This window comes from Ursus arctos, unplaced genomic scaffold (assembly GCF_023065955.2).
Source record: "Ursus arctos isolate Adak ecotype North America unplaced genomic scaffold, UrsArc2.0 scaffold_22, whole genome shotgun sequence".
Lineage (NCBI taxonomy): Eukaryota > Metazoa > Chordata > Mammalia > Carnivora > Ursidae > Ursus > Ursus arctos.
In genome coordinates this window covers 13,711,834-13,851,462 of record NW_026622897.1, presented here as the reverse complement: position 1 = coordinate 13,851,462, position 139,629 = coordinate 13,711,834, and the positions used below count along the sequence as shown (strand labels likewise).

Genomic DNA, 139,629 nt, shown 5'->3' with positions numbered 1-139,629 from the left:
ACACCCTTGAGCCAGGCCGCCGCTGCTGCTGGTGCAGGACAGCTGGGGCCCTAGGCCAGTGGGGATGGAGAAGGGCTGTGGCCACTGGAGGACACTTTTCCCTAGGCTGCCCCTCCGCTCCTTTGCTGATCTTCCTTCCTCTGGGCTGTGCGCCGCCGGTGGAGGAACTTGCCCAACCATCCACAGCCAGACGCCAGTCCAGTGACCGAGTCTGTGAAGATCCGGGCCGGAGAGGCACCTCTCTGCCCCCTGCCTTCAGCAACCACCACGCAAACCTGGCCCACAGCACTTCTCCCAGCCCAGCCCAGCTTCAGCAGCTTGGGGGCTAGATTTCACTGCCTTCACGATGCTGTCTGCTTCCCCTCATTTCCTCTTCAAATTCACTCATTCGTTCATTCATTCCTTCTTGGGTTCGTTCATTCAGGCGTGCTCCTGTGCCGCTAGGTATCACCTGCTATTGAGTGTCTGCCCTGAGCCCAACGCTGCGCTGGGCTCCCATTCTGTTCCTCCACACCCTGCCCTTTAGCACCTCCTTTTTATATCCCACGCAAAGGTCCCTCGCTTCATCCATTCCAGTCTTCTCCTCCCTGTGTCTCTGAACAAGCTGATGGGAGGTCTGGGGTTTCCTCGCCTCAGTGATAGGCTGTGTGGAATACTGGAAGTACCCTGTGTTTCACCCAGACCTCAGTTTGAATCCTGGCTCTGACTCTGCCCTCAACTACCTACCGTACGTCCTCTTGGGTGGGTTAAGTTCTGTTAGCCTCAGTCTCCTCATCAGCAATTTAAAAAGAGAGAGAAAGAAGAAGAAATCGCCTCTCTCAGGGCTAGAGTTCAGTTGAGATATCATATGTGAAGTACTTGGCATATAGTTATTACTCAAGAGTATTAGCTGCTCCCTCTTTGGTGCCTCAGTGGCCCATCGCAAGTGTGAGGGATTGTTGCATAGGAAGCTGCGTTCTACTGAAATGTCTCCCCGGAAGAGTGGGGGCCGCCTTCTGTGCTCGGGGCCACCTTGGTACTCCACCCTAAGTCCTCCTACTTGTGATATTTGCCTATTTTTTTCTTCCTTTTTCTAAAGGAAAGTTTTCAAACATACACAACTGAAGAGAGAACTGGGTAATGAGCCCTTTGCACCTGCCACCAGTTTCAGCATCGGACAGCAATGTCCAGACTTGGGTCACCTACCTCCCCCACTTCTTTTTTTTCCCTGTGGAATATCTTAAAGCAAATTCAAGTCATCCTGTCATTTTACCTTTAACACTCCAGTGTGTATAACAGATAAAGATGTTCAAATCAAAACCACAACGAGATACCATCTCACACCAGTCAGAATGGCTAAAATTAACAACTTCAGGAAACAACAGGTGTTGGCGAGGATGCAGAGAAAGGGGAACCCTCTTGAACAGTTGGTGGGAATGCAAACTGGTGTAGTCACTCTGGAGAACAGTATGGAGGTTCCTCAAAAAGTTTAAAACAGAGCTACCCTACAACCCAGCAATTGTACTACTAGGTACTTATCCAAAGGATACAAACATAGTGATTTGAAGGGGCACGTGCACCCCAGTGTTTTATAGCAGTAATGTCCACAATAGCCAAACTATGGAAAGAGCCTAAATGTCCATCGACAGAGGAATGGATAAAGAAGATGTGGTGTATATGTATGATGGAATATTACTCAGCCATCAGAAAGAATGAAATCTTGCCATTTGCAACGATGTGGATGGAACTAGAGGCTATTATGCTAAGTGAAATAAGTCAGTCAGAGAAAGACAAACACCATATAATTTCACTCATATGTGGCATTTATAAAAAAAGCAGATGAACATAGGGGAAGGGAAGGAAAAATAAAATAAGATGAAAATAGAGAGGGAGGCAAACCATAAGAGACGCTGAACTCTAGAAAACAAACAGGGTTGCTGGAAGGGAGGTGGGTGGGCGATGGGGTAACTGGGTGATGGGCATTAAGGAGGACACATGATGTAATGAGCACTGGGTACTATATGCAACTGATGAATCACTGAACTCTACCCCTGAAACTGATAATACACTATATGTTAACTAAATTTAATTTAAATAAGGAAATACACAAAGATGTTCGAGAACATAACCACAATATTTGATCACACCCAACAAAATTAAGAATTATTCATGAAGATAATTTAATACCCAGCCCATATTTACTTTTACCCAATTGTCTTAAAAAGTGTCTTTTTACTGTTGATTTGATTCGTCTTACATTTGATTGTAAAATCTCTTAGGTGTTTTTACACCAGCGTGCTTTGACATGTTCTGTTTTCAGTGGTAATGGTAGAAAAATGAGGAAGTCCTTACTCCCGGAAAGTCTCCCCAACTCACTTCCCAGAACCCTTTCCAAATAACACAAAGCAAGCATCTCATTTTTGGGGTGTTTTTAAATGACAAAAAGAGTTCCCCCCTTTACAGCAGTTTTGAAATGAATGAGCTCCTCTAACAACTTTCAGATCCTAACAGTCATCCAAGAGAAGGAGAAGGAGAAGGAGAAGGGCAGGATTTGCTTTAGTTCTTGTTTCAGAGGGGAAAAATTCCTGGGGAACTTTGCTCTTTTCAGAAAGACTTTTTTTATGCCCTCCCACCTGCTTTTCAGAATCCACCAACCACAAAATTTACTCCATCCCCCTTTTTCTCTCTCCCTTACACACTCCCTCTCTCTTTTTAGCAGCAACATACAAGCCGGCCATATTAGAGAGATGGAAATAAAGCTTCCTTAATGTTGTATGTGTCTTTGAAGTACATCTGTGCATTTTTTTTTAGCATCTAACCATTCCTCCCTTGTAGCCCTTGGCCCCTCAAATCACCCTCTCCCATATCCCACCCGACTAACATCTCAGTCTCTGAAAATGCACAGAGATGCCTGGCTACCTCGCCCTGCCTTCAGTCTCACGGGGCTCAGTCTCTTTTTCTCTTTGGGTAAGTTAGACTGCACATCTGCATGCTCCTGAGGGTCCAGAAGTGTAGCCACAGCTGGACGAGGATGGGGGCCGGGGGCAGGAGAGAAGACATTGCTTGAGCTTCCCTTCGTGTCCTTGGGAAAGAAAGGTACCGGGGACTGGGGGGAAGACATTGCTGGGGACTGCATAACGCTGGGACTACTTGGTCACAGAAATGTTGGATCGGGGGATCTGAGTGTTCCTTGGGGGGTGACAGTTATCACGGGAGGTGATTTTTCTTTGGATTTCCCTGAAATGGACTTAGGTGGGGGTGGGGGCAGAGGATAGGTCAATCTGCAAAGTCTCTTCGTGGATTTTTTTTTCAGCTGCTACAAATATGGGGTCCTGGGTCTTCATGCTCCCTTAAGGGGTTTCTCTTGTGGACCTTGATCTTTGGAATCTGGTGGATTTAGGATATTCAGAAAGAATGTTTGGGGGAGCGGGAGGTAGAAAGTTGAGTCTGGGTCTTTTTTCCTGGAAATCTGTACCATTGATTTGTTGAAATGTGTGGGGGAGCAGGTGGGAAGCAGCTTTGAAGTATGATTTCAGCATTGGGAAGAGACTTGCTGAAGCTAGCACTGATGGAGGCCTCTGGTGTGGGCCAGATGGAGTGGAGGAGGGGGTCAAGTGAAGGGATCAGGAAAAAAAGAAAAAGGAAAAAAAAAAAAAAAAAGGAACTCACGGCTTGACTGTGGCTGTGGCCCTTTAAGGCGAGCCCAGCCTTGCAGACTGCCTCGAGAAATGATCCGCGTGTTAATTTCATGTTTGACCACTCAGGACTTCCTGGTGAGTAGGTGGTCTAGAGAGTTATTTGCAAGCCTGCTTTGTGGGTAGTTTCATTCTTGCTCCTAAACTTACTCATTGCTGGTGTAGTAGTTGGTCAAGTCCAAGGATTGTCAGTGGGGATATTCCCCATCACAGAATCCCTCTCCCTCTCTCCCTGTCCTTGTCTTTCTCTGGTATGCTGTGCTGGATATTGGGCAGGAGTGCTAGACGGAGACAACACAGAGGCCCTGGCAGCTTGCACCATAAGGCCTTTTAGGTTTGCTGAGCTACTGGACATACTAACAACAGAGCAGGAATGGTACGGAATTGTGGGCCGTACAAAGAGGGGGAGCCTTGGAATCAGCTCTGGGTTTAAAAGCCACCCTTGTCATTTACTTCATGACCATAGGCAAGTTACCTGACCCTTCTGAGCTTCGGTTCTTCCATGGGTAAACTGGGGAATGCCTGGGTTTTTTGCGAGGCGGCACACAGCAGGTACTCAATAATAGCTGAACGTTCACGCTCGCAGGGGCTGTATAACTTTTTTCGTCGTCGCGATAATCAGTAATGGAATGAGCTAGATGCTGTTATGATCCTTCTGTTATGGATGAGGAAACAGGCACAGAGAAATGAAGTAACTAAGTTACTTAAATTAAGTAACTTAAAGTCACAGGGCTAGTTTAAGGCGAGCTGAGATTTGAACCCGGTTGTCTGACTTCGAATACTTAGCTGTTGAACTCTACTGCCCCCAATGTTCAAGAAATGGTACTGCTATATTAATAATAATTGATCAAAGAATCTCAAGTGCAGGCAAAAAGATGGGGAGTTGGGTGGATGACCTGGGTGTAAGGAGCCAGGGATGGAGGGCAGCGGACTCCTTTGGGCGTTAGGGAAAGCTTCCTGTGGGAGGAGGACAGTCTTGTGAGAGCCTGATCTAAGTGAAGAAAGGAAGGGGCTCCATGACCGTGACCAGGGTGTGTCTTAGGGGAGGGTGGGGTCTGGAGTGAAGAGGTCGGGGAGTGGGGATTGTGAGGTGGTGGTGGGAGGAAGCTAGAGCCTCTGTGAACCTGGGTGGTAGATCTTGAACTTGAACTTGATGATGCTATGATGAGGTATGCCCTGGCCCTCCAAGGCTAAGGGCTCAGGTGGACAATGGAACTTTGTGGTTGTGATGGCATCAGTCTCCAAGATGGAGGGACAAATGACGAGGGAGGGACACATCAGGGGCAGGATTTTTGAGGATAACCATAGAGCCGGTAAAGGGGAAGGGAACCCGCTGGGCAATCTGCCGTATACACAGCAAAAGCATGTGAGACGAGTTTTTAGCTAGAAACAATCCAAATGACTGGACTTCCCAGAGTTTTTCTTAAGACCATCGGCTCTGCAGTCACCAGCCTTGTTATCCAAGTCTGGGTTATGAGAGGCGAGGCCTGGAGAGTGGAGTCCGGTCCTCACTCAAGCCCACTGCATGGGTCTGCTGCTGGGGGCACAGATCCAGACACGGAGGGGAAAATGCCTTTCCTCCCTTCCACAGACGTTTGTGGAGTGCCCATCTGTGCGTCACAGGTCCAGGGGATACCGAGATGAGCAGATATCAGTTCCCCAGAGCCTCCCGAGGGACACAGGCACACGAACAGATAATGACAGCACAGCATCCTAGGGGTTGTCACAAGAACAATCATGACGATGCTGATCGTGATGGCAGCCAGCCTTCGTCAAGGGCTCACTATGTACCTTGCATTGCTGGGAGCTTCATACATTAGCAAGTTATGTAATCCTCACAGCTGCCCTAGGAGCCGGGTTCTGTTATTCTCTCCCATTTTACAGATGAAGAAACTGAGGTCTGGAAGGTTAACTACTTGCCTAAGATCTGACCGCTTGGCCACAATGCGATTCTGCCTTCCGGTCACCTAGAAGCGATAGGAACAGGGCTGGGGAAAGGGCCCAGGCGCTGGGGATGCTGTCATTGGGGCATGCCTCATTAGCTGGGAACTGCAGCACAGGTAAGAGGGCCCCAAGTTGAGAAGGGTGAATGAGCTTCCTGACCTGAAGCCTAAACGTGTACAGAGGCATGGAGGGGTGAATGAAGGTGGGGTTGTCAGGAAAAGTAAGGAGTTGGGGATCACCGGAGTGGAGGAAGCACGGAGGGTTGGGAGCTGGCAGGAGAGGAGGCCAGGACCTAGGTTGGTCCCAGATGGCAAAGGGTTGGAAGCCGTGCCCAGGAGCCTGGACTTGATACTGAAAGCAACAGGGAGCCAGTGGAGGGGTGGTGAGGACATGCTGCCTGGGGGTAGACTGGGCTTGGAGGTAGAGATCCTGGTGTGGGGGAGGGTCTCCATGCAGGAGGCAGGGTCTGGGTGTCACACTCCCCTGGGATGCAGGGGCTGCCCGAGGAGACAGTGTGCTCTAGAAGGGGGGGGGGGCATTTCTCTACTTGGACACTCTCTCTTTTAAACAAGAAGAAAATAAACCTACCTCATTGGTTGCTGTAGGGTTGGAAAGAGGTGTGAAGAGGATTCATTTCTGTCTTTGCAGGAGATAGAGCTTGGCAAGAGGCGAGCAAATCTGTATGATCTCTGAAAGATGGGCCAGTTAGAACAGTGGATAACATGGGGCCTGGGCTGCCCAGATGTGGCCCCAAAGAAAGTGGGGAAGCCTGGGCGCCAGTGATGCTTTGGAACTAAGACCAGAAGCCACATGCTTACTGGCCCCTGTTGATCCCCATTTCTTTTCTATGAGTTGGAAATTGGGAGACCCAGACCTGGTTCCAAATGGGACAACCAGGAGGACTGGGCTTCCTTGTATGGAAGTTCCTTTAAACAGGACCATTCCCCTCTGGCCGGCCTGCCCAGAGCTGGGGGCTGGGAGTTTGGGGCTCGATCTGCCATGGAGACAGCCAGATGCCTAGTCCCTGGCATGCCTTGGAATATCACCAGGCCTCAACCCCTCACCCCTGTCTGGAGCCCGGCAGCCTGGGCCCAAATCGAGCTTTGTCATTTACTAACTGTGAACCTGGGCTATTCATGTAACTGCTTTGTGCTCGGTTGCATCGTGTGGAAAGTGGGGGTGGTAATAGGGCTGTTGTAAGTATCAAATGAGGTCATACCTGTGGAATGGGTAAGACAGCATCCGGCCTGCAGCAAGCACTTTGTTGTTACTGTGAAGTCCTTTCTGTGGCCTTAGCTGCGGACTCGGCTACTTTCTGGAAGCAAGGGTTTTGCTTATAGCTCTGACCTTGCTCCTGGTGGTTTCTTCGTCTTTAATGGGGGCCTGGATTGGTGAGAGGCCTAAAACCCTTGTGGGGACTCAGGCTGACGTGGGCACCTTGGAGGAGGAGTCAGGAACCACGGTCTGGCCCTGGCTTGTGCCTGTCCTCTGTGTGTGTCCCTCAGGGCCTCACTTGCCTCACTGGTGAGGCGGTGGGTCTCCATCCACAATTCTGGAGGTGTCTCTGGCTTCCTCTGATTTGGTGATCCCCTGCCTCTCTCTGCAGTTAGGACTCGCTGGACGTCTCTGACCACTAGAGGGCGCACGTGTTCCTCCTGGTGCCTCCAGCGGGGCCGGGGCGCGGGGTTGCAGAGAAAGGGGCCCGCATTGCACCGCAGCTCCCTCCGGCCAGCCAGAAAGGACCTCCCCACAGCTCTGCCCTTCCAAGTGGCAGGGTGCTGGCTCCCTGACAGTGGAGGGGACTGCCCTGTGGGGTTCAAGTTCTCATCTGAGGGATGTGGCTGGGCAGGGAAAGAGGCCAGGGGTAGGTCAGCCGGGTTCACAGCACCTGCTTTCTGGGGTCACTTGGAGGTCCCTTTGGGCAGGGGGCCCTGGGAAGGTAGCGGCACTTGGGAGGGGTTAGAGAAGCGGCGCCTTCCTCGGGTAAGAGGTAAGCTCAGGACAAGGCCGTGCCTGGTTCCTTCCCTGCAGATTTCTCTGCGTCTGCAGAGCGCGGGTGGCAGCGGCATTTTTCTGCACACCCCCTCCTTGCCTGGTGCTGTGCTAGGTGCTTTCATAATGCTCATGAAAGTGGGGATACGGGAACTGGGCTTTGTTCTTCTCGGCAGGCCCACTCAGCCTCCCCAGTTCACGCTCCCCTAGTGAGCGTTCAGCCCATGCCCCGGAAGCCTGGGCCCTGCAGGGGGGTCTGCATGCCCAATCCCTCCGCCTAAGACTCCGCTGTGACCTCTAGGGCCAGCAGTTCGAGCCTCTCCTGTCCTTAAGTCCTGTCCACTAAGCCCTGGCCTCTAGGCCTGAGGGAGGAGCTGAGCAGACATCCCTGTTTGCAGGCTGCCCTGGGCTGCTTATGGGGTGGGGCCCAGCTGCTGGGCACGACACCGTGGTCTGGCCAAGCCAAACCCTGCAGGGGACGCTTCCGGCCTGCTGCTGCGGGGCTCTGGCCAGTGCCAGAGCTGCGGGAATTCCAAGGGACTGTCCTCTGCCTAGAGGACGCTGTCGCAGAAGGCCTTCCTGTTTAGATGGCAGAACTTGAGGAGAAAGCAGGGTAGCAGGAGCTGCCGGCCTGCGCATCACGCCTTAGGTATTTTATCTCTTTAAGAAGATCATGGCAGGGGCGCCTGGGTGGCACAGCGGTTGGGCGTCTGCCTCCGGCTCAGGGCGTGATCCCGGCGTTATGGGATCGAGCCCCACGTCAGGCTCCTCCGCTGTGAGCCTGCTTCTTCCTCTCCCATTCCCCCTGCTTGTGTTCCCTCTCTCGCTGGCTGTCTCTATCTCTGTCAAATAAATAAATAAAATCTTTAAAAAAAAAAAAAAAAAAAAGAAGATCATGGCAACCCCAGGAGGTGGGTGTCCTCAGCTGTGTTTTGCAGAACAGGGGCTGGGGCTTGAAAGGTAAAGGAGCTTGCCCACATCCTCCCAGCCGATTGAAGGCAGAGCTGGAAGGGGCCCCATGTCTCATGGGGTTCCCTTGTCTATGCTCTTCCTATCGACATAGCTTCCTAGCCACGCCCTCTGCTCCCCCCTATACCCCCCGCCGCACCCCCACCCCAGTCCCCTGCTGGCTTCCTAGCTCACTCAGAGAAGAAAATCCTAATTCCAAGTTCTGGCCCCTAAGGCCCCTGTTACCTCGCCCCTTCCTAACTCTGGGACCTCGGGTCTCACCATTGGCTCTTTGATCCCTGCTCCTTGTACTTCAGACACACGAAGCTCATGCCAGCCACTGGGACTTTGCTCTTGATGTTCCCCTGCTCGGCACTTGATTCCTTCAGGATTTGAGGTGGCTCACTCCCTCACTTTGTCAGGGGCTGCCTACACATCAGCCCCTCCGAGCAGTCCTCCCTGACTACCGATAGGAAACAACACTCCTTTGTTTTGCTTTTGTTCTTACAGCGGTTGCCAGGCCTCACTATGTAAAGTTACATTATACTTCTTTTCCTTGTTAGCGTCTGTTCCCTTCCAGCTTCATGTGGCGGGGACTCTCTGCCTGTCTTGTTCATGGCAATAACCCCTGGGGCCTAGGCTAAGTGTGTGGGACGTAATAGGTGGTTTATGAATACTGGGTACATGAGTGAATGCATGGCTGATGTTGAATGTTACTGCTTATCCCCTATGCAGAAAATGAATCTTTTGGGATGAGGTTTTGACAATATTGGCAGAAAATCTTAGTGTTAAGATCAGGACTAGGGTGAGGCCAGTGAGATGCCTACACTGTGCAGTTTAAGGAGGTGTTTGCCTGACCCTGAGGCACAAGCCTTTGCACCTGCTGGGGAGTGGGGCAGAGCCATGGCCGTGGGCCAGGTCCTTTAGGTCCCCACCTGTCACCCCTTCAGCCTGTGTGACCTCCTTGCTGTGGTGTTTCCAGGCCTGAGATCTCCAGAAGGAACTCCTGTCCTTGTAGGCCCATCAGTGGTCCCTTGGAGTTGTGCCGATTCCCACTGCTTGTCTGCCTTTTTTCCTGCTTGCTAGAACCCGGGGAAGAGCACGGGGCTGGGCTGGGTGCACTGCTTTACTCTGGCCTTGGTGTGTAGAGAGCAAGGCCTTCTGAATCTCCATCTGTCCTCAGGCATTCTGCCACGTGGGAGACACTGCGGCTTCAGCTGGAGGGGCTTCGGGCCAGCAGAGATGCTTGGAAGTGGTGGGGAAGAAGGGGAAACTGAAGCCAGCATAGTGGAGTCCGTTGCCATGGTCTTCAGCTAGTAGGTGGCAATGGTAGAGCTGGGGCAGGACAGCCAGATGAGGGCTTGCAGAGCCATGGTCCTGGGAGAGTCTTGGGGCCATTTGTCTGCCCCTGGCTTGACAGGCAATTTGGTTTCTCTTCACCCAGCCTTGCTTTACCCCAAGGGCCACATCAGGTATCCGTGAGGAGCTTTGCCCGCCCCACTCCACTCCCCGACTAATTTCAGACCTAAGGGACCCAGCCCACGGTCATGGCTCTGCTCTACTCCCCAGCAGGTGCAGAAGGCTTGCTGCCTCCCTGGCCTTGTGAGCCGGAATCCTCATGAGCTTGTGACTTTATCCACAGTGCCACCAGGGCAGAGCATGGAGGTCACAGTACCTACCACCCTCAACGTCCTCAATGGCTCCGATGCCCGTCTGCCCTGTACCTTCAACTCCTGCTATACAGTGAACCACAAACAGTTCTCCCTGAACTGGACCTACCAGGAGTGTAGTAACTGCTCTGAGGAGATGGTGAGTCCTGGGATGGGGGTGGCGGTGAGCGAGGGGCAGGAGCCCCTGGGCGTGAAGTCCACACTTCCCACCACCTGCCCCTGCCCCGGACCAGGACCCTGGAGATCCTGGTGGGCTGTCTGCTCCAGAGGGCTTCCGCAGAAGGTGTGTGGTCACGCTGGGTGGCCCTGGGAGGGTGGCAGAGACCTGGAGGTAACTGCCTCTCTTCCGGGGAAACAGGTGCATGGGGGGAGGGACACCCCTTTCCTTGAGGCTCCTTGCTCATCCGGCTCCCCTCCCCAGTTCCTCCAGTTCCGCATGAAGATCATCAACCTGAAGCTGGAGCGGTTCCGAGACCGCGTGGAGTTCTCAGGGAACCCCAGCAAGTATGATGTGTCGGTGACGCTGAGAAACGTGCAGCTCGAGGATGTGGGCACCTACAACTGCTATATCATGAACCCGCCCGACCGCCACCGCGGCCACGGCAAGATCTACCTGCAGGTCCTCATGGAAGGTGAGGGGAGGGGCGGGCAGAGCAGGGGAGCCTGCCGCGGCAGGGGTGGGGGTGGGGGTGTGTCCCTGCCAGTCCCCCGCCCCCCACCAGCAGGAGGAGCTCCTGGCTCCTTGGGAGGGGCTGTGCCCTCCTGAGGGTGGGAGCTCTGGCTTGTGTTGGGGGGAAGGCACCCCTGTTACTTCCTCGTGTCCCAGATCTTATCCTTATAATGACCTTGGTCATGATCATGATGCCAAGAATCATAATGGCAGTGTTCATGGCTTGGGCACGTGCTATCTAGGGGAGAAGTCAGCCACCTATGGTCACACTACAATTGGGACTCAAATTTGGGTCTATTCTATCTCGAAGTCCATGCTCTTAAATTCTGCATTTTACTGTCCTTCCCTGGGGCTTTGAGGTGCCCCGGGATTTTGGGGTGGGGCGCAGAGAGCTCAGGGGCCTGGGTTGATTTTGGCTTTGACTACAGTGCTTTCCACGCAGAGCGTCTGGTGAGGACCACCCGGTGCACGCTGTGGGGGGGGGGGCAGGGGCAGTGGGAGAGGCTCCCTTTCCCTGCCCTGGTCCTCAGTGGGTCTGTCTTTTCCTTCTCCAGAGCCCCCTGAGCGGGACTCCACGGTGGCCGTGATCGTGGGTGCCTCTGTGGGCGGCTTCCTGGCGGTGGTCATCTTGGTGCTGATGGTAGTAAAGTGTGTGAGGAGGAAAAAAGAGCAGAAACTGAGCACGGATGACCTGAAGACGGAGGAGGAGGGCAAGACAGACGGAGAGGGCAACGCGGACGAGGGCCCCAAGTAACGCGGCCCCGCAGCCCCTCCCTCACGTCCTGTCTTCCTCCCACCCTCTGCCCTGCACAGTGTGCCCCTACCTGCCCTCTCTTGGTGTGCTTCTCTTGAACCAGGGTCCCAGGGCCCACCTGGGGCCTCCCGAACCCCTCACTTCGTACCCCCCACCCTGCACCAAGAGTGACCCACCTCTCTTTCATTTGGGAAACCTGCCATGGCGTGTGGGATGTGCGGGCCCCTGGGGGGGAGAAGTGGGCTCATAACTGCCAGTCCCTGAGAGGAGGCAGGAGGCCTGTGGGAGGGTCCCAGAAAGAGAGGGAGTGAGGGAGAGATCAGTTGCCCAGCCTGCCCTGTTTGTGGACTGGTCTGGTGGGCCTCAGGGAGGATCCGTGGGTGGCGAAGGGGCTTTCCTGGGCTGCCTCAAGAAAGCCCAGGCTGTGGCGTGGCTCTGCTCCCTGAGCTGCTCCAAGCCTTTGTCAGGCTGGGGGTGCTGATGGGCTCCTATCGCTTGAGTGGGGGCATGTTGAAGGGATGACTGCATTTCCTGGCCATTGAAGGGAAGCCTTGGTCCAGGGGCCTGTGCTCTTACCCCCTCTCCATCGATAGCTGCTACCACAGGAGCCTTAGGGGGTTTTCTGCTGGCTGCGAATCTCTTGGGATTTGGGGGACGCACGGCACTGAAGACTCACCGAGCTGGGCCTGGGCGGGTTGTATGGTTCCAGGTCGCGGTCTTTTTCACCATAGTTAACCGCTAACAGGAGACAAATTTCAAAGTCAGCTGAGGTCTGAAGGGATGGGGGCTCCATTGTCAAATGGAGTTGGTTGCAGACTGCCTTCTCCAGCAGGGTGACTGCAGGGTGATGGCGGGGTGACCAGCCTTGGCCAGGTGTGTGGCTGGGGAGGGTGGAAACCGCGGCGCAGGAGTTGATGTGCAGAGTGGGGGCTCCGTTCGGGCCTTCTGTTCAAACTTTCCCAGTGACCCTCAGCAGGGCTTTTAGCTGGCTTTTGGGTAGACACCAGGGAAGGGAATGCCCTGAGGGAAGCGTGAGGGGGGCCTCAGAGCCTCTGAGATCCTGTGGCCATGTTACACCCTCCCTGCCCCAGGGACTCCCTCTGTGGGGAGGCAAGTAGCATTTCTGGAGAGCCAACTTTCACTGCCATTTTACTCACATTAAGAGGGAATTATTTAAGCCTCAAGAGAGGGAGAGAGCCAGAGAGAAACTGCTGACGCGACCTCTACCTTGGCAGACCCTAAGAGATCAAGGAAGCAAGTCACTCGCTACCGATGGGGAACCAGGTTCAAACTGACAGACTGAGGGTCCCGCCCTCCCCTCCTCTGGCTCCCCAGTCTCCAGTTTGAATCAACAGAGCCATAGTTTTCCCTGTGGGGAAGGGCCTCTGCGGGTAGACAGGGAGGTGAGGTGAGGGAGCTGGGCTATCCAGGCCTGCTCCTCTCCCAGGGCGCTGAGGATGGAGGGATGGAGCGGGAGGGCAGAGCTGCTAATGAGGCCCCACCCCTGCCCCGGACTGACCTTCTTTAGCATTTCGCCCCGCCTTTCCAGGAGCTCAGACCCTGCCCAGGCTCTGGGAGTCAGTGCCCAGGGCAGGAATCCGTCTGAGGAAAGGGGGTGGAGACAGGACTGTGACAGTCTCAGGGACTATTCTCTGCCTCTGCCCATCAGATGGCCAATTTGGGGAGAGAAGAAGAGCACACAGGAGGTTCAATTTAATTCACTTCAATTCGACACCCATTTATTGAGCATCTGCTGTGTGCCTGGCACTGTGCCAGGTGCCGGGGCTACACGCAAGGCCCTAACAGAGTAGGGAACTGCCAGGTCAGCACTGTGGGGACTACGATTCTTTCTTTTTTTTTGGTGTGTCTAATGCCACCTCTGCAGCCACTGCTTCCTGGCTGGAGTTGGAGAAGGAGGAAGTGAGTTCCGAATCGGGGCCCTGGGAAAGGAAGAAAGGAAGGGAAGGGCGAAAAAGTACAACAGGGGACAGGGCGACAGGCCAGGCAGAGTGGGCACAGAGTGGGAGATGGACAGCCTGGGTGACAGCTCCTGGGTGGGGTGAGTCCAGCTCAGTACCTAACTGCCAATCAACACACTGCCAATGGGGGTGGGCTAAGCCACCGGGATGCCTGGGGCAGGCGGACGCAGCCCATCCTCGGAGCCAACCAGCTAAGACGGGAGCGATGGGTGGTGGGTATCTCATACCAGCTGAGACTAAGAGCACTTGTGATGCCCTTCTGCAACCTGCAGATTTCCTTTTTCGGTGACCTCTCAAGCGCTCTCCTCGCCAGGGCGAGTGAGGATCTGTGCTGATGCAGGACATTTTTCTTTTTCCAGGATGCCTAACATTTAGGGAAAATTTTCGTGCGATTCCCTAGGCTTATTCTAAGAAGTCCTAACTCTCCATCAAGAAGCCCCAGACTTCTGAGTTCCTTCCTTTCAATGCCCTGACCCAGTGGGGCCCCCGCCTGCCCACCCTCATGGGCACTTTCTCCTGCAGCCTCTTAGGATCTCTCCGGAGGTCTCCTAGAGCTGCCTCCCCCAGGGCCGTGAGGCTGGGAACAAGATGGGGCTTCTGTGAGTAGAGGTGGGAAACTGGTGACATGTTTCCACAGCAGCCATTTCTCTACCCTGCTTTCTAGTTTATACCAGCAAGCTGCTCCTCTCCCTGCACTGTGGGGTCAAGCCCCACTTCCTGCTGCATGTTTCTGTCACTGCGCTCTGCTGGGTCCAGTCTGCTGGTTTCCTCAACTGCCCCTGCCTCTCCTGTTGTCTTGGAACTCCCTGTCTGTCTCTTCCTCCTAATTAAGGGCCCCCTTAAAGAGATGGTTGGCCAACCCATGGGATTGAGCTTCTAAGAACAAAGTACAATTTTTCAGGACTGAAATGCCTTGAGGTGCCTTGAAACTGGCTTTGAAAATAGCTGTCTGCCCCTTAGCTCCGGACTAATCACAGTTATTCCCAATTTATTAAAAGGAAAAGCCGATTGGATCCATATTTTCTCCCCGGAAGTCCCCTTGGGGAAGGTGGGCAGATAAGTGTTTACGAGGTCAGGTGAAGCAGATGGACAATGGAAAATACTGGCCAGGTCCTAAAAGACAGTCCCAGGCCATAGGGATGGCGTGGTGCAGTTAGAATGAGTGATGAATCAAGAAATTTTCCTTGCACCTTGTCTTAAGGATAGACAGCCTGTGCCTCTTGCTGATGTCTTCCTTTATTGACGCTTGCTGATGCATTTACGCATAGTCTATATATAGGTATAAATATATTCTATATACAAATATAAAACATGGCGCTACATCTACCCCAAAAGTTATACCGGGTGGGGGGGGACCATCATTTCTCAATGTTTTGAGTTGATTCACCAAAGGCAAATTATGGAATGTTCTTATGGCTTTTTGTGCACTTGGAGGAGAAAACCCAACTACTTATGCACTTTCTTGGTTTTGTGTGCTCCAGGGTGGTTGGAGGGAGGTGGGGAGAAAAACTTCAATGGTCCTCTGTGACCCAGCTGCTGTGATGTGTCTGCTTTTTGGAGCAGACTTCGTTTCTTTTGCAGTTTTTCGTATTGCTTGGATCTATTGGCTACAATAAACAGATCATCTCCCCTGAACATCCCTCGAGTGTGGCTTTTTTCAGGGGTGAAGAACGGTGAAGAACGGGGTAAGTGGAGGCTTTGCTAGGATGCTGACAGGGACCCCTGCTGCTCCTTTCCTGGTAATCCTGCTGACATTACCGGGTCCCCAGCAAGGACTTGGTCCTTCTGCCCTGCTCATGTTGGCAAACGGCTCATCTCTCTCCCCCTTCGCCTTCTCTCAGAATCCTGGGGGACTCCGTCGACCTGGGAAGCACCCTGAAGACAGGGTGGCTGAACACCCACTTCTTGGGGGCCTCTTGGTTATTTCTGGGGTGATGACAACCTTGGGCACGGTGACACTGTTACACAGGTGTTGTCTACTTTTTCCATCCTTCCTGCTCCCGTTTCTAAGCTGTGTCTCACGAGCCAGACACTTCCTTTGCCTGCTCTGGACTCGGTGGGGGGAAACAGAGGACAGCTGCTCAGTCTGCCCTCATGTGGGTGTTTAGGGGGGAGAGTCAGGTTGTTTGTGTCCCATCTGAGTCCTGCTGGATCCCCCTACTTTTGGGACCAAAGACAATCCCCTGGCGGCAGGGTGGGGGGCGCCACTAGTCCAGACACACCTGGTCTTTTTCTCTCTTGCTTCCTGTTCTTAGTCTCTGCATTTTTTTGCCCACACACACACACACACACACACACACGAAAGATAGGAAAAGTTTCAACTTTCTGAATGGCAAGGAAATAAGGAAGTGGTTGGTTTCTACTTTTCTTCTGGTTTCTTTGTCATTTCTGTCTACTCCCTGGAGACCTAGAGACCTTTGCCAGTGGTTAGTGTCCAGGTGCATTTTAGAATATTCCCAGAGGACCCTGACACGGGTGGTCAGGTGGTCGGGTGGTCATAAGTCCTGCAGGGATTACAGCTGCAACCTGAGAGGGAAGCCAGAGGGAGGGGCAGCATTCAACAGAGGTGGCTGGTATTTAACCGAACTAAAGATACCTTGCTTTAAAAGGATGCCTGTCCTTCAGAGCCGCTGAGCCCTTCCAAGGATGGGATGTCAGAGAGGGTGCTTCTCTACTTAACATATAGGGAAACTGAGGCAGGGCAGGTAGACCAAACAGTAGAAGGCACTGGGGATTCTGGCTGGTTCTTTCTGGGGTGGGGCCAGCATCTTCCTCATTCTAGGGCTTTTCTCCCAGAACACTTTGGATCCGGGCCTGGCTTCTGGGAGAGTTGGATTTGGCTCAGGCAACTCTCTTAAATTGATGTTCTTCAGCCCAGCCTGCTTGGGGCTGGGGGTGGGGGGTGGGGTAGTTCTGATGGCAGAATGAGGTGCCTGGTGGGGGAAGAGCTAGCTCCCATTCTGGTGCTCAGAATTGGTCACCAGCTTTCTGTACCCTCAGCTGAGCTAGAGGTGTCTGCACAAGAGCCTCTCAGTCCCTACTGCTTCTTCACCTCCTGCTGGAACCCCCTGCTGGGCTTAGGCACCCCATCTGCCTGCTAACTGCCCGGAATCCAAGTCTGTATGGGGGCCAGGAGGGGTTGCTTTTGGAGTCCCTAGGACAGGTCCCGAAGGCCAAAAGGAGTGGAATGGGAGGGGAGATCTTTACAACATCAGAGACAGGAGGGGTCTTGGGGACCCTCTGGTCAAGCCCCCTGAGTATCCTGAAGGGGCAGTTGAGGACCATAGGCAAGTGACTGGCTTAGGGCCACACGACAAGTCAAGGACAAGACAGGATCTCCTATCAGGCTCTAGGTCGGCGGTTCTTCCCACAGCCTCCAGTCTGGGCACAGCTGGGCACAGCTGCACACCCCAGCCCAGGATCCTGCCCGCCCCACCCCAGCTGGGCCTGCGGGGAGCTGGAAGAGGCCCCCGTGCTTCCGCAAGGGCTGCATATAGAGCTGAGAGTCAGAGAGCAGAAGCGTTTCTCCCAAAGTCACACCGTTGGCTAATGAGGAGCCTGCGCTGGAAACCAAGTCTCTCTTCCCCAGGTAAGGCCTTCCCCAGGTTGACCCAATGCCCGTCATCAGACAAGAAGACGCCTGTCTCCCAGCTCCAATTCCCAGAGTCCCATTCCCACCTCCCGGTAGTGCGACTTGCCTCACGTTGGTTTGTATACGGGCCCCTCTTAGACTACTTGTCTCCTTCTCATTTTGCAGGGGTGGGGTAGTAACTACAGAGGGCTGGGCAGCTTCATGCATAGGAGCACGAGCCCGCACTAGGTCTCTGGCCCTCCTCCCTGGCATTTTGAGGACTCAGAAGGTCCACACTGACAGGGCACTGCAGGGATTCCTCTCAGATGGCCCTGGTGGCATTGTGCCCCCCCCCCCCGACCTCACACCCTGAAGCCCACCAGGTTCCAGTCATCCTGGCTGCCCGCTCCCATGCTGATGTCCAGGGCGCCAGCCACCTTTCAGGACAAGCTCCAGCCGTCCAGTAGATGAGAGCTCCAGGGGGCATCTGAGAATCCTATCCTGGCATCTTGACCTAGGTTTGATCCTAAGATACACCGGCCTAGCCTGGGAGCCCCCTCCCCTGCAGGGCTAAGGAGGCCTCTGGCTAGAAGAGTGAGAAAGACTGATGAAGTCGCTTTTCCTTTTCTCTGGCAATAATGACCTTGGGAGCTCAGGAGGCGCCAGGGAAGGGGGCAGGTGGGCGCAGGGGGGTGCTCAGCTTGGCTACTTGGGACTCCATGGAGACACTTGCCCTTGTGGCCCTGGCAAAGGCACCTTGATCCCAGCCGCAGCTGCTGCTGCTTCTCAGCAGGGACAACTGCCCCATAAGCAGGTGATGTAGGGACTTGGAACCATTGGCCTTGACAGACTGAGAGCCCCTCTTGTGGGCAAATGGGCAGATGAAGACGATTTGTTCCACCAGGAGGGTAAGTGTGCATCACAGCTGTTGGCCAATTCAGTGGCTGGGTCTGTGGCCACAGGGAGAGGGATTAGACTTGTCCCATTCTGCCCCAAGGCAGAACATTGGGGCAGGTGGGTAGAGACAGATATTGATCCCATGTTAAGTCAGAGCTGTGCAGAGGGTTGAGTTTCTCTGAGGTAATGAGATCCCCATCCTGGAAGGTATTCAAGCATGGCTTGAAGGTGTTGTTAAGAAGATTCACATATCAGGGCATACTTTTAGATGCCTTCTAAGTTCACTGATGATGGCCTTCTGCAGCGCTTGTTTTAGGATTCAAGGGATAAAAGGGGCATTAACTCTTGCTTGCCTGAAGAGAAATAAGACACAAGCACAGGCAAGCTCTTGTCCCTCTGCCTTCTTGCTCAGCCATGCTCTTCCCCAGCCTGCCTCTGTACCCTCATGCCCCTTTCCCCTGTTCATCTTGACCTGATTTGTCCAAGGTAGGGAGAGGGCAGGTGCTGAGTGCCTCTTCACAGTGAGAAATCGGCTGAGAGAGGCTGGAAATTTGGAGCCAGGCATCCTCCGGAACTTCTCTCCAGAGATCAGGCCAAGTGTAAATTGTGTCCTTGGCCCTTGGGCCAGGGCAAAGCTTTCCTGTCCTTCCAGCCAAGACTGTAGATGGAAGATGCCAGTCTTCACGGCCTTCTCTGTGGGCCCTCCCAGCTTCGCCAACATCTCCCAGCTCCCCATCCCCACCCCTTGGCCCACTCACGCCATCAGGGGCGCTCTGCTGTAGCGGGTGCTGTTGGGAAGGGCTGTGGAGTTGGGTTCGAGTCCAGCTGAGAGGGGTTGTGGAGGGGTGGGGAGGGGTGAGGGGCAGATTACTGAGAGCTGGCTGGACTAGTAAGGATAGCCACCGTTTACTGAGTACCGACCCTGTGCCTGGCCCTCAGCTAAACATTCTATGGATGTCAGCTGATGGAATTTTCAGGGCAACTCCCCAAATATGCATTCTTTTCTCACTTTTACAGATGGGGAGGCCAAGGCTCTGCTCTGTTAAGTCCCTCTACACACAAGGTGACATGGCCATGGCTAGAAAAGGGCAGAGGACTCAAACTGGGGCAGAGTGATGCCAAAAGCACCACATCACGCAGCGAGAAAGGACAGAAAGGGGCAGAGGACTAGTCTCTCGCAGCCCAAAGACCTAGGAGTGAGTGGGGGAAGCGTGGCTCGGTGCCAAGCTCAAAATGACCGTGGACCAGGTAAGGGCAAAAATGTTTGGAAGCAGAAACAAAGCCTTCTCAATGGGCCCCTAACAGCCCACCCTCTCCATGGCCTGGCCCTTGACCCTGCAGCTCTGCGCCTACAGCTCTGGTCCCTGCTGGCAGCCTTCTCTTCTCCTGGCTTCTTAAAACCTATAAAACCTCTTCTTGCCTCGGGCCATTATCTCCCTGTCCTACCCCTCCTCCCCGGCCTCTGTCACTCTCCAACTTCTCCAAGTTACCCTTCACTCCAGGGGCTCACCTCTCCATCTTCCCCACTGTCTTCCCCTGGCATGTCTCCCCTCCTACCCACATCCTCCCCTCCTGTCCCTTTGCAAGATCTCCTGCTCCCGCACTACAGTGTTCCCAGCAGACAGGATCAGAACATTCAGGGAGTCCGGCCTGGCGCCTGGCATGCCACACCGTTTCATACTTCTGTTTTGGTCAGTCTGTCTCAGCGCCCCGTTCAGGGCAGAACCAGGTCTGGGGTCCAGAGGACATCTGGCCATCCAGTCCCATGGGCATGGCAGCCAGGCTTCCCAAGGCCTCCAGCCCCCAGCCCTCCTAAGCCCCCATGCTCACTTGATGGCAACCAGGAAGCAGGAAGCAGGGAGTAAATACGGCTCTGGGGTGCTGGGTGGGGTAGCTGAGAGCCTGCCCTGGGGCTTCAACACCCCACCCCAATGTGGCCCAGAATCAAGAGGTGCCCAGGACTCACCCCATCTCTGAGCTGCGGCGGGAAGCAGACGCCTGCTCCTAGAAGTGGGCACACACCCCTCTCCAGCTTGGGACTGTCAGGGGAGCACCTCGTGGGTCAGGATGGTTCAGCTCCCTCCTCCCTCTGCCCTCCTCCTCCCAATGAGCTCATCTGTCTGGGGCTCCCCACCCCCTTTGCCCGAAGGATATTTGGATAGAACCTGAGAGAAAACAGATGAGGATGAGGGGGATGGAGGTGGTGGCTGCCTACCTACCTGTGCCCAGAGCCCTTAGACAGTGGAAGGTTCAGGAAGAGCTCATCTTTACCCCAACTCCACAATGTGCGGTGGGCTGGGGAGCCGCGGCTGGTGGCCAGTACCGGTTCCTTGGCTCGGCCTGCTAGACCACGTGCCTGCGGGCTGGTTTGGTGCATGCTGTCCTGTTGACCCCCTCGGCACCGCCGAACTTCAGTGGATGCTGAGACTGTGGCTGGGGGTGGGCCAGCGGGCACCCTGAGCCGGTGGGAAGGAACGGTGAGGAGGGACGCGCAGGGGACGGATCGAGGGGCACTAGAAAGGAGGCTCTCAAAAGTTTGTGCAGGTAGCAGCTGCCCAAACCCCCGAGGGGCAGAAGGGTTTGAGGGCATTTAACTTTAAATTAATGCAGGCATGCGGGCAGAGAATCTCGCCTGCATTTCCACGGTCCTGAGCATGGGGCTCTGTTTATTAGCAGAGGGAGGGCAGCTCAGGGAAGGTGCTGGAAGCAGATCCTGGTGTCGTTCAGGGGTGGGGTGGGGGTGCGGAGGTGGGCTCCCTGCAGAGCCCCGTGTTCCCTCCCTCTTCAAGCCGAGTCTGTGCCACCACCAGCGAGCTCCGTTACCTGCAAGGGCCGGACAGGGATGGGGACAGGGACAAGGACAGGAGGCGCGCGGGGGCTTGTGGGGGACGAGGGGGAGAGGGGCGGCGGGCAAGGGCGGGTGGGAGCCAGAGGCGGGAGGCTCCCTGCTAGGCTCCTGTTACTTAGGAGGAACTCCTCTTAAAATAGCTCCATTCCCTTACCCTTCCTCCCTGCTGGGGTCTTGGTGGCCGCCTTTCTGCGAACTGACAGGGGACCGAGCCTTTCATCTACCTGCGCTGGTAGAAGGTGGGACCTCCCCCGGCAGGCGTGAGTGCCTTCCCTGGGGAGCATTTCCCAGTCCCCGGGACCTGGAGCTCTGCCCCTAGAACTACTGGGGGCTCCCCCTCTCCCCTCCACACGCTCTCCCTCCTGGTTCCAATCCCTGGAGGGCAGGAACTGACAGGTCTCCTGTTCTCAGGACTATTGGACTGTTTCAAAGAATCTACGTGACCGCCCTTCCCCGGAGACAACCCTCTTCCCCTTAAATCTGAGCCCTATCTCCTCGTCCTCCCCACCCCACCCCCCAGATGACAGCTCCCTGACAGCTCCTTGGCCTGGGGCCCAGTCCCTCTCCGCATCCCTGAAATCTCGCTCTTCAAGGTATTTCTGAGCCAGGCTGTCCAGGACCTGAGTGTGCATTCCCCACCCCCAAGGATCAAGCCTGTCGGGGTGCCCTTGGGGGCGTTGTCCCAGCCACCCTCCCCTCCCTCAAGGGACTTCCAGCGGAAGGAGGGAAAAGAGCCAAAGAGCGAGGTGCTGCAACATGCCTTCGCACCCCCACCCAGAGCCCAGAGCGGGGGTGGGGGGGTGGGGGGTGGTTTCCGATCTAGGGAAGGAGGCTGAATCAGGGAGGGTTCCTCCAAGAGATAGCTCTCAAAGGGTAGGGGAGGAGGAGCTCTGACCCTCTGTGACCCTCTCCCTGAGCGCCCTCAGGAGGCTCCTCCAAGCTGGATCAATGGTCTAGGGTTTTGAGAATTTTTGAGGCAAGTGCTCTGTAAATGTAGAAATCTTCTAGCCACTAATGCATTTCTCAAGCACTTTTTCTGCCCGGGGTGTGGAACCCTCCCGATATTCTTTAGAGGAAAGCTGAGGGTGGAGGGAGGGAATCACGTAGTGGGGGAGGTTCTAATCCTGGCTTTAAGACACACTTTCTCTGTGACCTTGGGCTATGCATTCCACCTCTCTGGGCCCGTTTCTTCATCTGTGAAATGCTTGTGTCTCCTAAGGATCCTTCGGGCTCTCAGCAGGGTGAGCAGCAAGGCAGTGGGGAAGGTGGAGGGCACTGGGGACACGCGCCCCTTTTCCTGTGGCCAGGATCTAAAGATATCCAGAGAGCTCTGTCCCCTCCCCTCCCCCTTCTCTGGGCAGGGGTCACTTGCTTTCCCTTTGGCTCACCTCCTCTCTCACCTCAGCCTCCTGCTCTGAGAAACATGAGCCCTGCTGTAAAAATAAAGTGGGCAGGCGTGGGTGCCTGGCCCTGCCAATCTAGTGTCCGGGACCTCCTGGGGAAAGAGAGGGCGCTCCTGGAGATGGGAAGAGACTTAGGTTTTTTGGGGCCACAGACCTCTTTGAGAATAAGAAGAACTCAAATGGACCGCGAGCTTACCCTCTGTCTAGCACTCTGCTAAGCATTTTTACGGGCAATCATATCTCATTCCCTCTTCATAGCCAGGTCCACTTCTGATGCTTGTAAGGCCTGGAGCAAGTGTATAAATGGAAATTACATATGTGCCTAAATGTAAATTATAAATCAAGATAACAAAATGTTAAAGTTTATTATCCTCTGACTTGATTACTATTCCTTGACCTTAATTTGAAGACCGGGTCCAAAAAGCATGTTCTGGTCCACTCTCGTGCATGCCTGAGAACATTCCAGCTGCATGTCGAGTTCTAGCCACTCCCCAGCCCCTGCAAACAGCTGCACCTTGCCCACTGCCTGGGTGCACTGCAGGCAGGGTCCGCTTCTGGGAGGAGGAGCCTGGGGAAGAGGCTGGCTCAGGGTTGAGTCATTCCAGCAGGGAATTCCAGGGTCCTGGCTCCCCAGAGCCTGGTCTAGAAGAGGGAGGTGCATGGACCACCCTCCCTTTCTGCCCCACGGGACCCCCTTTTCCAGGGGGGAGATGATGGCCAGAGGAGGGCCAGAGCGAGGCCCAGGAAGCTCAGTCGCCCAGGGCCCTGAGGCCCCTCCCTGTTGTCTAGCCTAAGTGTGGCATTGTTCTTAACAATCTCACGAGGTAAAGATCATTCCTTTCACCAGAGTATAGATGAGGCTTGTGCAGAAGGTTGCATAACTTGCTCAAGGTCGTACAGCAATAGATGCTGGAGCTGGGATCCTAACTCCAGCGCTGCTGCAACATTGTCTCGGCTACACCGGCTATGCCGGCTATGCCGGAAAGGCAGCGGGCTTCTCTTCTGGAAAGACAGGCATTCAGCATTTCCCAGCCAATCTCAAGGGCTCCATGATCTCTTGGAAGCCCACCAGGGGTCCCAGGATAAGAAGGTGGGGGTGTTGGTGAGGCACTGGTGGGGCTAAGGCAGGGGTCAGGCCATGAAGTGGGAGCAGGTTTTCAGGTTTGAACCAGCCTCCAGACCAGGCGTACAAGGAGTGGAGGACCAGGGAGGCAGACAGGATCTGTGATGGAGGGAGGGAGTCTGGATGGTTGGCAAGGGGCTGTGAGGAGGGCAGCGAGAGAGGACAGCAGACATTCTGCTAATGAACCACGGCAAACAGCACTTCTCACTTTGCCCTCAAGGTTAGATAAGGCTTGCTGGTTAGCGGTCTCCCAGCAGCCCTCTGATCTGCTGTAACCTCGAGCAGGGAGGCCTGCCCTGGGCTCCTTCACCCCCACCCGAAAAGGGAGGCCCAGAGAATCGCTTGGTGGAGGGTGAAAGGGCAGAGTCTGGGGGGGGGACAGCATAGGTGGGAGAAATGAGAAGTAGGGGTGTGGCGGGAGGGCGTAGCCGGACGCAGATAGGGAGTGTCTGGCCTGATTCCCTAGCTGGGAGCATCACGATTTCCAAGGAGTCCACGAAGAAATGGGAGAGGTTGGTGGGCGGTGGGCGGGGGCAGTTTGCAACGGGAAGCTCTGTTCCCGGAGCCCCGAGCCGCGGGGGCGAAGGCGGCGGGCTGCAGGCGCGGGGCGGGGGCGGGGGTCCGCAGTGGGCAAGCCTGCACCTGCTCACCAGCTGCGGCGGGGCCAGCCGCGGACCTTCGAGCGGTCCCTCTGCGGCCCCGGGAGAGGGAGTCGCTACCCCACTCGTGGTCCCCAAAGCAGAACAACACAGCCTTCCAACACCCGAAGAGCTCCACATCTACTCCCCCCCCAAACTATCCTCCTAATTGGCAGCTCAGCGCCTGGGATGATGCGGGCGGCTGCGGGTGGCCCTGCAGTGCCGAGCCGCAGCCGCCCAGCCCGAGCTGGAGAGGGAGTGGGGTGCCCGGCCTGCTCCCGGGGCTCCCGGGCCGCGAAGCGGGGTGCGCGGGGCAGGGTGCGCAGCGGGCGGGGGCGCCCCGGGGCTCCGCGGCGGCCATCGCCCCTCCTGCGGCTGGAGCGCTTCCAGAGCAGAGGCGCAGCGCCGCTCTCCTCTGCGCTCGCTCAGCGGTCCTCCTGCTAGTCGTCGTCCTCCTCCTCTTGCTCCTCCTTCTCCTGCCGGTGCCCTCGGCAGCCGCTCGGGCAGCCGGCTCCTCCTCTCCCTCCCTCCCCCTGCTCTTGCACTCTCCCCGCTAACTTTCCCGAGCCCCGACCCGCGGCGCAGAGCTCCGGGCGGCTTCGCGGCCCACTGCAGACCGCGGGCTGCGCGCGGCTGCGCCCTGTACCCCGTCCCGGCGCCCCCGGCGCGCTCCGGAGACCACACAGCGATGCCCGGGGCCGGGGACCGAGGCGCAGCCCGGGCGAAGTGGCTGGGCGCTGGGCTTTTGGGTAAGACAACCCCGGCTGGATCCCTTCTCTTTCTCCACCCTCTTCCCCCCGGGGAGGGGACACTTAGAAGAGAAGTGCCTCGGACCCGGTGGGCTCCGGAGTGCGGCATGGTGCGGAAGGAGCACCCGTTTCTTGCCGGCCGCCCGGCTCAGACGGCTGCGCTCCCTGGGGACCGTGCGCCTCCCCCGCCCCAGCGGTGGCCAGCCCCGTGATTAGTTCTTCGCTGTCTCTGGCGCCTTCAGCTCCAGGCTTCTGGAGCTGCATCTCGGGGGCTGCAGCACGGGTCTCCCGGGTTCCGAGGTTTAGGCGTGCTGGGGGAGGGTGCCTGTGCCCTGGGTGTAGGGAATGCCAGGGGGTTGCACGTGTGACTGTTGGGATGGTGGTTTCTACCCCTGCCCAGAGGTGTTTGCAGCTTGGATGCTTGTTGCCCAGGCATCTGGCGGGGGGTAGAGAGGGGTGCAGGGGGGGGCGGAGGGGGGCTCCCCTTCCTCCTGGCCCTTTTTCTGTTTGTCTCCTCTGCCCCCTATCTCCTCCAGTGCCCACTGTCTTCCCTGAGGCTCCACACCAAGGACTGGAGAAGGTTGGAGGGACTTGGAGGACTGTTCAAGCCTCCTTTTAGGAAGGATCTTGTCTCTCTTCTTACTAAGAGATTCCACAGGGAGGACCTGTTTAACCTGCTCTCAGCTCTTCATTTTTGGGATGAATATGAAGACCGAGGAGATACATCCAGAGGACACAAAAGGAACAGAGTCTTAATATCTATTAATATGTACATGATGGTTTTGCATGGCGAACTCCAAGAGATTAGGGAATGATATTACTCCAGAATATAATCTCCTTGTAAAGTGTAGCTGGATTTCAGTGTAAGCCGACTCCAGCTCTGGCACCTGCACCTCTTCCTGTTTGTATTTGTCAGATTTGGCTTTTGGCAGCTCCCCTCTTGGGGCTGGGCCCATGATGGAGACATTTGTGCTGAAAACAGGGAGACCGGGCTTTTAAGGGCAGTCGCTGCTGTTTCCGCAAATGTAACTAGACCGTATGCAGACCTGCCTTGGTGGCACATGGTAGTGGAGGGGAGAGAGTATTTCTCTCACTCAGGAGCCACTGATTTATTTATACCCCCACAGCTGGAGAGAAGACACTGGTGTTTTCTCCTGTCTCTTTGGCACAGATGTGTGCTGGTTTCACCGTGACCCTAATGAACTTGGCCTCCGTGAGGTCTAAGGCACCTCTTCATGGGGTGGGCACAGTGCCGCTGCACACCAGCTCCCCCCCCCCCATCTCTGATCAGCTCAGGTTCCCACTGTGACCATGGCTGGGGTAAAAGGTCACTGGGGACTTCACAGCATGCAGTCATTAATCCAGCCCACTTATCAACACCTCTGGCTTTCCTTCCGCCTACTGCCCGGCTGGGTGGTGGGACGCCAGTGCCCGGGCCATTAAAATAGTTATAGAACCACCGTGGGAAGCCACACTACACACTGGGGGAGGACTGTGGGCAGAGTCTTGGTCCTTTTCTCCAGAGGGGAGGCGCCACCTCCTGCAAGGACTGTTCAGCTGCGCAGACTAGGTGGAGCAGGAGCCCGTCAGAGCAGGCTTGGATGAGTCCCTGAGCTACCCTCTGGGAGCGCAGGAGAAAGCAGAGTGATTTCTAGGTGGGAGACTTGCAGGCTCCAGAACTGGTCCCGCCTGCTGCTCCCGCCCCTCTGGTTTGCAGAGGGAATACCACCAGGGGCCTCCTTTGGACCTTGCCCAGGTGGCCACTGCTGAGCCCGCACGCGGGCACTGCTTTGAGCTTGGGCCGCAGACGCCATCCTTGCCCTCAGGCCGGTAGGGGAGATGCAGAGGCGACTGGACAGCCAACTGAAGAAGCTCCCTGGCAGCATCAGAGCTGGCAGGCAGTTTGGAAACTATATCACAGAGCTCCCCTAAGGATGAGGAAGCCAGGGTTCAGAGAGAGAAGGTGACTCGCACAGCATGGCCAGTCGATGGTCAAGTGGGACAGAATCCAGGTCTCTTGGGCCCCGTCAGACCAACGTGACTCCCAGTGGACTAAAGTCTGCAGAGAGGGAAGGCCGACGGGATTGGGCAGATGAACTGAGGGAGGGGTGAGGCAGGCGGTGACAGAGGCCTGGGGGCCCAGACAACTGCAGAGCCTGGGCACGGAGCGGTAGGCTCCCAGCAGTCCTCCACCCCCAGTGCCCTGGCCTCATGTCAAACTCAGCCTCACAGACAGACTACAGATTTCTCCTAACCTCACACGGTAGCCCTCTCTTCAGTGGAGAAAGAGTTTCCAGGGTTGAACTATTGCAGCTGAAGATTCTGTGGGTGCCAGTCCCTTCCTGAGCTTGTAACTGGTACTATATCTGTCCTGCCCACCCCTTCCTTGTTCCCTGATTTGCTTAATTGCTGTGATCTGTGTTTAATTATCACTTGTGAGGGCGCTATGTTGCGCAACCCTCCTTCCCTGGGTATGTGTTTATTAAGGGCTTGTTTAATGAGAACACAATTAAGGAGAGGGCGCTCAGACCCGCTCAGAGGAAAGGAAAGGAAAGGGGAGGTAAGGAGTTCACGCAGAAGAGAGCGGGAAAGGGGAGAAGTGGGTGGGGGTGGGGTTTGAATCTGGACCTGGTGATTGGTTTTTTCTGGAGATGCTGCCCTGTGGGGTGGCCCAAAGCCCTTCTGCCAGTCTGCCCCCTGCTGGGATCTGTGTGAAAGGTAGGCCTGGGGCACAGAGTGTCCTACCTCGCCCTCTTGCTGAGTATGGGGAATCCCTGCATAAGCCGAGGCACCCATTCTGTGGCCTCTGCAGGAGCAGGGCCAGGCACACCGTTTGGGCTTGTTGGCAAAGCTGGTTTTGTTGAGCACCAGTAGTCTCTCAGGGGCATCTTCTGTCTCAACAAAGCTCCTGGGGGTGGGCAGGAAGTAGGCAGGTTGCCTAGGGAGAGGGAGCTGCAATCTTTCCTTTGTCTCCGGGCTCAGGGGCCTTGGCTTGCCCAGCCCTGCCTCCCACAGCCCCCAGGGCCTGCACCCCAGGAGGGGTCCTGTCCTGCTGCCTCGGCCCACTTTCTGCCTCTCAGCTCTAACTTTGAGCCTGTCTGAGTCCCCCGGGGCCAGAGAGTATCAGCTTCCCTATTACAGTCAGCCTGTTTCCGCCTGCCATGCCAGGCAAGCCCTTGGAGCTAAACTTAGAGTCCGGGCCACCTTGCCCCTCTTTCCTCCCTCCCCTCAGGGTGTGTGTGTGTGTGTGTGTGTGAGATTGATCCTTGGATGTGGGAAAAGATGGCAGACCATTTCCTGCCTTGGCATTTGCCTTGGAATATCTGCTGGGGGCCCGAAAATTCCGGCTGGTGTGCACCTTTAATAATAAGATTTGCATATGCTGAGTACTTTTATTACTTTAGTGAAACTTGGGAGTCCCGAGTCGATCCTCAGACAAACCCCCGCAGCACTTGAGGATGGGCAGGGCCAAGGGCTTCAGGGAGTCGCCAGCTAGCTGGTTAGGGCCTTTCAGTGAGCAAAGGCAAAGCTTTGGGGCTCAGGGTGGGATTCCACAGGATCACGAGGACTTGCTCATCAATCCCATGATGCCGGAAAGAGGCCCCTAATCCCAGATACATACGTGCACACACTGGAATTCTAAACAGTTGAAATTCTTTTTTTTTTTTTAAAGATTTTTATTTATTTATTCCACAGAGATAGAGACAGCCAGCGAGAGAGGGAACACAAGCAGAGGGAGTGGGAGAGGAAGAAGCAGGCTCATAGCGGAGGAGCCTGATGTGGGGCTCGATCCCATAACGCCGGGATCACGCCCTGAGCTGAAGGCAGACGCTTAACCGCTGTGCCACCCAGGCGCCCCAACAGTTGAAATTCTAAGCAGCTTCTTTACTCGGGGGGATCGGCCGCGTGGGAAGAATGAGCTCCATGAGGTGGTACCGGGTGCGAGTACAAACTGTGTGAATGGCCCGGAGACATTCTTGGCTGACACTGGTCATTAAGTGAGGGGAGCCCTGGTTACTTCTAGACCTGTGATGAAGGCCAGACCTGTCCTCCTCCCTCCTTCCAGACACCACCCTCCTCTACCTGCAGGATGCCTAGGTCAGAGGGACGGGCTCACCGAAGCCCTTCTTGTGTTTTGTAAGACTGTGTTTTGGCTTTACACCAAGCTCAGGAGGTAGGAAAGACAGCCATCTCAGTTTGGGGGTGTGCACGCAGGATGTGGCATCCTGACTTTTTCAAGGTCAGCAGGCAGAGCGGGGCCTGCCTTGCACCTGCTGAGCAGCCCGCTGCTGGCCTGGCCATGCCACAGAAGCACTCCTCTGGGGCCTCTAGTAGATCAACGCCTGCCCGTGCTCCCTCCTCTCCCCTCAGCGCAGCCTCCCAGGTGAGAGAGCATGGGAGACAGCCCCCCCCCCCCAGGCTTTCCTATGCACAAGCCTCTCGGACAGAGCAGGCAGGGCTTCCAGATTGCTGGGAGGAGGTGCAGTGCAGAGGCCGGGCTTGCCCACTCTCTCCGATGCCTTAACCTGGGTAGGGCTCTGGACTTTTCCGTGAAAGTCTCTGTGCCTTTCCCTTGTCCCCTCCAGGCTATGGTGAGAATGGCAGGGTTTCGCTGTGGGACTCCTGAGTGTATTAGCTAAGTCATCCACATAGGCACACACTAATCAGGCAGAAATGTGCACTGTCATGAGCTAGACCTTAAAGAAGTAGTTTGTCCTCTGTTCTGGACTGTTCTTTTGCTCTTTTTTGGCTTCTACCTGTTTAAAGCGGATCGAAAGATTTTCCTTTTGATGTGTGTTTTTGGTGCTCTTGGGTATCCCATTCTGGCTGGGGTGGGGGAGGTGATCTGACCCCTGACTTGAGTTCCCCCATCTTCCTCAGGATCCAGGTTCCTGCACAAGGGGTGCCAGTGAGCGCTGGAGGCTGGAGCTATGGGATTCCTTGGCGCTTGGGCCCCGCGGGATGCCTGTGGTTATCACGAAGCTTCTCCTGGGGCCTTTCCTGTCATAGCTCTGTACTCTGTTCCTTGGTTTGGAGGAACAATGGGGGTCAGAAGCAGAGCTGGGTTCTCCTACAAAAGGGCCGTCATCCAGGCTGGAGGGGTGGACGCTCCTGTCTGGGCCCTGTCCCTAGGCCTCTGGGGGAGGTGTGCTGCAGGGCAGGAGCAGAGGCAAAAAGAAAGCCAGGAGCGAAAGCAGAGCTAAGCCTCAACAGTGTGAATTCGGCTTATTCCACCCACTGGGGGTGTGGCCTTGAGCAAGTCAATTTCTCTGAGCCTGTTTCTTCATTTTGTACATTGAGGATAAAAATAATAACCACCTCACAGGATTAGTATGAGGATTAAGTGAGACAGTGTATATAAAATACCTGTCCTTTCTTATAGGAAGTGCTCAGTCCCAGCTTCCCCATTTACTCTGTGGCCCTGGGCTAGTTACTTAACCTCTCTGAGCCTCAATTTCATCATCTGTAAGATGAGAAAAATTATGCCTACCTCTTGGTGTTCTTAAAGTTGGCGTTCATATGTATAAACCCTCTAGCACCGTGGTTCTGGAAGCGTTGTCCCTGACCCCAGCATTCCCTGGCAACATTTAGAAATGCAAGTTCTCAGGCTCTCGACCTACTGAATCAGAAACTCCAGAGGTGGGGCCAAGCCCTCTGTCGCCCTCCAGGTGATTCCGATGTTCTCTCAAGTTGCAAAGCCCCTGCTCTAGAACATTTCCTGGCACCTAAAAGCCAGTCCAAGAACGAGGGCTAACTTCTCAGCCCTGATGCAAACTTCAGTGGGGCAAGTCCTGCTACATTAGGATGTAAGAGAGGATTTTTTTTTGCTTTGGGGCTTTGGAATGCTAGAAATGATTCTTGTTGACCTTAGGCAAGTCTCTGTGCTTTGTTGTTTCATCTATAACAGGAACCTATCATAGTATGTCACTCATAGGATGGGGGTGAGGATCAAATGGGCCTATCAGCTATTATGGACGGTGGCAGGGGTCATGGTGGGTCACCGGACCACTAGCTGTTCTTCCTGACCAGAGGTAAGAGCGCTCCACTCTGCCTTCAGAAGCTGGGGTGATGTGAAGAAGCCGAGAGGAGCCCCGAGGGCAAGAAGCCAGGGAAGGCAGCTCTCCTGCGAGTCTTCTCTGTCATTTAAAAAGCACTGCTTAGGTGAGCAAAGCAAGAGGAAACTGGTTAGGGGCTGTGAAGGGATCGAGGTAGACAAAAGAGAGCGAGGATGGGAGAAAGAGCAAGGTTGTGTACCTTTAAAACGAAGATGACCCTGGCTGTCTTGGGAACACCACCAAGTCTGGGGACTGCCTACAGAGCCGAGAGCAGACCTGGGCTGAGCGGTGGGGTTTCAGGGGGCCCGGCCAGGACACCTGGTCAGCACAACCGAGTCTCTTCCCACATGGGGCCTGTAGTCCTGTCTCCATGGTGGGCAGTAAGAATAAGGGATCAGTGTGGGAACACCTCTAGCGCTGGTGCTCCGGGAACTTGCTGGAGGTGCAAACAGCCAAGAGAAGGTGCAGTCTGGGAGGAAATACCAGGGAAACTTCAGGACAGGAATTAGTGCGGCCACATGGCAGCTCTCCGGTGCCCACTAAGCTCTTGAGTCAGACCTGGGTTCGGATTTCAAGTACCCCTAGAAGTGGTACAACTTTGGGCAAGGCACTTTGCTCTTCTGAGCCTCACATTTCCGCCTGTAAAATGTAGGATCAGTAATACCTCTCCTACAGGTGTGGGGTGGAAATGAAATGGGATTATCCTCTTGCAGCCCTAGCAAGGCTCTGGGCCCAGAAAGGGGAGCACTGGGAACCTGAGTAGGACTCTTTCTGAGACCTCAGATGTCCCCTTCACCTCCAGGCAAGGACATCACCTACGCTTCTTATCCTGACGCCCCCCCCCCCCCCCCGACCTTGAGGTACACTGGGGTCTCTCCTCCAGGACTTTGTAGGACAGGAGGAGGGCCAGGTCCCTTTACAAGGATTCATGAGGGGGGGAGTCCCAATGGCCAAGAGTGGAGACTAGTGGTTTCCACTCATCCAAGCGGCAGGGGTGGTACTGACATTCTGGGGAGTGGGGTGCGAGGGCGGCGGTGGAGTGGGGGTGGGGGTAGGGATGGGGAAGAGCTGGGGAGGCGGGCAGGGGGCGTTCGAGGGACGTTCCCAGGATGTGGGCCGGAGAGGGCCTGCGGGGCTTGGGGGCGGGTCGGGAGGGGCCAGCCGTCCTGCGCCCTCTCCACGCCGCCCCTCCTCTCCAGCATCCCCGAGGTCGGGAATCAGGAATCGACCACCGGTGTCTCCCGTCCTCCCTCCCAATTTCTCTCCTGCGATCGGGCTCCGAGCGCCGCGCTCGTCCCGCCCGGTGCCGCCGCGTCCCATCCCGGCCTGGGCCGGCTCCCTCCTGTTCCCATGGTCCCCGCCGCTGGCCAGAGGGTGCGGGTCCTGGCCGGCCCCCCACGGTTGCGCGGGAGGTGGCCCTCCGCCTCTCCGCGTCTCGGGGCCGGTGGGAGCGTCCCGGACCCGGGGATGAGAGGCCGCGGCGCAGTGTCTCTTCTTCACCTTCTTCACCGCGAGGTACCAGGCTCCAGCACCCACCCTCCGCCCCAGCCCCCTCCCCCACCCCCACCCCACCCCACCTCACCCCCAATCCGGGAAATGTAACGACGGGGCCGCGCACCGTCCTAAGGGAAACTCCCACTGTAAACAGGAGGAGCCCGTTCCGCGCTTGGGGTGGTGCGGGGGTGGCACTTACGGGGACTGCATTTGCGGGGACTGCACCCGCAGGGTAGAGGCGCAGCCTCGCGGCAAGGGCCTAGTTTTCCTGGGTTGGGGTGACCTCTGGTGGTCATCCCGAGCGCCACACGGGCAGCTCCCTAGCCCAGGCCAAGGGGGAGAAACCAATTAGGGCGGGTGGCTCAGGCAGTGTTAATGGAAGTAAAGAGAACCGTCCTCCCGAAGCTGATACACAGGGTGACAGCGACCTCCCTGCCAGGCCAAGCTGCTCCTCCCGGCCGGAGTGTCCTTTTCCAGAGCTCCAGGCTGGAGGTTACGGTGGGGTTTTATTAAGGGAGGTGGTTCCTGTCACACAGGTCTCTTCCTGCTCCCGGTGTCCCTGTCGCTGGAGGTGTCTGTGGGAAAGGCCACCACCATCTACGCTGTCAACGGCACGGAGATCCTGCTGCCCTGCACCTTCTCCAGCTGCTTTGGCTTCCAAGACCTCCACTTCTGGTGGTCCTACAACAGCAGTGATACATTCAGGACTGTACGTAGTGGGGGAGGGGACAGGACAGCTAAGATCCTCCTCCTTTCCCTGTCACCTCACCCCTGCCTCCCTTTACCCTGCGCTGGTCCCTTTTGGACTGACCTCTCTGTGATGGTCCCAAGAATCTACCTTTTGTTTCCTTTCTCCTAGCATTCTTTCCAGAGCCTGTTCAGAAGGATCTAAGTGGGAGGGATGCTTAGATGGTGTTGCCAGAATTTGGGGTTTGTTGGAATTCTTGCCTAGAGTCCTTTGTCTGGTCTGAAGAAACGCCTGAAACTTGGATTGCTTGTGTAAAAATAATTTAATTTAAAAAACAGGAGAGAGAAAGACCTTTGGAAGGCTTGGAGAGAAGAAGGAAGAAGAGTCCAAATGTGAGAAGGGCTGGGGAACTGGACCTAGAAAGAAGGGAGAGGAAGCTAGGGAAGAGAAAGTTCTTCTGCAGGAGCTGTGGGCTGGAGGTGGGGTTGGACCAGTCGACAGGTGTTTAGTGAGTACTCACTGTGCAGTCTTGTAGGGGACCCAAAGTGTACATAAGGAAGCCACAAGAGACCAACTCTGGATGTAATTAAACACTGGGTTCAGAGCCGTTGATGGACAGTGCCGTAGGATTGATCCAGGTCTCGACGGAGGGCCAGAATTCAGATGGACAGGGGGCAAGCTGTCAGCAAAGGCTGTGGGTGGTGGTGGTGACAGAGGGAAATGAGAGTGGTAATTGCCGGAGCCATTACGTAAAAGGCTTTTATGAAGAAAGAGATAAAAGCTGTGCTATGTTCCAGGGAGATCTTAATGACAGAAAATGGGTTTAGCTTGAAGCAAGTGAAATTCAGGTTAGACAGGCAGCACTATTGGTATTGGAAGGAAACCAAGTGGGGGAAGCGCCTCTGGCTGCAGGCTCTCTCTGGACCCAGACAGGGAGACACCCAAGGAATGGGTTGGAGTGATGCCATGACTCTTGAGGACCCTGATTCTTTCTGGCCACCTCTTCCCCATGCCCTTCGCCCTGTAGCTCATAGACGGGACGGTGAAGAATGAGAAGTCTGACCCCAAGGTGAAGTTCAAAAATGATGATCGCATCACTCTGGAGGGTTCCACGAAGGAGAAGATGAACAATATTTCCATTCTGCTGAGGAACCTGGAATTCACCGACACAGGCAAATACACCTGTCATGTGCAGAACCCCAAGGAGAATAATTTTCAGCACCAGGCCACCATCTTCCTCCAAGTCGTTGATAAACGTAAGCAGTGGGGGCCGGGACCAGGGCAGTGGAGTGGGAAGCACGGCAGGGTGCCCCACTCAGTGGGGTCAAATGGCATGTCGGTCAAATATGCTTTCAAAAGTTACTGGAGTCACATCTGGAGGCTCAGATAACGTAGCTCCAATACCTATTGTGTGCTGAATAGCTTATGATACACGCTTAGCCCCTCCGAGCCCGGTTTTCCTCGTCTGTAAAATCTGCATCATCCTAGGGTGCTCGAGAGAAGTAGGGACGGGACACACGAGTGGCTCGTGGTGGCAGAGTTTGCTGTGTGTGCTGATGACTGCTACTCTCGTGCATTCCCCTCGCCACTGTTGAGCGAATGCCAGGCATCAAACCAAAAATAACACGAATGACCCCAGTGTTCTTCCGAGGAATTTACAGTCCAGGGTAGGAGAGAAGACAGGTAAACCAAGGACTGATAGAGGGGCAGAGCAGGCAGAACCGCAGGCAACTAAGATTGATGAGAGTGGCCACTCCCCTCTGGAGCTGAAACCCCACTGGAGTCCGCTACAGGGGACCAGTGGGCCAGTGAAGAAGCCTGTGAGGAGCAGCCATACGACCCTCGCCACTAGAGGTCGTTAGAGAAGGGGCTGGAGGTGGGGCTTATTGGACAGGGAGCCTGGAAGGCTTAAGGAGGCACAGAAATAGAGAAAAAAGGAAGGGATCTGCACTAGGGCTCTGGTTGTGCTGCATTTCTTCGGTGCCTGGGGACTCACTGCTCTCCTGGATGAAGTGGGGTGCTTGGAGAGAGAGAGAGAGATGCCCATGAGTTCACGGTTGGCTGTGCCAAGGGCAGAGCCAGAGGCCATCCAGGCAGCTTGCTCTGAGCCGGGAGGCTCCTGAGGCAAGGCTGGCACCTATTCCTCTTCGTCTGGATGCCATCCCACTTCGTTCTCAGGCTTTGCAGGAGGGAAGAGGAGGGGAAGAGAACCGACATTTATGGAGCATTTTGGGGTGCCAGGCACTGAGTTAGGTGCTGTCCCTTACCTTTGCACCTTTGTCCCTCACATGTCCCTTTGGAGGGAACTTTTCTCCATTTTTACAGATTCCTTCATTCATCTAATCAACAAATATTTATTGAGCACCTGCTTTTGTGGCCCCTGCTAGGTGCTGAGGATACAGCATGAGCAGGGTAGACAATTTCCTGCCCTTGTGGAGATTTCCTTCTAGTCAGGGGGTGCGTAGTAAACAAAATAAAGAAGAAAATGATGGTGCATAGGGGAACATGGCTGGTGTTGTGGGGACAAAGCAAAATGGGGGGGGAGGGGGTGCCAGCACTGTCACCGGGAAGGCCTCACTGAAGAGGCGACCTAGAAGAAGGACATTTGAGGGAGCGATGAGGATGTCTTTGGGAAGATAGTCCAGGCAGAGGGAACAGCAAGTGCAAAGGCCCTGAGGCAGATACTTGAACATCAAAGAGGCCAATGTGGCTGGAGCAGGGCAAATAGTAAGAAATGAGTCAGGTTAAGCCATATTGTGTGGGGCCTTGTGAGCCTAAGTGAGATGTAAGCCTAAGTAAGAGAGTCACTGAAGAGCTCTGAGCAGAAGAGTTAACCCAGAACGAGCTCTCTGGGGGGCCAAGAATAGACAGTGAAGCGAGGAGTCCAGTTAGGAGGCTCCTGCAAACATCCAGGCCAGGATGTCTTGAGCCAGTGTGGTTCTGAGAGGTCAGATTCTGGAATTTTTAGGTTAGGGCCATTAGGATTCTCAGGTGGATTGGATGTGGGGTTTGGAGAAGGGAGGGGTCAAGGATGACTTTAATATTTTGGTCAGAACAACTGGAAGGATGGCATTTTCTCAGCAGAGGTGGGGAGATGGTGAGTGGGGCAGGTTCTGGAAGTCAGGAGTTCAGTTTTCAGATGAGGAAACTGAGGGAGAAGGCTTAAGTGACCAGCTCAGGGTTACAGGCCCATTAGTGACTGCCGAGATCCTGGAGTTAGAATCCAGACGCCCTGACCCCAAAGTCTACTTGCCACATAAAAGTTGTTACAAGGAGAGTCTTGATTTTTCCTGTGTGGACAAAGAAGACCCAGAAAGAGGCAATGACATTTTTAATGTGGGTGTTTGGGGGCCAAGTCAAACCCGCTGTGGGCCCTGAGTCTGAATTATTCCAGAACTGTGTGTGTGTGTCTGTGGGAGGGTATGTGTGTGGAGGGGGTGGGGGAGGAACCTCTTTGTGTTGTGCCTTAGCCTGGTAGGCGCCATGTTCCATCTTCCGCTTCCTGCTGCAAGGCTTGGGGAGGGCTGGGGGCTGGGTGGGGGCGGGTTGGAGGGCTGTAGCCATTGGGCTGCCATCCTGCTGGGCTCCAGTGGACTCCTGCTCCCCTCGCCCACCCCCTTCTCTCCCTGCTCTGGCCATACAGTGGAAGAAGTGGACAACACCGTGACCCTCATTATCCTGGGCGTCGTGGGTGGGGTCATCGGGCTCCTCATCCTCATCCTGCTGGTCAAGAAGTTCATCGCCTTCCTCATCAAGAAGACTCAGGAGAAGAAGTGAGTTGACTCCATTGCACGCTGCTGTCCTCCCACCGGCCCACCACCCACTCCTGTCTTGTGTTGTGGGTGTTCCCAGCATCATCTCATTCCACTGTCATCTGCCCCCATCCACCTTCATCCTTCTGTCCGTCCCCCCATCCCATCCTCTCTTCCCACTCCTACCACTCTTTCCTGTCTCCCAGCCCCTCTTCCTCTCCCTCCCGCTGCGTGTTTATGGAGCACACTGAGTTCCCTGTGTACATGGACTTGCTCTGCCTCATCCTGCTGCCTTCCTGTCCATCCCATTAGCTTCTCTCTTTCCATTTGTACTTCCCCAACCTAAGTCCCACCAAAAGATTTAGATGCCTTGTTTTTTTTTTCATCAGAGAAAGGCAAGATTCCATGTACAAAAACTCTAAAATGGGAAGACCCCTCTAGAGAGATGGGAATCTTACTGTGAGACTCTGGAAGTTCACATGGGAGGACTCTGAAAAAAAACCTAAAAAGGCCAATAGGGCCTTCCAGAAGCCCCAGGCCGAGCTCAGGTTTGAGACAGACATTTCTAAGGGGGAAGGGGAGTAAAGATGGGGAGGTCGAGACGGTACGAGTCCCAGGCTCAGAATTGCCAGAACTGTGTCAGGTTCCAGAGAAGCAGGAGTGAATGTAAAAAGGCATTTGGAGGTTGTATTTTTGTTTAAAGATTTTATTTATTTATTTGAGAGAGAGAGAAAGCAAGAGAGAGCACAAGTGGGGGGAAGGGCAGAGAGAGGGAGAAGCAGACTTCCCACTGAGCAGGGAACCCAATGCGGGACTCCATCCCAGGACCTCAGGTAGACACTTAACAGACGGAGCCACCCAGGTGCCCCTGGAAGTTGTATTATCAGCAGGAAAGATGAGAGGAGGCACTGGAGCAGAGAGGGGGGTAGCGGCAAGGAGATGCAAGGGGGAAGGGAGAGCCGCTGTTTCTGTTTCCATCATTCTGCTTTGTTGAGAAGAGGGAATTAGGCTGGAAAGGGCAGAAATCGTGCTGGTAAGAGGGGAGGGAAGCTGAAGGCAGGGGGGAGATGAAGGGGACGGCACTGGGTGGGGGAGCGGGAGGCACTGGCTGAGATGAAGAACTCTTGGATTGTCTCCCTACATCATGGCCAGGGTTTTGGAGATTTTGAGAGGGGCCCGGAGCATGGAGTTAGACCAAATTCTCTTTTTAATAACCAGTTTTGCTATAGCTGGTTAGCAAAACTGGAGAACAGAGTATTCAACATGTGGTTTAAAAACGCCTAGAAAAGAAAACGGCGGTCCTCGGGAGCCCCCACGGGCTCATCGAGAACAAGGCAGACCAGGGGTGCCTGGGTGGCTCAGCCGTTAAGTGTCTGCCTTCAGCTCAGGTCATGATCCCGGGGTCCTGGGATCGAGCCCCGCATTGGGCTCCCTGCTCAGCAGGAAGCCTGCTTCTCCCTCTCCCACTCCCCCTGCTTGTGTTTCCTCTCTCGCTGCCTCTCTGTCAAATAAATAAATAAAATCTTAAAAAAAAAAAAAAAAGAACAAGGTAGACCAAACCTTTTCTTGCTAGGGCTGGTGGGTCTGGAGATGGCTAAGGATGACACCTCTTGTCATTCATTGAATACCTACCATGTGTTAGGCACTCTGCCAGGTACTTATATAATAGCCATAATTTTTATTTTACAGTTGAGCAAGGTGGGGCTCAGAGTGGTGACGCACTTTGCCCAAGGCCACACAGCTAGAAAATGATAGACCTGAGATTTGCATCCTGGCTTGTTTGGTTTCAAAACTTTAACCACTGTCACCATACTCTACTGATTCGGGGAGTATATCCAGAGTTCATTCATTCCTTCTTTCATTTGATGGCTATTTTTGAGGTAGTGTGTACAAGGCACTGTGCCAGGTGCTGTAGGAAATTCTGGAAGGAATGAGATTCTGCCCTTAAGTAAAGAAGACAGGGTGTGTATGCAAATAAATGTAAGACGAGGTAGAGAGGCTGGGTGCCAGCAAAGAGGTACAATAGAATGCTTCAGGGGTTCCGAAGAGGATGGAACACTAGGGAAGGATTTTTGGCTGAAGGACGTTTGTGGTAGGCCTTGCAATACAGATCTACTATAAGCCCTGGGGAGGGTGAGGAGAAGGGGGTTCCAGAACTGCTGAGAGCAGAGGCGGAGAGTCTAGGAAGAGACATGTGTCTGGAGAACAAGGCATTTTGTCAGTTGAGAGAGAGTGGGGGGTGTGGTAGGGGGAAGGAGAGAACAAGCCTGCAGAGGGCATTGGGGGGAGACCCCTGGGGACCTGGGAGTCTGGGCTGAGATTGGCTTTCTTCCTGGATGCAGTGGAGCTGGAAGGCTTTCAGGGCCTGGCATGATCAGAGGGCTTTGGAAGAGAGGGTCTGGCCTTGGTGAGCACAGGGACCGGGTCGGGGGAGGCTGGAGGAGACAGACCACGGGGAAGCCTGAGAGGGGTCCTCTGAGCATGAGGAAAGCCTGCATGAACAGCAGAGATGGGGTGGCTTCCCGAGAAGAAGGGAGGTGTTAGACAGCATCTCAGGGTTTCCACTCGTGGGCAGATCCCCCTTCCTCTTTTCCTGCTCATCTTTTTTGGTCTCAATTTCTGCAACATGTCTGGAGAGCCCTCCCTGATCCCTGGGTGGATGCGTCCTTGGTAAACCCTTCGTTCTGTCATTCATCGCATTGTATTGTGGTTACTTATTTAACGTCCCATTCTCTGGAAGACCGTAGATTTTCTGAGAGCAGGCACCCTTCTAGTCTGACGCAGGGCTTGTACCCCGTAGATTCTCAGTAAAAAATTTGGAGTGCTTGGGAGGACACCTAGGTGGATAGGAATTGTCTGGGTTGACTATACCCTAGGTATAGAGATGTGTAGCTAGCTAGCTAGCTTTATCTGAATAGTTGTATGAACAGTGGTCTTTAGTGGTATGCCACAGGGCTCTGCTTATTCGTTGTTATTAAGATTCAAATTACACCAGGAATGAAACCAAGTTTCCAGGAACCTAGTGACTGGGTAGGAGAACAAAATTGGGACCTAGGAGGAGCTCAATAGGCTGGAGCCATGGACTAAATTTTACAAGACAAAATGGATGAGGATGAAAGAGTAAGTCCTTCCTGAAGGCCTCAAAGCTGGCTACACACGTCCAGGGGGAGGCTGACATGGTTTGGCTACAGCAGCTGCGAAACAGGCTTGGAAGTTTCCGGAGCAGAAAGCACGCCATGATGGAGCCGTCAGGTCTTCCCTTGAGAGCTCTGCAGAGCCTGGGTGCTGCCCGTGACGTGGGACATACTCACTCTGGAGCATGTCCAGCTCCGGGCGGTCGGGTTGGGGAGCCTCCCGGGGGGTGTCTTCCCACGTAACCGTCTCTTCTTCCCGCTGCTGTCTCCCCCGTCCCACCACACTCTGCTCACACCTGCCTTCCCTGCTGCCGGGATGTCTGCCTGCTCTGCTCCTTCCGTGAGCATTCTTCTACCTCTGGTCACAGCCAGCTCAGACAGGAAGGGGGTCTGGGGGGAGCTCTTTGCCCTTGCCATACTGCCTGCTGGCCTGCCCCCTTCCCCCCAGGTTGGCACAGCCTGGGAATGCACATGATTTGGCTTCCCCTGAGCGCTGATCCCTGGGACCAGTACCTGGTACCCTTGCCTTCTGCCACGCTGGGACGACTAGGAGATGGTGGGTCTTACCGGGTCCTGTCTGCGTGCCAGGCACTGTTCTAGGTGCTCCCCCCACGAAGAAGGTGCCATCACCACATCCATTTTATAGATGAGGAAACCGAGGCCCAGAGAGGTTGGGTGACTTGACCTCTTGCCACCTTTGCCTGACCGAAGGCCAGGGAGAGGGCACAGGGCTGGTGGCGGGGCCCAGGCTCCTGTCCACAGCTGACCCCTTACTCCGGCCTCTCTCCTCACCACCTCACCAGTGCCCTCTCCTCCTCTCTCCCTCTCCAGGAAGGAGTGCCTCGTGAATTCCTCAGGGAATGATAACACAGAGAACGGGTTGCCTGGCTCTAAGGCGGAAGAGAAACCACCAATCAAAGTGTGAGCCCCCGCTGGGGGCCAAGCAGCCACCCGGGCCTCACTTGCTGTTGATGAACTGATGCTTGAGCCATGTCCGTGAACCCACGTGCCTGAGACGCCTGCTGCTTGGCTCCAACTGTAGTCTTTCTGGGGAGAAACTGGGGTCCTGCCCAGCCAGCCCCCCCTTCCCCCAGCCAGGGCTCCCCAGGGATGAGGGTTGGCCAGGGGAGGGGGTCTGTGGAAAGTTCAGGAAAGGAAAGGAGAACTGGGTGGTGTGGAGGCTGGGTCCCCTGACACCTGGGGTAGCTGGGGTCTTCTTGAGTTTCCTCACCCTGTATGAGCAATACCTTGGTTTTCCTCCAGATTTCTCTTTAAGAGAGGCTTGGGGGGATCAGTGTGGCCTTCCTCAGTAGCTGGACCCCAGTGAACAATAGTGTGGCGATCTAACCTTTTTGGTGGTGGATGTGGCCTAGAGGACTCCGTACAAGATCGGGGGTGGGAGCCTGATGGAGGGGGACCTACAGTGAGAGGCTTCGATGGATACCTTACCCCCAGGTCCCTCTAGTAAGGCGTTTCCCTTCCTCCCCTCACAGGGTGTCTGGCAGCCCCCTCCCCATCTCCATGCCCCACTGCTGCTTGGAGTCTGTGAACCCTTCCAACTCAGGCTGGCCACCTTGCTCTTGGGGAGTCCCGGCCCCCCTCGCTGCTCCTCTGATCTCTGAGTTCCTGAGGGGCTTGTGAGGGGGGCCCTCCAGCCTTCCTGGAGCACTGGGGTGCTGCCTATGCCTTTCCTAGCATTTCTCCTTGGGGAACCAGGACTGCAGAGGTGGGCGAGCCCATGTCCAGGGCCTCTTGGCCGTTGGGATGCCCACCCCAGCCCCATCAGTGCTGGTTGCCCCTTCTCCTCGGCATGGCGGGCCCATCGCTGCCCCTGGGAGCTCCTGAGCATGCCTCTCCCCCGCTCCTCTTTCCCAGACGGAGCAGGTGGTGTCATCTTGCTTGAGGTGTTGTTCCCTCAAACCCTCCCCTCCTGTGGGTTCACGCCTCCCGTGCGCCTGCCCATCCATCACACCTTCTATCCTGGCCCAGGGTTGTTCACCTCCACCCCAGGGTCAAGGGCTTGCTTTCACCTCAGGGATCCTCTTGTTTCAGAAGAGGGGGCCCTTGGGTTTTCTGGCTGCTTCCTGTTCAGCTGTGTCACCCTCTCCTCCTCCCCCCAAGGTTAGGGAGGAGCAGAGAGAGGGTGCTCAATCTTCCGTTGCTTTCCCAAGAACTGGTTTGCACACCGTGTGTGTGGGGCTGGACTGTGCCTTAGCTCCTCGCGTCCTGGCTCATCCCCTCTGTCTCCTCTCCAGCCTGTGCGGGACAGCCAGCTCTGGTGTACTACTATGAGGGGTCCCCAACCTGCCTCCCAAGGCCGTGCTGGGGACCAGGGAGCTGGGGTGGCGCCACCCATGGCCCCCTGGACAGTGATGGAATCTTGGAGCTGTTGGGGTCCCTGATAGGGAACGCAGTGGTGGTGTCCCCATGGGGCGGGAGGGTTGAAGGGAGCCGTGCGGTGTTAAGGGAGACCTCCACCATCTGCTCCTGCTCCCTTCCTCTCTGATACCCTGTCCTCTGGGCCTGGGAGGGATGGGAGGGGGGTGGCCCCCTTTCCCAGAGGTTCTGGGGACTGCCTCAGGATTCTCCGTCAGAAAGTGGCTGCAGCCCCCCGCCCCCCCAGGCTGGAGGTGGGGGGGGCGTGAGGAGCAGCAGCTCCTGCAGGTGCCTGGCTGTGGCCGTGGCCTGTGGCCCTCACCCTGCCTGATGGGTTTGCAGGGTCCCACTCTGCTCTGCCTCCAGGACTGCCATCCTTGTCCCCCCAGAACCCTAGGCTCAGACTCCGATTTTCCCGGTTCGGGAGCAGACAGACCAGAGCTACCAGCCGTTTGGAAAACTTCTCGTGACTACCTTCCCGAAAACTGCTTTCTTCCCCCTTCCCAGTTCCAGCATTTGAACGAGCTGAATCACCTGGGCTCCTCTTACTCTCTTCAGAGGAGGCCAGGGCATATAGAGCAGGGGTGTGTGTGTGGGGGGAAGCGCCGTCCTCTCCACTCCTGGGTCTACTGTTGACTGATGGGTGGGTCACTCATCTTCTCTGGGCTCAGCTTTTCCCATCTATAAAGTGAGTGTAATCATATGTACCTTACCTCCCAGGATTGTTGTGGGGCTTGGCGAGTTTTTGTTCAAAAAAATCTTTTTGGCTTGGAAAGGGATCTAGGAGGCCAGGCATTATAATGGGAGGAATTGTTCCAAGTCTGTCCTGTCCTCACCTCTGTGTCCCATCCCTAGGAGACACACACACGGACTCACACACATGCACACGCACGCATGCACTTTCTCACTCACTCTTGCTTTCTCTCTCTTCCCACTCCTCCCCCTTGGAATTATTTTAGTCTTTGTAATATTAGAAGCCTTGGCTCTGATGCTTAAAGTTTCTTATCCCTGGCTTTTGTTTGGGAGTTTGTAATAGAGGTGGTATAATAGGGACTGTAGGGACACATTTTTGGTAGCCTCAATGCCTGGGGGCCCTATGGGCATTTAGTGAGTGAAGAATGCTCTATTTCACCCCCACAACAGAGAAGTGTTCGGCCCCAGGGCGAGGTGATTGATGCCCATGGAGGAACACTGGCATGGATTTGCAACAGAATGTCTATGGGCAAAACCACCTTCCCAGGCAGAGCCTCAGTGCGTGCAGATCTCCAGGCCTGGTGAGGGTGTTTCCAGGGCTTGTGGGCTAGAGAGAGCCATTTACAGAATTGATCTTGGGAGCCCTGGAGGCATGCAGCTGTGCTGACAGTAAAGTCAGTGAGACCAAAGACAGAGTCTTTCCCAGCTCCCCATCTTTGACCTCAAAACGGGACCCCAGCATTGAAGGCCTTGGGTTTCTCCCTGGGTGGGAATTGAGCAAAAGGCCATCAGAATGAACCTGGAAGGCTAGAGTCTGGGAGCGGGGGCCAGTGGAGCTCAGGCTTTTCCCACGTGGCTGGCTGACCAGAGCTGGAGGTGAAGCGAGGGGTGTGACAGTGTGCCCCTGAGATGGTGTCAGATGAGGGTGTGTGGGTGGAGACGCATGCTGTGGCCTGGGGGGCTGTGCATGGCAGTGGGGATGTATGGACATATGTGTGCCTGAGATGGGGGAGACTCAGCACATTTGGGGAGCCATCTTCCCTGGCCTGAACTATACCTGTTGGGACACCAGGAGCCTGAGAAAGGATAAGAGACTGAGGGGGACGACCAGCCATGCACTTAGGTTCCATAACTCCATGACTCCCTCCCACTGTTATGGACAGCTGCCAGGAGTGCTGGGGGAGGGAGGACAAGGAGGGGAACTTCTCGAGAAAACCCTACTGCTTGCTTCACCTTACTGTGTCCGAGGTTGGAGTCCCTCCCCTCCCACCTCCCACCTGATATTCAGAGCTTTTGACTATCTTATGCATGGTGTATTCCTTTGGCTTGGATGACAATACCCATAGTCAATTTTTAAATGTAACTATCGATCAAAACAATGCAGCAATGGGTCTGGGAGGCCTCTGGTCCATGGGTGCCTCTGGGAGGCACAGATGTGCACACGCCCAGCAATGACTTGTGTTCAAGCACAGAACGGATGTGATCAACGATCTTGCCTTTATAACACATTTGGCGTTGTAGAATTTTATTTAGCTTTGCCTTGGATGAAATAAAAATTATGTTTAATAGAAATGGCGTGGGGTTTCCATCTTTGGCTTATTGGGAGTTGGGTTCTAGTTTTATTACTTGCCAGCTGTTAATAGGGACAAATTCCTTTATTTCCCTGAGCGCCAGTCTCCTTGTCTAAAATGTTACCTGCCTAGGTAGGATCACATGGAAAATGTCGAAGAATGTGTGGTATGTTCCCAGGCATTCAAGTATTGGTGTGGAATTCTTCTCTGGAGAAGTTGGAAAGTTGGCCCTTGAATACTGGAGTCATTGCCAGGGCCCTCCCTGGGCTGCTGACCTTGGTAATGATCCTGGTACCACTAAATGCCATCGCATCTCCCCCTTCCCCAGGCCTCCTGCCCCAGGTTAACATTTGGAAACAGGTAAAATCTGCTTCAAATGAAAGAAGGCAACCTTGAAGAGAAAAAGCACAGGGAAAATACTGCCTGGTGTATAAGCACCCAGGGCTTTGCTTGGCTGGTCCCTCCATCTGGCTGTTCCAGGGCACAAGCTGTCTGGCGGTAGAAGAGGAAAGAAGCTTTGGTTTATACCTCAGGAATGACCCTACCCATGCCCATTTCATATTGTCGATCTTAAATGATCTGAACATGGATTACCCAAGCACTCCTACCTTCAGAAGAGTTTCTGGCCAGGCTGGAAAGGCATTGGGGACATGTATGAATGTGTTCAGGCCAGCAAGGGTAGAGTTTACTATCCCTGCCTATCTTCTCTCACACTGGAAACCCTTTGATCAGCAAATCTCATCAGCTTTATGTTCCAAATACGCCCTGAACTCCATCACCGGTTACCCCCACCATCGGTGTAATCCTGGAACAGGCTGCCATCGGCTCTCACCTGGATCCCCACAGTATCTTCCCCACTGCTCCTCCTGCTTCTGCCCAAGCCCGTCCTCGGTCTGGTCTCTTGAGCGGTCTTTTCAAAACAAGCTGAGATGATGTCATCTGCGCTTCCAGACAAAACAGAGACTTGGGGACCATGTACCCTTGCACCTAAAGCACCTACGGAACTGGAAACAGTAGACAATATGGTGGTTTTCAGATGGAGGACCACAGGGATTGGAGGACGGAGGTGCCTGAGAGGGACAACAAGCGAGGGAGCCCTACAACTGGCCGAGTTTACAGCCTGGAGAGGATTTCCAGGCCGCGATACAGGGAGGGGACCCCGGCTACACCCGGCAGCTTTCCGAGTTGATGAGAAACCGGAAGGTGAAGGCAATTATCATTCACAGGGCCAGACACCTGCCCAGGCTCCTCGCGAGTCTTAGGCTGATACTCATGGCTGACTGACTTCTCGCGAGTCTTCGGCAGATACTGTGGGAGGAGCCCACGTGACGCCAGCAAGACCCAGTGGAAAGGCGTGGGGAGGTGTTCCTGGGGCTGACAGGGCAGACTTTCACCGAGAGCTGATTTCGCCCCGCTCCTGAGACAACGCGCTTTGAACACCCGTCCCATGTGCCACGAATGCCGAAGTTGGTGGCAAAGGTCCTATTCCGGGCCCGCGTGAGCGCCAGCGGCTGGTCTGGCCACCCTCTCCTTCTCCGGCGGCTCTTCCGCAGCCGCAGGTGGTTTCCTCGCACGCGGGCCTGCACGATAAGCCAAGACGCCCAGGGCCCCTCTGCGGGTGTCCGGCGTTCCCGCTGTGAAGCTCGCTCTGCCCCCGGACTTGGACTTGGCGAGGTGAGCCCTACCGGCCTTGTACCCCCGTGTCGGCGAGTCCCGCGGGTTGCCAGGCGCTGCCTGGCTCCCCCTCCTGTCCTGTAGTAGATGTGGGGCGCGCTTCGTGGGTTTCTCGGCCCTCAGAGATCACTGCCCCGTGCTGCCTCGTGTCCTGGGTCCGAAAGCCATTCTGTCCCCAGTTTTTGAGTTGTTTCAGAGGGGAGAGTGAATTTACTCTCCCTCTTTGTCAGAAGAAATTGGCGAAAACTTCCAGTCACGTTGAAATCTGGACACACGTGTTTATAGAAGCGTTGCTTGTCGTTGCCAAATCTAAATGTCCTTGAGCTGGTGAATGGATGGACAAAATCCATCCTGTGGCGTACCCTTCAGGAAGAAAAAGCTCTGTGTGCCAATATCGATGAACCTCTAATGCATTATGCTAAGTGAAAGAAGTCAGGTTCGAGAAAGTACCTACTGGATTGTTCCATTTCTGTGCGGTCTTGGGAAATGCAACACTGTAAAGACAGAAAACAGACGAGTGGTTGATGGGGGCTATAGGTGAGGGTGGGGAACGCTCTAAAGGGCAAGAGAGGCTTTTGGGGGTGATGGAGCTGTGGTTGCTTGCGTGTATACGGTTGTCAGAATTGGTAGAACTCTACACTAAAAATTATGAATTTTGTACGTAAAGGACATCTTAAAAAATTACAAAAAAAATCGTACTTTTATTTCTCAGAACCTTTCAGTTTACCTTATTCCTCATAATTGCCCAGAAGGCTCTATTGTTCTGACCCTGTTGCCTTTTTTTTTTTTTTTGAAGATTTTATTTATTTATTTCAAAAAGAGAGAGAGAGAGAGAGACTGCGAGCAGGGGTAGGGAGGCAGAGGGAGAGGGAGAAGCAGACTCCCAGCTGAGCCAGGAGCCTGATGTAGGGCTGGATCCCAGGACCCTGGGATCATGACCTGAGCTGAAGGCAGATGCTTAACTGACTGAGCCATCCAGGCACCCCCCTGTTGCCCCTTTGATATCTTCTTTTTCCTGCTAATGCAGCCTCGTTGTTCTCCTTGCTGAGCCTCAAACATCAGCCTCCTTTTGTCTCAGGACCTTTGCACGTGCTCTTCCCTTGGATACTCACAGGAATCATTCTTGTATTCTAATCACGTCTCTGCTCAAATGTCGTCTCCCCAGAGAAGATTTCCTTGGCTATCATATCTACAATAACATCTCCCACCAGTGCAGATACTTTTTCCTTATCCTGCTTTATTTCAAAGCATTTATCTCTAGCAGACATATATCTGTTTACTTATTTATTGTGTGTCTTCTGTAGGATGTAAATTTCATGGGAACAAGGGCTGTGTCTATTCTCTGGGGAAATCTAGATCCCACCCCCCCCTTTCTTTGAAGGGATGGGATCTGCAGAGGCCTGGGGTCTCTAAGGATGTGCCAGTCCTGCCCAGAGGGAGGGCAGCCCCTTGGGGCCAGAGTGGACTTCGAGTTCAGTTGTCTGAGCCCTTGACAAGACAGAGCATCTGTGGATGGCTTTCAGGTGGGCCCTGGCTTCTTCAAGTGTGGTCTGCGGACCAGCAGCATGAGCAGTCCCAGTCAGCTTGTTAGAAAGGATTTCAGGTCCCACCTCCCATCTACTGAAGCAGAATTTGCTCTGTAGCAAGTTTCTCCGGTGATTCGTGTGCGCGTTCTACAAGTACGTCTCAAACTAGAGGCAGCTGTGGGTCCCTGGCCTGAACCAGCTTCTCTCCCTGGCTTTGCCTGCAGGAGGGTTAGAAAAGCAGGGCTTTGTCTTGCCATTGTTCTCCCTCGTCTTTGGCCCGAACCAGGAAGTGTGGAGGCCTCTGGGAGCAGGCAGGAGAGCCCCTAACGCTGTATAGTAATGACGCAGGCAAACATGAATTGAATCCCTAGCGTCCCAAGTCACCTTCCTGTAACATATCGAAGTCTCATTCTATTCCTGGAAGGCAAGTATAATTGTCCCCATTTTACTCGTGATAAAAGCAAAGCACTGAGAAGTTAAAAAAAAAAAAACCCAAAAAACAAAAAAACCCCCAAAAAACCTGAAACAGCTTCCTAAAGATGTAACTTAGGCAGCAGAGCTAGAATTTAAACCCCGTGCATTTTGTGAAACAAGTAAACAACCATTTATGGATGTTTGTAGATGCTAATATGCCAGTCGCTACCGTACACTGAGTGCTTGCTGGACTGGGCCCTTCTCTGAATACTTCACATGTATTCAGTCATTTAGCCCTCAGGGCACCCCTGCGGGGGATGAACTGTTATTGTTAGTCCCATTTTACAGATGAGGAAATGGAGACCCAGAGATGTTCAGTATTTGTAAAGAGTCTGGAAAGATACACATCCAGCTGAGATCAGTGGTTGCCTCTAGGAGGGAGGCTGGGGATTGAAGGGGGGATCGTTGACTCTGAATCTCCAGCATTGTTTAATTTATGTAATCCATTCACAGTAAACACACAGTTTTGAGTCGCGGTGTGCCTGCCTCTAAAGCCCAGATCCTCTTTGCTGCCAAGCCATCTTATAGCTCCTCTCGACTTCTTATTCTGTCCCCTCTCACTGTCCTTGGAGCACGGGGCTTCTCCCTGCCCTGCCTTTGTTGCCGCTGTCCCCCCCCCCCCCCCCCGCCCCTGCTGGATTCACCTAACTTGGCCGCTAGTTCTGTTTCAGATGCCGCTGTCCGTGGCATTTACACACACCTGGATTGCAGTGCTCTGCACATCATGTGTGAATTCTCCCCTGAGCTCCCGCTACTGCACTGATGCTCTGGGCTGCCCCCCCCCCCCTTACCCGGCCCAGGGCGCAGGTTCACACTCTGGGCTCTGTCACGATCCCTGGGATGGCTTGCTTTCACGGAGGGCTCTCTCGTGGAGATAGCTCTGGACCCGGAGCTGCGAGAGCCAAGCCCCTGCTCTGGCTTCAGGCTCATCTCTCTGGGATTCAGCTGGCTTCCTTCCTTGTGGAAGAGGAAGGAATCTTCTCTACCCACCAACTTCCTCTCCACACCCTCCCTTCCAGAGATGAGGAGGCTCTGCTGTGAGAGTCTCTGTGTTAGCCATGGTGTAATTCCCGGCTCCCTCTTGGCCTTCGCAATTGAATCACTTATGCTCTGACTCTGGAATGCAAAAGTAGGCCTGGCTCTGCACATGCTCAGGTTAGCTGCTGAATGTCACCCTAGAACATTCCGTGAATATATGCACATGGATAGCTATATCTGTCTATATATGTATATAATAGATGATATATTTTTGATCTATTTTAAGTAAACTTTAGAACTTCTTTTTTGACCTATGAATTATTTAGAAGTCTTTTAAACATCACATTTGTATTTTATATTTTTATTTATTTATTTACTTATTTTTTAAAGATTTTACTTATTTATTTGACAGAGATAGAGACAGCCAGTGAGAGAAGGAACACAAGCAGGGGGAGTGGGAGAGGAAGAAGCCGGCTTATAGCGGAGGAGCCTGATGTGGGGCTCGATCCCAGAATGCCGGGATCACGCCCTGAGCCGAAGGCAGACGCTTAACCGCTGTGCCACCCAGGCGCCCCTATATTTTTATTTATTTAAAGATTTTATTTATTTATTTGACAGAGAGAGACAGCCAGTTAGAGAGGGAACACAAGCAGGGGAAGTGGGAGAGGAAGATAGCAGGCTCCCAGTGGAGGAGCCTGATGTGGGGCTCGATCCCAGAATGCCGGGATCACGCCCTGAGCTGAAGGCAGACGCTTAACGACTGAGCCACCCAGGCGCCCCTATATATATATATATATATATATATATATATATATATATATTTTAAGATTTTATTTATTTATTTGAGAGAGAGAGCATATACGCGTTTGTGTGACTGAGTGTGGGGGGGAGGGAGGGGCAGAGGCGGAGGGACAAACGGTCGCCCCCCTGAGCGGGGAGCCTGACATAGGGCTCTATCCCAGGACCCTGAGATCGATACCTGAGCTGAAGTTGGACACTTAACTGACTGAGCCACCCAGGTGTTGTTTGCTCTTGCTTTAATAGCATACAGTCAGAGCGCTGAGTCTTAGCCTAGGTTTCTTAGAAAACTTGTCTAAATTAAAGGCACAACTTAACACTTTCTCATGGGGTTCCATCGCAGGGAAGAAGGAGTCGGGGGGAAAGGGCTGTGAGGCAGGGAGAGGGAGAAAGCCAGCACAAGGTGAGGTGTTCCTGAGCTGACCACAACTCCATCAGCTGAATCACAGGACTGTCCCTGGGGAACTAGGGCTTCTCCGAATAGTTCCATCCTGGGAAGAAGGATGAGTAATTTATCTGCCGGCTCCGTCCTGTCTCCTGTCTTCCATTATTCAATGTTTGTCCTGTAGATAATAATTTCCATCTTATGTTACTCAGCCTTTCCAGGCAGCCCTGGGGAAGCCAGAGCTCTGTGGGTGCAGTCTGCTGGCTCTGGGTGCCGGAGCTACTGTGGCTTCCAGCATGGTGGGTGAGATGAAGACCACCTAAGCCAAAGCCCAGCCCTGGCCCCAGGTGGGGAGGGTGGGACTGGTGTGGTGTTAGAAATGATGGCAGTTACCAGGGCTTTAGAACCATGGAAATGAAAGGGGCCAGAGCTGGGTCCATGCAAGGCAGGAAGCCAGGCTTAGAGGTGGGAGGATGGGGGACGTAGGCAAGGCTGGGTTGGAGATTGATGGGAGCACAAAACTGGGTCTGGTGGGTGCCCATACTACTTTGGAAATGTGTTGAGACTTACCTTACGGCCTAGTATATAGTCTAATTTTTACAAATGTGCTTGAGAAGGATATTTATTTTCTAAGTGTTTAGTGCAAGATTCTACAGCTATTAAGCACGCTAATCATATTATTCCATCTTCTCTACTGATATTTTACCTGCTCGACCTAAATCAATAATTGAGAGAAGTATGCTGCAGTCTTCCTCTGTGATGGTGGTTTTATCAGTTTCTCCTCGTAGTTCTGTTCGTTCTTTTAGGGCTATTGTATATTCTGTTTCTAGGAGTAAGAAAAACCTATTCACTGAGAAACATTTCAAATATATAGAAAAGTAGAAAGAATAGTAAACATCACTTCAATTTCATACTTGATGACATTTTGTCATATCTGCTTAACTGTTGTGTTTTTCCTGAAGTAAATTACAACTTCATGTCAGTTTGTCCCAAATATTTCTGCATGCATGTCTAAAATTAAGGATATTTTTATGAAGTATAATAAAATTGTCGGGGCGCCTGGGTGGCACAGCGGTTAAGCGTCTGCCTTCGGTGTGTGGGTGTGGATCCCGGCGTTATGGGATCGAGCCCCACATCAGGCTCCTCCGCTATGAGCCTGCTTCTTCCTCTCCCACTCCCCCTGCTTGTGTTCCCTCTCTCGTTGGCTGTCTCTATCTCTGTCAAATAAATAAATAAAATCTTAAAAAATAAATAAATAAAATTGTCACGCATAATGAACGGTTCTTTACTCTCATTTAATCCCCAGATCCTACTCACATTTCCCCAGTTGCCCCTTTGCCCAGATGTCTTCTGCGGCTAATCTTTTCAATTCAAGACCCAATCAGAGAGCTGGTATTTTGTTACTATGCCTCTTAAGAGTATTTCGTGACTTTGACTTATGGAAGAGATTGGGTCACCTGTGTGGTTGAGTGTCTCACCTTCTGGATTTATCTGCTCGCTTCCAAGTGATGTCATTTAACTCCTTCTTCTAACTTATATATTTCCTATAAGCTGGAAATTAGATGTAAAGGTGTAGATTAAGCATTTTCGATAAGGGGTCTTGAAGTGGTGCAGAAGTCATACTTTATATTCACCTCGGGAGGCACACAGTATCTCATTATTCCACTGTTAGTGGCCAGAATGATGGCAACCTGATTCCTTGATTTTATTTTATTTTTTTTAAAGATTTTATTTATTTATTCGACAGAGATAGAGACAGCCAGCGAGAGAGGGAACACAAGCAGGGGGAGTGGGAGAGGAAGAAGCAGGCTCACAGCGGAGGAGCCTGATGTGGGGCTCGATCCCATAACTCCGGGATCATGCCCTGAGCCGAAGGCAGACGCTTAACCGCTCTGCCACCCAGGCGCCCCTGATTCCTTGATTTTAAAGTTAGATTTTTCTCTTGAGATTAGAAAAGAATCTGGAGGGTGATACTCGGGCATTTAAGCAACTCTCCAGTTCTCCATAAACCTTTCGCTTAATGCTTTTCACCTCCAGTGATGATTCTTACCTGAATCCATTATTTCATCAGAGGTTGCAAATTTTCTATCATTCACCCATCTTGATCAGCTATATTTTTTGTGTAAAGAAGAGCTTCTCCTCAATACCTTGAGCCACCTTGTTACCTGGAGGTAGATTTCTGTGGTGAAGCAGAATGTTGCTTATTCCCCCCTCCCCCGCCCCATCTTTGAATGCTATTTCAGAGTAAGGACCTGGTATGACAGCCAACTCCAGTGGTGACAAAGGGATTGTGGTTTTTTTCCTTTCTTTTTTCTTTTTGTTTACAGGTTTTAACTTACTCTATCTTCCTGGTGAATTGATCCTTTTATGACTATCTAATGACTCTCTTTATCCTAAAGTCAGTTTTGTCTTTTTGTCCTAAATCCCTATTTTTAAAAAATGTTATATAGCTTTTCCAGCTTAAATTTGGTAAAGTGCTTGTGTTCTAGAACTTTTTCAATCTTTTTTATTTTTAATGGTCCCATAACCTAATGTTTTGGGTGTGTCTCTTACAGATAGCCATAGCTTGATTTTACATTTTTATCTCACTTGATTCACTCTATATATTAGTTGGTGAGTTTAACATTTATTGTGATTATTGATAACTCTTATTTTTACCATCTTACTTTGTACATTTTGTTCCATTTTTCTGTGCTTTCTCTCTTTTTCAGTCTTTTTGTCTTTCCTCCGAGATTATATTTTCTGTTTGCTTTTCCTTAAAATATTTCTTGTTTTTATTATCTTGGAAGCTAAACACTTTATTTCCATTCTTTTGGTGGTTTCTCTTCTGACCCCTTAAAATATAGTACACACACTTTCTGTAACATAACTTTATTCAATATTTAAACTTCTTGAACAATTTTAGAACTTTAGAATATTTTAACTCCCAGCTCTCTTGTCCTGACTTACCTGGTATTGTTATCCTGTATTTTAGTTAGGTTTAAAAAAATTAACCCACAAACTAGATGCAATTTTACGTAGACAAAGCTCGTTTAGATTTATGTACATTTTTACCAGGTGCTTCACTATGTCTTCTTGTATCTCCCTTCTTCCTAGGAGGATCGTTTTTCTTCTTTCTAAAGTACATACTTGAATTTACCCAAAGGACACAAAAATACTAATTTGAAGGAATACATGCACCCTGAGGTTTATAGCAGCATTATTTATGATAGCCAACATATGGAAACAGCCCAGTGTCCATCGATAAAGAAGATGTGTGTGTGTGTGTGTGTGTGTGTGTATAATGGAATATTAGCCATGAAAAAGAATGAAATCCTGCCATTTGCAACAATATGGGTGGAGCTAGAGAGTATTGTGCTAAGTGAAATAAGTTATTCAGAGAAAGACAAATACCATATGATTTCACTTATATGAGGAATTTAAGAAATGAGACAGATGAACAAAGGGGAAAAAGAGAGGCAAACGAAGCAACAGACTCTTAACTAGGGAGAACAAACTGATGGTTACCAGAGGGGAGGTGGGTGGGGGGATGGGTGAACTAGGTGATGGGGATTAAGGAGGACACTTGTCGTGATGAGCACAGGGTGATGTATGGAAGTGTTGAATCACTATATTGTACACCTGGAACTAATATCACACTCGATGTTAACTAACTGGAATTTGGAAAAAAGGTACATACTTGAGATTTTCCTTTAGAGAAGACCTGTTGGTAGTAAACGCTATTGTTTTCCTGAAAATGCCTTAAATCTAAAAGGCAGTTTTGTAGGATTCACAGTTCTCTATTGTCTCGGCTCATGGAGATAGAGTCTTTTGGTTCCTTTACTGCTGTGGGGGAGTCTGCTGGCAGTCTAACTGTGGTGTCTTTTAATTTTTATTTATTTTTTTGTTTTGAGAGAGAGAGAGCAAGTGAGAGAGAGCACGAGTGGAGGGGCAGAGGGAGAGGAGAGAGAGAATCTCAAGCAAGCTCCACGCTCAGTGCAGAGCCTGATGAGGGGCTTGATCCCATGACCCCTAGACCACGACCGGAGCCAAAGCCAAGAGACGGATGCTCAACTGACTGAGCCACCCAGGTGCCCCTGACTATGGTATCTTTATGGTTGGAGGCAGTCTGGGTGGTTTCTCTGGCTGCTTTAAAGAGTTTCTGTTCATTTCTGGTGTTCTGAAGCTTCTCAGTCACGTGCCTAGGTGAGGATTTATTCGAATGTTTCCCCGTTGGTTGTATGCGTGTATACACTATAGTGGCAAATACTCTATGTGAGGAGTCACGCATCTAATGAGTTCTGGACATTCTCAGCCGTTATGTCTTTAGATGTTGTTTTTCCTTCATATTTCTCTTTTCTCCCTCTGAGGCTTTAACTGGATATGTTAGACCTTTTTATTCTAGCCTCCACTGTCCATAGCCTTGATTTTGTATATATATATTTAGAGATTTTATTTATTTGAGAGAGAGCGGGCGCACGTGAGTACACACAGAGGGAGAGGGAGAAGCAGACTCCCTGCTGAGCAGGGAGCCCGATGCAGGGCTGGATCCCAGGACCCTGGGATCATGATCTGTGCCGAAGGCAGACCTTAACCAACTGAGCCACCCAGGCGCCCCCCTCTATACGTGTATTTTATCCCCTTATCTCTTTCTGCAGCAAACTTAGTAACTTCTTCAATCTACCTTACCTTTCTTAATCTATGTCTGAAATGCTATTTACTGCAAACATTCAGTTTTTTATTTTAATAATTATAGTTCTTGTTTCTAAGAGCTCTATTTGGTTCATCTTCAAATCTACCTGTCACATTTGCTTGATTATTAAAATACTTGTTTTTTTTTTTTTAACAGAAAATAAGCACTGGTGAGAATGTGGAGAAATTGGAACTGTTGTGCACTGTTGGTGGGACTGTAAAATGGTGTGATCCTTATGGAAAACAATAAAAAATTAAAAACAGATACCATGTGATCCAGCAATTCTACTTCTGGGTATACACCCAAAGGATCGAAAGCAGGGTCTTGAAGAGCTGTTTGTACAGTCACGCTCACAGCAGCATTATTCACAGTAGCCAAAAGGTAGAAGCAACCCAGATGTCAGTTGATGGATGAATGAATAAACAAAATGTGGTATAAATAATGGAATATTATTCAGCCTTAAAAAGGAAGGAAAATCTGACACAAGCTACAACCGTGGATGAACCTTGAAGACACTATGCTAGGTGAAATAAGCCAGGCACAAAAAAGGCAAACACTATATGATTCCACTTAGAGGAGGTACCTAGAGTAGTCAGCTTCATAGAGACAGAAGGTAGACAGGTGGCTTCCAGTATTTCAGGGTAGGAAGAAATGGAGAGTTATTGTTTAATGGGTACAGAGTTCTGGAAGGGAAAAACAGCCTTGGAGATGGATGGTGGTGATGGTTGCATAACAGTGTGAATGTCCTTAATACCATTGAACCGTATACTTATAAATGGTTGATAGTAAATTTTATGTGGGTTTTTAAATTAAAAGTATTTAAGAATATCTTAAAATGTGGAAAAGTACCCATTTCAAATTTATTTGAAGATTCGTAAATTACTGGCGGTCCTATAGTGTGATCGTTTATAGCGTGAACATTGGAGTCAGAATGCTCATGTTCACCTTACCCATATGTAACCTCAGGCAAGATACTTAGCCTCGTTGAGCCTTTGTTTTCTTACCCCTGAAATGGGGATGGGGTATGAACGGCACCGCTCTTGTAGGTTTGTGTGAGTCTTAAATGACTCAGTCAGTACACTGTGAAGCGCTTGGAATAGCGTCTGGCACATAGAAATATTCTACAGTATCAGTTTTTCTGATAATCTGATAATTCTAACGTCTAAGGTCCGTGGAGTTCTAAATTTGCCACTTTTGATGATTCCCACTCCTGGGGTTTTCTTTTTAAAAAATCTTGGCTGATCTTTGATGGTGAGCCCTGGGTCTGGGTTTAGTTCTGATCTCAACTTTCAAAAAGGTCTTGGTCCCTCGGACAACCCAAGATTTTAGTTTAGCTGTTGCTCCCAGATCTCTACTTTTATTTCAGCTCACGATTCTGATAGTTTTGTTTTGGTTATTTGCTTGTTTATTCATATTTTTATTTGGTCTTTGAGGATTTCTGTTATTTCCTGAGAACCTAGTAAAGCATTATCACGTATATTTAAGATCTGACCGAGTGTCCTCAGAATATCTGGGCCCCTATACAGTGGCCAGAGAAGTTCATGGGGCTTAATTCTGTGACCGTTTGAGTGCAGGACTTATGCTTATGTCCTCAGAACCCCACTTAGGGACCACGTCAGACTTCGCAGGTGATAAATGTCTTTTTTTTTTTTTTTTTTAAAGAATGAAAGCAACAACTCTTGGGCTCTCTAGGTGGAAGGGCTCAGAGGTGCAGTATCTCTTTCCAGCCACTGGGGGAGCCATGACTTACTGTCATCCTTGAGTACCTAAATCCTTTCCCTCCCGAGTCATAGGTGTACTCTCTGGACTTTGGGTCTCCTTTTCCCTTGTTTAAGAATCAGTCGTCTCCCCAAGATCTTTTCATAACCAGGCTCAAGAATGATACAGTAGGTCCTAGCTCAGTTCTTAGCATACAGCCCAGTTCTCCTGTGTCAAAGACTTCACACACCCGTTTAATAGCAGCAGCCATAGAGCTAATAGTCATAACAGCAAGTAATAGCAGTTGTGCCAATAGCAGGACAGTGCATTTTACATTACAACTGGTTTCTTGCTTGGGTGGGCTTGGGGATGGGTGGAGGAGAGGACTGGCTCAGACCCTTTTCTCCTTCCACTCCAGCCCTTGGTCATCTGGGTTCTCACTGGAGAGTCACCTTCCATTCAGCAGAGTAGGAAGTTCCTTCTTGGCTTAGCAATGTCTTCTGAGACCTTGGCTGGAAGTCTGGCCTGTTCAGTGGGCTGTGTCTTTCTCCTTGGGACGCCAGGAGCCCCAAGGGTGGTGGAGCTGGGGCTGCTGACTTCCTTTTGGGTGCCTGTGGGCTGTGAGGTCTTTTACAGGAACAGAGGCCCTTTGCTGCACCAAGAAATGCTGATGCTGTGAGCAGAGAGGTGTGCCCAAGGGGGCTCTTGCTCTGACTTCTGCAGGATCCCCAGGTAGGCAGGACAGGGGGAGGCAGTTTCCAGCAGTATGGAGGGGGCGGCAGCTATGAGTCACGGCTCAGACTACGACAAGAGACCAACAAAGAGATGATTTGAAAGTGGACAAGGTGGTGATGTGTGCAAAATTAGCCTGCCTTTCCTGAGGCTCTTTGCTCCTCCCTCTCTTCTCCGGGGAAGTTTCTTAAGCCTTTCTACCCTCCTTAACGGAGTCTGGAAACTGTGTGCCGGAGAACAGAGAATGATAAAGCTGGGTGTGTTCTATACTCTAAGGCGCTTGCATGGATTTGGAATCTCAGATCTAAGGAATTTCCCCTCTTCCTGTGGAATCTCAGGTTGTCACTGGTGGGGAAAATTATTTAGGAGGTAAGGGGTCATCTCAGAGCCATTTAAGTCAAAGCTAAGGATGGTTTGGTACCTTTAGGGTAGAGGAAGGGAGGGAGGGCACACAGGTGGGGCTTACCTTCCGGACACTGTAGATCCAATTAAGATAGGCTGTGACCTTGGTGTATACTCCTGGGGTACTGGGGCTCCCACAGCCGTGGCCCCAGCTCACGATGCCCACCACTTGCCACTGGTCAGAGTGATACATGAGGGGCCCACCGCTGTCACCCTGTGAGACACCAGAACGGGCTGCTGGGGAGGGCAGTCAGGGGTGGGGTGGGGGAGTGTGCTTCTCTCTCTTCCCTCCCTCGCATTGGCCAGTCAGTTCCTCTGTGCTCCCCCACTGCTCCCCAGTGCTCTGTGCTGTTCTGCCCTCACGGCCTCTGCTCATGCTGTCCCTGCAGCCTGGAAGACCCTTCCATCTGGGGCAAAAGGGTTCTGTTTGTGGTCAAGTAAGTTGTTGGTGTGCCTTCCCTCAGATTCACAGGGCACGCTAGCAAACTGAAGGCTCTAAGGGGTTCTGCAGTGAGAAGCCTGATTATCTTTCTTTAATCCAGTACTTTCCAAATTTATTTAGCTGCTCACGGGATGCCTGTTGCATGTCAGGTACTGTTCTAGACAACTAGGGATTTGATCAATAAAAAAGAACAAAGATCCCTACCCTCGGGGAGCTTAGAGTTAAATGGAGAAGAGAGAGACGATAAACAGCACAGCAGACCAGAACGCGTCATCGTGAGAAGTGCACTTCTTTGGGTGTCAGTCCCAGCTCCTGTAGCCCCTGAGACTTCCTCCCTCAGAACCCAGTAACACCATAGCCTAACTGCCCCCTCGCCTGCCACCGTGAGCTCCCTGAGGGAAGACACTGTCCCCCAAACCTAGTATTTACCTGGCATTCAAGAGATGGCCAAGAGCTACCTCTTGAGTGGAGGAATTTAATGACTGAGAATGGGGGCAGAGGTAGGGTTAGGGACTTTAGTGAAAATGGCTCGGAAGATCCTCTGGGGGTGGAGGGAATGAAAATGTATTCAGGGACTGGTCAGTGGGGTTGAGGAGGGGAGGCATTGCACCAGGGCTCATCAGGCACGAGGTGGGTTTTCTCTAGTGTAGTTCAGCATCTTGGCAGTTCTAGAAAAAATAGACCTGGCGTTCCTGCCCGCACGTGACTCCTACTCCTGTGAGTGAGGGGAAGAGCGAGCAGGCAGGGTGGGTAGCACCATCGTTGTAGGTGAAATACACATTTGAAATCTTTCTGCTTGTCTCTGTCTAGCCTTCCATCCTTATCTGACTGTAATCCTTCTTTCCCTCCTTCTCTCCCTTCTTCCCTTCACCGCACATTGAGTGCCCACCATATGCAAGACTTCACATGAGGCCGTCGGCCTCTGTACCTACTTGTCTCTCCAGGACTAACATCCCTATCCAAGGAACTCCCTCATGATCCCACCTGGCAGGTGTCCACGCCGCCCTCCATGATGCCAGCGCACAGCATCTGCTCAGTAACTTCCCCCTGGTAGGCATCCTCCGCGTTGCACCGAGTGTGGTCAATGACCTGGACTGACGCCTGCCGCAGGGTGTCGGATATCTTTCCTGGGAATTTGAAAACACACGCATATTCCCGTGCTTGCCTCCTACCCCAGCCCACGATAATTCCCCTGGGTGCTTGGACTTCCAGGATGGGTTTTTCTCAAGGATGGTCCCTCCCATCACCTCAAAGAGCTGCTCCCTCAGCCCTGTGGTCCTGAGCCCAGGAGTTACCTCCATCCTGCTCCGTAAAGCCCCATCCGATGACCCAGAGTGGGGTGGCTGGAGTGAGCTCCTCATCAAAAAAGGGCAGGCAGATGGGCCTGACTGTGCCTGCCGGGAGCAGAGAGAAAGAGGGGAGAGCCTGGTGGCTAAGTGCTCTGAAAAGGTTGACACCAGGGTTTCTATGGCCTGTGTTCCTGGGGATGTTAACAAAAGTGGCATGAGAAAGTTCTGTGGTCAAATAAGTTGAGGAGATATGGTTTAAACATAATAAAAGCAAATTAAAAATTAAAAGTCTTGTCATAATTTTATATACTAATGTGCCCCAAGAAGAGAGCTCTAGTATAAAAATGTTTCCCAAACTTATTTGAGAATAGAACCCTTTTTTTCTCCAAGGGACCAGTATCCTGTGAAACTGACAGTTGGAATTGCTGATGTAAATACTATCCAAGCATGAGTCATCTAACAGAGCTGTTCAAAGATTTCGTGGGCTGCCTTAAAGGTAATGAGCTCTCTGCCCCTGGAGGAGACCAAGTGGGCACATTAACCCCTGGGCAGAGATGCTGTGCAGGCTCTTGGCTTTTGTTGAGGGTGGAGGATGGACTAGAGGGTCCTTCAGTTCCCTTACAACCCCAAGATTGGATGAGTCTGTGATTCTCACTTGAGGTGCTCCACATGGAGAAAATAGACCTCAAAAGAATCTGGCGGGGTGAGGCGGGCTGTGAGCTGGCAGCTCGAAGTGGCCTCGTGGACTCTCACTGATGTTAGGCTGGTATATTCACCAGAAACAAAGACACAGCTGAGGGCTTGAAGGAGGAGCAATGTGCCCAAGGCCAATCAGTGAGCTAGTGCAGGTCATAACCTGACCTAAGGGGGCTGTCCCCAGATGCCACCTCTCACCGGAGAATGTCAGTGGGAACTGCAGCTTCACGAGAGCAATATCCTTCTCTTTGGGGTACGTGGTGTTGAGCTCAATGAGGAAGATGCTGGCCACAGGCAGGGATGGGAAGTTGCCCAGTTTGTCTGAGCCAGCCCTCACCTTCCAGGTGGACACATCGTGATGCTTCCTAGGGGGGCAGAGACAGCGGGGTTCAGGCCTGAGCCAAGCATGTGCGGTCTTTGCCAAAAGCTGGGTCCCCAGGGCCCTGGGGATTGGGGTGCTGAATGTCCCTGCTTTAGAAGGTAATGGTGGTGAGGCCAGGGGTGGTAGAGAAGGAGCAGGTCTGAGGAATCCCTTACGAAAGGCCAAATTCTAAAAGGGGATTTGATCCTTTCTGCCAGTGAAACCTGCCCAAGGAAACTTCTAACTGGAGGGCTGGGGAAGGCGCTGTTCCAAGTACCTGCGCTCTGGGGTCCTGGCACTCTCCCCCCCAACGCTTTTTACTGCCCGTGTTACTCATGTGGTGCTCATATTGTCAGTTACGTTATGTACTTGTCTGTCTTCCTTCTGACTCCAGAGGCTCCTGCCTGCTTAGTATGCACGCGTGGTTTCCCAGGAAAGGACTGAGAGCTTTGTCAGATCTCAAGAAGGTTAGGAATCCCCGGCCTACACTGTGACGGATCTAATGCATATGGTTACGTAATATAGTACTCATTAGATGTTGAACGAATGAAGGAAGGAAGGAAGGAAGGAAAGCGAAGAGGGCCTGGGAATAGTCCTTCCCCGCAGTTATGGGCAGGCCTCTCTCTGCTGGCCTGTAAGGGAATCTGTGCTTTCTGCTTTTTTAAGTTTTTGGCTATAATGGGGTAGTGGCAGTGACTCTTGACCCTGGAACCACTCCGGAGAAGACTGGTAGAGGGAGAGCATTTTCAGGACTCCAGGGAGATCGATGGGAACAACTTCTGTGGAGTGAATGATAAGAGGCCAGACTGCGGACACAGGGTATCTGATTGCTTCTCGACTGGAAGAGGTCAAGCTTGGTGACCAGTACCCTCTGCTCAGATCCCGGGTGCCTAACACAGGACATCCTGTCCAGTGTCTCATTGGGTTGGCCACACCCAAGGACGTGGTCTGTAGAGGGAGGGCAAAGAGGGGTGAGGACATTGGAACATAAGTTGGGAGACAGGGGACCCAGACACTCAGGCCCCTCCACGCTTTGGGCCCCCAGGCTTCCCCGCGGCGCAGGCCTTACCTGAAGCAGTGGGCTGCTGTGAGGATCCAGTGGGCGTCCAGGATGCTCCCCCCGCAGATGTGTTGTTTGTTGTACTGGATGCTGACCTGCCAAGGCCAAGAATCCACAGAGGCCGTCTCCCCGCCCACCACCCGAGGGGCCTTCAGGCTCTCCCCACAGGCTGGAGTCGGTAGGAAGGAGGGAAAAATCAGGAGTCAGGCTCTTGAGGGAGGGGACTACATCCCCTAGGAGCCCTGCATCTGTCCCCTTAGAGCAGGGCCCTTATGACTGGGGAGGACCAGGTCCATTTTGAGTTAGTCCTGGGGAGAGGGTGTCGCAGACCAGAGACTTTCTCCAAACTCCCTCTCCTTTGTTGGGCTTTGGATGTGTTTATATTGTGAACGTGGGCGTGTCCATTGTGCTGGGAATTCATGGCCCTCAAACCAAATAGGTGATTCAGAATTTCGAAAGTCCTGCCCAGGTGGAGTGTCCTCAGCCGCTCCAGCGGAGTATCAGCTAACAGACGCCCACAAACTGCTCCGGGAGCCGGAAGTGGGAAGAAAGTTCCAGAAACTGGATCTTCCTATCCTAAACTCAATTCACCTTTCTCTAAGTCCTTACCCGTGTGATGAGTGAGTCTCCCAGTTTGACACCCTATGCTCTCTTCCATATACCACTCTCCTTGGTTTTCCGTCATGACCCTCAAGCTCTGGGAAAAGCCTCCCTTCCCACCTCCCTGCCCTCAGCCTCTCCAGTCCTCGCGGTCACGGCCGCAGTGGTGGTTCTCCCAGGAAAAGGCTGCCATCCTTTCTGGGCCTGTGCCAGCCAGGGGCTTTTCAGACACCTCTTATTCCAAACTCTGCTTTCTCCGTGTCCCCTCGCTCCCTCACAGCCCCGAGGCCTCTCTCTTTCTAGGGTAGAGTTTAAAGTCCTTCTGGCAGCTGCCCACTGTCCTTATCTAAAGTTTCTGTCTAGCCGAATCGATCTGCTTGTAGCTCCCTAAAAAGTCCTTCTGTTTTTGCTCGAGGAAGCCCCCATCCCTGAGGTGCTGTCCTCTTGGTATTTATCTAAAGCATTGATCCATTCACCAAATTTGTATTGAGTGCCTGCTGTGTTCAGGGATGCTGGGAAGAGAGCCGAGGACAAGACAGACAGACGTGGTGTCTCCCTTTGGGGAGCCTACAGCTCAGCGTTTAGTCTGGGCACCACCTCCCCGGGGGCCACCAAATCCCTGGGGACTTTCCAGTCTTGGAATTTCCATAGCCTTCCCCTGGTGTTGGCCTGCCTTTCATTTCCTTTGTGCTTTGGTCTTCTTGGTGAGACTGACAGCTCCTCAAGGGAGGGTCTGTGGCTTCAACCTCTCTGTGACGTCAGTGCCATTCAGTGCAGAGGCAGATCATGCGATGGTTCAGTCATTCACTGGCTAGCCACCGTGTGTCCGTCCCCACACACCAGGGATTGTGGGCATCACGTGATAATGACAAAAAGTCTTAACATCCAACAGGGAAGCATATATACTGCCCAATGGCAGAGGCAGTGACGATGGCCTTGTTCCACTTAGCCCGTCCAGTGTCTGGCCAGCCTGGCAGACTCTGGTCAGTTCTTCCACAAGGCTGGGAGGACAAGCTGGGTCACAGAGCTTGTTTTCTCTTCTGATCTCCTCTGTAAGAGCTGGATCCTCTGGGGCAGTTGGACGGAAGGCCTTCTTGGGAAGAGAAACCTTGGAAAGGTCAGGTGAATTATTCAAGTTCATGCTGGAAGCCAGTGGGACTGGTGCCTGGGTCTCTCTGCGGCAGGTCAGCTGTGAAGGCTACTCGGTCCAGCCCCTCCCACCTGTGACCTTGTGTCTCTCTCTCTGCTCTTTCTAAGTTCCTGAGAAGAGTGACCAGTTCTTGTGTGGTATTTTCTACTTCACACTGGTGTGCCTGATGGTGGTAGACACAGTCTAACTGTATTTTCACTAAACTGAGTGATCTGATCTTGGATAACTGAACACACTGTGACAGAGGAGGCCTTGCGGGCCTGACCAGGGTGGGAGGGCATGGAGGCCCAGTTCTGTCCTTTCCAGTTTTCTGTTCCCTGCCAGCTCTCTGCTTTGGTTGTGGGGTTGTGTATGGATGGTACTAAAGAGTTCTTAACATCCCCCACTTGAAGGAGCACTGCCCTACAAATCCAAGGCCCAAGGAAATAAGTTTGAGATAAAATGGAGAGAAACTTAGAATCTGAGAAATTTAAGAATGAGAATGAAGGTCTTTCTTCCTGCTCATTTCTGGCCTAGGGCCCAAACCCTCAGAGACGGGGCATACTCACCAAGGCAGTGCAGGGAGACCAGGGAGCCTGAGAGACAGGGTCTGGAGAGAAGACACAGGGCCTTATGGTTTCTGTGGGAGGTGAGGACTCTGGTCCCCTGGCCCTGTTGACTCCAGTTCCCTCCCAACACCTGGGAAATCTGGAACCCATGTCATGGGGGACCGTATAGAAACCGCATGACCATTTAGTTCAGTGTGATTCAATTTGTTTGAATTCAACACCCCTGCTGTTAAGCACCCACTGTGTGCTGGGCCCTGCCTGCATCAGAGCCCAGCCTGAGTCCTTGGCATCCTAGGGTGGAAGAGAGCAGAGCCTGGAACAGTGTCTGTTACACTGTGGGCTTTCTAAATGGACAAAAAGTGGGATTTCGGTGGAATTACAGGCACACAATCCTGCTACCATCTTGGTCTTTTTTAAGATTTACTCTTTGGGGGCGCCTGGGTGGCACAGCGGTTAAAGCATCTGCCTTCGGCTCAAGGCGTGATCCCGGCGTTCTGGGATCGAGCCCCACATCAGGCTCCTCCGCTATGAGTCTGCTTCTTCCTCTCCCACTCCCCCTGCTTGTGTTCCCTCTCTCGCTGGCTGTCTCTATCCTATCGAATGAATAAATAAAAAAATCTTAAAAAAAAAAAAAGATTTACTCTTTGATGAATAAGCCCACCACGTGAGGGGCCTTCAGGCTCTCCCCACAGCATCCCCAAATACTAGGGAGAGAGCATCCTCTTCGGGGCTCTCTGCTGCAGTGTGACCGCTTTTATCTAGATGCTGAGCCCTCATGCAGGGTGGGGAGGTGGAGGAACAGGCCGCTGCCAAAGGCCATGCAGCCTTTTCTCTGGAGAGCTGGGAACGTGAAGAGGCCTTCTCTGGCCTGGGTGAGTGGCTGGGAAGGACAAAGTGGCCTTTGGAATCTTGCCTATTGGGTTTAATCGGGAGCACAAAGCAGTAGGAAAATTTTTGGTTTTACTCTTGGATGAAAAGGCCACCAACATGTGGACAGCACACTTTGTCCAGCTGTCTGTTTTATATAAAAACGGAAGTCAACCCAGAAAACCTCTCAGAAATCTGATTCTCTAGCTCTTGGTATCTGACAGTCTGCATGGCCTGGAGTTCTTCCTGTGGTCTGGCTTGCATTCCGCTTGCTGCTGCACCTGCTCAGGATAGCTGCCTCCAGCCCTGATGGGGTTCAGCCTCCATATGTGAGCCTCTTGGGGGCCAGAAGGCGTCCTCCCACTTACCCACTTAGGTTTTGCACCTGAAGCTCTTGGCCGTTCTCTGTGATTCCAACAACATCCAGATCTTGATCTGGGCCAATCTCCACAGCTCTGAAGGTGGGTTTGCTGCTCACGTTGGGGGACAGAGATTGAGAGAGAGGGTGGGGGGAATCTGTGAGCTAGGGCAGGAAGTTAGAAGAAGATGGGGGGAGTAGCCCCCACTCCCAGGAGCTGCAGTGGGAAAGAATGTGTCCCAGGACTCTGGGCATGGTGCTGACGTGGTCTTGCTTCTCTAGAGCTCTGGACAAATGTTAGGGACATGCTTTCCTAACTCCCAGCTGTAATCCTATTTCATATGTCCTAGCACTTTTTTTTCTGGTTTACAGCCAGGGAACTGGAAGGTGGATATTTGGTTTTCCGAACAAGGCATCTGGGCTGAATTGGGTGGTGGGAGTACGTTTACGGCTCCCTTGGAGATAGGACAGAACCAGATCAATCTTCGCATGAGTCCAGAAGAGTCTCTCGCTTGGACCACCTTCCCTCTTTCTCTCCTCTAATCCATGTTTGTCTTCTTTCAAACCTTGGGTTTAAGTCTTTGCTCCTCCAGGAAGGCTCCCCTTCATCCCGTCGTTCTGATTGTCCCGTCCTTCCCCATCCAGCCATGCTAGTACTGGCTCTGTATGCAGGGCTCAGGTTGACTGAGGCACTGGCTGACCGGCCACTGATGCTCTCACATGCCGGGGCAGGGGCCCTGCACACCTGGTGGGTCCAGATGCACCTGGAAGGGCATGAGTGTGGCCGAGCTGGGTTCCAGAGCCCTGGAGATAGAGGCTCTTGTTCTCCCTCTGACACTAGCTTGATGTGTAACCTTGACAGGTCACGCCCTTCTCCGGGTTTCCTTAAGCCTCAGTTTCTCCCTCTGTAAAATGAGAGGTGGACCTGATGATCTCCAGAGCCCCTCCCACCTTGACCCATCTTGGGTTTTATGGTCCTGCGACAAGAGGGCTTTTTATTTAGGTGGAGGAAGGAAAGTGGAGACATCTGAGACCCGGAAGGAGGGACGGTGGTGGAAGCAGACAGTCCCCGGAAAGTTAAGCTCTGTTCATGAATTACATCCTAATGAATAATTCTGACCGGCTTTGATACTGTAGAATTCAAGAAGCCAGCTGGTTTGGAGCGTTAGTGCACTCCGGAAGGACAGAAACTCCAGGATCCTATTACCTTAAGCAGCCCCTGAGACACCTTGGTTGCGTAAGGCAGCCGCAGCCTGTAGTGCTGGGCATTGCTGATGCTGCAGTGGCTGGACTGCAGCGGGGAGGAGGGGCTGACTGCAGGGGAGGCTGGGCCAGGCGGCTGCTGGAGGAGGGGGAAGAGCAGGGCCCAGGCCTGCCTTCCCAGCTCTCCTCAGAAATGAAGGAGGTGCAGGTGTCCTGTCCAGGGTGTGGCAAGGACTGTGCAGCAAAGACCTGATGACCTGAGAGCAGAGGGGGCCAAAAGGTCTGATGGGGCAGTAGTGCTGCCGGGAGCATTTATTGAAAAAGGACCTGGAGGCTGCTTTAGGGGTGGATGGGAGAGAGTTCTGTGATTGATTGATGGTGTCTGCCTAGCAGTTCTCACTTCTGCCTAGACTCTGGGTCCAGTTTCTTAGAGTCCTTAGGGGCCTGCCAGGAAGAGTCCTTGGGAACCTACCCCACTCTGCAGCTGAATAAATGGGTTCTTTTCCCTCCTCTCTGGTTAGGCTCTCTAAGTGATCAGGGGCCTCACCTCTGCTTCCTTGACAGGGAAGGGCTTGGGGAAGAGAGAATTACCCAAGCTGGAAACAGAGATGCTGCCAGAACTCCTGATGCCCAGGAATTAAGGGGTCTTGGGCACAAACCCCAGGCCTCTCCCTCCCAGCTCCTACCCAGCAAGTTACTATCTTCCCTGAACCTATTTTTAAAATAGATACGGTAATAACTACCTCTTTGGTTTTTGCCAAGATCAAATGACTATGAACACATCATGCAAATCATCCTTATGATTATATAACTTCATCCACTGAAGATTTGGAGCTGCTTTAGAAATTTGCTGAGAGAGCTGGGATTGCTGATGGGGCCCCAATGTAATCAGGTTTGTTTAAGCTGAATTTTAGCCAATGGGACCTTGAGTAAGTAAATATTATCCTCTGGGACAGGGCAGCTTCTTGCAGAGCTGTGCGGGAGTGAGGGTCTCGAGGAGCCAGAGCTGCGTGTTGGGGGTGCGTGGTGAGGCTTACGTTCTCTCCCTGCACCCATGATGTTGCCAGTACTTGCCTCAATTAACCTTGAGGAAACTGGGGCTTAGGAGATTGGACTTCATGCTGCTTTTATGTGAAAGTGCTCAGGTTCAAGAGACGTTTTGTCTGACTCCGGTATCTATATTTTTAGGAAGGGAGGAAGGAAAGGGGAAGAAGGGAGGAGGTCATAGGGGCGAGGGGACAGCCTCTGGAGGCTGGGGCCGGGTACCTGTCATAGCCCATCTGCCCACAGGCTGTCTTGGCCAGAGCTTCTGTGAAGTTGTCGAAGCAGGCCGAGGCCCAGCTCCATGTGGCCGGGTCTAGCACCTGCAGGGTGGATCGGTCCTTGGAGAGGCGGACTGAGAGGGGAAGAACCTGGGTCAGTTGCAGGACAGGGGCCCGTCTGGCCCATCTCCCTCAGAATTCATCATGGGACCAGCACGACCTCCCTACCCCCAGAACCTAGAGCATCGTAGAACACCAACGCTTTCTACCTCGGGGGAAGTTCTTCCATTTGGCTTTGCCCGATTGAGCCTCATTTTGATGGTAGCTAGGGTGACCAGATGTCCTGTGAACAACCTCCTTGTGGACCTGTTGTCCTGGCACAATCAACAGCTCTCCCTTTTATTCTTACAGATATCAATTTTGGTGATCTATGGTGACTCTACCCATGGTCCACACAGCTTGTCTAGCCTGGAACTTCCCAGTGAGGAATGAAGTTCCTTTTCCACGTGAGGTCAGAGGGAGGAGATTGAGAGGGAAGTACTATTGGCAGTAGGATGGCAGGTGCCCATAGGCATTTGACTTCTGATTAAAAAAAAAAAAAAGAGGATATACATAAGAAGTCACTTAGTCCTGCCTGTAGAATCCCCCTAACACCCATCTCCTGGGCTGTCCTTTCTCCCTGGAACCCAAGTACTAGGTAGATGGAGCTGGGCCAGCCCTGTCCAAGAAAGAACATGAGTTTTTGTCAGAAACCTCCCCTAGTCCCCTAGCTCAGTCTCGTTACATAGCAGGCTACAAAAAACATCTAATGAATAGGAGGATCAATAGCTAGTTAGCGGCTTGACACTCGCTTTTCTAGTCCCCTTGAAAGAACAGATTTCATAGAAAGAAGGGAACTCCCCAGGGTCATCCAGTCCAGCCGCCTGCCTCATTGCACCCAGGTGTAGCAGAACAGGGCAGGATATGTTACAATTTCCTGTCCCTTTGGTCCTCATTTGTTCATCAGATAGTCACTGAGTATTTGCTACCTGTTAAGTACTGGGGATCTAGTTGGCAGGACCTGGTCCTGTTCTTAAGCACCTCACAAGAGGGATGGAAACTGACAAGTCAGTTGGCAGATGCAATGCAATGGACCAAGGGGGACCTGAGCTGGTTTCCTGCTGTGCCCACTCCCCCAGTCCCTCCCGTCCCTGGGCTCACCTGCCACTGGGGACCCATCGGGGAAGGTCTTGACACAGTGCTGCTCGTCCTCGCCGGAGGCACAGTCTTGCTGGCCGTCACACACCTGCTGGCTTGGGATGAAGTGGAGAGGCTGTCCGCAGAGGAAGTAGTATTTGTCCAGAATCACCTTGACTGGAAGGCAGGGGCAGGGAGGGGGCAGAGAGGGCTGACCGTCAAGCAGGCAGCCCAGAGGGTGGGATAGGCTGTGTTTCCCTGAAAACATGCTGGGCTTCAGGACAGGCAGATGAGGGTTCCAGACCCAGTGATGCCACTTGGTAGCTGGTATACTTTGTCCTGAGCCTTAGTTTCCTTATCTTTAAAGAAACACTTGTCCCATACCTACAAGGTGGCTGAGGCATCAAGCGAGAGAAAGTGTGGGAGAAATTCAGAAACCAGCCCCCGCTGGCCTCATCCTCCCAGCGCCTCATCCTCCCAGCGCCGGCACAGTGGCTCTGGTCGTTACCAGACGTGGTAACATGGGGCCTGGAGCCCAAAGACAAGAGTTCTGGCCCTGCTGCCTCCCGTGTGACTTTAGACCCATCACGTCCCCTCCCGCAGCCTCAGTTTTCTCATCTGTACAGTGGGGTGAGGTTGGTGAGAACGTTTGGTGAGCTGGTGGCCATGAGTATCTTGTAACCACAGTGCAGCTCTAGAACTGGGTGTTTTTATCTGGGGCCGAAAGATCCATGAAGGGGTTGGTGTTTTGTTGTGTTTTGTCTTCTGCCTGTGACTTTCAAATTCTGTTGCTCCTTTGCTGCCTTGGGAATGAGTCTAGTGTTTGTGACTCCTCAGGGAACGGAGTTCACATTTCTGAAGTCTCCTTCCTGGTAGGAAGAGACCCTTCTGCCTAATTGAACCCTCCCCTGGCCCAAAGCTCCCTCCGGCCATCCAGTGTCACTCCTGGCCAGCCCTACAAGTGACATTGAGAAGTCTGACCGCGGCCTCGCTGCTCGCTGCTCAGAGCTTTCCATGCACTGTCTTGTGTAATCCTGACAACAACCTGAGGAGGCAGGTTAATAATAATTAACTCACATTATAAGGTGGGGGGCACTGAGGTTTACAGACCTGGGGTTTATTTCCCAAGGCCACACAGCACTTATGTGTAGAGCCAAGATTCCAACCAGGGTCTGTCTGACTCCAAAGCTCTTTGCTGCCTGTCCATGCCTTCCATGAGGGGCTTTGAGATGGGGGCTGCTGGCCCAGATGCCCCTGGTGTGAGGGAGCGCAGGAGAAGGCGCAGGCCGGATCCTTCCTAGACTTTGAGAGCTTGGTTCGTGGTCAGGAGCCAGGGTCAGGCAGGGTCACTCTAGCCTCTTGGGACAAAGCCAGGATGTAGTGTCACCAGTTGAGACCCCAGAAGCCAAAAAGTTGAGGGAGTCTTGCCTGGGATGGAGGCTCTGATGACCTCCTCTGGTTGCAGAACCTGGGGGCCCTGGCATGGAAGCCACACAGGGCTTTGTGGGATGGGGAGACCCCAGTTCTAGATCGCACACCACTGCCTGCCCAGGCATGCCCTGGATGAATCTGGCCCCTTCTCTCCAGTGTGGCAGGGCACATGCTTGGAGAAAGCAGGCTCTCCTTCGTATTAGCCTAAATCGAACAGGCTTAGGATGGCAGCTCTGCTTATGCTGCTGCAAGCCCAGGGCCAAGGGCCAGCCAAGGTCAGGAAGAAACCTGCCTCTCCCTGCTCAGTAGGGCTCTCGGGGGTCTGGGTGGTATTTGTGTCGTGCATCTGCATTTCCAGTGCCACAGATGGAAAGGGACTTGTTCAGTCTGCGTCCCTGGGGTCCCGTCCCAGCTGTCTCTAACTGCAACGCCTCGGCCTCTCTGAGCCTAGGTACTCAGGTGGAAGAGGAGGGTTTGGGCCCAGTGATCTCTGGGTGGCGGTGGCCGCTGCTGGTGGAAATGCCACCGTGGTTACACGTGCAGGCTCCTGAAGGGCCCGTACTACCTGGGTTAGCAAACACGTGCCTCTGCACCCTGAATGATGACCCACACTTTTATACAACCTGATTTTCATCCAGGTGTTTTACCCACATTATCTCCCACATCCCTCTGGGGGAGACAGGATGTTTTACAGATGAGGGGACTGAAGTTGAGAGAGGTCAAAGGACTTACTCAAGGTCACACGGCAGCAAGGGGTGAGCTGACTCCTAGCCTGGTCTGCTATGCCCTGCTTCCCACCCTGAGAGCACAGTCAGCGTGCTGTGACTATGGGGGAGGGGAAGGCAAGGACAGTCACAGGAGTGGAAGCAGAGACCAGATCTGGGCATGGCGGGTCATTCAGTTCCTTCTTTGTCACGGAGCGGCCTGCCTGTTGGGTCTCAAGCACTGGTGAGAGGAAGACAGAGCACAGGCAGAGTGTGTGTGTGTGTGTCTGTGTGTGCACACGTGCTATCAGCCTGGGTGGCTTCCCCTGTGCCTCCTGTCTGTGCCTCTGCCTCCCAGGTGGAAAGGCTCCCTGCTTCTAGTCGGTAGGGCTGCTCAGGTGTCTGCAGGCACCTGACTAAGGAGGCAGGGGTGTGGCTGCCCTGGCCGCTTGCCTGCGTGGGTTGTACTCTGTGCTGCTGTGCTTTCCCTGTGCCAGAGATCATCCGGGGTAGGTGGAGGCTGTGTTCACCTCCCCCTTTCACTCCTGGAGGAAGGCTCCCTTCAGAGCAGGGGTGGATGCGTGTCACACAAAGCTTCATGCAGATCACCTGTCTATGGCTGCTGGGTGGAAGGGTGGAGGGTGAGGTGGTGCTTAGAGGGGTGGTGGGAGCTGCTGTTTACTTTCGGGGGTGAGGGTGGAGGTGGGAGCAGTAATGAGGGGGTGAGGGCAGGGGTGGGGGCTGCCACTTACTAAGGACAGCCACGATGATGATGGTCGCCAGGCTCAGCAGTGCTGCGATGATGGGGACCCCCACCTTTTTGAAGGTTTCCAGGGGAGTGCGGGGTTTGCGCAGGGGGGTGACATCTGTGAGGTGGAGGGAGAGAGCCTGCAGTCAGCCCTTGGAGACCACCCCTGCCAAGGCCCATAGCCTCCCTGCCCTCTGGCCCTGGTGCTGAGCCGCAGAATGCTTTGGGGACAGTTTTGCTTAGCACTGGGGTTTTATTCCTGCAGACAGGGCTTAGCTTCAACAGTGCATGGTCAGCCCTCCTCCTTCGCTTACCCAGGCTTATCCATCTTTCACTTGCGCCCCTCAAGGGAGCCTCCAGACCGTGGCATCTTCTCCTTGTCTTCACTTAGCCTATTCTGGGATGTTTTACCCTGTCCGGTCTGCCCTGCATCTGCCCCGGGAGAGGCAAGTACTCATTTACTTCACTATCATTTATCCTCTTTTCTGACTTATCTTTTGATTAAGCTGTAAGCTTGAGGAGAGCAGGGACCTCCAAGCATTACCTGCTCCGTAGAGCCCTGATAAATGCTTGTCATGAGTGCCTCCTAACGGCCTCCATCTCCAACTCATCTCAACAGATGGTGAGTCCGCAAAACAGCCCTTGTCTTTAAGGAGATGCCAGTTTGGGGGAAGAAGCACACAGGGACAGAGTTGCCAGTACCGCCAGACACCATCACAGCACTTAAATGGGCCTCCGTAGTGGCGATGGGGTGAGGGGGCTGGACCAGCTGGGCGAAGGCCTGGGGGTGTCGACTGTGAGCTCCTCACATGCCCGGGACGTAGCATGGGCCAGTGCGTGTTGTGGGGGCGGGACTGGCCATGTCAGTCTGCCGAGAGTCTTGAACACCATGCCAGGAATTTGGATTTTATCATGAAGGCAACATGGAGCCATGGAAAGCTTTGAACAGCAGAGAGATGTGATCACATTTGTACTTAGAAAGGTGAACCTTTCATCAGGAAGGACGTGGATGGGAACAAGAGTTTGGGGTTAGGAAGCAGGTGGGAGCCTAGAAATGCCTAAAACAGAGGTAATAATAACTCTATTGTCCATTTCGTATGGTTCTCCAAGGAGATGGTAGCAGGGCCAGGATTTGAAAAGCTAAATTCTCAGGAAGTTTCTGAGATAGGTCCTCTTGCATCCCCTCTCCTTGCAGGCAATAAGCTGGGGCAGGTGCATGGGACTTCTCCTCCAGGGCGAGCTAGGGCAGGAGGTATGGCAGCCTTGAGTCCCCGGAAGGCAATAGCTCAGCTCTCTTCCCCTCACCTCCCCAGGTTTGGTCTGTCACCTTCCTTGTGAGGCCTTCGTGACCTCCTTTTTGGAATGGTAATCTTCCAACATTTCCTGTCCTCCTTCCCCATTTTTAAAAACACTCATCAGCTCTTAACATACTCTATATTTTACATATTATATATATTTTCCGTCCCCTCCCATCTCTTTCTGAAATGAAGACTCTATGAAGATAAGGAATTCTTTTTCTTTTTCTTCTTCTTTTTTTTTTTCTTCATCACTGCTGAGTCCCAGGTGCCTCAGCAGGTATTTGCCAAGTGAATACGTACATTGCTCTTGGCTTGATCTCTTAAGCACAGCATTTCCATCTTTGTTACAGGTCTCAGTTCCTAGCTTGAATGAGGGCTGGTTATATGTTTGCCTCGATCTCTCTCCTCAGCTCTTCAAAAGCAGAGAATGGCATCCAGCCAGAGACTGGCGCTCAGAAGGGCTGATATCATTGAATCTGTTGAAAGGGAAAGCGTAGAAAACGTTGCGTTTCCTCAGAAGGAGCGTTTAAGCCTCAGACACAGAGCTCAGGCCCGGGGGTGTGTGCTGGTGTTACCTGTTGGGAGCTGGTACCAGGGAGCTTCTCAGTCTTAGCAGGTATCGTTTGAAGGTTCTAGCAGTCAGTGTGCAGAGCTGTCCTCGGGCCATGGACACGGCGACATTCTGTTCATCTGTCCTCCACGTGTGATTTGTTTATTGAGCACCTCCCACTGGGGACACGAGGTGGGCTTGTTTTCTCAGAGGTGCGCCATCTATCTCTTGGGAGCCCCTTGATAGGTTCCCCTGTCCAGGTCCCGATGTCTCTGTCTCCCTGATGTTCTCAGGGAGAACATCATCAGGAGGGGTAGAGTTTTCTTGGTTTACATTTCATACTTGAAGTTGACAAAGCCGCCATGAGCTATGAAGAGCCTCCTGGCCTGTCACTGTTCCTTCCTCCAGCCGGTCCTACCTCCTGCTGCGGGACAGAGCCTCCCAGCATCTTGCTGTCATCCTGTCACATCCCTGCCCGAGAACCCTCCGTGACTTCCGTATCTAGACCATGCTCTTCTCCAGACTTGCAAAGCCAGTGTGACCTGGGGCCATGTGGACTTCCCACTGCTAATCCTCACCAGTCCTCAGTGCCACATGGGGAGCTTCTGCCCTGATCCTTGCGCACCTGCCTTCATTCCTGCTCTGAAACTTTGCTCCTGCTTCCCTTCACTACTGAAACCCTCATCACTTCTTTCTGTTTTGTGGTAGTTCACTCCTGTAGGGACTCTGTCAAAGCTCGCCTGACCCATGACACTATTATCTCTGATTGCTTGGCACTGATCGCTCCTTCTCGAGCTCCCTTCACCTGGGTATTAGTAGCAAATCTAACTTGTTTTTTGGTTTGGTGGTTCTTGGGCCTTACTCAGGTGGTGGAGTTTTCTGGAGACACGGGGGTCTATTGGTCTGTCGAATTCCCGAGTATAAACTAGGCACCATCTTACCTGGGGAAGACTACATTGTTTATGATCATTATTAACATGGGGCCCTGAAATTGTTGAAGTAAGTGGGATCAGTTATTTCCTTGTTGATCTGTCGTATTATTTTGTTCTTTGCTCACTTCTTTTGCTGATCCAGTAGGCTATCGGGAGTAGCTCTCAATGGTTTAACAAAATAGATTGGGAGGGGGGAAAAACCCTTAAATTTGGAAACACTTTATCTCTTAAATTATCCTTCTCCTGTAAATCAGGCAAACACTATTATTTTCTAGTTTACCAGGGAAAATACCTCTGTCCAGCTTGTTCTGTGGTAGCAGGTCAGACTGGCAACTCCGTGAGAGCAGGGACTCTGGCTGTCTTAGTTCTTGTTTGAGTCCAGCGTCTAGCCCAGAACCTGGCACGTGGCAGGCACTCACAGAGTTGTTGAATGAATAAGAAGGTGAGTAACTGAGTGAATGAGTTGGAGAATCACTGTTCTTGGGGTTTAGGTTTGTTGGTCCTATTTCCCTGGAGACCATGCTTCCTACTTCTAGAATTACCCTGGACCTTACAGTTGCTTCATACATTTTTGTTGAATGATGAATGGGTGGGTGGATAGAGATCTTCCACAGCATTTAGCCCTTGGTGGTGGTGGTGAGGGCCATGCAAGAGGGGGTTAGTATCTATTTGGTAACTGGTTGAAACTTGGAGGCTGAGGTGGGCAAGGCATAACTGGACCTGAACTTACCAAGGCTGTTCAGGGGTCGATCGCTGTCAGGATCCTGTAATTGAAGGAAAAACAGTCAGTGCGTTGAGTGAGGGAACCTCTCAGGCTGGGGCTAAGGGCCCAGGGGAGGCTCTTGGTTCTTATTTGCATTCCCTTCTCTCTGCTGAATCTAAGTTGGGGGGCTCAGTGATATCTCACTGAATACACAATTCAGGTATGCGTCTATATTACCTGGTACAACTAGCTTACTGATTGTAGCAGTTAGTTAGCAATTGTGGAAATGGCAGGTTGCTGGGTTGTTGTATTGCTGAGTTTCTTAGGATGATTCTGCTCTGCCATCTGTTTGGGTCAACCATTTGTCTACATTGATAGGATGTAGTTCTGTAAAAACTTGGACACTTCACAAAGGGGGATACTTTAGTGGCCAATCAGTGCCAAAAGATGCTCATTATCATTGCTTATTAGGCAAATGCAAGTTCACACGCAATGAGCTATCTCTGCATAGACACCAGAATGGCTAAAATTAAAAAGGCTGACAGTACTAAGTGTTGATGAGGATGTGGAATATTGGAGCTCTTACACACTGTTGTTGCGAGTATAAATTAGTACAGATACTTTGGGAAATGGCTTGGCTGGATCTGCTAAATCTAACTATAGGATTCTATGACTCAGGAATTAGCCGGGAGAAATGAGTGCGTGTGTCTAGCGAAGTATCTGTACATGAATGTTTGTAGTAACTGCATTCATAATAGCTAAAAATTGGAAAAACCCAAATGTCCGTTACTGATGGAATAGATAAATAAATTGTGGTATATTCATATGATGGAATATATTTCAGCAACAGACAAGCATAACCTAGTGCTAAGGGCAATGACCTATGGATGAATCTCATAGACATAATAATGAAGGAGAGAAACTAGACACAAAAAAGTATACTCTGTATAATTTCATATATATTTAGATTTTAAAAGGTAAAATTAATCTATGGTGATACAAGTCAGAATGGTGATTACCACTGGCTGGGGAAGTGGGACAGTAATTAGAAGGAGCACAATGGAAACTTCTGGAATGTTGGAAAACTTAAATAGATTTTGATCTAAGTCTTGGTTACATTGGGGGTACATATGTTTAATATTCACTGGGGGGTACACTTTCGATTCGAGTACTTTACTGAATGTATGTTGTACTTAACAGAGCAAACAAAGACAAAACACTACCAGAGCACTGTGGTACTTCTGCAAGTGTACTTTTAGGTCACCGTGGACACACATACACAAACACAAGCCTCTGTTCTTCCAGTCACACCACTGCATGTGTGCACTTAGCACACTCACAGCCACATAGGGTCATACACAGGAGCCGTGCACAAAAGGCTCACAGATGAAGTCCATACACCCCTTTTCCTTCAAAGCAAAGGGTAAGGGGAGGGGACTGCCGGGGCTCATGCCTCTCTCTCATGCCTCCCAGAAAGCTCTCTTCTCTATGCTCCCTTTTCAGCTGGTACAGGAGCTGGAGTCCTGGGGCTGGGTGAGCGGCAGGCCTGACTGGGGTCTGGGTCTCCATCCCGGGGCTTGTCTGCCTGTGGTGCTGAGGTCACGGCGGTTCCACTAGTAGGTGGAGGGGCTGCAGGGCTCTGAACATTTCCATCTGGGAATTTTTCGAGTCCCATTTGGGGGTCACAGGACTTCTAACCCCTGGGTGGGTGTCCCAGATTAGGTCTGGTTGGTGGCGGGAGTGGGGTGGGGGGCATCTCTGGGTATTTGCTTCCATGGCTGAGTGTGGCAGAGAAGTCATTGGGAGAAGGAGCTCCTTCCTTTTCTCCCAAACTCTCTCATCTGCTGGAGGGACGCGCCTGGCGTTGCCTTTAGGTGGCACGAGGCCTTGGGCGGCTGGGGGATGTAGCAGAGACAGCAGGCTCTGGAGTCTGCGGGGGCTGAGTTGGAATATAGGTTCTGCGTCTTATTAATTGCAAGTTTTGGTTGTGAGATAGTTAACCTCTTTGAGCTTCATGTTCCCCCTCTGTAAAGTGGGGGAGATGGCACCTCCTTCAAAGTGCTGCTGTGAGGTTTAAGTGAGCTATGTAGTGGGAGGGCCTGACTCACACAGGCGAGTTCCCTTCCCTCCCGGGCCCCCCAGCATTTGCTGCAGAACTTTCCCACCGGGCAGTCACCCTTGTTTCTTATGGCCTTTGTGCCCTCAGAGGTTTCCACAGGGCTTGTACCCAGGAAAGACCAGATAGATGCTGTTAAATGGAACTGGACTCTGGGCTCTGCCCTGTGGATCATCCTTAGCCACCTGCCCTCTGCCATCTCCAGGGCCTGGAAGGGGGGACTGTTTCCAGGGTAAAGATGAGAACAAGTCCTACAACACTGCGTTGCTGTGGCTGCCGAGTTGGGTAATAAGAGTATCAACAGTACTTAATCTATATACAGTCATCGTGGAAGAGTTTGCAAAATTCTTTTGTCTGACTCAGTCAAGTTCATGGCTGAAAAGGATCCCAATTGTCTGATAACCAGTCTGGTTAGCATTAAGTAATTAAGTATTCAATGAGCTATTTGATAAGGCCCTGCTCTAGGAGCTGTGGATTCAAAGACAAATAGGAACTAAGTACTGTAGGATGGCAGAGTTGCCCAGACAGGCCAGGCCAGGCTCTGCCCTCACCTCTGGTGGGTGGGGAGTTGGGGGAAGGAGGGGAGGACAGGTGTGAACAGATAAAGCCAGAGTGATGAGTGTCATGAAGAGCGAAGTGGGTGATGGGAGCAGGTGCCTGGTGGCTACTTAGAGCCAGAGGCCTAGGGAAGGGGCCAGGGTGGTTAGGGACAGCCCCTGGGCTGAGATCTGAATGCCGGGGGGAAGGAGCAGGTTTGGTGTTGGAGGGACAGAACAAAGATCAGCAAGGACAAGAGGAAGGAGAAGGAGGCTGGTGGTGGGGAAAGATACCCGTGCTTGGAAGGTCAAAGCAGCAGGCCTCACCAGCGGATTGGGTGCTCTTGGGTCTTCAGGGAGCGGGTAGGAGGGAACTTGCTGACATGTGCAGGCTGCAGGAGGGGCAGGTTGGAGGGGTGTCAGGAACAGCCACTGAGTGGCCCTTCCCCGTCAATTCATTCTTTCTCACTGAGTCTGCCTGTTCTCACATGCCTGCATTAGTTGAGGTAAGTAGGGCAAGTCTCCTGTTTATTATTAATTCAACAAATATTGACTGTATGCCTTTGATGGGCCCAGCATTGTGCTGGAGGCCGAGACACAGAGGGAACAAAGGAGGCTTACAGCCTGCACTTTCTTGATTCCTCATCTGTGAACAGAAGTGACCTCAGTACCCCTTTAGCTGATGTTTTCGATTGCGATCCACAGAATAGTGCTTATACAGAAAACATCCCACACCTTTTTGAAAACAGAGAAAATAAACTAATTTAAAACTACAAGCTAGAATGACAGACTGTGACTAATCGGTAATTAGGGTGTCCCTGGTGTCTCCTACAATGCCTGGCATAGAGTGGGTATTTATTTTTAAAAAGATTTTATTTATTTGAGAGAGAGTAAGCATGAGCATGAGTAGGGGGGAGGGTCAAAGGGACAGGGAGAAGCAGACTCCCCGCCGAGCAGGGAGCCTGACGCGGGACTCCATCCTGGGACCCGATCCCAGGACCCTGAGATCATGACCTGAGCCAAAGGCAGACGCTTAACCGACTGAGCTGCCCAGGCCCCCCTAGAGTAGGTATTTAATATTTGTTGAGTGAAAGAATTAAGGAAAATATCTTGTTTTCAGGGCTCAGTCCCAGGCCAGCCTTGAAGAAGCTGACTCTGGTACATTCACATGTTGGAATATTATGCTGTAGTCAAAACAAATGAACTACGGCACCACACCATCACCTGGATGGCTTTAATAATTTAACATTAAAGGAAAAAAGTAAATCCCCCAAAGATTACATGTAACACAGAATCTTCATAAGGAAGGAAGGAAATGATAAACGTAGGATTTGGGGTGAGGCTTACTTTCTAGGGGGCTTCTAGCCCATTTCCTGGCCTGGCAGAGATGTAGAATCAGTATTTGTTGAATGATTAAACCTAAGACTTTCCCGGCTGCCTCGGCAGGGGGAGGGAATGCAGGAGTGAGGGCAGGGGGTCTCCTGGTTAGATGCAGCGTTTGTTTCGGGTGGTGAATTACGGAGGCTTACTACATTGTTAAAAGCATCTAGCTAGCTGGAGAGTTACAAGGGGGCCCTACATGGGCCAACAGTGGAAAATGTCATGGATCCAGGATGACGATTCATCCAGTGATGCGCACCTGAGGTTCAAAGAGAAAATACAAAAGCAGTCTCCCAGCTGCGCTGAGGGGTCCAAGGAGTCAAGCTTCTTTTTTTTTTTTTTTTTAAAGATTTTATTTATTTATTCATTCGACAGAGATAGAGACAGCCAGCGAGAGAGGGAGCACAAGCAGGGGGAGCGGGAGCAGAAGAAGCAGGCTCACAGCGGAGGAGCCTGATGTGGGGCTCGATCCCATAACGCCGGGATCACGCCCTGAGCCGAAGGCAGACGCTTAACCGCTGTGCCACCCAGGCGCCCCAGGAGTCAAGCTTCTATCCTCCCATCCTCCCATGCTCTACTCTGACTCATGCTGCCTGAGTTCTTCTGTCAAGTGGCCTGCCCCTTGAAGGGGCAGAGGCCCCTTGAAGCCTCTCTGACAAACATTTCCAACACAGTGAGATCAGAGTTGCTGGGTTGCCAAACTTCTGGGAAGGGGAGCTGCGGAAGGTCATAAGCATCCAGGATAATGGGCAGGGATGTGGGCACATTGAGGGTTATGAGCGGTAACTGGAGAATATCAATGTCAGTTACCTTCCCGAGCAGGGTGGAGACGGAAATTCATAGCAGCCGTGTTGCCTTTCAGCCCAGAATCCACCCTGAGTTGCGAGGGGGGGGTGGTGGGGGAGATGGGGCTGAGAGATGAGGTAAGAATCTTACCAGGTAAGATTCAGGAACCTGGCCAACCCCCATCACTGGGTGAGTCCATGCCGTGATCACAGGATGCAAAGCTGAAAAGGTCTCTGGGGACCATTCCAGGCAACTCCCTGGTTTCCTACACTAGGAAAAGGTCTAACCCTGGAGTTGGTGGAATGAAGGTGCTTGAGAGGCCACAAAACACCAACTGTGCTGCCTTCTGCTTTGCTGGAGGTCTCTCAGTTTATCCCTAGCTTGAACTTAGCCCCTGGCCACAGCTGCCACAGCCCAGGCTCAGCCCAGGCCCAGCAAAGGCAGCAGCCTTTCCTGTGTTGTTGGGTTGCTGGCTGGGGCAGGTCCACTGTGGGGCCCTGACTCATGGGCCCAGCCCAACCAGTGTCTGACCCAGGGGTTCATCTGGGAAGGAAGCTCCTGGATTACAATGGGAGGGCAGAAATGCCTGGGTCCCCAGAGCCCAAAAGGGCCCAGCTGGAGGAGGTGGGGGTGGGGTGGGGAAGAGGAAGTTAGAAGGCTGAAAATCACCTACTGATCGCCTGACTCAGAGAATCCTCTTTCCCTGCTTTTCAGTGGGTCGCTGGTCACAGAAAGACATTAATCCAAGACCCATATGTAGAGGCAGAACAATTAACTCCTGCATTGGGGATTAGCACAGAGTTTACAATATCTTACATAAATGTTGTCCCATTTAATCTTCAGAATCACCCTGAGAAATTATCCCCATTTTCTGGAAGAGAAGACCAAGCCTCCTGTAGATTAAATGGCCTCAGAGCAAGTCAGGAACAGATCCAGCTCTTGGGGGCCAGGGTTTTGGACTCCCTGGACTATTGTTTTCATCTCCTTCTGCCCCCTCCCCATTGATATGCAGCAATTACCCCCCATCTCCCCACCCCCTCCCCATTGATATGCAGAGATTACCCCCAGCATCTCCCCAGCCCTCCCCAGCTCCCCAGGCAAACCCATCTCTGCTTGGTTCCTGGCTCTGCCAATTCTTCCATCAGCAAGGGTAAGTACTTGGGCCTCCCAGAGTCTGTCTGGGAAAGGGCCTACGGCAGGGCTGGGCCTAGCTGGGGCTTCGTTGTTATTAGCATCCCTTCTTCCTCCCTCTTCCATTAGATGTGCACGTTTCTCATCTCTTCCTCCTCCTTCCTTTATTTACCCTCAGGCCCTGGTGTTTCAGATTTTGGAGAATCCTGGCTGGATTTAGAGCAGCTTTAACCTTCTAGCTCAGAGGTGATGAACCCAGGCACCGGGCAGCTCTTATTTTTAAATGAGGATGAGGCTTAAGTGTGCTGCAGAGAAGACACAAAGAACCAGGCTGGGGAGTGTAAGTTCTCATATTGCCTTGTCTTTTGACTTGCTGGGTGCTTTCGGGCACACGCTTCAACCTCTCTGAACTTCAAGCTTCCTAGGGTAATTGGAAACTCTCAGAGATGGTAGAGCAGATAAGAGGGTTAATAACCACACACTGAAACAGGCAGGTGCTCCACCAGGCTAGTAATGAGGTGAAGAAGAGGTGGCAGCTCACAGAGGCCAACGGAACAGAAAGCCTGGCCAGCTCTTCTGTCTGCTTTCCTTGCCAAGGAGCCTGCCCCTGGGCCTTATTTTTCTCTTCCTCTCTGCATTGCTGACTCTGAGCGTCCTTGTTCTGGAAAGGAGTCAGTAGGGGCAGAGCTCGGATGATTGGGGTGCAGAGCAAGGGAGAAAAGCAGGGGCTCGCAGTAAGGGGACTTTCTGGCTCTGCTCTGCTGTGTGGCAGTTTCAGGCCCCTTTGGGGTCTTCCCATGGTCCCTCAGGGAAAACCTAGACGCAGAGATGCTACCGTTGCTAGGTGATGGGACAAACAGGTCCTTTGTGGCTCTGGCAGGTGGGAGCTAGGTTGCGTAGGCCAGGGACACGGCAGGGGGGAAGCCCAGGGGAGTGGGTGGGGGAAGTTCTCTGTTGAGCCAGGAGACCCAGAGGCTGCTCCTAGTGGGTGCTCAGAGCAGAGCTTGGCCACTGGCTGGCTCAGGCTCTCAGGGGCCGCTCTGAGGGTGCTTCCCACTGCTCTCTGACCCTGAACCTGCATTCCACTCTCCCGACCCAATAGCAGGTGGCTGTGCGCTCTTCACCTGCAGCGGGGATAGGGTGGTTTGATGCGTTTACCAGGCTGGGGCAAGTACCCTCTGTCTTGGGTGCTTCAGCCATGACAGGTAAGGTGAGGAGAGGTGCATGAGGGCTGGGTGGTTGTGAGTCAGCAGAGCAGAGGGTATGAGTTTCCCCGAGATGGGCCTGGCTGTGATGCGGCAGCCCTGAGTGCATGGAAAGTTCTCGGAGATGGCAAATCATGCTGGCTCTCAAGGATGCTCTGAATGATTAGCCTGTCTCCGGACAGGTCCCCCTGCCCGGGCCATGCACAGGTGGGGGCCCCAGCTCTCACATGCTGGGGCCTCAGCGAATGCAAGTGTTCGCCCTTGCTCTGCTTTGTGCGAGGCATCCGTATGGCAGCACGTTTTCCTTCAGGACTGACCTCAGCCTCGGCTGCTACATTAGAAACCACTGGGCCTCGTTCTGAGCCACATAGGTGCTGACCTGTTGGCAATTTGAGCTGAGCACCTAGACCCCCGTCACAGGACACAATGGCTCCAGGGCGGGGCCTGGGGCAGCAGGGAGGTGTCAGGTGTCTTGCCATTGTCCCGCTGCCAGCCTGGTGTTCAGCTGCCCTCCGGTGAGGATCAGCCTTTGTGTCCAGGCATAGCTCTCCACTCCAGGTAGGGCCACTGGAGAGGGCACAGGTGTAACTCTGCCTATTTCACAAATGGGGAAAATGAGGCACAGAGTTGCCATGCTCTCTCCCCCCAGGTCACATGGCAAGACAGTGTGAAGGGCAGGAGTGCGGTTTTAGTACATGGCCGTTGGGTTGAGTTAAACTTGCCTCCAGGTGACACTTCTGTTAACTGTAACTCCTACAGATCCCTCAGACGTCCTTCTTTTGGTGCCTGGGGGAAACAGCCCATTCTCTACAACCTGAGTTCTCCACAATTCTACTTCACTCAACTTTCTCTCTGCCCTAGGGTGGTGGGTCGATGCAGCCCCCTCCCTCCCAGGAGGGTCTGTTGGAAGGGAAGGTGCTCCCACCTTTGCACAGCTGAGGGTGCAAAGGGGCTGAAGGGGATACGAGAGAGCCATCGGGAGTCAGGCCACTTGGACCGAGGGCGACCCATAAGGGTTTGCCTGACAGGGACTCTCGCAGGTTTAGGAGGAGCTGATGGATCTTAAAGCGTGGGGAGGCAGGTGTTCTCTAAACACTGCGATTTACCTGCACTAAAGAGCTGCCACCCAAGGCATGGTCCGATGTTTATAAAAGAATCCCACAGAGTGTCCTGCCTTCAAAAAATCATGCTCTCTTTTGTTTGGTCTGAATTGTCCTTTAAACTTTGAGGAGGGAGGTGGTGCAGAGAGAAGAGGGGCTCTGGTGTTCTCAAGTCGAACTCTATAATTTACCTGCTGAGCAGCCTTGGGCAAATCAACTTAACATCCCTGGGACCCAGTTTCTGCCTTTGGCAGTGGGTGTGATAAGTCCATGATAAAACCAGAGTGAGAAGGGTTCGGGGAGGGGCTCCAGCTGCCAGGCCACAGGAACCCTGTCTGGTCCTCTCCTGATTTTACAGATTTGTTCATGGTCCCCCTTGGTTGGTCTTCGAGGTTCGAGGGGTCTCAGCTGCTCTGGTCAGATACGGGTTGCCCCTGTCCCTCCCTCTTCCTTCTGAGCTCTGTGGCAGGAGCTCTGGCCTGACTCCAGCTCTGCCCCTTATGAGCCACGTGTTTCTAGGCAAGTGACTTAGTTTCATCATCTGTAAAATGGGTAGAGTGTGATCTACCTCTTGGGGTCATGGGTGCTCTTGAACTAGATGACGCACTTGGTGCCCCTGACTCTGTGCTTGGCATGGAGAGGAGTTGAGTACTCGAACATTCGTGCCTTCAGCTCCAGTTACCCTGGAGGCTTGGGGAGCAGAGCTCTACACAGCGTTAAAGGAGGGTGTGTGTGGCAGTGCTGTTCAAGGGCAGGACTGAGGATTCTCACTTGTTCCCGACGCTCCCGGGGAAGCAGCCTCTGGGGCGCTGACTTGGCTGCAGCAGTGATGAGCCACCATCTCCAGGCAAGTGTCCACAGTGACTCCCGGGTCTCTCCTGTGAACTCGGAACTCAGGATCCCGTAAGGAGTGCTACCGCCGTGTCCGGTGGTCCCCTGCAGCTAGCGCTGGCCTGGTACATCACCGAAGCTCCCTTTACCACTTTTCCTGCCCACTCAGTAACTCCGTGAGGCTGTGCAGGGTCTTCCTCTCCAGGTTGGCTAGGGACGGCTGTGGACGGAGCACAGGCCTTAGGCCAGGTGTTCAACCACTGGGAGCCTCAGTTTCCTCTGTGTATGTGTGTGTGTGTGTGTGTGTGAGAGAGAGAGAGAGAGAGAGAGAGATTGATTCTAAGTCTTCTTAATGAGACCAGAATATGCATAGCCTCTAGCACATTGCCTGGTATACAGTAAGAATGCACTAAATGCCAATAATAAAAACGACAACAATAACAATAATAATAGGACTATTTTATCCATTTGGCGAAGCCCTGTTCTGGGGGCTGGTTATATAGAGTAAATGACAAGGCAAAGTCCTTGTGCCCATGAAGCATATACGCTACTATTTCTTAGTAGTGATTAATAGCTATGACTATAGAACCTAGCAAGTGCTTGGCATAGCACATACTCAAAAATCCTTTGTTATCCGTGGAAGGAGTCTGGCAGAGGGCCTCCCACGTGTGTACCTGGTACTGCACAAGTGGCCATTGCTGCGATTCCCTGGGGGCCAGGGGCCTGCCATCAGGAGGGAATTGGGCCCTGGAGCTCATGGGGCAGAAAGGGGCCAGGGCAGTTAGGGGTTCTGAGATGATGTCACAACTTCTGTGAACTCTCTATGAACAAAGGGAGGAGGCTGCAGGGCAGAGAAGCAAAGACCTTCGGTAGCACAAACGTGGTCCTTTAAAATGGGTAGGGACATCTCAAGGAAGTGGCAAAGGGGATGCTTAGGATTAATGGGGACATTACAGAAAGACCTCTCGCTCTCAGTGAAGGGAAGGTCATCTAAGCAACAGAAAGTGTGTGAGTAGAAGCTGGATGGTGTAGATGTCCACAGTAGACCAGGGCAAGGCCAGAGAAGGGCTCTCTGGCATCCCGGGGGACTTGGTGGAGACCCCTGAGGTTGCTGCAAGAGGAGGGAGGCAGGGCAGGAGTGGCTGGGGGTCCCAGGCTGTTTTCCACGTGGGGATTCTATGTTAGATTGGGCTCTGAGGCTAAAACAGATCTGGTGAAAACACCAACCTCTACTTAGAGAAGACCTCTAACTCCTTTCCTGAGGGGCTACCCCCCCACCCCCCCGCGACCCGTGGAGGAGACTAGTCCTAGGCCTGATTTAATTATCATTTCCTCTCTCTAAATCAGTTTTTTTTTTAAAGATTTTTTTAATTTATTTATTCGGCAGAGATAGAGACAGCCAGCGAGAGAGGGAACACAAGCAGGGGGAGTGGGAGAGGAAGAAGCAGGCTCATAGCGGAGGAGCCTGACGTGGGGCTCGATCCCATAACGCCGGGATCACGCCCTGAGCTGAAGGCAGACGCTTAACCGCTGTGTCACCCAGGCACCCCTCTAAATCAGTTTTCTATCCTTGATGATCTCATGGCAACTTGGGTTGTTTTCCCTAAGCAGCACTGAGTATGAAACTTCCTCTCAATCTTCTTGAGAAAAATCTAAGTTAATTCTGCCCACTGGTTTCCCTTGTCTGTGTGTTCACTTCCTCCTCGTGACCTTTGGTAGGGTGGTGAGGGCTGAAGTCTCCTGGCAGAAAGGACATCATCTTTCCACCGCTTGGCTGTGTCAGCCGATACAGTCTTCACTCAACGCACACTTTATATTATAAAGTAGATCAGCTTCTAGGTAGGGAGGTGGTTCTGCAGTTACCTAGTGCAAGTTCAAGTTCAAGGTCTAGTCTCCAGTTCAGGTCTGTGGGCTCACATCTTGGAGGAGGAGGAGGAGGGCAAAATGGAAAATCTGGGCACTTGATATTGAAGTCCCAGAGATTAGAGATCCTGCTCTGACTCTTTTTGATCGAGTGACCCTTTCAAGTCCTCAACCTCTTGAGCCTTGGGATTTCCCAATCTGTAGAATGAGGATCACGGCGTCTCCAAGGGTTGGTGCAAGATTCAGGGAGATTCTGGATGTGGATGTGCTTCTCAAGCTGCAAAATGCTGCACTTGTGCATTCAGGTAGGGACGAGATGTTGCTGTTGTCATTCTCTTTAGACGGCCGGGGAGCCCTACCCACCAAGACAGGTGCTCCCGACAGCCTGGCTGTGCCTCCTCCCTGGCGATCAGAGATGTGATTATGAACGAAGGCCCCAGTGTTAGGGTGGGAATGGGATGAAGGCAAGGAGGGGTGACCTCAGCTGCATTACCGTCTTCGTGTGGACATCCGTGGGTGAACAAGTGGCCTGCTCTGCCCCGGGGTGGGGGAAGTACTTTACCCTGACTCTGTTCCATCTGTGGAGTATACGGAACTGAGAGCTTTGATTATGCATATCCTTCTCTGAATCTTCAGGCGTCTTGCCAATGCCTAGCATGTAGTTTATGCTTAAGGAACACATGCTGAGTGAATGAGCAAATGCATATTATAAAGGAAGAAATCCGGGACCACAGTAAATGCCTGAAGTGATAGTGGGCTCGGCCAGACCCATGTGCAGGCCATGTCGTGATGGGAGACTGCCGCCCTGGATGGCTGCCACCTCAGTCTCTTGCCCTCTCCCTCCAGCGTTCCATTCACCTGCTACCCTGTGAGAGTTTCAGGTTGCATGAAGATTAGGCGGGGGGAACTGGAAGCTGCTTTGGGAGGGAGTGGGATGGGAGGGGTGTTGCGGTTTTGAGCCTTGTTTACAAATTTCTGTGCTGCGATTGTGATAGAGCTGCAGGCTGGGAGGTGGTGTGAAGCACGTCGCAAAGAGATTGCGACATTGGTTCTCCTCAGACTCTCTCTCCCTCTCCCTCTCCTCTCCCTCTCCAGTCCCTGGGGTTTCCAGGCAGGCTCGGGCCTGTCCCTTCCTCACCCCAGCCCCAACTGGGATGGAGACACCTTGGTAACACCTCTGATAGAATCTGGCATCTCTTCCAGTTGGACTTGGCTGACTTTGTTATCAGTGTCAGATAAATCGGCTGGTTATGGGAATTCAGTCTTTCGTCATTTTTGGTCATTCACCCACGAACATGTATCCTCTGCTGCTGTTCAGGCCCTGTGCTAGGTTTGGGGCCAACAGGCGGAAGAGACCCGGCCCTCAAGAAGCTCAGCGTCTGGCGGCAGCAGGTTTAAACAGAACTGTGGCAGACGAACACATTTTAGGTTGTGAGGGGATTCGCTGTCTTGGGGAACTGCTGTGTGGGATGAGGGCTTTTACTGAGTAGGTGTTTTCATCCGAGTAAGAAGAAAGGCTGGGGGGAAGCTGCCAGGAACTCTGAAATGCAGATTCTCGGGCCTGGGAGCATCTGTCTCCTCCATTCCCAGGTTGGAAAGTTTGTTCAGAGTTTCTGAGTCCTATTTTTCATTTCTTTCCCTATCTTCCCCCTTACTCCATGCCTTCCCTTCCTGCTCCCTTTGGAATCACTCCTCCGATCCTCTTAGGCTGTGTCAAAGGACCAGGCTGGGGAGTGTAGGGTGGTTGCTGCCGTGACTGCTGGCCTTCTCAGCCGTGCACAAGGAAGACTGGAGGGAGAGAGGCCAGGGGCATGGAGGAGACCTGAGTTCTAGATGCTTCTCTCTGTCAGGAGCCCCGGGAGGTGCAAGGGGGCCTGGGGGATGTGCTTCCACATTTGCATCTGCTGTTCCTTCTGCCCGGAACGGCCCCTTCTCCCCACCCTTCCAGCTCCTGTGCGGCCCAGGCTCCCCGACCCCTGGTGAGGCCACGTCCCTGCCCGAGCTCTTACAGCTCCTGGTGTGTTTCAACACACCACGTGTATCAGTTGTTAGTTAACCGAGAGTTTCTGTGACTGTCCCTTCCTGCTGTCCACCCCCTCTGGACTCTGAGCTCCATGAGGGCAGGAACCCAGTCTGCTTTCTGTCCCCAGCAAGGCTAGTTCCAGCACAGAGGAGGCCCACTGCCCATTTTGTGGCATGAATGAATGGGGCTGGATGCCTGCCGCCCTGTCTGGTGGGGAAGGGTGGCCTGTACCAACTTCTGGACGTGGCTCGGCAGTGTCAGCCTCCGGCAGCTGCTGGGGCACCTTCCCTGTCCCGGCCCCACTGAGCTCCATGGCTTAGTGGGGACCCTGAACCCAAGCTCATGTCGGGGTCTGCATGACCACCCTGGGGGATCCAGCCTTCAGCTGTGTTCCGCTCTGCCGCCTGTGCCTGTCGCTCCAGCCACAGCGCCCTCCGCCCCCACGCTGTCACTCTTACTGTTCGCATGCCATTCCTTCTGCCTGGAATACCCTTCCTGCCATCTCTGCCCAGAGAGAGCCTGCTCATCCTTCAAGGTCCAGTGCAAATACTGTTTCTTCTGGGACAGCTTCCCGACTGCCCTCGAGAGAATTCCCTGTCTACTCTGCTCCAGGGCTACCTTGTTGTAGTTCCCTTTGGTATTGGACTTGCCACATTCTCTCATGATCCTTTGCTTAAGGAGCTATCCTTCCTCTGCATTTTGGAAAGCTGCAGGGCAGAACATAGGCATTGGACACTTTTGCCCCCCTTTGTGCCATCTGGAGGCTGGCCAATTATAGGGGCTGAGTCAGTGGTTAGGTGGATAGAGCCGCTTTGGGGATCACAGCATCAAGCCCCTAGCCCAGGTAGTGAGGGGACCTGGGGAGCAGACAGGGACCTAGCCTTTCCTTGCCTGTCTTGCCCTCTAGGGTCTTTCCAGAGCCAAGTGGGCTGCCGACTCAGCCTGTCTGTGGTGGGCCTGCCCGTGCTCCCAGACCCCCCACGGCCACAGGCAGGCCTGCTGACCTGCCACGTTCCTGAGCCCCAGTCAAGCCTAGCAAACCCCTTGGGCTGAACCAGCTGGCAAGGAAAGGGGGAGAGGGTAAGGAGCTTCCTCTGGGTAGCTGGCCAGGACTGACCTCAGGTGTTTAACATTCTGCTCTGGTGGCTCATGGTATGTTTGGGGCCTCGTGGGCAGTAAGGAGTCAAGACCAGGATGGCCTGTCCCAGGGTCACAGGCTTCCCTCTGGGGCTCAGCTGCAGCCAAGATAACAAGGGACACATTCCCCTTGGGGACAGAGCTTGGGCTCAGACTTCTGCCCAGGGCCTTCCTCGGCTCCTGCTTTCACTGGGCCCACCCAGTCATGCCCAGTTTTCAAGGGAGAACCACTGCTATGAGGTAGCAACCACACAGGACTGGAGTCTGTCCAGGGTGGGGCTGGCAGGGGTGAGAGGAGGCAGGGAGGGGCAGGGGAAGGGAGGGCCGGGCCTGGGCATGTGTTGTTTCACTGCTCCCCAGGGCTGGGAGCTGTGGTTGTCCCAGCCTCATTAGAGGGAATGACTGGGTTATTAGGCACAGGTGGTTTAATGGCTAGCTCAGGGGCCAGAAGCTCCCTGGGCCTTCCGGGGATCCTGGCCACACTGCTGCCTTGCCTTTGGGGCCTCAGGCCTGGCCCCCCAGCACAGTGTGCCCACGTGCCCTGCCTTGTTCCCTGGCTGGTGAAGCTCCGTGTTGGCCTTGCCCCCCACATGTCATTTCCTGGAATGGATTCCTCTTGAGTCCCATGTCCTTACACTTGGATGGGGCTTCACGTTATTAGCCCATTCAGTCTTTCCGCAAACTGTGTGCGTGCCCAGGGGTGGCATGGATAATGTTTCCATTTTACAGAGGAAGAAAACAAGTCTGAGGAAGAGCAAAGTCTCAAGAATAATATGCTCAGAAAGGAGCCAGCCATTCGACCTTCCGATTCTGTAGTTTGTGCTCTAGTTAACTGCCTTAGAAACTCCCTCCTCCTAGGTCACTCCCTCAGGAGACACCCAGGCCGCCCCAGCGCCACCAGCAAGCAGCCCACGGCCGGGCAGCAGGATGGAGCGTCTCTACATGCAGGCTCGGCTTCTAGGTGCTTCCTTGGATGGGGATGGGGGAAGCTGGTGCTTCAGTCCTGGCAGAATCACAGATGAGAGCAGGCAAGCCCTTCCCCTTCCTGACCCTCAGCTACCCCAGCACTGGGGCTAGAGCTCGGCTAGACTTTTCAGAGAAGCATCATCGGAAGTGCTCGGGCTGGGAGTCAGGAGACTGCCATGTGTGGGACTTCAGCCTGTCCCCTGTGTTCCCCTTGGACAGAAAGCTCCCACTTTCTTTCCCTTCCCTCCCCTTTCATTTTTGTGTTGGTTTTCTGGCAGCTGCAGCATCTTCGCCTGGACTCAGAGAAGGATGATTCCCCGAGTTCCACCTCAGACCCAGATGTTATTGCTTCCCCTCCCTATCCTCAGTTGTCCTCGAAATATGGGATTGATTCTGTTTGTCCCAAGACAGTGAAGAAGCTCTAGGTATTCAGCGGAGGAAGAGAGAGGGCAGGGCCCAGAAAGAGACCAAGTGCGTCTCCACAAACACCTTGGATTGTTTTGAGGCAGCTGTCCATTGTTTGCTTTAAGAAGAAAAGCAGTCCGTTTCCCCAGGGAGATGGCAGAGGGCCGTCATAACAGCCCCTTGCCCTTGGCAAAATAGTGCCTGCCTCCAGCCAACTGACCAGGAGACCTTGGACGAAAGAGCAGGCAGTATTTAGGAGGGGGATAGTCAGAGACGGGGGCCTGGCCTCTGTGTCCCAGCTTCCTTGGCGCTGGTGCAGGGGCTATTGGCCAAAGGGGGGAAAGGAAGGCAGGTGGGTACTGAGACTTTTAAAGGCTGGAATGTGGGGGTGATGCGGTGTGACCTCTTTGTTAACCGGGAAGGGGTTACAAAATTCTCAGGCTAAAGGGCCCTTTATGGGGAGACCTGCCCTCCCCCAGAATTCGGAGTAGAGGGCCCCCACACTCACCATGCTGGCTCGGCGATCTTCCAGATTTTTCTACGGGCTGGAGCTGAGGTTGGCGACCCGTCAGGAGGTGGGTCTCCTTGGATCAGGCCTTGGCTGGCTAGCGGGTCAGAGGCCTAAGTGCAGGGCAGGGCTTGGTCCCGCATGTCCGGCATCCCTCTCCCCTTAGCGCCCTGGCCACCTCCACCGCTGTATTCCAGGAGTGATTTGGGGACTGTGGGGCCAGTTGATTAAAACCACAGCACGGGTGAAGTTGCCAAACTGGAATGATTATGTGTCTTGTAACCTGACACCCGTCCTAGGGGCTGGCACACACCTGGAGTCATTCATGGCCCTTTGGCCTCAGAAGAGGGGACACGCCTAAGATGTTGCAAAAGCAGCCTTCCCGCCTGAATGGCTTCTGCCCAGCCAGAGATGTCAGGAGGCTCTCTCTCTCTCCTCACTGCGGGACTTCGCAGTGGTGGCTGCTTCTGATTGGGGCTGTGGAAAGGTGGGGGAGTTCGGGGAGCTCCGTAGAACTAGTTTGTTGCATGTGGGGAGCACAGGATTGGAAAGCTCATGAAACGGTTTCTGCCCTTGAGAAGGTGAGCTACGTGCCCTCCCCCGGCTCCCTGGTGTGGAGCTGGTGGGTGCAGGGCTCACGGTGCACCTGCCAGCATCCCTTCCAAGGGTTTCTTGCCTGTCCTTCCTGGTGATTACAGATTTGAATACCTTGGCCCAAGTGCCCCCTGGCCAGGGAATGTACAAGGTGACACCCTGAAGCCCAGAACCAGAGAGCTGGAAGGAACCTGGGTAACTGTCTTCTCCCATTCCTTCATGTTGTGGGTGAGGAAATGAAATTCCAGAGAGGCAAAGCCACGTACCCAAGATCACACAGTGCATTTGTGTCAGCTTCGGAACAAATCCACATCTTCAGTTCCTTGGCTTTGACCCTCCTGGAGACCGTGCCTGCCATCTCTTTGATTCCTGTGCAACCGCATGAGGAAACATTTTGTTCCCATTGGACAGTTGAGGAAATCAGAGCTGGCAGAGTTGGGACTTGAATCTGGCTCTCCTTGTGAACAGGCTGAATGCAGCACAAGTGTGTGGAGCCCCAGGTCCATGGTCTGGGGAAATACAGCCCATGGAAGACTGGAAGGGGGATAAGATTGAACTGATGGTTGGCCCCGTCTCAGCTACTCAGTGGGCTGTGGCCTTGGACTTGTCTCTGAGCAACAGAGACCTGAGGCGGGTCTGGAGGCTCTCTTGAGCCAACATGGTACCAGCCCTTACCCCCCTGTAGGGCAGTGGGCTTTAGAACGGGGAGTCTGGGCCAGAGTGAGGTGCCTATGATGTCAGAACAGGTGAGTTCGGGGGACAGGCTGCAATGACCTAGGCAGGTACTTACGGCCTTTTAAGGAGAACGCCCCCAGTCAGACAGAGGCCAGTGGACCACCCTGCACTGGCCTGTCCCTAGCTTTGGTTCCTCTCTGTGCCCCAGGTTTAAATTTCCTCACAGGGCACTCAGGTGATGAACCAGGGAAGAGAGGTACCTGCCTCCACAAAGTGCTGTGGGTGGGCCATGTTGGAGGGATGATTCCTTGACCCTTCTGGCTCAGCTCTGGGCCGGGCTCAGGTGGGTCTGGGAGCCTGGGGAGAGGCAGGGGCTGCTGTAGTGCCTGGGTAAGAGGCTGCAGAGTCTACAGGTGGAGGCACAGAGGGCCCACACCTCCCGGGGGCCAGGTTAGAGCTACTGCGGGGCTCCCCATTCATCCTGGGGCTCCCTTAGCTCCCCACTCAACCTCCTTCTGTCCCCCCTCTGACCACTCTGTCTCTCTTCCACCCATCTCTTTAGAGTCCCATCCTGGTTCCCCCCCTTCCTTTTGCTTTTCTCTGATCTCTTCCTCTGTCTTCCTCTTCCTTTCCCTCTCATATCCAGAACGTGGGTCAAGGTTAGAGGCAGTTTTGCCATGAAGCTAACACAGCCTGAGCTGTAGATGTCCAACCCCCATTTGCCGCCCCCGGCTGCCTCCTCCCTTGCATAGCCTGTCCCAGACCAGGAAGGGTCCCAGCCATTTGTCCACATGGACGTAGGTTATTGGAAATTGTGCAGCAGTTTTCTGGTATGCTTTTTCTGAGAAAGGGCTCATTGAAAAGCATCAGGCCTCACAAAATGTGGCTCTCCCTTGGTCAAGAGCACAGGCTCCGGGAGCCTGGGGTCCTGCCTCCTCCTCCCAACCACTGACTGGGTGACTGGCCATTTTATCCAGTCCCCCTGAGCTTCATGTTCCTCCACTGTGAAGTGCAGATGGTGATAGGACTGACCTCATGAGGTTGTTACGACGTTTAAAGGAGATAATCTCCATCTGGCACCTAAAAAAAAAAAAAAGCTTCATAAATGGAGCAGTTATCCTTATTTGTTTCACGAAATACATATTTGTGGAGCTCCTGCGAGAGCTGGCTCTTGTGCTAGGCACCAGGGATTCGGAGATGAGAGACACGGGCCAAGCACACACCTCTGGGAGGGGGTACGAGGCATCTGTCAATCATACTGACTTACACAGGTGTCCTAGTGAAGGTAGAAAGAAGACTCTTGGGGGGTTCAGAGATCCTTTTTCATCATTTACTGCCTTCCCCTTAATTTCCTTCTTTCCTTCCTTCCCTCTTCGTTCATTTCCCCCCCAGGACATTTTTACTTAGCTATGTCATTTTTAGGACAGTGTATTAATTGCCAGTTCTGATTGTACACTTGATCTTGATATCAGCAACCATCTGCTCCTCCACCCAACAATTAATTTTCTGTGGTGTTAAAAGGCACGTTGATGGAGCACCTGGGCGGCTCAGTTGGTTAAGCGCCTGACTTTGATTCGGGTCATGGTCTCAGGGTCCTGGGATCGAGCCCGACCTAGGGCTCCCTGCTCAGCGAGGAGTCTGCTTCTCCCTCTCCCTCAGTCTTCCCCCCCATTCATGCTCTCTTGCTCTCTCTCTCTCAAATAAATAAATAAAATTGTCACAAAAACAAAGGCACTGTGGTTAGAACTGTGGTTGGAAAAAATAAATAGCTTGTGTCTTGGAGAACCCAGTCTGCCCACGTATTACATTTCTCCTATGAAAGCGGGAGCTTCTGAGGGCAGCAAGCCTTCTAGATCCTTCTGCTCAAGGTGTGTCTGTGGAGCTCCCAGCATCTGTGTATTACCCGGGAGCTTGTTAGAAATGGAAACATCTCAGCACATTTGCCCCGACAGACCTACTGAATCAGAATCTGTATTACCAGATCCCTGGGTGATGCGTATGTACCTCAAAGTTTCAGAAATGCTGTTCTAGATCTTTTCCCACGCTCAGGAGTGGGTAGAGGCTGTTATTTCTGGAGTGAGCTGAATTTAGAGACTGGAGCTTGCCATAGATGAACCTTTGGGGTTCTTTCCAGCCAGCAGAGTCTATGGTTCCTTCCTCTGAGCCCAAGTAATTTGAGCTCAGTTTCAATGACAGACCCTTCTGTCGGGGCCTCTCCCCAGAAGTTCCAAGGAGAAGGATGCAGACGGCGGCCACCAGCTGGCAACAGCCTGTACCACCCCAGCCAACGACTCTGAAACGCAGGGTGTAGGGAATGCAGTGCGTGTCTGGGGGGACAGAAGGGGCGCCTTGGCTCACTGTGAGGTGTGCAAGTGTAGCTCTCTGTTAATTCGATGATTTTCTGGAGAGGATTTTCACTGCTAACCAACCCTTCTCCCAAGACATGGTTTAGGCCCTGAAGCTGTGGCATCAAGCCTCCCATATCTGTACCGAAGGGGACCTGGGGATGTTGAGAATCCCTGATCCTGGTGGATCTCTGTCAGGTGGGGGCTGACCTTCCTTTTGTGGCCCTCGCTGGGGTGAATCACTCTCAGGCTGGGAATGGGGGGTGGGGGCAGACAGACATATCTGACAGAACGACGGGAGACGTTTGCTTCAATAGGGCCATAGAAGTGAAACCTTGCTGACACATCGAATGGTTCCTGTGTGCCAAGCTTTTGTGTCTGTGCTAAGAAATGCATTACCTCAGACCTCAAGGCCCCCCTAGGATGTGGGTGGTGCCATTACCTCCGTTTACAAAGGGGGAAACTGAGGCTGAGAGAGTGCTGGGCCCCAGGTTTGTGTAACCTAGGATGCCTGGGCCTTTTCTACTTCATCGGGCGTGGGTGCATCGCGCATGGAGAGGGTCCACAGTGGCCTCTGCAGTCCTCCAGACACCTCGAAAGGCCACTCAGGCCCCCCTCACACCAGAGCTCTGTGTGGGCCTGCCTGGGCCCGGGGGCAGTTTCCATATTGCCCGTGTAATTTGAAATTGGTCTCAGAAAAATACCTTGTCATTCAGCCTTCTCCCCGCAAATTAGGCGAAGAATGAAGTTCAGATTATTGCTGAGTCTTTCTTTCCATCTGTCTCCAGAAGACGCTCTGGAGCAGCAGGCGGTTGAAAGAAATGGGGAGGGGCAGTGGGGCTAGGAGACATTGCCTTTCCGCTAACTGTGCTGTAGATCGGAGACCATGAGCATATAGGACTTTGATGATTTTTTTTTTTAAGCATCTGGCTAGAAATTAAATTGTATAGATGAACTGTTTATTACATTTGTATTCCCAGGATCAATAGCTGGTACATGGCATAATCAGCGTGCACAGCTTTAAATCTGGAGTATAAGGGCTCTGTCACTTACCGGCTATGTCACCCTGGGCACATTGATTAACCTCTCTCTGCCTCGCTTTTCTCATCTGTAAGATGGGCGACAGTAAAAAGTCCCACCTTCTAGGGCTGTTGTGAGGATCAAGTGACTTAACATTTGGAGAGTGCTTATGGAAATATTGCCAGTAAGGTGAAAATGAGTATTTCGGTCGCAGGTTAAATGAATCATTACCTTCAGAATGTGTTTTTGGAGTACTGTGTGCCACGTATTCTGTGCATGTCATTCATTCTTTACTGCTTCATCAGCACTGCGTGTTTGTAATTCCAGTTCCAGCCCCGTCTTTTCAGTTTTTTTTTTTTGAAGATTATTTATTTATTTATTTGACAGTGAGAGAGCCAGCGAGAGAGGGAACACAAGCAGGGGGAGTGGGAGAGGAAGAAGCAGGCTCCCAGCGGAGCAGGGAGCCCGATGCGGGGCTCAATCCCAGGACTCTGGTATCGCGCCCTGAGCCGAAGGCAGACGCTTAACGACTGAGCCACCCAGGCGCCCCTGCAGGCCTGTCTTTTGCCAGTCGTGTGGTTGAGGGCAGGACCCTTACCCTTTTGGGCCTCTGTGACCTGCAGGGTAAAAAGAGCTGCACAGTCTGCCCCATGGAGTGGCTGGGAGCATGGGGGATGACCGTCGGGGGAGGCTCTGCCCTCCCCCAGAGCGCTGTCAAGGTAAGGGGCCAGCTGCTGCTTGCAGATCAGGACTTGCGAGAATTCCGAGGGCCCAGATGTCATCCCTCCACCTGCTCTGGTAAGGGCTGGACCATCCTGCACCTGCGCTCCTTTTTGGTTCTTAGAGCTGCACTGAGTTCTGTTCATCACGTGCTGGGCTTATTCTGTTGGCTTGTTCTGCATCTCACGACCCTTGCAGGAGAGGTCCAGCCCCCACGTCTCATTTCCAACACTCTACTTTTGCCCCTCTCCAGGGAGGGGATTGCAGACTGATCCCTGGAGAGACGCAGAAGCAGAGTGCCTGGTGCAAGCAGGGGCCCAAACTAGCAAAGAAGGTGAGCCAGTCAGAGGCTTACAGGACAACACCCCCCCACCACCCCGTTCCCTCTGGCCCAGCTACTTAAGGGGGCTGTCTAATGGTCATAAATCACAAAATGATCCAGCTTTGACTTTCTGCAGAGGTGCGTGGGCGAATGCTTGTTGATGTGATCAGGGCAGCTCCCTGTTCACCCAGGGAGCCCACAGGGGACTAGTGTGCTAGGCCTCACAGCTGCAGGGGGCGTTGCAGCAGAAACCGTGGGTCCAGCAAGGAGGCAGTGAGAGTATCACGTCTTCTCTGGTGTTGTGGAAGGAGAACATGCATGAACTGGTGAGGAAACATCACACGTGTCTACGTACAGGACTTTACAGCAACAAAGCACTTCTTCTTCTGTGATCTTCAAAATGACTTTGTGCAGTTGACCCAAAGAACCGAGGTTCAGGGAGGCTGAGTGACTTGTCCAGGGTTCTGCAGCTACTGAGATATTTGCCTGGAAGTGACCAGTCCCCAACCCCTTCACATGGTACTTTCTTCTACCTTCGTTTGACAACTGGGCAGGACAGCTTTCTGCTGGGTGGTAGGTGTTTATACTGAGTTGAATAGCACCTTCTAAGAATTCATAGTCACCTGAATTCTCAGGCTGTGACCTTACTTGGAAACAGGGTCGGCATAGATGTAGTTAAGATTAGGTCATTTTGGAATAGGATGGGCCCTTCATCCAACAGGACTGGGAAGGTGAGGCAGGGATGGACACACAAACAGGAGGGACGATGTGAAGACCCAGAGGTAGTCGTGACTGTGCGAAGATGGGGACAGAGATGGAAGCCAAGGAACCCCTGGGGTGACCAGAAGCTGGACGAGGCAAGGCAGGATTCCCCCCCTGGAGGCTTCAGAGCGAGCCTGGCCCTGCCAGCACCTGGATTTCAGACCTCCAGCCCCCAGAACTGTGGGACAATAGGTCTCTGCTGTCTAAACCACCTAGTTTGTGGGCTTTTGTCACTGTAGCCCCAGGAAACGAAGGTAGTGGCACTGCCCCAGGTTCTGTCTTACTCTTCTCTGTGTTCTTTCTCTTTCCTCTCGAGTTGCCCTGTCCTTCTCCCTCCTTGATGGTTATACACACGGAGTTCCTAAGTCCTGGCAGCTCGTGCCCGGTGTAGACGAGAGTTTTGATCCTTGACCTTGATTATATTTATTGTGGCAGTTTCCCTTGTCTACTCCTGTTTGGCTCTGGCTTTTTTTCAGAGTCCCTTCTGCCCCTCAGCTACACCAAAGGTGCCCTGTTGTGCAGCCTGGTGTGATGGTGTCTGGGAAGGGAGGTAGGAGGCAACGTGGCCATCGTGTGTTGGGAATGGGTTTTCTTTTCCTTGCAGCCTGGGACTGGTGGTCTCAGGCTGGAAGCGTGGGGTCATGCTGGATCTTGCTCTTGGCCTTCCAGTTCAGGCCGGACCAACACTGCCCAAGCAGGCTGGATGGAAGCCTGGCGCAGTGGGCTGGTGTCTCGTGGGGGTGGAGATGCTGGGTTTCCTGCTTTTGTGTGAGGATCTGATCTTGCTCAGGCTGCCACCTACAGGGAAATATTGAGCAGGGAAGTGAGCACAGACCCCCCCCCCCCCGCCCCCGCCCGCCATCCCCCAAAGGCACTTCCTCCACCAGAGCCACGAGCCAGATGGTTGGAGATGTTTGAGTCTTGACGTTCGCCTGGTTAGTGTTTCTTTCACTGTCCCCTGGACAGTCTTTTTATGCCGGGATTTCCTGCCACCAGTCCTTGTGCTGAAGGTGACTGGGAAAGAAGATGGGGTGGTGAACTGGAAAGACCAGTGGTTCAGTTCGAGTCCCAGCTTAGTGACCTTCTAGCTAAAATAGCCTGAAGTACTTATGGACCCTGCGCTGGGCTTCCTGGGAGGGACCCCATTTTTCTCTCTATCTGCACCCCACTGCAGTACTTGCCAGACAAAAGGTGCTTAAACGTTGCTTGGGTAAATGTAGTTTAAAACACAGCTCCTGCCGCAGGGGAAGATGGTCGTGGCAGCGGTGCAGGGTAGAGGACGGAGACAGGGAAGAAGCATTTGCAGTGGTTCAGGTGAAGGATGGAGAAGGCCTTAATCAGTGTGGTCCACAGGGCTGGGGAGGATGAAGAAAAGGAAGAGACATGTTTCTCTCTGACTTTCTGCTCTGTGTTGTCCAGTGCTACCTGCTGGGTGTACTGTCACTGCTTCTGTCCTAATAGCCTTGCAGACTCAGTCTTCCTGTTCCCATGATGGCTGTGGGAACAGCGGTAACTGGTCCAGGTTCCCACAGCCTGTACTGGGCAGGGTGACCTGGAATACAAGCTGGTGCAGGATGCTGGGCAGTGGAGTTTGGACACTGCAGACACAGAACCGAAAGCGCCCACTGAGGAAGAGATTGGGGGTGGCTGAGGCTTCTCTGTGGGTGGTGGTGTTGACGGCGGGCCATTAACAAATGAGTTCATTGGGTTGACCCCGTTGGAAGAGGGAAGGCTTTTAGATCGTCAGTGTCCAGGCCTTGCCAAATCCCACGGATGATCATTTATTCATAATGCTGGTGCCTCTCGCTTGACTGGGTGCTTTTGGCCATGGAGTGAAGCTTGGGGAGAGGTGGCTTGGCTCCTTGAGGCTGCTCAGCCTCCCTGGGGTTGCTGGGATGCCAACACTACTGTCGTGTGCTGGGAGCTCACTCCCTCACCTGGGGCCTTGCTCCTCCTCCGAGTAGACTTCTTTCTGGCCTGAAAGACCACCAGTGAGCAGCAGTTTGCGAATTTCAGCATGTAGACATGGTCCTGGGGACCCCTTACACCATCTCCCATGGCCTTCATCCTCTCCCTGCCCGTTACCCTGAACGAAAGTTCTTGAGCCTGATAGTCTGTGGCCCAGACCATCCCTTGACCTCATTCCTGGCTCTGTGAATCTCTGATTCATCAGACATTTACTGAATACCTACAGGGTGCTGGGGACACACAGATGAATGAAGTGTCTTCCTTGCCTCTGCAGCTCTTTGGTGTGTGGGGGGGTGGCAGGGTTGGTGGGGGTCACCTGGCCCAGACATCACACTCTGATCTCCTGGTAGGTGCTGCACTGAAAGAGCAAACAGAGCCAGAGGTCAGGGCAGCCTCCCCAGAGGAGGTAACATTTGAACTGAGCTTACGAGGATGAACCAGACTTGCTCAGGTGGAGAAGTAGGGGCCCTAAGGGGAAAAAAACACAGCACAGAGAGGAGGCTGAGTGTGTTTGGGGAGCCAGCTATTAATTCCACAAATATTTACTGAACACCCGCTCCATGCCAGCCTCGTGCTGGACCTGGGAGCATAAATAATACATGTCCTCGAATATGAGACATTTACCAGACATCTTCTTTTGTGGGACCTGCACACAGAATGAGGAATTTGGACACAGACGCTGTGTACACACTAGAAGTTCCCAAGCTAGGATTCTTGAGCCCTGGGATTATGCAAGATGATCCATTGGGATAGGAGAAAAAATATCTAAACCTTTGTTTGTGTGAATTTTTTAAACTTAAAACAGAAATTTGCGCTTCTCTAATATTTACCATATGGCTTGACCCTGGTGCCTGCCCTTAACCCCCATGTCACGCATGTTGCCGGGGACAGAGAGGGTCTGAGGGGTTCCATGAAACGGGCAGGGGCACCTCGCCTTGTGATTCAGTTTTAGCGAATTGCAACATATTTACACCTGCTCCTGCAGTGGGTTTATGGGTGATCTGATCTGGCTTTAACCAGACTGACCCTCATATGATGGACAAGGGCTCAGCGAGTGGAAGGACACTCGGGGGCTGGAGAGAAGGTGGGTGACGTAAGCACAAGTGGACAGCAAGAACATGGCAAGGTGGTCGCTCCCCTACTCTTAAAGGGCTCCTTGTTATCTTTCCATCTTGAGTTGAAAATGGTAACAATCTGATTGTAATCAGTGGAAGCTGACCAGAAATATTCCCAATTACCAAGGTAATTTTGCAACATAGATTGAAATCTCCTGATGTCAGTAATATTCTTTCTCTGAAGGTTTATTGTCTTTGAGATATTGGTTAATGGTGGTGGTACATGGAAACATAGTATACACATAAATAATTAAAATACATATGTTAGGGATGGGGACAGGCATTTGATTGGTTACAGACAGTGATCAAGGAGGTTTGGACATCCTAGCTCTAGGCAATCAGGCGCTGGTGGAAGGTGTTAAAGCAGGAGGGTGACTTGTTATTTTCAGAATCCCTTCGCTGGCAGTCGTGGAGTGAGAGGCTGGGGTACAGAGAATAGTAGAGGCATCTGCAGAAGTCCAGGTGAGCGAGGATGAGGTCCTGAACGCAGGTTAGGGGGACAGGAGAGGGGAGAGCAACTTTACACATGAAATTAGACTCGGCAACTAATAAATTTGGAAAACAAGGCAGGGGCAGGATCCAGGGCGAGTCCCTGTTCTCCGAACGACTGAGCAGATAGTGGTAGTTTTTACCACGGCGGCCGATGAAGTGACAGGTGGGTTTGGGGAGGGAGATGAAGAGTCTGAATTTGAGCAGGTTGAGTCAGAGATGTCAGGGAGAGCCTTGGGTGCAGCCATCCTGCATGGTCAGGCGTCTGGAGGTCTTGGGCTGCAGGTACCCCTTCCCCAGGCAGCGCCTCAGTGAGTGAGTGCTCGAAGGAAATGAAGTGAGTTACTACGTCATCAGTGGTGTCTTCTGTCCAGTTTTGTTGCCTTCCCAGGGATCAGACCCAGACCGCTCCCCATATCGCACTTCTGGGAACCACCCAACATGCGGGTACCCCTTGTTTTCTTCCTCCTCTGAGCCATGTTGGGTTGTGATCAGGCTCCTTACTCACGGGACTTCAGGCCAGAGTAATTGGGAAAGTGTGATGAGGCCCCGCGTGTCCTTGCTCTCATCTTCCTGTGCTAAGATAAGCCAGTTGGGGGGGGGGCGCTGGGTGGGGCAGGATGGGGTGTGGGTGCTGTGCAGACGCTGAGGCTGGGACCGGTGTTGGATCGCTAAGGCTCCACGGGGAGCTGTGCTCTAGCACAGAAATACTGCTTTCTGTCCTGGTCTGGTCATTTCTGAGTTGAAATTTCCACGCTGCCCCAGTTCAGGATGTGCCGGTCTGAGAGTCCACCTGGGGCTTGACGTGGAGCAGGCAAGCAGTTTTATCCGTGACGCCTCTGAAGATGGCACCTGGAACCACCAGTGTGGCCCTCTGGTGGGATCCTGGGCTCTGTGTGTGTGTGTGGGGGGGGGCAGTGGGGCAGGGCGTGTGACACTCTTGGGAGGCTGGTGGCTATCTTCTCCCATTTTAGTATTTTTCTTTGGAAGGGAAAAGAAGAGAGAGACCACCAAAAACAAAAAGCAAAACCCAAATTTAAGAGAATGGAATAGATTTAGAAATAAAGACAGAAAAATGATGCTGAGAAAGAGGAGAGACAGAAAACAGGAGAGAAGCAAGGTGTCTAGAGAATCACCTGCTGGAAGAAACGGGAGAGTGGGATTGAGACCGGCGACAGGAAAACAGACAGAGGGCATGAGGAGGCAGAAACTCAGAGATGTCGGGGAGGTAGAGGGCAGGGGGCTCAGGGGTGTGAGACCTGCTTAGATGAAGCTCTCGCCCCACCTTCCTTCTTTCCCCACCCATCGGCCCTGTTTCCCTATTGCAGAATCCAAGGGGACAGAGCTGGGCTGCTCACAGATCCCCAGCAAACTGCCTGCCTCTGTTCCTGATGCCCAGCTGGGCTGCAGGAGGAGGTCAGAGGCAGCATCACCTTTGCTGCTGCTGGGGGCGGGGAGCCTTCCAGCAGGGTCTGGAGAGGAGCCCCGCTGACCTGTGCTCCTGGCCCCCCTGAACTGAGAGGGGGCCTGTCTCGATGTCGAAGCTGTGGCTGCTTCTCTTGACTTGCTTTTCGTTGCCACTGAACAGAATTGAAAGACCGTGTGACCAGTGGTCACACAGGACCTTACAGTTCAGGGAGGAGGACAGGGTCGTCCTAAACCAGGCCTGAGGTGGTGCGTGGGGCGGAAGTGCTTTGTAACTGTCACACTCTGCATGGTGAGCGGCGTGCTTGCACGCCGACAGCCAGGCCTTGGGCTGCAGAAGCGGGAAACCTGTGTAGTAAGGGTTGATTTTTTTGAAGTTGACGCATCATAGGAAGAGAAATGGCATCTCAGAGGCTCAGAGAATAGGGGCCTGACTCTGTCTTAGTCAGTGACACTCACAGGTCTAGGCAAAGAAAGTGTCATCAGAAGGGGGATCCTGGGTGTAGAGGAAGCAAGCTGTATAGATCCAGACAAGCCCAGGTCAGAGGCCAGGGCCTGGGGGTAGTGGAGGTACTAGCAGGTGCCTTGTGGAGAGGTACCCTAGTGAACATGGCCTAGTGGAGTTCGTGGGGTCTTTTCAGAGTGCAGGTGACATTGTCCCTCCCACCTTCCCACTTCCCTTGATCTGATTGTGTGTTCATTTGGTACCTAGTCACTGATTTGGCTTCCATGGGACATTGATGCCAGGAAGAAGACAACCTGGGGTGCGCACTCGCCACGCTGGTCCCTGAAATAGTTTACTATTAAAAAAATCAATACGTTGGCATAATAGCAGCAAGAAATGCCACTTACAGAGTGAGCACTTACCAGACTCTGCTAAATGTTTTACGTGAATGTGTCATCCGATGCTGCCAACCAGCCCGGGAGGTGGGCATTCTTTCCTCCACTTCATAGATGGGAAGACAGGCCCAGTTCTAGGGTTTGCAGCAAGCTCTCAGAGGCTAAAGCCTGGTCTTGTCACCCTTCTCTTCTTGGAGCAGCTGGGGGTGGGGGTGATGCTGGGCTCCGAGCCCAGGCCCAGTGCAGCCTGAGTCATCCCCCCCGAATGTGGGCATCGTGTGTCTGCCCCCGAGAAAGTGGTGCAGGGAGCCCCATCTCTGGACACGCAGGGCTGGGGCCAGATGCTGGAACCAGTGACTCAGCAGGAGCGGCCTCTCTTGGAGGCTCTGCTGGCCCCGGGGCCTCCCCATGGGAGTCACCCAAATCTGCAGCCAGGACCACTGTGATGGCAGGACATGGGGTTGGATTTGCAGCACAAGGTGCTTACACCGTCCCTTAATCTTGGATCAATAAGGGAAAAATTAAGGGCCAGCATGAGTGTCTGCCTAGGGATCCGAAGAACGAAGGCCGCTCAGCAGAAGGGGAGGTCATGTGAGGTCTAGCGGCTGTCCTCAGGGCTGGCTAAAAAGAGATTTGGCAGCCAGATTGGAGGCAGCATTCCAGGGGGCTTGGAGCTGGCAGGCAACCAGAGAAGAGAGGGGAGAAGAGGATTGCTAGAGGTAAAGAAAATAGGGGCCCCTGTAGACTCTGGCTGTGTAGACAGGGGCTCCAGGCAGCCCGTGGCAGCTGCTTTTGCTCCTGGGACGCAGGGGCACATGGGATCCTAAGCTGGGAAGGGAAGTGGGGCAGCCAGCTCTGGATTTCTACCACGAATCCTTCCCGGCCCACCTGCTCCCTGTCCAGCCTCCACCGGCGTCCAGGGAAGGGAAATGGGTGATGGCATTGGCTGCAGCAGAACCCTGACTCATGCCTTCCAGAGCCAACAGATCTTATTTTCGAATTTCCCAAGGCTGTCATCGGCACCCAGGGTTCATTGCAAGAGGGCTGTGGGGGAGGTGGGAGAGGGCGTTCACAATCAGAGCACAGAAAGGGGCTGGGACTTGCTGGAGGAACACACCTCAGCCTTCCTCCGCACCCTGCTCACCAGGGCGGTTGTGAGAGGAGTTGTTGTCTAGGCTCCGGGTGGAGACTCCAGGCAGGCTCCCCGGGGAGAGGCTTTCGTGTGGGGGGGCAGCCCTGGCGGCCTGCGAGGGCCCCCACCGCCCCTCCTCCTTGTCCCACACAGGTGGGTGTGCAGGTGTGTCTGCCGGGGCCGGGTGGCCTCCACCGCTCCCCAGGCTCCCAGGCTCGGGGCACAGAGATAGAATGCTAATCAAATTCTCCTTCTGAGCCTGGAGGATCTTAGCTTGCTGCCCACAGCAAGTATTCTCCTTCTACGCTCCCCGCCATACAGGGAGTATGTGTGTGGGGGGCACCGATCCTCTTATCTAGCAGGGGTTGAACCTCACCTTGTGCCCCCAAACCTGGGGGCTCCCAACAGCACTCCAAGGTTTCATCTGCGCCCAGAGCGAGTAGGGGAATCCAGACTGTGTTTCCAGGCAAAGCAGCAAACGAATGGAGACAGAGCTCCATCTAGAAGGCCTGCTGAGGCTTGGGGATCCTGATGGGCCCCAGTCGACCCAAAGGCCCGTCATGTTGCTTGTCTTGGCCATGGAGCTCCCACGACCTTTTTTTTTTTTTTTTTTTTTTTGTATTTTTATCAATGGCAGCAAACATTGGTGTAGTGCTTTGCAGTGGGCAAAATTCTTGCTTGGGTTTTCTGCTTGAACCCTTACAGCGATCTGTGAGGTAGCTCTAATAAGGCTGCTCATTACCCCACATGAGGGAGGTGACCCCTTGGTAAGTGCCCAAGCCAGGACCCAAACAGGTCTGAGGGCCCCACCTGGGAGGACCCCACCTCTGCAGATAGGGGCCGGGCCTGCTGGGAAGAGCCGGTGGCCCCCCGGGCCTGAGAGCAGCCTCACCCCAGCTATGCCATGGGCTCGGTGACATGTCTGTTCAATTGTAACGTGCCCTATTTTGACCTCTCCTGCTTCCCTAGAGTTACCAGTGAACCCTCAGAAGCTCAGTGCTCTGCTCGAGGAACAGGGGAGGGACAGGGAAGTAGGGGAGATATTCTGAAACCCTTGCCGTCCCCTCTGCAGAAGGCTGCCTCCCACCCCCTTTCTGTCCCAAGTCCCCAAGCCTGGGCTCTTGGGCAGATCCCAGAGCCATCTTGCCTGGAGGTGTGGGACATACTCAGAACTCCTGCCCTGGAGGCTGGGGTAGAACCAGCCTTGCCCATTCTCGGCTCCCCAGCTCGCTTTGGTAGACATGCCTGCACCTCGGTTTCTTAAGGTCTAAGTTTTCTCACGTTCTTGCAAGTGGGTCTCTGGTTTGGTCCCTAGTCCAAGCCCTGCTTCTAGGACCCTGCACTCAAGCCCACCCTGATCCCTTACATGTGCCTCTCACCCACCTGCTGGGCACCCCATCCTGAGGTCCATTGTTTCTCCTTGTGCCCAGCCCCCACAGCTGCCCAGGCCTGCGTCGCCCTCTCCCTGGGTCCCTTTCCAGCTCCAGCCCCTTCCCGGCAAGCCTAGCCCTGGGGTGAACACTGAACCCGAGACTGGGCTAGGAGGAGAGAGAGCTGAGTGGAAGGAAGGACAGACCAAGGAAAGGGAGACAGTGGACCACTTTGGGGGCTGCGGGGAAGCCCTGAAAGGGACCCAGCAGCTGAAGTGAGCCCGTGACGGCGGCCCCTCTGCTTCTGGAGCCCTGCTCACCTGGCCTCCAACATAACAGCAGTCCCCATAGCATCAGTGCCTGACATATTTAAAAAAAAAAAAATTACAAAAGTTCTAATTAGAACCAGCTCCCAGCTAGGTCCTAGGGTCCCTGGTTGAATCCCCGGTCTGTTATGACTCTGTTCTTCTGGCCAGCTGTCAGATCATAGTCTTGGATCAACTGAAAATGGAATCTTAATTATTTATTTTTAAAGCATTCACGTTTAATTCACAAAAATTGCACCATGAAGCAGACCTTATGGGGGATGACTAGAAAAAGGGAAATTGGAGTGACTTCGGGCTGATTCACATTTGACTCCTGTCCAACAGGTTGGCCCCTTCCAATGGACTGTTGGTGTTAATGCATATGGCTTCCACACCAATGGATTCCTGCTTGCATAAGCCTTGCCTTTAAGACGTAGGTACTTCAGGTCTCTGTGCTTGGAGCAGTTGTAAGTCAGGCAGGAGGCCTTAGCCCTGTGCGTGGCTGTGGTGAGTGCTCGGCACGCTTTTCCTCGTTACCGTTAATCATTCTAGTGATTGCATCCCCTCAGACTGCTGGGAAGGAAGGGGGTGGGGAGAGGTTGGTGCCAAGCAGATTGCAGTGTATGTGTGTATGTGCATGTGTGTGCGTGCCTGAGATTGGGTGGGGAAGAATAAGGTGGAGAGGAGATTCCATGCAACTTGGAGGTTGTTGGAGAGTGACTGGAAGACAGGTCTCTAGGATGGACAAGCCAGCTGGGCAGCAGCTGCTCTTCCTGGAGAGGCCTGGGCAGCCCCAGGCACTTCATCTGCTGCTCTTTTGTGACTCTAGGTATGGGGGGGGGGGGGCTGCAACCTGGCTGGTCCTGTGACCTGGGACTGGGATTTCTTGGGGAGATGAATGCTATATCTTACTCACATTCAGTTTAGAAGCCCATGGGAAGGGTGTGCTGTCTGGCCGGCATGCCCAGGCCTCTGTCCCCAGGGACCTCAGTCTGTTCTGAAGTTAGAGTGCTGGGTAGGCCCCCCCCTCCCGTCACGGTCAGCAACACTGAAGTGCTAGATGCAAGCGGACTCCTGCTCTTTTCTCTCCATTCTGCTCGGAACTTCTCATCCCTTTCCTCCTCCTCTCCAGGGCTCCCGCTCTGGGAGAAAAGACTCCTCTGTGTTCTCAACATGAGTCCGAAAGGCCTCTTTCCTTTCCTAAACCCAAACCCGAGGATCCTTGGATTCTTTTCACCCGCAGCAGAAGCTGGTTCGTCTTCCACAGCCCGTGTGAGAGCAGGTAGGAGGGAAGAGGAGGGGGGCAGTATGACTTCAGCTGACCATTGTCACTGCCTAAACAGTCCACCTCCAGGGTCACTTGAAAGACAATCCTCTCACTTCTGGGACTCGAGCCTTTGGGCAGTACCCTCTGTGACCCCCCCCCCCATTGTGTTTCTTACTGCTGACCCTGTCATTCTTCCAAGGAGAAGTCTGGCACCTCCTGTAAGTCTAGCCCCCTGCCCTGGGTGACTGGAACACATGTTCCTTGACCAACACCTTAATTTCCTATTTCTTGAGCAGCATTCTCCCAGGCCCCAGCCCAGCTGCCCAGCCCGCTGTCCATGGATTGGTGTCCTCCCGGCCTTATAAAACTCTGGCTCCGGCTGTTCCTCCTCCAGCCATGCTCTCCTGTCCTCCCACCTTCCCACTCCCTTGCCTTCGGCACGCCTGCTCCTCAGCGTCCTAAAGATCTGGCTCCCGGACCAGCCAGTTTCTCTCCATCCAGCAGCCCCTTCTTGGCTTTGCCCTCTGTCCTCTTCCACCCAGCCCCCAGGCCAGTGCCCTCAGCACACCTCTCTCTCGCCAACACCTTGTCTTTGTTCTTCTGTTGCACCTGGCCAGCCAAACGCCAACCCTCCAGCTACCCACGCCTGCACCTGGGTGCTGGAAAACTCCTTCAGCCTCAAGGCTGTGATCCCAGCAACGGCATTGTCTCCGACCCCCAGCTGACCTGTCCCCACCCCCTCATGCTCCCTCTATGTGTCCATGGTCAGCGCTCTCCCCGCATTCCCTGCTCCCCACATGGCCTGGCTCTGCTCCCTTCCTTTTGCACGGACCACTCCTGTCGCAGCCTGGTGTCCTTGGTGTTGCGCCCCACTGCCGAGTGTTCGATGGCCTCACGGGACTTCTCCACAGGGTTTGCCCATCTCCCTGGAGCCTTTCTGCCACCGTGATTGCCGCCACCTCCTGGTTGCTGCTTCTCTGTCCCTTCCACCTATGGTCGGCATTCCTTGGGGCTCCCTCTGTGGCCCTCTCTTTTTCTTATATTCTCTCCCTGGGAACTTCATCCACTTCCAAGTTTGCACCTGTCACCTGGGGGCTTCAATCTCCCAAATGAAGTTGTCTAGTCCAGAGAACTCTTCAAGTGATAAATCTGTATTTCCCTTGCCCGGGAAACGTCTCCTCTGGAGAGTCCAAAGGTACCTCAGATCCAACAGGACAAAACAAAGTTGCCTTCTCCCGTGACCTCCTTTGGCTTGGCGGCACCGCCATCCACCCTGTTGCCGTGTCAGCATCCCAGGAGTCAGCAGGGTCCCCCCTTCCTAACTCGGTGCTTGTAGCCAATCGCCAGACCGTGCTGCCTCCCCAGCACCCCTGCCTCACACTGGGCTCCCAGCATCCATCTTCATGGTGGCACTGCTGGCTCCTAAGGGTCTTCTTAGCTGGCCTTGCTCCTTACCAGTGTGTCCCCACACTGTGGCTACAGTGACCCTTCTGAGCAGCCAGTGTGATCATGGTCTTCTTGATAAGCAGCAAGGCCCCGGGGACCTGCCCTTAACTACCACTTGACATTCAAAGCCTCTGACAGCATGGAACCCTCAGTGCTGGCTCTCCTGCCTCTCCTTGCCTTCAGCCCAGAGCGCCCTTTTCCTTGAGCACCTTCTCTGCACACAACTGACTACCTAGTCATCTTTTGCAACTCAATGCACATGTCCCCTCATCCAGGAACACTTGTGTGACACCACTCTCAGATTTGGGGTCTGTGCAGGCCCCAGTGCTCTCAGAGCCCCCACGCTCACCTCTTAAAGCACCTGTTGCCCTATAATAATCACTGTAATAATATCTCAGCTCCTCTGACTCCCCCCACCAGAGGTCTGGGGCTTGTATGCATGGCCTGTTCATCAAAACTATGCCATGTGGTTGTTGAATAAATAATCAAGGTGGACTTCCTAGGAGAGGCAATTATTAAGTGGCATTTTGTAGTCAGCTATGAAGTGGTGTGAAAAGGCAGATGTGAATGAATGAGTAGAGTGGGGGTGAGGGTGGTCTTTGATTTCTTCAGGAGTAGGGGGGAACAGGGAAATGACTATATTTAGGAAGGGGCAGGGGACAGCAGCAGAAGGCATGCCTCACTGACAGACATCACAGCACAGGCTGAACTCTCCCGGATTCCAGGCGGCAGGGCTTGGGGCACTGTGTGCTACGGAGGGAGGAAGGCAGTTGAAGTAGAGTAGCAGGTATGCTCCTTTAGAGACCCAGAGTTAGGGTGTGACTTTGCTGTGCTGACGGTCCCCATAGCTCATCCTGGCCCTGGCACCAGTCCCAGGCGTCTCGGAAGGCCCAAGGATTTGAGGGGCTCACTCACAGGCTGCCAGGCCGGCGTTGGAAGCCACAGGTGGGAATGTCGGGCCAGAGACACAGGAAGCAGGGACGGCCTTCCCTTTTCTCTGAGGTCTGAACAGATGTGGAGACTCCCAACCATCCCTGTAAGGGGAACCAGGCCTGGAGTGGAGTGTATGAAACCATGGGTGAGATGAGTCATCCTAGTCCCTTCCAGGCCAAGGAATTATGGACTTGAGCCTCCACGTGAATAAGACCCTGGTTAAACACGGTGATCTGGGTGGGCCTCAAACATCTGTGCAGGATGTGTGGGGACTGTTGCGTCTGGTTCTGGGGGAAGGGGCCGGTGACTGTTTCAGCCACATGAGGGCGCACAGGCTCCAGGAATGGTTTCTCAGGGCTGGGCTTCCTGGCAGGGGCTGAGTAAGGTATCCCGGGAATGGTGGCCAGAACGTGAGAGCAATGGCTGCCGGTGGCTCACCAGGACCGCACTCTGACCTTGCAAAATCACTCTGTCATTGTCCCCAGCACTAGGGCCATTCACTGATTCATTTATTTATTTTTTAAAGATTATTTATTTATTTATTTGACAGAGATAGCCAGCGAGAGAGGGAACACAAGCAGAGGGAGTGGGAGAGGAAGGAGCAGGCTCCCAGTGGAGGAGCCCGATGCGGGACTCGATCCCGAAACGCCGGGATCACGCCCTGAGCCGAATTCAGACGCCTAACGACTGCGCTACCCAGGCGCCCCTGATTTATTTATTTTTACATAGGCTCCACGCCTAGTGTGGAGCCCCATGTGGGGCTTGAACTCACAACCCTGAGATCAAGACCTGAGCTGAGATCAAGACCTGAGCTGAGATCAAGACCTGAGCTGAGATCAAGAGTTGGACACTTAACTGACTGAGCCACCCAGGCGCCCCTCATCAATTCATTTATTTAAGAAACATTTTCCCAACACCTGGGAGGGGCCAGCTCTGAGCTGGCAGGCTCCGTGGATACAGAATCAGATAAGCCCGCTGGGATATTGGGGGAGCACACAGCCTGGCAGGGAAGCTGACCCTCCAAGCTGAAGTTTCCAGGTGACATATTTGTGCTGTGAGGGGCACCCATGAGGGAGTGTTGATTCTGCTTAGGACTTGGGAAAAGGCTTCCTAACTGTCGGGACTATTTGCTGTGGGTTTTGCAGAGTGAATAGGAGCTCAGTAGGCCAAAAAGTTGGAGAAGAGGCATTCCCATCAGAGGAATGTCCTGAGTCCAGGCCTGGAGGCAGGAACCCACTGGCCTGTCCAAGCTGGCTAGACAGGTGACTGTCCGGTGGGAGGAGGCTGGCTGGCTGAGGGTGTTGGCTATCGGATTGAGGGGACAGATGGGGAGAGAGGAGTCAGGGCCAATCCAGGTTTTATGAGGCTGGAAACTTCTAAGGTTTTGGAGGCTTCTTAGAACGAGAATACAAAACGAGGTAGAGGGGCTTAGAAGGGTCCATGTAAGTGGGAGGCCTGAAGCTTCAGCTTATTAGCTGCCTGGAAACCCCCCTGTGCGTGGGAGACACATCTTTCACATCTTCTCTCCTTCCTTTTAGATTTCCTGTGGCCCTTCAGCAGCTAGCTTCCCATGGGCAGCAGAGAGCTTCTGCTTTCTCCTTCCCCACCCGGGTGCCCTGGAGTCCCAGGCAGTGGTACGAGGCTGGATTCAGGGAACTGGAGTCCAGGTCTCTTCTGGAGGCAGGGAGGCAGCGCTGTTTGGCTGGGGGTGGGGGCCGGGAGGTGGTTGGGGATGACTTTTCACACTGAGTCTATGCAAATAGTGGCCTGCCATTTTTCCACGGGGGGCCTGTGAATTTGTCCAGCCACTGCTGTGAACACCTGAAATAATTCACAGGTGCAGAGGATTTTCTGTTTGTCAAGCACTTTTCACACCTCACCACATCCCAGTGAGGCAGGTAGACTGCCCCCTCTCCACAGAAGGCTCATGATTGGCCCCCGGGTACCTGGCATGCTGAACCATGGCAGGTGGACTTCACACTTCGTTGTCTCCCCGGTTCACCCAGCTGCCCCTTGTTCGCTGTCAGCCCGACAATATTTCAACCCAAGACGGCCTTCCTTGGGCATCTGCATGGGGCCGTGATTCACCATAGAAGTGAAACCACCAAATGATGTGGCTGGCTTTGATACCCTCCCATCCTGCAGTGTGTTCTGATGGTAAAGGCAGATGCAGGTAGGGTGGTGCTGTTGGCCTTTTGACCCTGTCTGTGTCTACATGTGGCGAGAGAGAGTTCTCACCTTTACACCCTTCCTGGGCTGATGCGAGAGCTCACACCTGGGTAAAATCCTCATCTCAGGCTATCACCTGTGCAGTGGATTTCTGAGACCCAGCACTGATTGGCAGGATCTTCTAGGTTGTGTGCAGCCTGTGTTTAATTTGGACGTGTCAGCCAGGGCAGCGGGAAGAGAGGGGGGCCGCTAATTGCAGCACCTTTAATCGAGTAAGCAGTACCGCGCATCTGCTGTGCTAGACACTGGGCTAGCTCCGTAAGGTTAGAGCTGAATCAGCCATGCCCTTGGCCTTGTGGCTTCCTCCAGCATCGACCTGTGCCAGGCCTGGAGCTGGGCGGGGACGTGTGGAGCTAGATGAGCGTCTGGGGGCCTGGGCATGAGAAGCTCAGAGTGTCTTTCAGGATATCAGCAGAGAACAGGAAAAGGCGTAACAGCCTGTACAAAATTGGGAAGGACGATTTCTCTGCTTTTCATGCCACCAGCTTTAGTGAAAAGCAATGGCCTTGACCTCTCTTGATTCTTTCTTGGCCCCAGACACAGGCAAAGATGAGCCTCCTGCCATCCTCACAGAAGCGTGCAGTAGACCCTCCTCTCTCTCCTGCTTCCCCTAATGGCAAGAATCAGATGTGGGAGAGAGCACTGAGTCAAAGCATGTTTCTGTTCCTGGAGAAGTTCTTTTGTAGGGACTTGGAGGAGATACATGGGATGGAAATGGATTGGGGAGGTCAGTGGAGACATTTCCTTCAACAGGTACACAAAGCTTTGGGAGCCTCTGGTCTGGGGTTCAGTACACATCAGGGTGATGAGGGCAACAAGGGAGAGAAAAGGGGAGAATCACCCAGGGATTCAGGTGTTTCTAGATGCAGCAAGGCCAGATCCAGAAAACCCCAAGCCTCTGAACCTGCAGCTGTACAAACAGCCCTGGTCTGTCATGTTTTCTACAATATGTGCGAATCAGCCTGCGCTGCAGCCAGAAAGCAGAGGCTTGGGTGAAAAGGATGCTGTGAAGCAGGAGGACCCCGGGGGTGCTCAGAACAAGTACCTGCCACTGGATGGGTGTGTGCACGCATGCGCATGCCGCCTCCCCTCCTCCCTTTCTGCCCCTAAAGATCTGGCAGGTATAACAAGAAGAGTCAAAGAGTGGAAGCCTCCTTGCCCCTGAACTTCCCACCAGCTATAGGAGCCTGGAGACAGCGTGGGTGGCTGATGGTTGGTGGGGTGGTTGGGAGCCACCTGGGCCATGCATGACTTCTGATCTACTTGAGCAGAGGCCTGGTTTTGTCTGGGCAGGGGCCTCAGCACAGGTATTCCTGGCTGGCCCTGGGGCACCTGTTCTTGCCAGGCTTTGGAGCTTTGGAGATTTGGAGCCTCTGGGGCCACCCCACGCCTGGAACATTACCTGGGAGAAGGTAGATGCTCTGTGATTCCCCAAAGCCCTTTTGTCTTACCTCGAGTGAGTCTCACAACGGTGCCATAAGGTGTATATCATTCATTAGCTCTTTGTTTGACAGAAGATGAGCTTGAAGTTCAGAATGGCCCACCCAAGATTGCACAGCTGGTGTGTGCTAGGACTGGGGCTCCAGGTTACGTTCCTCTGAAGGCAAGCCCTGTGCTCCTTCTGAATAGACTTTACAAAGCCTCCCTGTACCCTCTCCTCCCAAGAAGCCTGGGCCCTCCAGCCCCTAGAAACCCTGATGCAGCATGAGGTGGGATGAACTCAGTGACACAGGTGCCTCCAGCAACCCCTCGAAGCTTCCTCCCTCAGCATCTAGTGGGGGCGGTACAGTTTACCCAGAGTGAGTGTTGGCGGTCATCCGGGCAGGTGTAGTTACTGACTAACGTAGAGCTGTAGTTGCCAAACTTTCTGGATCCTGCCTGCCATCCATAAACAATTTTGAGTGCACACTCTGATATCTGTGTATTTATAAATTGTATTTGTATTGTGTTCCAGTGTAGATGACCATTAATAAGACACACATAAGAGGAGAAGGAGGGAATGAACATGCAAGAATACAGGAACACAGCTTTTGAAACACTCCCACGTGGTGTCTGAGCTTCTCTCTCTGGACCAGCCCTCTTGGCCACCCCTTGGCAGAGCCGTCCCCCATCTCTGGCTCACGGTGACACTGTCCCCCATTGCTGCTGGTGTCAGAGCAGTGGTCATTCTGCTGCCCTTGGGGGAGGGCCCTCATGCCTGCAGACCTCTCATGTCCGTGTCAAGGGGCCACTGTCTCCTGTTGCTATGACAGCTCATGCTTGCCATGTCCCATGGAAAGTTTTGTGAAATAACACTTTTTTTTTTTAGCTAAAATATATTTGTTGCAAAAGTATCGTGTTAGGATTATTGACAAAGCTGTTGTGGTTTTTACTTGTTCTTTTTTTGCAGCTCTTCAGTTTGGCGGTAGGCATGAGGTTGTAGGCGGAAGGAAATATGAGGGGTGGTTTCCCTTCTTCCCCCCGTCCCCGGCTCAGGGCCCCTGGCATTTTGTTCCTTTAGGACATTTTCCTTTCCAGAAGGCATCTCTGTCTCTTCTGGGATGGCCCGGTGTTCGGCTGATACTCATATGCTTAATCCAGACCTGTGTTCCCCGCTCTTTTATGACCTGTGCCTCACCCCCATACCAAGTGTACTATTATTTACTATTTTTCTTAAACCTGAGTCACTTCTTGAAATTAAATCTCTTGTTTCTTTACACTTGTCCTAAGCAATGAAGTCCACAAAATCCAGATGCTATGTACTAATTGTTCTTCTTAAACACATTGAAATAAGTGCATGACTATTGAACAGAAACAGAGCTCCCCACTATAATCACCTCCCGATTACCAGCAGGTGTACCCATGCTCTGGGGAACACTGGTGTGGAGGGCTGGACGGAGAGCTCTTGGCCAGGTTCCATCTGAGCCTGAAGGCCACCTCCTAATAGACCATTGATAAGACTTGAAACACTCAGGGATGCTTTCTCCATTCCACACCTGCCGAGAGACAGACCCTGTCCAGCAAACCGTAGGCACTCAAACTGGTGCTCTGGGGTGGGGGCAGCCACTTGCTTAAGCTGATGTAAAGGAAACTTGGCTTGACTCCCCTCAGGTGAGTGACTACAACTTACACTCCAAACTGGTGGCAGCTGAAGTGTTTTTATTTGCTTCCCCTGTTCATGGGGGCTGGGCCCAACGCTTGGTATCTGAGGAGGACAGTCTAAGGCTGGGATTTCTGGGATGGCTGGGACTGGCTGCGGGATGTACTATCTATGCCTCCCCCTGGATGATGTCTTGGCTCTACTGGGATACCACCAACGCTCTGTTCAGGGAATTAGAGCTTCTGGGTGTTATCTGCCAGGAAGACCCTAGAATGCTAGCCTCAGCACCCCAACTCAGAGCCAGGTCTCAGTCTTCGTAGGTTTTCTCTGTCGTCAGACACCTGTTGATTGGATCACTTCCCTCAAGATCACCACAGTAAGGGGGGTGGCCAACACTCAGCAGTCAATTTACTCCTGAGGCTCACTTATTAGAAATGAGGTTGCTTCTGATTTTCTCATTGACCTTATCTTGCTCAGAGGAGTATTAAAATGGAGTATTCTTGGGACTGGAATCTACCAAGAAATCTAAAATGTTTGTTTATCTTCAAGTCTTACTCAAAACAATACATTTCCAAACCTAAACATCTTTGTGTCTAACTTGAGGTATATTCACTATGACTCTTACCTTCTTCCTCTTTAGTGTAGATAACCGGAACTATTTCTTTGGGAAACTCCCTATAATGACTCTCCTAGAATAGACTTTGGTGGACCCATTGCCCTGACCTGCAGACCCAGTGGTGGCAGTCTGGCTGTAAGAGAGTCCCCTTGGGGGCTTATTGAAAATTACAGATTCCTGGGCTCCCACTCTGCAGAGTTGGAGGAGACAGATCTGGAAGGGGTTCCAGGTAGCCCCATTCTTGGAGAGATCCTTAGGGGGGCTCTGAAGTATTTGGGACCACCTGGTCTGCCGCTGTTCCAACTTGCCTAAATTACAGGGAAAACATGACTCAAGCTGGGGCCTGTGATAGGTGTGTGTTGAGGCCCAGGGCTGAGTAGGTAGGGAAGCAGCTGATGTTGAGATTGTGCCGTTTCTGCCTGGGCTGTCGGTTGCCAGGACCAAGAGGTTCTTGAGGGCTCCTACACCGTAAGCCCTGCCATGAGCTGAAGCGCGATGCTTATCTTCCTGTGTAGAGAGACTGCATCCATCTAATCTAAAAGTGCCATCAGGCCCTGTGGCTTCACTTAAAGAGCAAGGGGCCCAACACAGCCTTGTTTTCTGTCATGTGCACTCGTGATCTACGTGCAGCCCATTCCTGCCCACCCTCATTCCGACATCAGGATCAAAGGCAGACTTGTGAACAGGGTGGGCTCACGTGGCTCGGTGCCTAGCTAATTTCTGTCCTGAGGGGTGGGGGGCGGTAAAGGCTGCTGATAGTTCAGTGCAGACCTGCCAGTGCTCTAATGTTGTTCTAGAAGATTTCATCGTCAGCGAAGGAAAGTAACTTACTATCTGCTGTGCATCAGTGTGTGGTGCGTAGCGCACCACCTTCCTTTCCCACAGACCTCTCTCACTCCGTCTCCACTGTAACCGTGTGAAACTCATATTTTTATCTCCACTTCGATATAGGCAAGGAGTGAAATTTGATCTTGTTCAAAGTAACGATATCTCACCCTGCAGATGGCTTGCCTCTAGCTTCCTATAAGCTTCACCGGCTGCCCCAGGACGCGGTTCTCCCGCGGGTCCCAGAGTCTACGCGGGCACCGCCCGGGCCTTGCAGATAAAGAAGGGCCTGCTTCGGGTTCCTCTCCGGGGCGGGGGCGGCTTCCACAGAGTGCAGGGGGTTGCCCGGTCCGTCCTGGGAGGCTTCTGCTTGTCCTGGAGGAGGGCGCGGTGCGGTCTTGGTGTTGCGCCCAAGGACTCCCAGTGCCTTGGCGCTGGCCCCCGGCCCACTCGCGGAGGAAGCGCCCTCCCGGTCCAGAGCCACGGCGTCGAGCTGGATCTTTAGAAGCCCAGAGAGTGGGCGGGTAGGAGGCCCGCAGGTGCAGACTGGCCAGGCGGCGAGCCATGGCCTCCACGTGGCTGGAAAGATTCTGGCAAATCTGGGAGCCCATAGCTGGTGGGCAGTGGGGCTAAGCTCCAGAGCAGTGCTGGCTGGTGCCCGAGGCAGGGGGTGGTTGTGAGGATGGCCCCGAAGGTTGCTGCTACAGAGGAGGTCGGAGGGGGGCCCGAGTCTGGAAGAACGGGCTCCCTGGGTCTGTTCCGTCCAAACACTCTTGCAGCAAGAGACAGACTTGAGGGACCATGGGGTGCACTGTCTATATGGGGATTTTTTTTCATAGTAGTACTGCAAATGTATTTTCTCTTTCTGTGGTTTTCTTAATTACATTTTCTCTTCCCTGGCTGACTTTATTGTCAGAATACAGTACAGATACATAGAACCTACAAGATATGTGTCTATCGACTGTTTTATGTTATGGGTAAGGCTTCCGGTACCCAGGCTATTAAGTTTTTGGAGAGTCAAAAATTATACTTGGTGCCCCTAACCCTGTGGTTGTTCATGGGTCAAGTGTAAATTTTGGAGTTCACAATTCAGAATGAGTTTAAGCAGTTTGAGAAAAAAGAATTGAATTTTGCATCATTTTATTGCATCGTTTGATGAAATGAACAATAAAAAAAAATGGGGGACTCTGGCTCCCAGCTGCAGAGAAACATAGGCTCCATAAAGCTTGATGCATTGGGGAGCAAAGGGAACCAGATCTACCAGAAGTTCACAGAGGTCAAGACATCTGGTTTTCTATTGCCAAAGCTGCCCCCCCCCCTCCGCGCCCAGGCCCTGTTGTCTCCATGTCTGCCTTCACCAGTATTAATCCTAACACTTAAACCTACCACTTCCCACCAGGTTGATTATACTGAAATTTTGAATTTTAACACTTTCTTCTGATTTTGTTTGATGTATTTTAAGACCCCTTGGCAGTATGGAGCTAAAAGTTAGAGAGATCCAGCCACTTGTCAGAGGTTCCCTCTAAGTGAGAGGGGTCGAACCAGTGTTTGGTTTTGTGTTTTTTTCAAAATAAACTGGTAAATGGGAGTTGGAGGGGCAGCTGGAGGGAGGTCATGGTGTAGGTGGGTGTGCTGATGATTTGGAAACTTTCCTGGTTTTAGGTCAACTCATCCACATGGTTTAGGAGACATTGTGTTGCATGAAGGGTAATACCTGCATTTCCCCAAACCTGGCACATTTCCCCGCGACTGAGACTTCTGGAATGTGAGCAGATGGGACCCTAACTGTAAGGATTTTAGTGCCTCAGCTTTTTGCATGGGTTTTAAACATTATATTTGCATGATTCTTGGATTCTACAAAATACATTTCAGTGCATTTCTTTGACTTTAAGGATTTAGGGACCTCTTTCCAGCTGCAAGTGGGGATAATTAGATAAAAATAGGTTGGCATTTTATTTTTTTAAAAACAGCTTTATTTAGGTATAATTCACATAATATGTAAGTCACCCATTTGTAGTATGTAATTCAATGATTTTTCGTGTATTCACACCTGTCTGCAATCATCATCACAGTCAATTTTAGGACATATTTGTCACCTCAAAAAAAACCCCACCCGATCCTATGCCCTTTATCTTTAAACCTTCCCATCCCTCTCACCTCCTACCCTTAAGCAACCAATAACTGCTTTCTATCTCTGTAGATTTCCCTATTCAAGACTTCTGTGTGAGTGGAATCATAAAATATGCAGACTTCTGTGACTGCTTTCACTTAGCATAATGTTTTCAAGGTTTATCTAAATAGTAGCATGTATCAGAACTTCATTTCTTTTTATAGCCAAATAGTATTCCATCGTATGGGTATATATTACCTTTTGTTTATCCACTTGTTTCTTGATGGACATTTGGGTTGTTTCTGTCTTTCAGCCATTATAAACAATGCTGCTATAAACAGTCACATACATATTTTTCTGTGGTCATGTTTTCACGTCTTTTGGGCGCACAGTTAGGAGTGGAATTGCTGGGTCATACAGTGACTCTGAGGAATTGCCAGATTATTTTCCAAAGTGCCTGTACCATTTTATCCCCACCGGCATTGTATGAAGTTTTTAATTTCTCCACATACTCACCAACACATAATTATCTAAGTCTAGCTCTCCTAATGGATGTGAAGTGGTATCTCACTGTGGCTTTGATTTGCATTTCCCTAATGACTAATGATGTCACAAGCATCTTTTCATGTGCTTATTGGCCATGTGTATATCTTCGTTATAGAAATATTTATTCAGATCATTCGCTCATTTTAAAATTGGTTTGTCTTTTTGAATTTGAGTTGTAAGAGTTACTTATGTATTTTGGATACATGATTTGTAAATAATTTCTCCCCTTCTGTGGGGAATCTCACTTCATCGATGGTGTCCTTTGAAGCACAAAAGTTTTACACTTTGATGAAGTCCATTTTTTTTCTTTTATTGCTCATGCTTTGGGTGTCTTATCTAAGAATCTTTAACCAAATCCAGGATCATATTTACCCCTTCATTTTGTTTGAAAAATTTTATAGTTTTAGCTCTTACAGTTAGGTCTTTGACCCATTTTAAGTTTTTATGTAGTGTGAGGTAAGGGCCCAACTGCATTCTTTTGCATGGGGCTATCCAGTTGTCCCAGCACAATTTGTTGAAAAGACAGTTCTTTTCCCATTAATAGTCTTGGCATCTCTGTAAAAAACCAGTTGATTATAGTTGCATGGATTTATTTCTGGATCCTCAGTTATATTCCATTGATCTATATTTTTATCCTTCTGTAAGGCCACAGTCTTGATTACCATTGCTATGTACTAAGTTTTGAAATTGGGAAGTATGGATCCTATTTTTTTTTCTTCATTTTCAGGACTATTTTAGCTATTCTGGGGTCTTTGCGATCCTATGTGAATATTAAAATCCACTTGTCAGTTTCTACAAGGTCATCTGGAATTCTTACAGGGTTGTGTTGAATCTGTAGATTAGTTTGGGGGTATTGCCAACTTAACAGTGTTAATTAAGTCTTCTGATCCTTGAGCATGAGATGTTTTCCCATCTATTTAGAACTTCTTTATTTTCTTCAACAATGATTTGTAATATTTAGAGTATAAGATTTATGCTACTTTTATTAAGTTTACCCCTAAGTATGTTATTTCTTTTTGATGCTGTTGTGAGTGACTGTTTCGTAATTTCATTTTTGGATTGTTCTTTGCAAAAATACAACAAAGTTTTATATGTTGATCTTGGATCCTGGAGCCTTGCTGTGAGTTTCTCATAAAGGCTTTTTATCGAGTTGAGGAATATCCCTTCTATTCATAGTTTGTTGAGTACTTTTATCATGAAAGGGTGTTGGATTTTGTTAAACGCTTTTTCTGCATCTATTGGATAGTCATGTAATTTAAAAAATTCTATTGATATGATGTATTATATTAATTGATTTTCAGATGTTGAACCGATTTTGCATTCCTGGGATAAATCTCATTTGGATATGGTATATAACCCTTTTTATATGTTGCTGGATCCAGTTTACTAGTATTTTGTCGAGGATTTTTGTGTCCATATTCATAAGAAATATTTGTAATTTTCTTATGATATTTTTGTTTGGTTTTGGTAATACTGGCCTTAAAAAATGAGTTGGGAGTATTCCCTCCTCTTCTATTTTTCTGGAAGTGTTGGTGAAGAACTGGTATTAACTCAGTAGTGAAGATATTTGGTCTTGGGCTTTTCTTTGTGGGTAGGTTTTTGATTACTGATTTAATCTCTTCACTTGTTATGTCTCTGCAGGTACTGTATTTCTTTTTGAGCCAGTTTTAGAAATTTCCATCTTTGGGAATTTGTCCATTTAATCTATGTTATCTAATTTGCTGGTGTACATTTTTTTCATAGGACTCCCTTATAATCCTTTTTATTTCTGTGAGGTCAGTGGTAATGTCCCTTTGTTCATCTCTGATTTTAGTAATTTGAGTTTTCTTTTTTGTTGTTTCTTGGTTAATCTAGCTAAAGGTTTGTCAATTTTGTTGAACTTTTCACAAAACCAACTTCTGGTTTCCTTTATAATCTCCGTTGTTTTTCTATTTTCTATTTCATTAATTTCCTTCCTTCTGCTTGCCCTAGGTTTTGTTTGTCCTTCATTTCCTAGTGTCTTAAAGTGGAAGGTTAAGCTATTGAGATCTTTCTTCTGTCTTAAAGTATGCATTTACAGCTACAAAATTCCCTCTAATCACGGACTCAGCTGCACCCCATAAGTTTTGCTATGTTGTGTCTTTATTTTTATGCATCTGAAAGTATTTTCTGATTTCTCTTTTGATTTCTTATTTGACTCATTGGTTATGGGTCATATTTAGGAGTTTGTTGTTTAATTTTCACATATTTGTGAGCTTCTTAAATTTTTTTCCTGCTCTTGGTTTCTAATTTCATTCCACTGTGGCCAGAGAAAATACCTGGTATTATTCTATCCTTTTAAATTTATTGAAGTTTATTTTATGCCTAGCATATGTGGTCTATCCTGGAGAATGTTCAATGTGCACTTGAAAAGAATATATATCTTATTGTTGTTGACTAGGTTGAGTTGATTTATAGTGTTGTTCAAGTCTTCTGTCTCCTTGTTAATCTTTTGTTTAATTGTTCTATCCAATCTTGGAAATTTTCAACTATTATTGAGTTGTCTGTTTCTCCCTTCATTTCTGCCAGTTTTTACTTTATGTATCTTGGTGCTCTGTTATAATTACTATACCTCCCTGATGGATTGACCCTTTTATCATTATGAAAAGTCCGTCTTTATATGTAGTGACATTTTTTTTTTCAAGAAAGGGAGGGGGAAGGAGGAGGAGAGGGAGAGAGAATCTTTTTTTTTTTTTTTAATGTTTTTTTATTATATTATGTTAGTCACCATACAGTACATCCCTGGTTTTTGATGTAAAGTTCCATGATATATTAGTTGCGTATAACACCCAGTGCACCATGCAATACGTGCCCTCCTTACTACCCGTCACCAGCCTATCCCATTCCCCCACCCCTCTCCCCTCTGAAGCCCTCAGTTTGTTTCTCAGAGTCCATAGTGGGAGAGAGAGAATCTTAAGCAGGCTCCATACTCAGCATGAGCCTGATGCATGGCTAGATCTCACCACCCTGAGATCATGACCAGAGCCAAAAGCAAGAGTCAGACACTTAACTGACTGAGCCACCCAGGTGCCCCTCTAGTAACATTTTTTAAAAGTCTATTTTATCTGATATAAGTGAAACTACTGCAGCTTTCTTTTGGTTGCTGTTTGCATGATGTGTCTACTTCTGTTCCTTTTATATTCAACTATTTGTCTTTTGACTATAAATTGTATCTCCTGCAGACAGCATATAGTTGAACCATGTTGTTTTTTTAACCCAGTCTGACAATTTCTGCCTTTTTATTTGATTGTTTAATCCACTCATATTTAATGCTGTTATTGATAGAGTTGGATTTACATCTGTCATTTTGTTTTCTGTTTTCTGTATGGCTTGTGTCTTTTGTTTTATCTAGTTCTCCTTTATTGCTTTCTTGTGCATCAAATGGATATTTTTCTAATGTAGCATTTTAGTTTCTTTAATGTTTTTTTTATTATTTTTTAAAGTGGTTGCTCTAGGGTTTACCTTATACATTTTAGCTTACCAGAATCAGATTTAGATTTTATACTAGCTTAATTCCAGTGATGTATGGAAACATTATTTCTATATAGCGCTATTCTTTTTCCCCCACTTTTGTGTATTATTGTTATACACATCACATCTATTAATGTTACAAACCCAATGATGCATTATATTACTCTTATAACTGCAGTCATTTCCTTAGCCCAGTATAGCTTTGTTTCCACCCCCTCCTTTGTGTTGTTATTGACCAATATTACATTTTTCTATGTTATAGGTCCAACATTACATTATATACTTATTATTTATACAATTACTTTTTAATTAGTTATAAGGAGGAAGGAGAGAAATATGCATTTATACTTTAAAAATAATTATGTAATTACCTTTATTGCTACATAAGCACCTTTGTTTTCTTTGTGTGGATTCAAATAATCATCTAGGATCATTCGCTTGCAGCCTGAGGAACAACCTTGAGTAGGTCTTATAAGGTGGGTTGGCTAGCAACAAATTGTCCTAGTTTTTGTTTATCTGGGAAAATCCTTTTTTCACCTTCATGTTTGAAAGATTTGCTGAATATGGGATTCTTGGTCGATGGTTTTTCGTGGTTTTTTTGTTTTTTTGTTTTTTTTGGTTTGAACAATTTGAATTTTATTATTCCACTGCTTTTGGGTTTCATTGCTTTTGCTGGGAAGCTAGCTGTTAATCTTATTGGGGGTCCTTTGTAAGTGACCTGTCCTTTTTTCTCTTGATGCTTTCAAGATTTTCTCCTTGTCTTTGACTTCTGGCCTTTTTTACCATGACATATTTGTTTGTGGATCTGTTTGCGTTTATCATATTGGGGTTTATTGAATTTCCTGGATGTATAGATTATTTTTCAATAAATTTGGGAAGTTTTCTGCTATTATTTAAAAAATTATTTTCTCTGCTTTTTCTCTCCTCTCATTCCGGTGCTCCCATTATATGCATGTTGGTGTACTTTTTGGTGTGAAATGGTACACCATTTCTCTGGGCTTAGTTCACTTTTCTTCTTTTTTTCTCTGTTTTTCATCTTGCATCATGTCTTCTAATCAAGTGATTTAAGTTCTTTAATTCTTCTGTTGGTTTAAATCTATTGTTGAGCACTTCTAATGAATTTTTTATTTCAGTTATTGTACTTTTCAACTCCAGAATTTCAATTTGACTCTTTTTTTAATAATTTCTATTGCCTTATTGATAGTCTCTGTATCATGTGACATTGTTATCATATCTTTCTTCTTTAACCACACTTTCCTTTAGTTCTCTGAATGGACTTTTAATGGGTATCTTGAAGTTTTTTTTCTGTTAAATCCAACATCTTGTTGCTTTCCCAAACAATTCATGTTACCTGCTTTTCTTTCTGGAGTATGCATTATACTCTCGATTTCTTTGCATGTGTCATATATTTACTTCTGTTGGTAACTGGTCCCCCCCTACCCCAGGCTTGTTGTTATTTCTTGTTAATTTTTTAGCGATTGGCTGGATTATTTTCGTGAAGTCGGCTTTTCCCCACTAGTGTTTGGCCTCTGATGCTGTTCACTCTTGAGGGAGATGCAGCTTTGACTATGCCCACAGCTACCCTGGGATGACAGTGGTATCTATGATGCTTTTTTCCTTGCTTTTCTTGACCACACCCAGCTATTAAACTCCATTAGTTGCTGGTTGATTGCTCTGTTTTCAACAAGCTCTGGGGTATTAATTGCTCTACAAGTGAATCCAATCGAATTGTGGCTCCTTTGAAGGAATAGTTTCTGAGGTGTCTATTTGACATGTGTTTTGGCCCCACAAAGGTTTCTCCCAGCTGTCTTATTCCCTGGTTCTCTCCTTCAAACTAGCTAGCCTACAGTTAAGCTGTGTCTTCATTAAATCCCTGAATCTCCCTTCATTTGCTTTTCTCTACAACCTCCACTGTGCTGAGAGCGAAGCTTAGGTTTGAACTTCTCCATGTTCTATTGCAAAGGAAGTTAGTTCCTGTGGGAAGGTATTATGAGCTATCTGTTTTTATGGCCTGCTCCTCCACCTGCCAGAAAAATCTGAGCCAGGGCTATGGAGCTGGGAATGGGGACAATGGCAGATCCCTTTCTGAGAGCCTCCTCTAGGACCTGAGCACTCAGTGGGTGGGGAGCAGCAGCCTGAAGTCCTCTTGGTTTGCCTCTCCTGGTGTGGAAGCTCACCCTCATAAGCTCAGGCAAGGTAGTCAGGGCCCCAGTATTCTCAGCATGCCTTGTCCAAGGTAGTGCCTCCATCCAATGAAAGGGGGCTGGGAGGAAGAGGAAGCCCCCACTTCTCAACTGCACTCACCCAGACCTTAGCCTCAGCAACAGTAGCTAGGGGTGGGATGAGAAATGCTGAGGCCCCGTTCCTCCTGGGAAGAAAGCCCTCTAACTGGGTGTGATGGGAGAGGGAACCATGTGTTCCTGGATGCAGCAGTCTGGAGTGGAGTCTCTGCTGGGCTGAGTGAGGGCAGAGAGGCAGTGGTCTTGGTTCAGATAGCACATTCTTGCCTTTCTTACCAGATTTTCATAGATTTTCTTGGATAGATGTTTCTTCATTTGCTGTTTGCCCTTAGAGCCATTTCCAGAGCTTTAAATGTTTTTGTTGTTGTTTTAATTTTTCACCACTTTCATTGGAGGAGGGTCAGTGGCTCTTCTCATGCTGTCATGCTAGCATTTTTCTCTCTGACTCTTTTATTCTTGAACAACCTTAAAGATTAGGCTGTTACAGAGCTCTTGGACCAAGGCAGTAAAATCCTGTTTTGGCCTGAGCTAGATTCCTGATTAACTGAATATAAGTCTTAATACTGTACCCTTCCACCAAAGCTACCTATTTAGCTGCTGGGTGTTTGGATTACTGATTCCATGTATTCCATAGCTGAGATGATAATTACCTAAGTTCAAGTCACTCTCTCTTGCCTCCCAAGTGGTCTCCCTGCCTATCTGTTCGCTCTTCCCTAATTTATTCTACACACATCAGTCAGAGTGGTTCTGAGAACACATGTGGTCACAAGATTACACTGCTTAAATGTTTGATTGGTTTCCCCTTGTTCTTACAATAAAGTTCAAAATCCTTAACATGTACTGTAAGACCCCATTTATCTCTTCCACTTCCTCCTGTGCCCCTTTCTCTCTGTGCCCCACTTCCTTCTCCTTCCCTTCCTCTGTCCCACACCAACACATACTCTGGTCTCACACTAGTCTTTGCAGTTTTTATTGTGCATGTCCCATGCTCTGTCCTATTTCAGGCCCTTTGCACACACAGTTCTGTTTGCCTTTGATGCTGCTCTTAACTTCTGATTCAGGCCTTACTTAAATGTCACCTCTTCTGAGGAGGCTTCCCTAACCTCCCAGAATAGCTCAAGTTCCCCTGTTTTGAAGGCATTCTGACACACCATACTTCCTAGAATGTGTGTTTTTGGTCAACTGATTACTAGGATGATGTATAACATACCTCTTCCCCATAGAGCATGAGCTCATGAAAGCAGGGGTCCTGTCTGCCTTGACCACTCTATGCCCAGTGTCTAGTGCAGGACCTGGCATGGAGTAGGACTCCATAAATACGGTTGAGTGTGGGAATGAATGCCATGTGGAGCATAGAATGCCAGGGATAGGAGGCTGGTCCTGGGGCTCTACTTGGAGCTGATAGGGAACCAGAGGAAAAGTTCAGAAGAAAACTCCTCACCTTTTAATATTCATAACTACAACCTGGTCTTATCAACTGGCAGGCTAATGGACACATATTCCAATTCTTGTGGAGAATATCTTGGTACGTATAGAAAGTAGTCATTTCCCTCTTTCTTCTATCCCTGACACTGTGGTCCCTGAGCCTGTTTTAACCCATATTTGGAATTGTGAGGTTGGGAATATAGATTGAGACAGTGATGATTTTTTTTTAAAGCAATCAACAACAACCACAATTGCTACATTTAATATTTATTAAGTGCTTTCTTTGTGGTAGAAATACATTATTTCAAAGAAATCTATTAATCTGAAGCAGTAGGTCCTTTTATTTCTATTAGATAGATAAATAAGCTGAGTTTGGGAGAGATTAAGTATCTTGCTCAAAGACCCATTGGAAGTAAAGTTGAGATTCAAATTCATGTCTGTTTCGTACCAGCACTCAAATCCTTGACCTCTGTTCTGTGTTGCCCAGGGATTCTAGAATTCTGTAAGTGATTTCTTGCTGTCTGATGGTCTTCTGAAACTTAATGTAAACTTTCATCTGAAGTGCTTTTTGAAACTTACACCTGTAATTGCCTCAAGAGAGGGAGACTTCTCTTTCATCTCTTATCAAGAGATCACTGAAAACTAACACATTATGCCTTTGAGTAGACTCTCTCGCTGTAGACTTTCTTGATTTTACGAGGACATTAGCAGGAAGCCAAACACAACAAAAACAATAGGAAAAGCCCCTTGACTGTACTAATTAGGCAGCACGTAAACAAATATGGAAGAGAACACACGGGGGTTTATCGAATCTAACCCCTATTTAAGCTTACTACGTCTAAAATCTTTAAGTTTGGAAAATGCTTGTCAAAGGTCTTAGAACCCAATAGGAGGGTAGATTTGAAGACATATCTACAGGATGAAGTTTTGATGAGAGAAGTGGAAGCACAGATCTACAGGGATAAGTGAGAAGCTGCTTTTCTCAGCAACACGGTCCTGAGATAACTGCCTTGAAGTCTACACGTTCCAGAATCCTTGCTATTTAGTCACCAAGAGAAATTCCTCAGATCTTTAAATTAAAAAGCCAAAATTAGGGGCGCCTGGGTGGCACAGCGGTTGAGCGTCTGCCTTCGGCTCAGGGCGTGATCCCGGCGTTGTGGGATCGAGCCCCACATCAGGCTCCTCCGCTGTGAGCCTGCTTCTTCCTCTCCCACTCCCCCTGCCTGTGTTCCCTCTCTCTCACTGGCTGTCTCTGTCGAATAAATAAATAAAAAATCTTAAAAAAAAAAAGCCAAAATTAAATTAAACATTGGGTAAAGTCTTCCTGCTACCAAAATTGTTCAAAACTTGACTTAATTGAAGATACCTGACCCTTGTTAAACTTTTACCCTAATTATAGACATTTTTAAACGTGTACGCATGCACACGCTTAACAGACTCGTTTATTTGAATGCATAAAAATAAAAAAAACAAAAATGGTACAGAATCTCACTTCCAGAAAACTCTTTTTTTTTAAATTAGACTAATATATGTACCTGGTAATAAAATTTAAACCATGAGGGAAATAAAAATAAAAGCGCCTTCCCACCACCACCCACATCTGCCTCTGCCAGGTCACTGCATTATTTCTCTTCTGTATCTGTCCAGGAAAATTATATATACGCATATAACAAAATGTATATTCTTTTGAAAAATAGACATAAAATACTTAAATATATTTGTACAAATATATGTATAAAGTATATGCATGTAACAAAATATTCTTTTGAGAAATATAAAATATATAAATATATTTGTTTAATTTGTTTAAACATTGTTTCTTTGAAGAAGCCTGAGGTCTGCCTAAATGATGTTGCATCCTCCTACCCTTCCCCCAAGAGATTTTTATATTTCTGCCTGGACGGTCAGGGTTCAGTAAGGGAACAGAAACCACACCAAGTATTTTAATAGAAAGAATTTATCGTAGAGAATTGTTAAGTAGGTAACTGAAAAGGCAGATGGAGGACACTTAAGGTGTTATGGAGGTAGCAATTGTAAGAGGCAGCCGCTACCCTCAGGACTGGGAGGGCAAAGGGAAAAACTTGGAAGTGTTAAAACAGAGCTGGGAGGAGAACCTCTGCCCCCTGGGGGAGGATGTAAGATAAAGTAACATTATACTAGAGGCTTTGTGTCTCAAGTCCCCACAGATCGGTCTTGCAAACTTGGCTGGAACAATGACCAGGGCTGAAGATGCTTGGGGCATTTTTTTCCTGTCCTCCCTACCCACATCCAAATCCTGAATCTTACCATGCTCTGGCCTGCAAAGACAGGGAACTATCATAAGGAGAGTGCCAGAGTATAAATGAGGGTGTTATGATGGCTAGACTGGTTGCTTACTGTTCCAGACACGTGGAAGGAGGAAGTGGAGTAGAACAGCCATGACCATGACCTTTTAACATTCACTGACCCGGCCCACTAGTGAACTTGAGGCAATCAGCATGACTCAGGAGAGTAGTGAAGCAGGTTGGGAAAGGAGATGTAGAGGGTGGTCTCGAACCCATCTTTTCCCCTAGAGCCCCATGGTCCTTTGTGGGATCAGGACTAATAAAAGATCACAATAATACTGACTCCTTATTAGCCATATGGCAACCGAGCCATACGCACATCTGCATCTTAACGATAATAGTGGGGGGTTGAGAGAAATGCTCCCCCCAATCAAATAACAGCCATGAGTGGTACAAAATAGAACTGCCAATTTTTTTTTTAAAGATTTATTTATTCATTTGAGAGAGAAAGAGAATGAACAGGGGGGAGGGGCAAAGAGCGAGGGAGAATTCTGAAGCAGGTTCTCTGCTGAGCATGGAGCCCAACGCAGGGCTCCATCCCAGGACTCTGAGATCGTGACCTGAGCCAAAATCAAGAGTCAGAGCTCAACTGACCAAGCCACCCAGGAGCCTCGGGACTCCCTTTTTAAATAACATCATTTTAAACAAACATCTTAGTGATTTGAAGATGTTTCTGGGTCCTGTGGCTATATGCCTCCCTGCTATAGATAAGGAAAGGATGAGTCCTATTCTAAGTTGATGGTAGTGGATGTATTGAATTAGGGGATAGCTTCAGTAACTAGTTAATACTGTTACCTAACTACTGACATGAAGAAGCTTCATATAAACTATTCAAGAAAGTGTTATCATAGTTTTGGATATATCTAAAATTTTAAAAATTTCCAATAGCCTTACAGAGCAAGTCCTTTTAAGCAATAAAGGATAATGAAAGGGGTGCGGACGTTGGAGCCAGAAGTAACTGGGTTCCTGCTGTGGCTCTGACTGTAGAGCTCCGCAGATTTGGGTAACGATTTAGCTTCTATGAGCTCTTACTTACAGTTTCCTTAAAATATAGAAAGGCAATAATATTGCAGTCTAAAAAAGCAAAAACAAAAAGTGATGGTAGATTTTTTTTTTGGACTTGCGCATCTAACAGCCTATTTGAAAAACTGGAGGGGATTCTCACCTATAGCACCGTCGTTAGGACCATCATTGTTTTATTGACCCTTCCCGAAACCTAGAGTTAATGGAGAAGAAACAGGTTTTATTCAGTTTATTAGTTTAACATAATGTCACAGTTATGGAGACTTGCACAAAACCTGCATTTCAGTGCAACACATCAGAGTTTGAAGATGTACGACTTCCCTATATAAGATCCTAGGGTTTCCCCTGTTCATCTTGAATCATTCCTATAATAGAGCTATCCTAAATAATTTCTGAGGAGATCTCTGACTGGGCTTGAAGATGGTCCCACCTCAGCTCAGGTATCACACAGGAGAGAAGGGTGAAGGTTCTTTATTTCTACTGGGAAAATATACCCCACCATATTCATCTGCTTTGTGTGGTTCTAAATATTTGGTGTTGCCCTTTATAAGCAACACAGAAGCACACCCCCTGCCCAAGGTCTTACCAGAGACCATGTCCTTGTCCAGTGTACTTTCCACCTTATACATATACTCTAGTTGAAAATAGTGATTCTTATGGAGGCTTGGTAGAAAGGAAATGTAATCCTTGTCTTCCTACAGATAGTCCAGGGTTTCTCTGACGTAATGAAAAGGAAAATAGGTTTTGATATCAACCGTGGGTGCCTGAACTCATAGGGAAGGAAAGGTATTATTTGAGTAGATAATCGATGGAATCTTGGATTCTTTAAGTTTAGAAAATGTTTGGCAAAATCCCTTCAAATATTTCGTCTGTCCTTTTCTCCTTTGAGGGCTCCAATTACACATATACTAGTTTGCTTGGAGTTGTCCCACACCTCACTGGTGCTCTTTCCATTCTTTTTTTCTTCTTCTTCCCTCTCTGTATTTCATTTTGGGTAAGATTCTGTTGCTGTGCCTTCAAGTGCACAGCTTTGACTCTTCTGTAATGTCTAATCTGCTGTTAATCCCATCCAATATATTTTTTTCTCCTGGACGTTGTGGTTTTCGTTTCTGGAGCTATGATTTGGATCCTAAGAATAAATCTAGCAAGAAGGTATGGAAAACCTTTAAAGGGGAAATTGCAAAACATATGATAGCTTATAAAAGATTATACGGGGATGCCTGGGTGGCTCAGTCAGTTAAACGTCTGCCTTTGGCTCAGGTCATGATCTCAGGGTCCTGGAATCGAGTTCTGCACTGGGCTTCTTGCTCAGTGGGGAGCCTGCTTCTCCCTCTGCCTCTGCTCCCCCTGCTTATGTGCTCGCTCTCTCTCTCTCTCTGACAAAATAAATAAAATTAAAAAAAAAGATGATACAGATAAATGAAAATATATGCCATATTTATAAATTTGAAGACTCCACATCAGTTTTACCCAAATGAACCCATAAATCCATGGCAATCCCAAGTTCTAATAGAGGTTTTCAGTAATCTTGAAAAGCTGATTCTAAAATTCACAGGGAAAGGCAAAGTATCCATCATAACTTACATGTTTTGGGGGGAGAATTAAGAGGAGTATTTGTTTTATCAGTGATCAAGATTCAGTTTTTATTATGAAACTGTAGTAATTAAGATAATGCAGGAGTGTTCTAGTGATATACATTTAGACTAGTAGAAGGCAATAGAGAGCCCAGGAAAAGAAACAAACACATATGGAAAATTCGTTATGTGAAAGTGATAGCAATGAAAATCATTAGGGCAAAGTATGGAAAAATGATTTTCCATATAAAAATTAGATCCTTAGAGCACATCCAAAAAATGAATTCTAGGTAGATGAGTGTTCTAACTGTGAAAAACAGCACTTTAAAACTTTAAAAGAAAATTAAAGGATATATCTTGGAGTAGGGATGGATTTTTTTGTGTGTGATTTTATTTTTATTTTATTTTTTAGAGAGAGAGAGAAAGTGGGGGGGAGAGGAGCAGAGGGAGAGGGAGAATGCCAAGCAGACCCTATGCCCAGCACGGAGCCCGATGCAGGGCTGGATCTCATGACCCTGAGATCATGACCTGAGCCGAAATCAGGAGTCAGACAACCGACTGAGCCACCCATGCACCCCAGGGTGGATTTCTTAAAGAAGAGTTTTAAAGTCACAACGTCAGAGGACTCTTTTGCAGATTTTGGACATCTCTCTGTGCAGCTTTCCACTCTGGTGTTCTTGTCCCATAAATGTGAGCTGTGTTGGTCTCCCGGGTGCCAGACTCTTTCTCCTCAACCTAGACTGCTGGACTCTCTTTGGGTCCCACCTGTCTGTACATATATATATGGCCATGTATGTGTGTGTGTGTGTGTGTATACACATACATACATATATGTGTAGCACCAGAAGTGGAAATAATTCTACCATTATTTTTATAGTTTGAAAATAAGCAAAACAATTATATACATAAACACACACATAATGGGAAAAAAATGAAATAGTATAAAAAACACGCTGAGGGAAGCTAAACATCAAATTTGAGAGCACAGTTACTTGGAGAGGTAGGCTACTCTGAAGTTAATAAGCAGTGATGGTGAAAGTTTGGAATTCTTCGAAGCCTAATGGTAGGCACGTGGATGTTTATTATGTTATTCTGTGTACTTCTTGTGTACATGAAATATTTTATAAGAAAAATGGAAAGGCATACAAAAGGGAGAACAAGAAAAGAATATTGGTTAAAGATGGGGCACCTGGGTGGCTTAGTCAGTTGAGTGGTTAAGCGTCTGTCTCTTAGTTTTGGCTGAGGTCCTGATCTTGGAGTTGTGGGATCGAGCCCCACGTTGGGTTCTCCACTCATTGCTGAGTCTGCTTGAGATTCTCTCCCTTTCCTTCTGCTCCTCCCCCAGCTCTCGGTCTCTCTCTCTCAAATAAATAAAATCTTGGGGCACCTGGGTGGCTCAGATGGTTAACTGTCTGCCTTCGGCTCGGGTCATGATCTTTGGGTCCTGGGATGGAGCCCTGCATCAGGCTCCCTGCTCATCCGGGAGTCTGCTTCTCCCTCTGCTCCTCCCTGGCTTGTTCTCTCTCTCTCTCTCTCAAGGGAATAAATAAAATCTTCAAATAAATAAATCAAATCTTTTAAAAACAGAGTATTAAAGCACATCCTAGGAAGATAGGGAGGTGAAATGGAGTAATTCATGTGTCTGAAAGCCGCCTGGGCAGAAGGCATTGTTGGGGGTGGGGACAAAATGGTAGCCAGCAGAGCTGGTACACCTCTATCCCTCATTAGCAGGATCTCCGTAAGACCTGTGATTTCCCTGCTGGTGCTTTCGCCCTGGTACTTTTCTTTGATGAAACCCTTCAGAACCTTAGCTTCCACAAACACCGCAGATACTCCTCCCATGCCTTGTTGAGTCATCTGTCCACCACTCCTGGGTCACCCCCCTTGCTGGTGAAGACTCGAGCTCTTGGGTTCTTGTCACGCTCTCTGTGACCCACAGATGGTCTCTCGGACTTCGGCCTCTCCGTTTCTTGCACTGCTTTCCTCAGTGACCATCTCTTGCTTGGAGCTTCACCATAGCCTTCTGACTGATTTCCCTTCATCATCATCGCCCCCCTACCATGTCTGTCCTTAACACAGTAGCCAGCGGAGTGTCCTCTCAATACATGGCATCATGTCATTTCTCTGCCCCGAATCCTCTTGTGACTCCCCATTTTGCTCAGAGGAAAACCCAAACTCCCCTTATTGTCTTTGAGGTACTATGGTATCCAGCTCCTGTTGCCCATCTCCTGCTGCTGTCCCTCCTCCCCTGCCCCATCACTCCGGGCTCCTCGACGCTCCTGTGCAGCAGCCCCTGGCCGAGAACTTATGTTAATAAGGATATGACAGGAGAACGTGTTTGTGACCTTGCGGGCTTCAGTGTAAATGTCAGAGCCAAGCGGCCGGGAACGCCTGGCTTGTCCAACAGTTGGGAACGCCCAGCTGTTTCAGGGCAGAACACTGCTGAAACCTGATTGCTCTTGACAGTAGCCCGCAGGGTCCATAGAAACATGTTTAAGAATAGGACTCACTTGCTAAACATTACATCATCTGATCCCCTGACCTTCCCTGTGATGCACTGCTATTCACTAGAATGTAATAGGATTACTCCCTTGATTGATAATAGGATTACTCCCTTGATTGGGATTGTGATTATTTTTGATTATTGCCAATAAATACACGAGGTTGCAGCTGTTCGGGGCAATCACTTGTGGCCGTCGTCCCCTGCACTCACACTCTCTTTTGCAAGCTAACCTGTTTGTGCCTCGTCCTTCTCCCGAATCAACGGTGCTGCAGCTGCGGTGCTGCAGGCGGTGCCGTGGCATCCTGGAATCTTCTGTGGGTGCTCCTGCCTCTGATGTACCGGCCGCCCCCTCTGCCCAGCACGTTTCTACTGTAGCTGCGTGCATGGCGTGTCCTCAGTTCCTGCGGGCCCTTCTCCTCACCTGTCACCTTCTTTGTGAGCCCGTCCCTGACTGCTTTATTTGCAACTGTACTCTCGTCACCACGGAGCTTTTCATCTCTTCCTCTGCTTTCTTTCTTTCTCCCTTCCATGTGTCACCTTCCAGGATACTATATAATTTATTTCTTTACTTTGTTTATTGTCTGTCTCCCTCCACTGGAATATAATTTCCATGAGAACAGGGATTTTTTTACATTTTATTTCGTGCTATAAGGCAAGTGTCCAGTATAAGTGCCTGGCACAGAGAAGATGCCATTAGTAGCTTTGGGGGTTCCTGTCCCCCCCCCCCATTTCTTGGGGATGTAAGGAGCAGGGGAAGGGTGCCTAGTCCCTGATGCCATGTGCTCACATGGGCACCCAGGGCAATGGCCATCATCTGGACTGGGCTTTGAGCCTCAGCCAGGAAGGGGGCCATAGAGGTGTCCTGAGATCCCAGCTGTGTGACTCTGCTCTAGAGGGTCTCTGTGACTTCCCTGCTTCTCCTGGGGATAGAAATCATTTGGTTGCTCCCATGTCATGAGAGAGCACAGCTACTCTCCAAGGCTGTCTGAGGCTCCATCCACCAAGGTGCTCCATGCAGCACTCCTCCCTGGTCTTTCTGGGGCCAGTCCAGCTCTCAGATCCCACAGCTCTGTCTGGAAGTTCCGTTGCCTCCCCAGGGCTCAGCTTCGGATCAGGGAACGAGGACTTTCTCTGTGGGACCCACTGACATCTTTCTAGTGTTTTCCAGTGCTTTTCCCCCCACTTCTCTTAATCTTGCTTTTCCCCTTTCCTCCCCCAGGCTGGAGATCTTTTGCTAGTATGACAAGGATGGCCGTCTTGCTTTGGCTCATCTCTCGTCTAAGCTGTGAATCCTTTCCATTTTGCTAAGGGCCTGGGCTTTTGAAATCGAAAACTAGGACAGACCCTTTCTTTCTGCATTTCGCCCTCACCTTCTCTTTGCTGGGATGCTTTCATGGGAAGAAGGGCCAGGGGACATGGGGGAGGGAAAGCCTTGGGCAGGGCAGATTGTGAAATATTTTTAAAAGACAATCACACCGTGTGATGCTGATAATGACAAAACAACAGTGTTGTAGTTCACATCGTTTGTGCACTTAGTGTACGCCAGTTCTCCTAGCTGCTCTCGGCAACGCACCTCCAGTAATCAGCGCAGCACCTCTACCTGTATTTATTATCGTGCTTATTTTCCATAAAAGCAAATTGAAGAATAGTGAGGGAAAGGGAGTTGCTCAGGTCCCACATTTTGCAAATGACGGGCCTGGGCTTTGGAAGCAAGTCTGCTGTGTTGAAGGCTGTGCTTAACCACTATACCTCCTGGCCCCCTGGCCACACCCCCAGAGCCTCAGGACCCTGGGCCACGGAGATGGGGATCAGTTGAGTCTCCCACATTCCTGGTGCTCATCCAGCAGGAGTGGCACTGGCCTTCCTCTTCCTTCCCTGGCTGGCCAGGTGGGTCTCTCCATGGTGCCCCCATTGTCAGCCTCTTTCTGCAAAGCTGGCTTCCCTCTCTGCTTCTGCTTCAGGCCCATCTCATCTCCTTGGAGGAGTCCAAGCTCCCTCCCCTCCTCTTTCCTCCCCCCACTCCTCCTCCTTCCCTCTTTCCTTTCCCCTCCCTCCCTCTTCCGTTTCCCCTCCCTCCCTCCTCCCTCCTGTCCTTCCTCCTCCTCCCTTTCCCCCCCTCCCACCTTCCCTCCTTCTTCCCTTTCTCCCTTGGTTTGGCTTTACAGATAAAATATAAATTTAGCTAAGAGCTCATACCACAAAAAGGGAAGAAGCGATAAGTATAAGCAGCAAACAGAGTTTAAAAGTAAACACCCTGCCATCTCATCTCTGCTCTTGGGGCCTCCAGGCTGCCCTTCTTGACCACCGAGTAAGGCTGAGGAGAGACCTGTACTCTTCCCCCAAACTGCATGACTTTTCCAATAAGCAGAAGGCCTGTGGCTTCAGGAGGCCCTCCCAGCTCCATACTCTCTCTGTGGTCAAGTACTGTTCCTTTGGATAAACAAGTTAGCTCTGAAAACTCAGGTATCAGACCCTGCTGTCTTAGCGTGACTTAGCTCCACTGGCTGGCTCAGATAACGATTCCCAGGGGAGCCCTCATGTTGATGGCAGTGGGGAGGGAGGGGAGGAGACTCGGGAAAAGGTGGAGGGCTCTGAGAGGGCCCTGGGCAGCTGACAGAGGGGGCTGTGTGTCTCTGCAGGTGAGGACTCCATCAGCACCCTGGGCCTGATCCTTGGCGTGGGGCTCTCGCTGCTGCTCGTGTCCATCCTGGGCTACAGCCTGGCAAAGTGGTACCAGCGAGGGTACTGCTGGGAGGGTGAGTGAGCACCAGACCCACCAGCCCAGCTCTCGCCCACCCCTCCTCTCTTGCAGCAGTCACCAAGGCCGGGTGGGGCTGTGAAGTCTTCAGCATGGCATCATGCAAAAATATTTCCTGTGGCGGCTGTAGTGGTTGAAGACCTGAGTGGCAGAGCACTCGAATAGGAGGGGGTGGGGTACTGGGCCTTCACGGAGGCACTGAGGGCTCCTCCTACCCAGCCGCAGGCTGTCTCTCTTTTCCCTCAGAGCCCACAGGAGTCCATCCCCAAGGCCTGTGTGGGCCTTGAGGCCAGGGGCAGTGGGCTAGACAGCGTCCCCCACAAGTTGCTCCCTATGCATCTCTTCCCCTGCCTGTGGCCCTCTCCCAAACTTGCTTCAGCTTCCGCTTCCCTTAGAGTCTCCCAGAATTTGCTGCAGCACCCCCAGCGTCGAGTCACATCTGCGCTTCCCACGGGACCCAGGAGAGCTGGCAGGGCATGTGGGAGCATTTCTCAGACCTGCAGTTGACGTCCACAGCTGCCACGAATGTTTGCTGAGCACCTACTATGTGCCAATGTACTTTTGCCTAATAGGATTTTCTTTAAAATTCCACGTAAGGTTGGAACTCTTAGTTTCTGTTTTTTATAGATGAAGCCGGCAGGCTGTAGTCTCAGGGTTAGAGAGTGGTATAGTCTGGATTCAAGCCCAGGTCAGCTTCTTTTGGGCTCTACACTAGGACTGCCTCTTTCCCAGGGTAATCAGTGCCCTTAAAGGGGGGGATGCCTAGCCACAGGATCTGCCCCCCCCCCCCGAAAGCTGGTGGTTCTGTCTGGGAAGATGGGGTACGCCCATGGGCGTGGGGCAGGCAGCAGACAGTGAAGGAGCTCCGGGCCCTCCCACAGCATCCTGAGGTCCAGCCCAGCCACCCTGCTCCTCCCAGATGGGGTGAGGGAGCCCCATTGTTCCCAGTAGCGTGATGGACAGGTCTCCCTGGGGGTACTAACCCTCTCTTTTCTGATTGTCTTTCTAGGGCCTAATTTTGTCTTCAACTTGTACCAGATCCGGTGAGTAGATTCAGAGCAGATCTGGGTGGGGTTAGGTAAGGAACCAAACACACTGTTTCTCTTCCTTGTCTCCTCCCCGTGCTCCAGGCAAACAAGAGCAAAGGAAGGAGCTGGGGTCTGTTTAGAAAGTACCATGAATAAAAACTTGAACATGGACAGGATTATGTAAGACCCTGCTGATGGTGATCCTCTTAACATTTGCTCCCAGGCAGGGACCAAGCATTCATTCATCATCTACTCATTTATTCAGGAAGGATCTATCGTTGCAGGTGTTGTGGTATTAGTTTCTAGGGGGTACGATGAGCATAGTCTCTGCCTTTAAGCATTTCACTGTCTGTGGTGGACACAGGCCCGACTACAAATAATATAATCTCGGGCACAGTGTGGTGTCAAAAAAGAGCAAATGGAGACCACCAGGGATTTAGGGAGTGCGGGTCAGGAAGGGCTGCTGCGGTAAGCCATCTTATCCACTCGCTGCCCCAGGGCAGGCCTGCTCTTCCTCTGGCCCTGAGACATGGGCCAACTCCTGTTCTGGAAGATGGGTCAGTCGGGGAGTCCTGGCCAGGAAGTCCTTCCCATGCTCTGGTCTAGGGAGTCGGGCTCCCAAGGAGAGGCCAGGTTCTCAGCTCCCAAGACTTGATTGGATCATCTTTCTCAGGAACCTGAAGGAGCTGGAGGTGGGTCCACCCTTCACCATCAGTGGCCATGTCAGCAGTTCGGACGGCGGCTACATGAAGTTCTCCAACAGGCTAGTCTGATGGAGGAGCGTCAGCCTCTGGAGTCCCAGAGAGATGAGTGGAAGGTTGGTGAGCTCCTGAGTAAATCTGATGTCCTAGTAAGGTCCTCGGATGGCGCACGCATCCAAGCCCAGCACCAAGGACTGTTCGGAACCCAAGAGATGATTCGGTTCATCCCCCCTCCCACTTCTGGGGGGGTTGGGTCTGTGGGAGATGATCTCAGGCACCAAGGCCCAGGGTCATGCTGTCCTCACCACCGGCTGGCAGCGGACTGCTCCTTTCCACCCGTGCACCCAGTCCACGTCCTGCCTTTCTTTCCTGCGCGTATTCAATTTCTAATCAGATGGCAGCTTCTGTCTCAACCCTTTGCTCTGACTTGAAGGTTCTAGATGGCCACTCTCTCCAAGAAGCAACACTCCAGAGTGTCATTTTTGAACTGAAGGCCCAGGAGCCATCCCTGCTTCGTGGCCTGCTGACCCTTGGGTCACACTTGCCTTTCCCCTGCCTTCTAGCCCATCCCCCCTCCACATGGCTGTCGCTTTTTCCCATCTACTTTCTCCCTCCAGCAATCCCTCAGGGATGCCCTGTTTCTCTCCGAGCTTCTCCTCTGGCCTGGGAGCAGCCTGGCCGGGTGCGGTGGTTTAGGGGAACCCTCCTCTCTTAGTTGTCCTTCCTTTGCTTTGCCTGCAGGGGGAGGCTCCTGCTGTGGCGCCTGCCGCTCATCCCCCCGGGCTGCCTTCACCCTCCGGGGTCTTCAAGGCCTGGCCTGGTCCCTCGTTGTGGATGATGAGGAGTCACTTTGGCTTCACCACGGGCCTGCAGTGGGAGAACCCCCAGGAGGAGTTTGGGCTCTGGACAGAGTCTGGTAGAGTGGCAGTGGCTTTCTCCTACATACAGAAAGGCAGGCATTACCGGGGGTGGGGGGGTGGGGGTAGAGACTGGCTCTCAGGGGACCCCTGAGCCTGTGGAGAGGTTCCAGGTGTCCTGGAGAGCAAAGGCCTCCCAGCTCAACCCAGTGTGGGCAAGACCTGCAGCCCACCGGGGAGCTCTCC

General features: G+C 51.5%; 4 protein-coding genes across 5 annotated transcripts; 3 read left to right on the top strand and 1 right to left on the bottom strand.

Annotated features, from left to right (window-relative positions):
- The first annotated feature begins 2,709 nt into the window (after positions 1-2,709).
- Positions 2,710-15,255, top strand: SCN2B (sodium voltage-gated channel beta subunit 2). 2 transcript variants are annotated; one of them, XM_057316751.1, is made up of 4 exons: positions 2,710-2,946; positions 10,201-10,367; positions 10,650-10,860; positions 11,453-15,255. In XM_057316751.1, exons 1-4 carry the CDS (start codon positions 2,877-2,879, stop codon positions 11,650-11,652), a joined length of 648 nt encoding a protein of 215 aa, XP_057172734.1. In that variant the 5' UTR covers positions 2,710-2,876; the 3' UTR covers positions 11,653-15,255. The 2 variants fall into 2 exon arrangements, with proteins under 2 accessions (XP_057172734.1, XP_048073238.1); XM_048217281.2 differs by lacking the exon at positions 2,710-2,946 and adding an exon at positions 2,957-3,075.
- Positions 15,256-24,559: 9,304 nt separating this feature from the next.
- On the top strand, positions 24,560-44,625 carry SCN4B (sodium voltage-gated channel beta subunit 4). Its single transcript, XM_026505664.4, has 5 exons — positions 24,560-24,860; positions 32,947-33,119; positions 34,126-34,354; positions 36,742-36,871; positions 40,816-44,625. The coding sequence occupies exons 1-5, from the start codon at positions 24,800-24,802 to the stop codon at positions 40,907-40,909; spliced, it is 687 nt and encodes a 228-aa protein (XP_026361449.2). The 5' UTR covers positions 24,560-24,799; the 3' UTR covers positions 40,910-44,625.
- Positions 44,626-45,737: 1,112 nt separating this feature from the next.
- Positions 45,738-119,206, bottom strand: TMPRSS4 (transmembrane serine protease 4). Its single transcript, XM_057316898.1, has 15 exons — positions 119,174-119,206; positions 117,059-117,304; positions 75,369-75,402; positions 71,863-71,976; positions 69,000-69,152; positions 67,804-67,933; positions 65,345-65,446; positions 64,110-64,150; positions 61,821-61,980; positions 60,589-60,755; positions 59,701-59,799; positions 59,390-59,532; positions 58,028-58,177; positions 46,019-46,204; positions 45,738-45,932 (listed from the first exon to the last, which is right to left on the bottom strand). Exons 1-15 carry the CDS (start codon positions 119,204-119,206, stop codon positions 45,738-45,740), a joined length of 1,953 nt encoding a protein of 650 aa, XP_057172881.1.
- Positions 119,207-134,422: 15,216 nt separating this feature from the next.
- On the top strand, positions 134,423-138,598 carry SMIM35 (small integral membrane protein 35). The gene is made up of 4 exons (XM_026505948.1): positions 134,423-134,474; positions 136,679-136,795; positions 137,807-137,840; positions 138,499-138,598. Exons 1-4 carry the CDS (start codon positions 134,423-134,425, stop codon positions 138,596-138,598), a joined length of 303 nt encoding a protein of 100 aa, XP_026361733.1.
- Positions 138,599-139,629: the final 1,031 nt, after the last annotated feature.

Coding starts and splice junctions, on each gene's coding strand:
- SCN2B (XM_057316751.1), top strand. CDS start 2,877: ATGCACAGAGATGCCTGGCTACCTCGCCCTGCCTTCAGTCTCACGGGG. Junction 2,947..10,200: donor CAGTCTCTTTTTCTCTTTGG/GTAAGTTAGACT, acceptor CTTTATCCACAG/TGCCACCAGGGCAGAGCATG. Junction 10,861..11,452: donor CCTGCAGGTCCTCATGGAAG/GTGAGGGGAGGG, acceptor TTCCTTCTCCAG/AGCCCCCTGAGCGGGACTCC.
- SCN4B (XM_026505664.4), top strand. CDS start 24,800: ATGCCCGGGGCCGGGGACCGAGGCGCAGCCCGGGCGAAGTGGCTGGGC. Junction 33,120..34,125: donor GCAGTGATACATTCAGGACT/GTACGTAGTGGG, acceptor TTCGCCCTGTAG/CTCATAGACGGGACGGTGAA. Junction 36,872..40,815: donor AAGAAGACTCAGGAGAAGAA/GTGAGTTGACTC, acceptor CTCCCTCTCCAG/GAAGGAGTGCCTCGTGAATT.
- TMPRSS4 (XM_057316898.1), bottom strand. CDS start 119,206: ATGTCCATCAAGAAACAAGTGGATAAACAAAAG. Junction 75,403..117,058: donor AAGGCCCGGGCGGTGCCCGC/GTAGACTCTGGG, acceptor CTTCAATTACAG/GATCCTGACAGCGATCGACC. Junction 60,756..61,820: donor ACAGCAGCCCACTGCTTCAG/GTAAGGCCTGCG, acceptor CTGCCCCCCTAG/GAAGCATCACGATGTGTCCA.
- SMIM35 (XM_026505948.1), top strand. CDS start 134,423: ATGGCGTGTCCTCAGTTCCTGCGGGCCCTTCTCCTCACCTGTCACCTT. Junction 136,796..137,806: donor GCGAGGGTACTGCTGGGAGG/GTGAGTGAGCAC, acceptor TTGTCTTTCTAG/GGCCTAATTTTGTCTTCAAC. Junction 137,841..138,498: donor TTCAACTTGTACCAGATCCG/GTGAGTAGATTC, acceptor CATCTTTCTCAG/GAACCTGAAGGAGCTGGAGG.